Source organism: Cryptomeria japonica, chromosome 6 (genome assembly GCF_030272615.1).
Source record: "Cryptomeria japonica chromosome 6, Sugi_1.0, whole genome shotgun sequence".
Lineage (NCBI taxonomy): Eukaryota > Viridiplantae > Streptophyta > Pinopsida > Cupressales > Cupressaceae > Cryptomeria > Cryptomeria japonica.
This window is the reverse complement of record NC_081410.1, coordinates 141553349-141695848: the sequence shown is the minus strand read 5'-3', so window position 1 is coordinate 141695848 and position 142500 is coordinate 141553349. Positions and strand designations below refer to the sequence as shown.

Here is a 142500-nt window from a genome sequence, read left to right as displayed (position 1 = left end):
TTATGCTTGACCTTTGCAACAATATAATCAAAGTATTCATTGGTAACTCATATGTTTAGGAAGGTTAATTTTATATTATTTTTAAGGTATGTATAAGAGATGTACAGTTCCATATTTAAATGTTTGAACTCTATGAAATGTTTATTGATCACTTGTTCATTGCTCTACATTCGATTGTTCATTATAACTCATTGCTTTTCCTATCAATCCGATCTTACCTAGACTTACGCATGTAATCCAAGCACCTATCCACAATATGTTAACCAAATCCAAGAAGAGATCCTCTTGACTATCATCTCTCCCGGTCAACTTAATCTATGTCCTATCATCAATCTATCTTATCATCAGTGCCCATCGGGATGAATCATTCCCATGACTGGTAGCTTATCCAAATCCATGTTCTACTCTTGGCAAGAGATTTTTGTTGACCACACGAGTCATTGGCTTGAATGATATTTTTTCTTTGATTTTATTTTGTGTCCTAGGATTATACCTCTTCATGGTTGCCTTGATCATTTTATATCTTGGTATGTCTGGGTTGGTGTACATTGGGGCATAGTTTTTGTGCTATTGCGTGTTTGTGGTTTCTCTTGTGTGTTCCATCAAGTCTCACATTTACATCATCACAGGTGTTTGTGAACTTGTGTACATTGAGATAACCTATTGTTTGTGATTCTAGTCTATGCATCGGATATTCATTACATTCCGATTCCTATAATCAGTGATGTCGATAATCCTTTGCAAAATCAAACCTAGGATTGCTCTCTACATAATGCATAACAACAATCCCATCCTTTTCATCTCCTTCCATTCAACCCATCTTATCCATAATCATTCCATTTAGATTAGCATATCCCTTTTCATCTAAGGCTTCAATTTATTCACCTTGCTTATCCCTCCCTTTTCCCTTTCATCCTCTACTATGATCTATTTCAAGAGCACACTCGTGTTCTTAACCCGCATGTCCTCTTGAGGGGGCATACCATGGCTTCCTCATCATCCTTCATCAACTCACCAGTGACTGGGGCATCATGATACTAGTCACTATCCTTTTCTATCCACTAGATTTTATTCTTCTTTGACATAACATCACTTCATGATGCTACGTCAAAGAGGGGCAAATGTAGACATATAAAATTGACTAAATTAATATTTAAATAATTATATATTTATCGTATGATTAATTTAATTAATCATATTAGCCTACCATTACCTTTACATTAATTAAATTATATTTAATTAATATCCCCTTTCCACTTCTTCCAAATATTGATTTATTTCAATAAATCAAACTCATCTTTATGGAATATTCCATTCTTGTCCCTAATCCTAATTAGTTAAATTAATCCATGATAAATTAAGCTAATTTAGTGATTCCTACAAACTTATCATCTAATACATTTATTATCCTAATTAATCCACTTTGTTTCTTCCAAGGTTGCTCAAACATGTGTGAGCACACATCCCCCTTCCCCCTAGGACATTTGTTCCTCCCAAGGTGGGACCACATTGACTTTTCATCCCACTCCCCCTTGTGACACTTGTCACAAGGCTAAGCTTACAAATTTGGGACCACACTTGTGGGACCATATTGATCCTCACCCTCTCCCCTTTGTGACATTTGCCACAAGGCTAAGCCTTTCAACCTAGGACCACATTCCCTTTCAATCTAAGCCCTCGATCCTCCTTTTAATCTTGACCGTCCATTTCTAGGCTCCCAACTCTATAAATTGAAGCCTCTATCCATCAATCAAGGATCAACTTTTTATCACATCATTATGCTGCCCTTTTAGTTGCATCCACTTTTCATCATAGAACAATCATAATGCCCATTTTGATTTACATCCAATCATCCACACTTAGTTTGTTATGCTAGTTGAGAGCAATCCACACTTAACTCCACTCAATCTCCCAATCTTTATTTGGCAACCTCAAAGCAATGCGGTTCTTGGAGATGAGGAGGACAAGGAAGACCAAAATGGCGTAGGGAGAATCATGAGTGAAGTCTTTTTTTATGTTCATGTTTCTCATTTATGCTTTTTCATACTTCCTTAATATCGTTTTTAAATGGTTTTATTTGTAATGGTTTCTAATCTTACTAATCTTGACTAATTGTTTTATGGCATTACAATTTCTATTGTGAACACTTTTATAAGTCTAAGACAGAGGAGATCATGAAGAAATATGAACTTAAAGATATGTTTAACTATTAGTATATCTTGTGAACATGAATCTTTATTCTCTATAATTTTATATGAAAAGTACATATCTTATTTTGATTTTTATTAAACAAATAAAGGTAGTTGGTCTAAGGTTTAGATTTCCTCTTATAACTTGACTGTTACAACAATTTGTTTATTATTCATATGAGTATGTATGTATACCATTTTTATATATGCATATATAATAATATACATTTTACTTTTATGTAATACTATCTTTAAAAAGAAGAGTGAAATATATATATATATATATATATATATATATATATATATATATATATATACAAATATGTTTGTGTGGGGATATACGCAACATACACAATATGAATGAGTATATATATTTGAAAAAATTGTAGCCTTTTTGTATGAGTAAAGATAATTGATCATGGAAGTAGAATATATTCATGTTATAAAGTCTCAGAGGAAACTATTTTTGGGAAAATAGTAAACTTATATTATTACCGTAAATGCAAAAGAGTTCTAGAATTTGTGTTAAGGTGAAAGTGAGTTGAGCTTAATCATAGGTGTATATGAACTGTATGTAAAACCTAGTTGTCGATAACCAGTTTGAGAAAGAGGTGTGTGAACATGTGACACACATATATTTACTATTTCAAATGTTTGATCAAAGTAATGCAGTATTAATGCTTTCATTTTTGGTTCACAATATCTTAAGTTACAAATCAACTAAAAGTGTCATACTTAGCTGGAAGATTTTTTGAGTTGTACGACAAGATGTTGATATATTCTTGGATAATGTGATTTAATATTTTGAAGTATCTACATGGCTATATTTTGAGACCCAAACAAGTTTAGTGTTATGGCTTGTTGGATTTTTGCATGAATACTTAGATTGCATGAACCTAGGATTGCAATAGGGTATTAGTAAATTACCAGTATTTTTGGACTCTTGAGTTTATGGACCAGTAATTTTTGTCTAAATAAGTTCATAAATTTTTTCTTTGGTGTTCCTAGATTTTGGAATCCATATTAACTTGAAATTTTTTTATTTCTAGCTATAGAGCTTTGGGGAATTTAGATCTAGAATATTGGGCTTAGACATATGGGAATCTTTTATCCATGTAGATTGTTGGAACTTTAACCTTCAAAATTTTTGGGATAGAGACCATGTGGGTGAAATAGTTTTAGGCATTTAGAGGGGTTTCTTAGGATATGCTAATGCATCTGAGTCTATTTCAAATCCATTTTTATAATCTTGATTGAGATCTGATATTGAAGAACTATGAATGTGGTGATAGATTAATCATTATGAATATCAAAGTGTGTGTGAATTCATTAATCGAGTCTGATGGATGGTGGAGGTGGAGGTGGATGGTTAAGTTTAATGATGGGATCAATTAAAGGATTGGTGATGGGGATAATAATTTCAATGAAAAGAATGGTGATGGGGTTGATGAAACGATTCATGGTAGCAAGTTCATTGGTGGAATGATGAGAGGGGCCTATTTTGATGTTCGGAGAATTTATCCTAGAACTTATGGGAGTAACATATTTATTATTCTTATCAAAATATTTATATACAATACCTTATAATCCTTAGTTTGCTTAAAAATGGATGGGTTTGAGGATTCCTTATTCATGAAGGTCTAATCCTTTGCCTTGATATTTCATGATTTCACACATTCAATTTGTGGTGAGATATTTATAAATTTGGAATCAACTTGCAAATACATTATTAGATAATGATTAATGATTATCTACTCTTCCTTCTCTGAAACAATATTTGAATTTGTTGTTGCCATTCTTGAGCGATATTAAATGAACAAATCTCGTATGAGATTCGATTTTCCTCAGGACCCTTCTTCAATTTTGGCATAGATTTTAGTTATTTTAACAAAGATGAAGCAAAACAATGTTTTTTTATCACTAACAATTGCTATGGAAAAGTCTATTGCTTAGTGGTCCTTACAACTACTAAATTTGGCATATGCTAAGTGTATTATGGGGTGACTTGTCATATCAATTCGACACAAGTGGGCAACTACTAGGAAAGACTTATGAGTTAAGGAATAAGAATAGACAAGATCCAACAAATCCCAAATTCAAATTCACAGTTGGGAAAGGTAAGAGTCAAGGGGAATCCTCAACCCAAGAGACTCAAACCCATGATGGAGCTAAAGGAGAATTTCTCAATTAAGAAGGTGAACAAGAAGAAGAAGAAGAATATGATGAAGAGGGATCATCATAAATTCCTAGTACTTCCCAGTCCGAAGGGACACAAGTCATCCCTCCTTTATCACATGATGCTCTAGGTACAAATCCTCTTATAGTGCTAGTTTCTACCTCGACTCCTTTTGGTTCTACCTTTCCATATATATCTGAGGCTCCTAGTGTGGTAATCCATATTATTCCTCCAACAACAACTAGTGTGCCAGCTCTTGACACCCCACATCACAACATTGAAAATGTATTTCTTCCTAACTTGTTTGAAGTGTCCTCTTCTATGCCAGATGATTTTGATAAGTTTATGTTAGAAACTGAAAAGGTTTCAAATATTGAAAATCCACCTGTCATTGTGACTTCTACTCCTATTATTGTGACCACAACTGTACATAATCAAGAGATTGCATCTCAGGTATTAACCATAGGAATAGAATATGATACACCTTTGCCACCTTGGTTAATTTACAATACCCCTAAAAGGAAAAAGAAAGCCATCTCCCCAGATGGCTTCGACTTCACTCAATTGATTCTTGTAAAACCCAAGGGTACAAAGAAGGCCAAGGCTTTATTTGGGATAAAGGTAGATGATTCAAAGAACAAGTATGTAGAAATGACAATTCCTCCCCCAGATACAAATTTAGATAAAGTTTAGCCTACAGATTATGTAGTCAAAAGGATTGATTTGGGTAAGCAAACACATGAAGGAACAATGGAAGATGCTCAAGAGACTTTTGATAACCTTGTAAGAAGTGATAATGAAGAGAAGATCAAAAAGGATAAATTGAAGAAATAGGTGGAGCAACTCACTGATGTCTCGATCAAGATAAAAAAATTGTCAGAGGTAGATGAACCAGCCACCTCAGCAGTTGATGAACAGATCATAAAGCAAGTTGAACAGATTAATTCATGGGGAAGATCAGTTGGTGAATGGAAGGACAAAATTTAGAGCCAAGGTACACATCTCATATTTTTTGTAGTTACTCTAGTAAATAATTTAGAAGATGTCAAATCTGAGATAGATAAAACTTTGGATCTATTCTCAAATGAGATAGAAACATATGAGAAGAACTTTGACTCACGTTTGAAGTTAGAAGATTTTCAATTAGATGTTCTAGTTGATAATGGAGTACTTCCTCCAAGGAATATGTATATTGGACAAAGGAGGTATTAGAATATCAAATGAATACCTTAGAAATATGTATCAAAGATATGAGAAACGTCCAAAGGGAATGTAATGATAAAGGACAGGACATCATTGAAAAGATATCAACACTTCCTTGTACATTCCTTGATGAAAATCAAAAGCCTCTTCATGAAGATGTTATTATCAAGGAGTTTAGTTTGCTCATTAGGGAAGAGGTGGATAAAGAAGGTTTCTTATTATCTTCAATTGATAAGTTGATAGAAATTCAAATCAATTTGGATGATTTGACTTCTCTTCTAAAGAAGCACAATAAATACCACATGAGCCTTGGAGATTCCATCACTCGAGTCAAGGTTATCACAATCAACACCAAGGGACCTAATGAAGAACAAATGAAGCCAATTTTGCAAAAGTTCAAGGAATTTACAGAGCAAGATCATAATGGAGTGTTTGGTGACACTTAGTATTTTTCATATTTTTTTAAAAGTTGTAGGTGCATTTTTGTAATAAGGCTTCGACACCTTAAGTGTCATTTCATATTCCAGTTTTTGCATCTAGAATATGCACTAGTTCTAAGCTAAATAGGACTCTTCATTGATTTACTCATAGTTTTCCTAGATTAGCTCATTGCACCTCACTTATATATATGAGGTTTCTTTTTGTAATTTTTATCTTTAATCTTATGCAACAAAAATTTGTCGAAGTGAAGAACAAAGTGAAACTTTGAGTTCATATTGTTATTTTGCAAAATTGATCAAATAAGAAGATATCTTTGGCATTAAAAACTTTGTGTTGGATTCATTGGGTTTATGGTGAGAGCATTCTTACTAAATATTGTTTTGATTAAGTAAAGATGTTGTGGAAATATATCATTAAAGAGTAGGACAAGATTTGATTTGTTAACTTTGTGTCATATTTCAGCACTTGTTAAATAGAGTTAGTAATTAGATACCAAAATAAAGACTTTGCAATTTGTTTTTGTTATCTTAGTAAAGGGATATTGTAAAAGAGGTAACATTTCAAAGACTTTGAGATTCATCTTGTTATTTTGAGGGAGAGTTAGCTAAATTGTAATAAGAAGGCATTTCAAAGACTTTGTTCTTTGCTTTGTCATCTTGGTAAGAAGGTAGTGATTAGAAGACTTTGTGCTTCACTTTATTATTTTCAAGAAAATATTATCAAGATTGTAGGATATCAAGATAGAGACTTTGTGCTTTCCTTTGTTATCTTAGTACATACCATGGGTTACATAAGTATTTGTAAAATATTGATAGGATTGTAGTGATCGCAAGACTTTGAGCTTGGGCACTATTTTCTCGTCCCAAAGAAACAACAGAGGACTTTGAGCCTTCATGGAAACATTGCTTATTTATTTGTATTTTCATTCATATACTTCAAGTTATTTCTTTGTAACTTTGAAGTTTTATTAATCATTACTACTCCGCATTGTAAATTATTTCCTGAAAAAAGAGGAGAGAATAGGATGATGTACCGCCCAAGTTTAGAATAGTATTCATAGTTAAATTTTTGTTTCAAATAGAGAGAGTAGTAAGCAAAAGGGGGAGTCTTCTCTTACAATTAGGAGAGATTCAATCTCACACTGTGGCTGAAACCACAATTTTGTGATCTTCACCAGTTTACAAAATTTTCACCTAACAAGAAGTTTAGCTGATTTAATGAATGCATAGCTTCCTATGCAAGATATCAGCTTCATTTGTGTTCTTTTTTGTCTATCGATCGATAGTGAAGTTTGAAAGGCATTCTCTTGGGGCCAATTTTTGCAAGGTTTGGGCAGCACATAGAGAATTATGGACTCCCCAATTTGGCTTGTTCATCCAAAAGACAAGTGGCCTTTATGGGTGAAATCAAAGAAAAACACATGCAGGAGGTGCTAAATGTGTCTCATTTTGTTTTGATTAACTAAAAACAGGTTTTTGAAAGGAACCCGGAACCTTGTTACAAAGCAGGAGAAAGCTAAAGCATAAAAGAGGTGGAAAACAATAGTGCCTGATCACCCACACATAGAATAGTTCCCAGCCAAAACAAAAAGGGAACACAAGACAAAGGAAGCAACACTAGACAGCCAAAGGAAAGCACAAAGATAGCACAAGGACAACTAAATGTTTCTCATAAGTTCTTCAGCATGAACCACCATCTGCTTCATATTGATCGCAATTTTTTTCATTTCTTCCAACTCTTTTTCCTTTATATCAACTTGTTTCCGAGTGTTGGCCCTTGTTCTTTTTTTGTGACCCTTCTTCTCCATCTGATCCTTATCACCCTCCTTGCCTTTAATCTATTCAAATTTGTTAATCAAGATGTTAATATGGTCAACAATGGCCTTAAGGATCTGAAAGTTTTGCTCAGCAATCCTCTTCACAGTAAGCTCCATCCTATCCACTCTGTTGACTAGATTTTTCAGGTTAGTATCCAGACCCTTAGCATCTATGTTCCCTTCCATCTCCTTCACCTTCTTTTCTGTTTCCACAATTTTACTAACCATGGCCTCAATTGCTTCAGCCTTGTTAATAGCAACCATTAATTCTTTTATGTTTTCAGAGAGAGGCTTCTCGCCCATAGTAGCCTTTTTTATCACATTGAGGTCAGTCTTCAAGTCACTAATCTCTTTCACCATTTTGCTAATGACCTCACAAAAACCCTTGATGTTGTCATTACCAATGTCACCATGACAGTCATTTTGATTTCCCATGTTGTTCTCTTGACCCTCATTCTGCATTCTATGTGTGCTTAGGTTCTCCCCATGATCACCATCCAGCATTTCATCTTCCTCCTTACCCTTCTTATTATCGGTTTTTTCAACCTCAGTATCCTCATCAGAAGAAATAAAAATCTGCCTTTTCACCTTGTTTATCCCCTTACGAGTCTTCTTGGTCCTTTGGGTTTGGTTACCCATACCCTTTCTCTTCTTGATTTTTATGAATTTATCATCAAAAGACTCATCCTTAGAGTCTGAAAGGTCAGAATCCATAGCAGTCCCCTTGCTCTTTCCCTTGGTCTTCCCCTTGTTGCTGAAATCCTCAGACTCACCTTCAGTTTCAGAGTAGAGATTGAACTCACTATTCTCACTTTCAGTATCATCATCCCTAATTTTTTTGCCTTTACTAATGGGTTTCTCAATAGTTTTCCCCTTCAACAGCTTATAAACTAAAACCATTAAACCCTGGTGGAGGGCATGGTCTCTTTGAGAGTCTTTCTGCACTTCTCTAATAGTATGATCCATAGAGAAAGCAAGATAGTAAGGAAGATTGACCTTGTCACCATGACGGAAGTGATTAAGCAGCAAAAAATGATGCCCATAAGCCCTTGTGAATCTCTTGTCCAAAGTAATGTAGCTGATGGTGGCAAACAGCACAAACCTCCACGGCTTGCAAATACGCTTAGGGGAATGGTAGGGATTATCCACCTTCACCAATTTTGTTTTTTCTCCGTCAATGACAGGAAACCTATCCGCAACCTTGTCAGACACACTTCAATCTCTGTAAACTTTAATACCTTCTTTAATCATACCCGTAGCTTCAGCAATGACATCTTCATCCACCTTGTTCATCTGGGTACCAACAAGAACCTTATCATTCTTCCAGTTTTTTATGAAATGCTTAGTGATAGTAGGGTCTTTGCCGTAGAGCCTTTCCATAAAAACACTCAAGCCTCCCTCTTGAAGAATATCCCAAACTTCATTTTTTTTCTTCCAATCCAAGCAAGAAGCCGGTTCAAACCTTTTTTTATTACCTTCCATATTACCCTTAGTTTCACAATTATTCCTTATCTCAGCTTTGTTGTTTTCTCTATGATCTTTGTGAAGAAACCTAACAATTTTGTTGTTGTTATGAAGAACCACCCAAAATCCATGCTAAGTAAATATGATATGACTAATAATAAAACAAGCCACACCGTTATAGTGAACAATCATAGAAAAATGAGGAAAAGGCATTAGAAATCGTGATTAGCAAAGACACGTTGCTTCATTTGGATATGGTCCAGTTCAATCATAGATTTCGCCTCACACTTGAGATTACTCTCACCATAAAGGGAAATGATTTTGTCAGAACAGCAAGCCAGGTTGGCAGCCCAATCAACACACTTGTTGGCTTCTCTATATACATGTGTGAAAATACACATTTCAAAAGTTTCACTAATTTCCTTCGCAGTTTTGATGGCATTGTGTATAGACCAAGAGAGAGGGAAAACATTATTCAAGCAATTAATAATATTCAAATAATCGCCTTCAACCCAAACTGTAGTGCAATTGGAACCCTTAGCAAGAACCAACCCATGATAAGCAGCAATCGCCTCGGCAACATGGTTGGTTTGATTACTTATAGGAATACATTTGATAGGTTTGCACATTTTCCCTTCATCCCTTAAAACCACACCAGACCCTGCATTGCCAGGGTTACCCTTGGAAGCACCATCGAAGTTAATTTCCATCCTTCCATGAGGGGGCATTCCCATCTCGCCTCTTCTCTAGGATTAGCATGTATGATGTCACTCCCCTTTATTCTCCAATTCTTGAAAATGATGTTATCACCTTGATCTTTGGGGTTGGTTATTCCACCAGTGATGTAGAGGTTCTCCACCATATGTCTTTTGATTTTCTCAAAAAATTATTTGAGCTTTTGAAGCCTTATCTTTGAACACTATCATTTATTTCTTTCCAGATTCCCCAACAAATATGAGGTAAAGCAAATCTCCATAACAAAGTAACTAAATTGTCCTTCGAAGGGTGGAACTAGGAATTAAAAACATCTTGGACGGCTTTAGGGAAGACCCATCTGACATTGAATTTGTCCAGACATCTAGCCCAAATATCAGCAGAGAAGGGACAATGGATAAACATGTGATTAATAGTTTCCTCATTCTGCATACAAAGATGACAAATACTAGGCAGACAAAAACCTGTGGTTTTGAGATTGTCAGTCGTCGGGATCTTATTTTGAGGGACAATCCAGAAAAAAAAATATTAATTTTGGGAATAAGTCCTTTCACCCAAGCCTTAGCTCAGCAAGGACTCTCCTGACTAGAATATTGTTGAATATAAAGAGAGGAGACAGAAAATTTACCATCACAATAAGTTTACAGATAAGATGGTCATCATCATCAATCACCACCATAGAATTCATAATTTTATTCAGATGCTCAAGGGAAGGATCAACAGAGGATAAGTCCTTCCACTGGCCTAAATTCCAGTAGTCAACCACAGTAGTACCAAATTTTTCCTTACACTGATCCTGAAACTTGCCCCAATCAGGATTGTCACTAATGGGAGAGTCTAACAACCAAGCGTCTTCCCATAATTTAATGAAATTACCCTTCCCCACCTTCCATTCACTCCTTTGACTATTATATCTCTAGTTCTAGTGACATTTTTCCAAATGTTGGAACCAATCGGAATATCTTCAACCTTGAGGAAACTATAAAGGGTAGGAAGTTGTCTTTTATACTTATTGTCACATATCAATTTCCATTCTCCCTCAATATTATAACCTCTTCATATCTGCTTAGCCATGAGAAACTCATTCATATCTCTAATTCTTCTAAGACCAAGGCCTCCTTTTCTTATAGGTTTGCACACCTTATCCCATTCAATCAAATACATTCTCTTCTTTTCCTCAACCCTAGTCCAAAGAAAGGTTCTTTGAATTTTTTCAATAGCCTCTGCAAACTTAATAGGGATTCTAAAAAGACTGATAGCATAAAGAGGGATACTTTGAAGAGTAGATTTTAGAAGTTGGACCTTTCCTGCTTGGCTGAGCAAAGAACCTTTTCATCCAGCTAACTTCTTATGAAATTTATCCACAAGAGCACCCCAGAAGGTATCAGGAGGCACCTGACATAAAGGGAGCCCAAGATAGGTGGTAGGGAGATTCCCAATTTGGCTACCCAAAGTGTTACTAATCTTTGTCTGTCTTCTCTCCAGAGTGTTTATGAAATAAACAAAACTTTTAGACCAATTAATCAGTTGACCAGTAGCAATCCCATATCTGTCCAAAGCTTTCTTTAAGCTTCTAGAATCTTTCACAGAAGAATTCCCCATAATAATTGAGTCATCCACAAATTGTGATGAGAACAAACTTGGTCAACAGATGAAGGTTTAAGCCCTCTAAACTCTCCCTTCTCAACTAGTTTTCTAATAAATTTGCCCAAGGATTCCACCATGATTATGAAAAGAACAGGGGAGAGAGGGTCCCCCTGTCTGAGACCCCTGGAGAACTTGAAAAGGGGAGAAGGGGACCCATTGACCAACACAGAAAAAGAAGGAGAGGAAACCAGTTGCATAATTAGATTGACGCTTCTAGAACAAAATCCAAAGGCAGAAAGAATAGTCTGCATAAAGCCCCAGTCAACTCTATCATAGGCTTTAGATAAGTCAAGCTTCAGAAAGAAACCTTCTTTTTTAGCCCTAGAAAGAGAATGAATGTTCTCATGGACCATGATTATCAAGTCCAAAATTTGCCTCCCAAGGACAAAACCACTTTGCTGGGGAGATATGATAGAGGGGAGAAAAGTCAAATTCTAGAGATCAAGACTTTAGAGATAATCTTGTACAAAGAATTGCAGAGGCTGATAGATCTAAAAAGATCCATGGAGTCAGCTCCCATCTTCTTGGGAATAAGAGCAATGAAAGTACCATTCAATTCTTTCAAAATTCTTCTAGCACCAAAGAATTCTTTCACAACACTGGAAACATCCCTTCCAACAATATGCCAATACATTTGAAAAAAGAACATATGGAAACCATCTGGGCCCGAGGCCTTATTACCTTCAAAAGAGTTGATAGCTTTTAAAATCTCATCATTAGTCGGGATAGCAGTAAGATAGGAGTTCTGATCAACATCCAAGATAGAAGGGATGTAGTCTATAAGGTCCCTTTGAGCTTGAAGGTTCATGTTCTGATCCTTAGTCAAAAGATTGGAGAAGAACTCCAGGGTAGTCTTCCTCATAGAATCTTCATCATCAATAGTTTTGCCATTGACTTTAAGCTGAGATATCCTGTTGATAGCCTTGTGTTTCAAAGTGGACATGTGAAAGTATTTGGTGTTTCTATCCCCCTCCTTCAGCCAGATATTTCTCGACCTCTGTTTCCATAAAGTTTCTTCTTTGGCTATGATGTCATGACATTTCATAAGAATCTCGTCTTCAGCCTCTCTAGAGACATTGTTGTAGCCATTATTCTAAATCTCATCTTGGATATCTTTCAGATCTAAGAGAATGGCGGCTTTGGAGACAAAAATGTTCCCAAAGGAGTCCTTATTCCATCTTTTAACATTGTCTTTCACAAACTTCAACTTTTTGACCATCTTATACATAGCATTTCCTTCAACTCTAACCTGCCACCAATCCTTGATTTTGCTTTCAAGGTCTGGGTGTTTGGTCCATATTCTTTCAAATCTATAAGGTAAATGCCTCCTTCCCTACTTGGGATCAGTAGTAAAAGATATGGGATAATGATCCGACCCGGCCCTGATATGAGCAGATAAAGAACAAAAGTAGGAATTAAACCAGTCATGAGAGATTAAAGCTCTATCAAGCCTGACCTGAATTAAGTCTTCACCACTCCTTTTGTTGGTCCATGTGTATTTAACCCCTTGCAAGTCCAGATCATGGAGATAATGGTTAATAATGAACTCCATCAAGTCCAATTTGTTGTCCAGATTGGTTTGGCTCCCTCCCTTCTTCTCATATTCTCTCAGAGGGGTATTGAAATCCCCCATGATAATCCAATTATCTTCTGAGCAAGGATAGGTTTCTCTAGAAAACACTTCTACCAGCTTTGGTGTTAGGGGCATATACATTAGTCAAGACCCATGAAGTACCATCTTTCAAATGCTTAAACCTAATACAAGCCAAGTTGTTATCTTGAATCAACACCTCTCGCTTAACATTATTATTATTCCAAAAAGTAGTTATACCCCCAGATGCCCCTTCAGAACTACCACCACTAACTCCCCCATTACTAAACATTTTCAGACATTCAACCTTCTCCCTAGACATTTTGGTTTCCTTAAACAAAATAATATCCGGGTTTTTGTCTCTACTCATACTTTTTATTAAATCTTGTTTATGAGGATTATTCAATCCTCGTATATTCCAGGAAATAATCTTCATGATTTTTTGGAAATACCTACTTCAAAGATGGTTCTTTGAGTACCATCCACTAGATTCTTGCTGGTTTCCATGGTCCTCTTCTTTGCATTTCAATATCTTCCACGTGATGTGTGCTGAGCCTCCACATCCTCTAGTCTACTTCTGGTGTTTCTGGTAGTCAAATGGTTGTTATAATTATTATTGTTTTTTTTTTGTTCTTGCCCTTTCTTTTGTCCTCCGATATTTCTTCATCCTCTTGTTTTGTCCCACTCTTTCTCAGAGCCTTTTTTATGTCTTCTTCATTTCCCCATATTGGAGCATTTTCCTCCGGGAAAGTCAGCTTGACTTGGGTCAGAGAAGCCAGAGATATCTCTGAGAGCTCTTGCTCTAGGATATTATCATGTCGAGCATCTTGAAACCAGCTTACTCCATTTTCTAACCCAGAAGAAATTTCTTCTTTGTTAGGAACATCTCCCTACTCCTTATTGTCCTTGGTTTGACTATCTCCCTCATCCATCTGACTACTTTCCCGCTTCTCACTATCAACTATATTCTGATATGTCGTACCCTTTTGGTTATTTAGGTAGTTGCATTGTGAGTTCTTCTCTCCATCATTATAATCCCTTCCACTTTTCTCCTACTCATTTTCCTACTGGGAAATCTTATCTTGCACTCCATCCACCATTTCATTTCCTGGTTCCCTGGCTAATTCCTCCTCATTTCTTCCAATCTGGGATTGTTTCTCTTGATCCAAACCATCAGAAGGAAAATCTTTCAAATATGTTTCTGTATTATTATCTGGGTTCATTTCCACCTTTTTCCAGACCCTGGTTTGGGTTTAAGGTTTGGATTCTTTGTTTGGGCATTTTTTAGCCCAGTGCCCAACTCTCTTACAGTGAAAATAAGCAAAGGAATAGATTCGTAAATGATTTTTTGCATCCATTTGCCAAGTTTTGAATCTATCTCTATCTCCTCTGGCATATTTGTATCAGGCCCAACCCCTACACAGATTCTGGCATAAATGAGTCTTCTTCTGGATGCCATCATCGGGTCAATGGAGAGAAGCTCCCTGAAAGCATTAGCTATCCCAGCAAACACATCTTCCTTCCAATATTCCATTGGAAGACCTGGAAGCTTTATCCAGATAGGCACTTGGACCACAAACTCATCATCTAGACCCGAGTTCGGGTACCATTTCTAGATATACATTATATATTTACCTATCATCTAGGTTCCATTGCAAAGGATTTGTATGCGGTCTTCCTCACATGAGAAGGAAAAGGAGAGACAACCTTTATTCATAGCTACCACATCCACCTGGCCTTTCAGATTCCATTTTCTCTTAACGAATCCACAAACAACCTCAATGTTAGGTCTCACCCCAATGAATTTGCCTATCAAGGTACTTTCCATCTGAGCAATATTATGATCTATAATTTGATCAGAAATGGAAATGGTGTACTTTCCCTGAGAAATATTCAAGATATTTTTGACAGGAGGCAAAGTCTACTTACCTTTGGGTTTGATGCCAAACAGAGAAGACCATTTATCGATCTTCTCAGGCCTATCACTATCCAAGGGTCCACGTGATCTGGGACCCCTGAATACAAAGGGGCGTTGAGGTCCATATCATCTGATCCATCCCCCTCCAAAGGGCCGGAGAATCCACCTGGTACCTGTTGTCCTGATGCTGCTCCAGGTCTCCCGCCCAAAAAAATTGAATTTTGGGCCTATCCATTCCCCTTGTCCGCTCCGCTCTACTCCATGGATAATGAATATTCGAGCTTGGATGGTTTTTGTCTCATTTTGTTATTATTAGGGAAGTGAAGCAAATCCTTGGAGAGGAATTCCTTAGGACAGACCATAAATACAAGGTGAATATGAAAATTCTGGTGTTGTTTATGGCCACTCTTCGTCATACTGGCCTCTCCAAAGAAAAGATTGATTTTGTATACAAAGATCTTCAAGGCAGACCTCTTGGGAGAATTAAGCAAAGGTTTTGAGGAATATCAATGAGAATTTGACCATTCCCCTGCCAAAGGATTATATGGTGACTATTCAAAATTGGAAACCTCCTCCAAGATTTCCAATCTCATACATTGAGGATGAGAAGCCCTTTTGAGCTAGGAAATTAGGGATAAAAGAAAATGCTAATTTCCTGTGGAAATTATTCTACTTCACCAAGATAATAGAGACAAATTGGATTAAGAAATATCTAGAGGCAGATGGACTCACTTCTCTTACTCCAAAAGATAGAATTGATGGCTGGGTGACGAACCTAGAAGAAATTATGGTTGATTTTGGTCTTGAACCTCCTAAGGAGTGGGTTTGCTTTCTTCCTCTTCCATTATTGGTTCATCAACGAGTTCCTATGTTGGTTCACCTGGTCGACCTCTCAGTGGGTCATTCATCTCCCACTCATTGATTCCTCTGAGATTTTAGGCTTCACTTGAATCTCCTTTTCATCTTCAATGCTCAGGAGGTTGGAGTTTTAGTTTTTTGTTTTCAAACAGCTGCTCTAGTTATTTGATCAAGACTTTGAAAATATTTGTGGTTCCTCGTCTATTGTTCTAGTTGGGCATTTTGGATTCTCTGTTTATGCTTTTGTTTCTAGTATGTCATCTTTCTCAGACTTCCTCGTTTTACTTTTATTTCCTATGTATTTAAATATCAATATTAATATAATTGGCTTTTGCCCTTGATTGATAAAAAAAATAGATAATTTTTAAATTATTTATTTTCTAGAAAATAGACCAAACAAAATATGAATGGTTAACATTTGTAATGTTGAGCTTAACAACAATTTTTTTAAACTTGTGAAAGGTGCATTTCCATTTGAAAGATTGAAATGCATTCTTCACCTTCTTAAGTAATTACATGACATCATTTTAGTATGATTCATCTCAACAAGATTGGATTTCATTCAAAACAATTTCAAGTGCATATACATAATAATGTGATTAATAATTAGATTTCCATGCTAAATTATTATATTTCTAATAAACTCATGAAATTATTTCCTACAACCTCTTTCTCTTGCTAAAATATCATTCACTTGAAAACAAATACACAAATATAATATTTAGATATATTATATATTAAATTATATTAAAATTGACTCATTCAAATTTATTGATTTATACATATTAAATATGCTCTCAAGCACCATGGTTCTCTGCTAATTCTATTAAATATATTTAAATTATTATTTTTATTCTATATACAACTATGTATTAAGAACCATTCTTTTCAACTAAATTCACCATTAAAAATAACAAGGTTCAAAATAGTCTATATAACACTAATAATAATAAATACCAATAGACCCTCAAAACCTTATGCTCTCAATATGAACACTTGATATGATAAAAGTGTGAAAAAAATCCAAGGTATGAAAAGGTATGTCTAGAGACATCAAAAGTCATTCTCCTTTACTTTTAGGTTTTTTGAGAAGCATCTTGATAACATAAAAGACATGTTGACTGTAGTGGATTTCACCTTAGCTGGAATCTTTGTAGTAATCTTTTTTATTGCTTTTCAATGTAACTTAGCACTATTCGTGGTGGAAAAAGAGGATTTTGCTTTTGTTTTTATATGTCACTAGTGTCAAATTAAACTTTTGTGTTTTTTCTCTTGCAATTATTGCTTTCCTCCAAGATCACATTTTATTGAGGTATTTTGTCAAGTCATTCACTGCCAATATCTAGTGGTAATATTGACAAAAAAATTCACATTCTTAAGCTATGATCTCATAGTAAGAAAGGTTTTTGTTTCTCAAAGCAGAATATTGATGTTATTGCACCAAGCATGGAAGGCAAATTTTGGTGAAGCCTTAATCTTACCATGACAACTTTTAAAAGTTGGCACTTATAAATATATGAATTCTAGTGTCGTCAACAAATATCTCATATTTTGATGGTCGGTAGAAACACTATCAAGGGGTGGCATTCATGTCTATGCTATGTTTTTTAATAAGGGAAAACATGTTTTAAGGGGACCAGAAACCCCATACAACAAGTTTTGAAGGGACCCAAAACCCAAAAGATTTTACTAGGATCTAGATCCCAAAAAAGTAGGTTGTGCAAAGATATTAACAATGAAAACCACAGCCAAAAACCAGCACAGCTGACCCAACAACTTCCAACAACGAAGTTGTGAAAGAGAATAGACATAGAAAACCAGCAAGCCTACCAGATAAAGAAAGGGTACAAACCCCAAAGAGACAAGCTGCCTGAGGAACTACAGGCACCCCAAAACAAACAAATCACAACTGCCCACAAGGGCTAAGACAACCCCCGCACTTAGGATTTCCCTTTGGGACCCTTCATGTGGGATCGAAGGGTCATGTCAAAAGAAGGTGAGGACCTCTTGGACCATTTACCTTTTACCGTCATCCAACCATCTTCAACTTTAGCAGCCTCATCTTGTCACTCCAACGAATTTAACGCAGGAAAATCAGCAGCTGAGGGATAGCCAGCAAGCAACGAAGCTCCAGCAAGCATAGCAGGACTTGGGTTAGAAACACCCCTAGAAACAACAGCAGGCACAGGGACCGCTCCAGCAACCTCCCTAGACACATGAACAGCACCCTCAGACCTGTCAAAACCAGCAACAGGGGCAAATTGAATAGCATTTGACACCTTCGAACCATCGATTGAGGGATAACCAGCAAGCACAGCAGAACTTGGGTCAGAAACACCCCTGGAAACAACAAGAAGCCCATGGACTGCACCAGCAACCTCCCTAGACACATGAACAGCACCCTCAAACCTGTCAAAACCAACAACAGGGGCAGATCCAATAGCATTTGACAACTCCGAACCGTCGATAGGCTCCAAATGAACCATCTCACTAGAGGCGGGAGGAGCATCTTCAGCAACATTTTTAGGAGAAATATCAAGCCCTATACCCAATTGAGAAGAGCCTTTATCACCGTGTAATGGTGGGAGGAAGCCCCAATCCACCAAGATGGAGGCTTCTTTGCTTCAAATTTGTGTAAATCACATTTAGCCGCTATATGACCTGTCTTGAAGCACCTTCTGCATCTGAAGGGAATGCCTTCATAATCCAGAGGTTGGATCCAGAAACCCTTGGGAGTTGATAGTTTAATCTCCTCAGGCAACCCCTTAGAAGCATCAATGTCCACCAAGATACAAGTGTAGGTAGAATGAAGGATATCAGAAGACTCGGCATCTACCATCATAAAATCTCCCAAAGCATCCCCCACAACCTCAAGAAGTGGATCCACCCAAAAGTGAAGAGGGAGGTTAGGGAGTCTAACCCAGATTGGCATCTTACAAAAGGATTCAAACAAAGGGACAAAGTCCTCATGCCATGGTTTAATCATCAAAGGGTAACGGTTCTCCCAAATAAAAAAATGATCGCAAAGAATAATCTTTCTGTTAGCTGCATTTTCAAACTTAGAAACAAAGAAACCCTTGGCCAAAGGGAAAATTTGCACCAAGTCTATGTTATGTTATCGTAATACAGATTCAGCATACCAAAGTTAACACACTTTACATACATCTAAACAAACTTAACATTAAAAGTAATCAATGTAATAAAATCTCATTGTCTATGTTTAATGTAAGATTTTTTTTGTTGTCAATTATATTGTTGAAGATATGTGTATATATGAAAAATACTCTTAAGTGTGTTTCTTTCACAATGTTATAAGAGATGGTGTAGACTTGTACTTTCCTAGATAATCCATTATAGATGTTGATACTTCATAATTTCCTTATAAAGATGTTTTATAATATTTTTGATAGTCATTTAGTATGGATGATGATATTAATGTTCATTTTTCTTCAAAGTTATCTTCTTATAAATCACTTGTTGATGAGACATGAACTAAGAAAGCACCTCATAACTAATAGGGTTGATCCTACCATATAATGTTTTAATACATTTGGTGCTTCTAATTTCAATCCTATTTTCAAGTTGTCCTTCCAAATTTATTGGTATAATAGTGTTCTAAGTCACATTAAAAAAGATTCATAAGTGTACTAATTGAGACAAAGGGAAGGAACATCATGATTTATCTCCAATTATTTTTTAGAGGTATTTGATAGAGGATATGTCTTATATTGCATTTAGAATATTCTTAGTTATAGCATATTTAATAAGCACATTGTAATGGGTGGCTATCACCTTAATAAACTGTTTGGGGAGCAAACCTAGTAGCATGTCTACTTTTGAACAAGACAACTAATTATTCATGTTTATTCTCATGAAAATATAAGTTGGTCTCCTTGCTACTTTATGAGGAATGTTATATGATCTTTGGCAAATGACAATTCATAATATTACAATTTTTTCTTTGCACGAAGAATCAAGTTTAATTGATTACTATGTTATTAACTATATTTATGCTTCTTTGGCGAGATTGTGCCTTCAAAACATATGGTGCAGGTGCTATTACATGGATGGTGCAATACTCTAATAGAAAGGTTATCTTCTGTGTCATTTGAATCAAATGGTAAAATATGAAAGTATCTCTTGAAGAATCATATGGCTTTCTCTTTACCATCTTGCTTGAAGTTATTTTACTCTTTCCAAAGAATATCATTTCTAAAGAGAGAAAAGCATGTTGAAGATCATGGGAACCTCACTAAATTATACTTTCATCATAAAAGTTCTCTCCAGTTCTATCATAAAAGCACATTAAAGATCATGGGCGAATGTTATATATTGGAATCTTAGTTATCACTTATTAAAACCTATGCGTAGTGATTGGCTTTTAGGTGATGGCATTGAAGAGGAGTGTGCATGACACTAGCTAGTGGCTAAATCCTAGATGTAAGACCCTAATAAACACAAAACCTTTAGGCATTATAAGTTCCAAATTCAAATCAATGCTTGGCCTTAGGTGATTCCATTGAGGGGGAGTGTGCATGTCAATGACACCACCTATTGCCTAAATCCCAAATTTAAATCTTATATGTAGGCATAAGTAAGTCATAATAAGTATGAAATAAGACCTATATAGGCATTAGTAAGTCCTTTAAGTGTGCAGGTAGGCATAAGTAAGTCCTTTATTGTTTTAAATACTGCAAGTAGGCGTTAGTAAGTCCTACAGGCACATTTGTGCTAAAATTCTACAGGCATATTGTAAATTATTCTCCTTGTAAAAGCATTGTATTGAGTCCTATGGGCATATGTGTATTAATTCGTACAGGCACTATGTAATGAACTTGGGGAGAGGCTAATTTGAAAAGACCGTGGCTCCAATTTAATTTTTTATAAGACCTCATAGCATCATTTTTAAAACACTAGGACTATAAATTATTGACAAAATGACTTTCATATAGTTCAAAATGCATCATCTTCATATTGGCATATATTTGTGTCCATGTTTATCATTGTCAAAGAAGACCTATGTTACTAGGGTATTTCATTTTTTCTTTTTATGAAAAATGACATGTGATGCCCTTTATTAACATTAAGGGGGAGTGTTAGAACACAATGTTATTAGAGATCATACACTTATAACATTTATATAATGTTCTAATATAAGGTTATAAAACCTTATATATTATATGTTTTATAACCATATCCCTTATATTCTTTATAAACATCTCATTGAACTTGATGGATATACAATTCGGTGAAGATGGCTTCACATGAGGGGGAAGGTTGCAGGGTTCGAGCTAGGGCATCTGAGCCCTAGCTCGTGGGCGGTTTGTGCTTGGCAGTGCGCAAGCGAAAGAGCATCACGGGTTCGTGTAGGGAGGAGCCAATTGGTTTGCTGAGCAACTGGTGTGGTGACGGTGTGGTGGATCGTGGGTCGAGAGTTTGTTCTAGGCACGGCAGGGATTTAGTGTTAGCGGTTGTTTCATGGGAAGCCTGTGGGGTGTGGGGGGCTTTGGTCAATTTTCCTTTGGTGGTGGTTGAAAGGGGTGGGTGTACGGTGCGTGCTACGGTGTGAGGCTTCCTCACCCACTTTGGTTTTGGGTGTGGATTTTTCCATTGGGTGTGATGTCGACTGCAGGGGGAGAAGCCTCGGGGGACTCACCCGGTATGGATTTTTGAGGTGCGTTGGGCACGAAATCCCCATCCCAAGGTACCAAGACCTTCGTTAATGATCTATTTGTTCCAGATTCGGGGTTTACTAAGGCAGGCTTGTCCAATGGCGCTCAGATTTCAAAGATTAATGGTTGCCTTGAGAGATGCAAAGAGCAGCCAAAATTGGTAATTCTGACTAAAATGATTGCTGAAGATGTTGAATATTTCTCAAAGCACTCGTTATACTGCAAATTTTTGGGGATGAGGGTTTCTTTACAGTTTTTGGAGAATTGGGCTCAGAGGACTTGGGCGTCGGAAGGGGAAATGGAGGTTATCTTGTTGGCAAACAATTACTTCATGGTCACTTTTAATTGCATGGATGATAGCAATCAGGTCTTTGAGGGAGGCACTTATTTTTATAACCAAGTGAGGTTGTTCATCAAACCTTGGCATGTGGGATTTAACCCTTCGGAGGAGCTCCTGAATCGGGTCCCAGTGTGGGTTCGATTACCTCGTTTTTCGGTAGAATGTTGTCGGGAGGATGTATTGTGAATGCTAGCCTCCCAGCTTGGGAAGCCTGTGGGATCTTCAACGCAAACCTTGGGGAGAAAGGTAATGACTTTTGCTCGCATTTGTGTTGAAATTGATTTTAGTAATCCTTTGCTATATGCTATAGATATGTGTGTGGGCTCTTGTTCTTGGGTCCAACAGCTTGATTATGAGACTTTACCTTTCTGGTGTCGTCTATGTCATGAGTATGGTCATTTGCAGCGCAAGTGCCCTAGGTCTAAATCGGTTGAGCATCAGCCTCAATAGTCGTCCCGTAACCTTGATGGGGCTGATAAAGGAAAAGCTTCCATGTTTGGTGTGGTTGTGGGTGCTGATGGATTTGTCCCAGTTAAGACAAAGAATAAGAAACGAGGTCAAAAGAGGTCTTTGCAGGAGAGCCAAGAGGAGGATACCTTTAACAAATTTGAAGCCTTGGATGATCTTAGCCAGCAGGAGGTGAATCCGGGGATGATTCCTTTGGATATGAATGCAGTAGGGTTGATGCCTGATAATGTGAACTTGGATCCTACCCAGGGTCTGCAGGAGGTTGGAAGGCAACAGATGGAGATGGATCAGTAGGTATTGGCTCAGAAGGGTGCCATCTCTAGTGCTAAAGTGAAGATGGTTGGTGGGGATGTTTCTCATGCAACACAGAAATTAGACTTTGTTGGGGTTAAAAGTAATAAGATCTCTTTACATCTGGGTCTTCTTCAGAAAGACATTAAGAAAGGAGCAGCGGAGAAGAGTTCGAAGGTTGGCAAAAAGAAGGATTTGGATAAGATCAAATTGATGGGGGAGAACTTGGTTGAGTCAGGGTTAGTAAAGACTCTGGATTCTCATTTTTCTAATCCCCCAAAATGATCGTGCTTTCATGGAATGTGAGGGGCTTGAACAATGGCCCTAGACAAAAAGTTGTTTGGGAATTGATTAGGAGTCATTCTCATGATGTCCTTTTCTTGTAGGAAACTAAATTATATGTGGAAAGTATGTTGGGTCTGGTGCCTAAGCTTTGGGGGAGAGGCGAATGTCAGTGTATTGGGGCATTTGGCTCCTCTGGCAGTGTGGCTTGTCTTTGGAACCCCTTGAGGATTCGTCCTATATGGTGGGTTTCTTCCAGATCTTCTTTATTCGGGGTTGCCTCTAGTCTTGAAACTGGGGAATTTTATATTACTTTTATGCGTGGGTTTTTTCTTTTTCATTCGTGGATTATGGCGGGTGATTTCAATACCATCTTAGAGTTAAGTGAGAGGAAGGGTGGTGTTATGCGGTTGGATCCTTCTTCCTTCCTTCTTCAGGATAGTATATCAACCTTGAATCTTGTTGACATCAAGCTCGGTAATGGTCTGTTCACTTGGAACAACAGGAGACTAGGGGAGTATTGGATTGCGGAGAGGCTAGATCGCTTTCTGGTTTCTAGTTTTTGGGTTGGTGGGGGATGGTCCACATGCTCCGAGATTTTAGATTGGAAAGGTTCGAACCACTTGCCCTTCAAATTGGTGTCCTTTTCTGCTCAGGTCGCTCGCACTCCTTCATTCAAATTCCAATTTATGTGGTTGCGAGATTCTTCTTTGCAGGTTCATGTTGCAGAGTGGTGGAAGAAAGGAAGGCCAGCCTTCGGCACTGCCATGTACACTTTTGCCAAGCAACCGCAATTTGTTAAGTTTCAGCTTAAACGGTGGAATCGTCAGTGTTTTGGTAATATTTTTCATGCTAAGACAACTGCTCAAATAGAGTTGAATGGCATTACTAGTGAGATTAGAGAGCATGGATTATCAAAAGCCTTGCTTAGGGAGGAAGTCAGGGCAGTCAAGGATTTAGAGGAGTGGGAGCTTAGGGAGGAAATCTACTGGAAACAGAGAGCTCGTATTGATTGGCTTCAAGCGGAGAAGAAGAATACTATGTTCTTTTTCAATTCAGTGAAAGCAAGAAGACATGGCAATTCCATCCCTGTTATGGTTAATGATAGAGGTGAGCAGTGTTTATCCTTGCAGGAGATTTCTAGGGAGTCTATGCAGTATTTCCAATTCCTTTTTAGTGAGGATTCTCAAGGGAAATCAGAAGAACAAAATTAGGTTCCTGCTTGTATTCCTTCTCTAGTTACTAGGGAGATGAATGAGCAGATTATGGGACCTATTTTGTTGGACGAACTTGAGAGGATTGTTTTTCAGATGAAGGAGGAGAAGGCTTATGAACCGGATGGGTCTCTAATTGAGTTCTATCAAGAATTCTGAGATATTATCAAATTGGACTTATTGGAGGTGGTCCAAGAGTCCCAAAGGAGTAAGCAGATGCTTCGGGTTTTGAATGCGACTTTCATTGCACTCATTCCCAAGTGTGATGGGGCTGACCGATTAGGCCAGTTCCGTCCTATTTCTCTTTGTAATGTGATTTATAAGATTATTTCTAAGCTGGTAGCGGAAAGGTTGAAGAATTGGCTTGGGGGGTTCATTTCTGAAGAGCAGAGTGGGTTTGTGCAGGGCCGTCAAATCTTGGATGGAGTGGTCATCGCTAGTGAGACCATTCATTCTATGGTAGCTTCCAAGGAAAAAACTATGTTTATCAAGCTAGATATGGAAAACTCTTATGATAGAGTTGGATGGTCCTTTCTCCAGAAGATTCTTAGTGAATTTGGTTTTGTTGATGACTGGATCCAATGGGTTATGAGTTGTGTTTCGTCTACCTTGTTCTCTATGATAATTAATGGAGATCATACTAAGTTGTTTGGTGCGTCCAAGGGTCTTCGTCAGGGAGACCCTCTTTCCCCGTACTTATCCATTCTTCTGGCTAAGGGTCTGGGGAGATTGATTAAGTATAATCGGGGACTAGGTATTATTCATGGTTGGAGTTGGGGTAATAACATACCTCCTCAGTCCCATTTGCAGTTTGTGGATGATACGGCCCTAATGGGACTAGCTAGGATTAGAGAAGCTATAAATCTGCGTAAAATCTTGGATGTCTATCTTGTTGCTTCTGGCCAGTTGATCAATAAGGATAAATCTTCCATTATCTTCTTCAACACACCTGGAACTATTCAATTGAGGATTGCTCATATCTTGATATTCCAGGTCGGTTCTCTTCCCTTGACTTACCTAGGTATTCCTATCTCTACTGGTAATCCTCCTAGGGACTCTTGGCAGGGCATTCTGGACAAATTTTGCATGAAGCTCGAACATTGGACTCATAGATGGTTATCCTTTGTTGGGCGGGTTCAACTAATCCAGTCAGTGGTCCATGCTCTTCCAATTTATAGGTGTATGCTCCAAGTGGCCCCAAAGTGGTTTGTGAAGGAATTGGATTCTTTGGCAAGGCAATTCTTATGGGCAGACAACTTGTCCTCCTATAAATGGAGTCTTATCAAATGAGACTTGGTGTGCAACCCGAAGCAGTTGGGTGGGCTTGGCTTAAGGCAGTCTTCTTTATTTGGGGAGGCTTTGGCGGCTAAATTGTACTGGAGGTGGTGTGTTGAACAAGATCGAAGTTGGGCTAGGATTTTGTCTTTCAAGTATATGCAGAGGATCCCGAAGGAGGAAATCCCAAGATATCCCCTTGCGGGAAAAGGCTCTATGATTTGGAGTACTCTTAAGAAAGGGGCTACATTGATAAAAGGTGGTCTTTTTTGGATCTGTAAGCGGGGGAAAGAGGTTCTTTTTTGGTTTGATTCTTGGGATGGCTATCCCCCATTATTGATCAGTTTCCTAATTTAGTGAATCTTTGCCAGGGGTTCCTAGAGGCAGGATGGTCTAGAATGAGCGACTTTAAGTTTGTTTATAGGTGTGGGCAATTGGAGATGGTGCGGTGGAAGGTTCCTAATGAATGGCTGGTTGTTGATATGGAGGAAGACTGCACTGAGCTTCATGGCATTTTGGCTAGTAGACATTGTAGTTCCCTTATGGATAGGGACAGACTTGCTTGGTCCCTGAATCCTAAGGGTGTTTTTACTGTTGCCAGCGGCCACCAGGAGTTGTTGTTTCATTGCTTGGAGGGGAGGGTGGTGCACTGGTGGAAATATATTTGGAACAATTTCTCTTGGCCAAAGTGTAACTGTTTTGCTTGGACTTTGGCTTCGAATAGATGTCTAACCTGGGACAATATTCGCAAGTGTGGGTTCCACAAGCCTTCCATCTTTGTTTTGTGTGGTAATGGGGAGGAGGATTCCTCTCACCTGTTCTTCAGATGCCCTTCTCGTTGATGCTCTGGCATTACCGGTGGGGGTGTGGAAGCACCCCTATGTTCACGCGGATTCTTTGGTGGAGTTTTGGAGCAGTTTGGACAGGCCTCTTATTTTGTCCTCTTTTCTCCAGACTGTTTTGGCACATTGGGCCCATCTTCATACTTTGGCAAATCTGGCTAGAGAGGAATAGGAGGATCTTTAGGGATGTCAGACTGTTAGTTCAACAAATATGGAATAGAATCATTGGCATGATCCACGAGACGGTGGAAGCTAAATGTGAGGTGAATTTTCCTCTGGATATAGGAGAGGCTGATATTGTGAGTGGGTTGGGTTTGCAGGAGATGTCTCTTGTCTCAGCTTGTGTCAGGAGAGGTGGACATGATAAGAAGAAGGTTCAAAGGGTGGGAAGATGGTTGTCCCTTCAGGATGATTCCATTAAGATTAACATTGATGGCTCCTCTTGGGGTAATCCGGGTCTTGTTGGGATTGGGGGTGTTAGTAGGGATTGTATGGGGGACGTGGTTTTCTTCTTTTATGTTCATAAAGGGTGCCAGTCTAATAATTTTATGGAGGGACTAGCAATTTTCTATGCCTTGGAGTGTGCATATGAGCTGGGGTGGCGTAAGGTTATTTGTGAATCGGATTCGCAGATTATTGTTAATCGGTTGATTGAGCAAATGGTGAGTGGGATTAATTCGCAGCTGGCAGGGATTGCACACCAAATTTTGCAAATTAGTGCTATGATGGAGAGGGTGTCTTTCATCCACATTCCTCATGAATGGAATAGAGTTGTGGATTGTTTGGCTAAGTGGGGCTCGGAACATGGTGATGTTTGGAAAGTTGAGGGTTGGGAGCATCTTTCCCCTGATTACTGTTAGGACTTGCATAAGATCTTTGTTGAGGATATGGATAGTTATGAAGCTGGTTGATTTCTGGTTGGGTTTGTTGTTCTCTTATGGAGCCTTGTGGCTCGGGCTTTCTTGTGTAATGCTGGTTTCTGATTATTGATAAAGTTTTTACCCCTTTATTCAAAAAAAAAAAACATATTTCATTTAAAATAATTATAATCTAATAATTATTAAGTTAGTAATTATTTATGAATAGGGGTTATTGAAAAGGTGTGACTAGTGAAGCAACCCTTCCAACTATATTTAAAGAGGTTCTCTCTCATTTGAGAGGTGTGGGAATTTGGAGAATTATAGTATGTACAAGAGGCATTATTGGTCATGTGGAATCATTGGAGTATCCTTAGGTTCAAGTGTATACTGTTATAGACTATATTAAGTGTTCAATAAAATGATGTTTTATGGGATTTTTTACCCGAAAGGGTTTTCCCCATGTATATCTTGTGTAATGTGTATATTTATGCACGTATGATTCTAATCTAATTTATTTATATCTTGTTTATAACGATTAGTATTCTAAGATCCTAATTCCTAACAACTTTGAACCCCGCACCACATACAGTAACGGCATCTATCATAATTAATTAATAAGGAGACCTAAAACAAATTATATAAACAAAATAAGTATTAACTTTAAAACTTAAAATCTTAAATGCCACATACTCTCAAGTCTTAAAAACAAAAAAATCAATAGACACAAAACTCAAATTATGTATTTTAAAACAAATATAATAATGATTATCCGGTTGCATGAAATGGAGCAGTGCAATAGAACCAGAAATTTTCAATTGTACTTTTTGTAATGTCATGCTTCTCCTTATTTCAACCGATGCTCTTAAGTGACGGCTGAAAACCTAGTCTCATGCATGGAGCAAAATATGAATCTACTTGGAATTTATTTTTACAATTCAGAGGCCCAACACTTACACTCACACTACTACTGCCACTACTCAAGGATCTAGGAAATTGAGAAATTGAAGAACTCTCTCCACCAATGTTTGCCATTTCTTCCCTTTGGTTCCTTTAAAAAAAAAAATCCTTCAAAAGTCTCTAATTGCATTTGTACTCCATGTACAACATCAATGAGTACTAATGTGCATGTTTTACATCATGCATTGGTATTTGTGCAAGATGATACTTGGACCGATCAATACCTCCCCCATTGTATTTTGTTTTGTAATGCAAACATTGTTTATTTCATCTATTTTTGTCTCAAGGATGGCATGTTTCCAAGTAGAATCCTTTTAACTAGGATAGACATTATACTTCAACTTTTGGATTAATTTATAAATGAATGGTAAACTGCAATATATTATAAATGATAATTAGCATTTAGACTTTTTAATTGAATCAAAACTGAAAAGAAAAAAAAAACTAAGAACAATTAGGGTTTGCAACTAAAGAATCAAGGGGGAAAAAAAAAGTAGGGTTTGATTATTTGATAGCTAGGTTTTTCTTTTTTTTTCTCATTAACCTAAAATGAAATAAAATAAAACAATTGTACCAAAAAATGGAAGTTTGAAATTTAAAAAAAAAAAAAACAATTAACTTGCCTCTTCAAATTTGCTCCAAAAGTGAAGAAATGTAGCTCCAACTTAGTTGGGGCCTCCTCCAAATCCTTCTTTGGAGCCTCCTCCAAATCCTTCTTGAACCCCTCTAAAAACGTCAATGCAAGCTACTAACCTACCCAAAAATATTCAATCAATATTAAGTCTTCAATCAACCTGTTGGTTTTTTCTTCTATAGCATTGTTTTTCTCTCCTCGCGCTTGAAAACAATAAGAATGACTTTTGAGGGTAGAAACAACAAATTTGTCTTTTACTTTTGACAAAGACTGCTTATTTTATTATTTTTTGTGACCTTTTTTATTGGCTGCGCAGCAAAGTCTATGTTCCAGGCATCAAAAGAAATCTAATCTTCATATCAGCACTAGAAGATCAAGGATACAAAGTGACCTTCATGGAAAACAAGGTGTTGGCTTGGCCAAAGAGATCCTCCATCAAAGACGCTAAGGTCATTGGTCGAAGACAAGGCTATTTGTATGAGCTATGTACAGAGCCCAATCTAGCATTGATCCATGAAGCAACTAATGCAAATGAAGTATGGCACAGGAGATTAGGCCATCTGAATTATAGAGCTTTGTCAACCATGGGAAACCTTGTCACAGGTCTACCTAAGTTGCAGCAATATCATTCAGAGGCATGCAAAGGGGGTGCCTTAAGTAAAAATACCAAAAATGCATTTCAGAATAGTACTAGGAAAACTAGCAAAGTTTTGGAGTTAATTCATTCTAATGTATGTGGACCTATGTCCGTACTCTCGCTAGGGGGATTTTTGTACTATGTAATTTTTGTTGATGACTACTCTAGGAAGACGTGGATCTACTTTCTGAAATGTAAAGAATCAGAAGAGATCCTAAGTAGGTTCAAAGAGTTTAAAACATTAACAGAAAATCTCTCTGAAAACAAAATTAAAACCTTAAGAACTGACAATGGGGGGGAATATACATCAGGACTATTTAAAGACTTTTGTAGAAATTATGGGATTAAGAGGGAGTTGACAATACCTTATAATCCACAACAAAATGGAGTAGCTGAAAGGAAAAATAGGACCATAGTAGAAGCTGCCAAAGCCATGATACTAGATCAAAATCTAAACTTGAACCTTTGGGCAGAAGCAACTAACACTGTTGTGTACATACAAAATAGATGTCCTCATTCACACCTTGAAGATAAAACTCCTGAGGAAGTCTTTACCAAAATAAAACCAAATATCAGCGATCTTAGGATATTTGGGTGTCTGGTCTATATTCATGTACCTAAAGAGAAAAGATTAAAACTAGAACCCTCTGGAAAAAGGGGAATACTTGTAGGATACAGTGAAACTTCTAAAGCCTACAGAATCTATGTACAAGGGCAGAGAAATATTGAACTCAGTAGGGATGTAGTCTTCGAAGAAGATTTAGCCTTCAAAAGGGCCCAAAATACAATAGAACCTGAAATTCATAATCCTACTCCTAACCTAGAAGAAGAACCTACTCCTGAGCTTCAGAGGGAGTATCCTGAGGAAACTATAAGTGAAACACAAGACCCACCTATAGATAATTGCAAGAAAAGACCACTATGGGCCACCAAAACTATAACAGAAGCTCAGAAGTTCGCTGCTCCTTCAGGAACCTTCAGGGAAAGCAAGAGGCCTAATAAATTCATCAACTATGTTGCACTTATGAATGATCTCTCTAAAGTTGAACCTAACAATGTTTCAGATGCACTCAAACATCAAATATGGATAGATGCCATGACTGAAGAATATCAGTCCATTATGAAGAATGATGTTTGGGAGATTGTTCCTAGGCCAACCAAGAAGTATGTCGTGTCTTCTAAATGGTTGTTTAAAATCAAGCATGCTGCAGATGGCAGTATTGAAAAACACAAGGCCAGATTTGTAGCTAGAGGGTTCTCACAGAAGGAAGGAATAGATTACGAAGAAACATTTGCACCTGTTGCCAGGTACACATCAGTAAGAGTTGTCCTAGCCATTGCAGCAGCAAAGGGGTGGAAGGTACATCAGATGGATGTTAAGACAGCATTCTTAAATGGCGAGGTCGTGGAAGAAGTCTACTTAGAGCAACCTGAAGGGTGTGAAATTCATGATGCAAAGTCTCATGTGTGTAGACTCAAGAAAGCTCTTTATGGGCTCAAACAGGCTCCCAGAGTTTGGTATGAAAGAATTGACACCTATCTCTCAAAGCTGGGTTTCTTTAAGAATGATGCAAATCCTAATCTCTACCTCAAAAGAAATAAAGGTGATATGTTAATATTAATTTTATATGTTGATGACTTATTAATTACAGGAGATGATCACCTAATAGATCAACGCAAGAAAGATCTATCCACAGAATTTGATATGAAAGACTTGGGGCTTCTTCATTACTTCCTAGGATTGGAAGTATGGCAAAATTCTGATAATATTGTACTGAACCAAGGGAAGTACACCTTGGACATATTGACAAGATTTGGAATGTTAAACTGCAGACCCATGACCTCTCCTATGGAAACCAACTTCCATAAACTTAAAGAAGCAGCAGCAAAATCAAGACCTACTGACCCCACTCAATACAGGCAGATAATTGGGTCCCTGATGTATCTAGTAAATACAAGGCCAGATATCTGCTATGTTGTTAATGCCTTAAGTCAGTTCATGTGTGAACCTAAGGAGATACACCTGGTTGCAGTAAAGCATATAATGAGATATCTACAAGGTACCCTAAAGCTTGGTCTTAAATATGAAAAGGTTGACATAGATCTACATGGATTTACATATTCAGATTGGGTTGGTAGTGTGACTGACAGAAAGAGCACTTCAGGGTGTTGCTTCAATTTAGGGTCAGCCATGATATCCTGGATCAGCAGAAAACAATCTTCAGTAGCTCAAAGTTCCACAGAAGCTGAATATATTGCAGCTTCAATGGCTGCCCGAGAAGCAGTATGGCTAAGGAAATTGCTCGTGGGATTATTTGGAGAACCTATGAAACCTACAGTCATTCAGTGTGATAATCAAAGTTGTATAAAACTTTTTGTAAATCCAGTATTTCATGACAGGTCCAAACATATTGAGATTCCATATCACTATGTACGAGATATGGTTGACAGGAATGTGATAAAGTTAGAATATGTGTGTACAGGAGATCAGACTGCAGATATTCTAACCAAACCACTTTCCAGAGTGAAGGTTGATCACTTCATAAAGGGTTTAGGTATGATAGAAAGGTAATCTGCTTTGTAATCTATACTTACATATATTTAAAATGTTTAAGGTGTAAACTTCTTTGTCATGTTTGGACTATCTCTTGGCTTCTTGCCACCTGTGTTCATATCTAAGAGGTGACGATCTCTCAGATACTGAACACTTGTATGTAGACATCATAAGGTGACGATCTTATGATAGTCAAACCAGTAATCATGTTGGATCACTGGCACGTCATGGATGTGCCATGACTATGTTGTGATACAACATTTGTACAAATGTTATTGCATTATCATAACTTGGATATGATGAGAACTTAGCACTTCTCATATGGTTATCCTTGTGTTGCATGTTAGGCAATACTGATATCACGTGTAGGTGTTATCTCAACCATTGATCATGTTGGATCTCTGGTAAGTCATGGATGTGCCATGACTATGTTGTGATAAACATTTATAAATGTTATTGCACTTATCACAATTTGGATATGATGAGAAACTAACCTTTCTCATAGACTTATCCTTAAGTATTGCATGTTAGGCAATACTGATATCATGTGTTAGGTGATATCTTGATGAATCTTACAGATCACATGGTTTGGTGATTTCTCACATGATCAGGTGATGATTCTCTTACTTTTATCACATGTTAAAATAATACTTTATGTCACATGCTCAACTGATGTTCTTCTATTTTGTATCATATGTCTTGATGGTACTTCTCATGTATAAATGATTTTTGCTGACTGACATTATCTTAGTTATGAAAAGGAAATGTGATGCAGGTTGCCTTATCTATCTTCCAAAGCTAAGAGGGAGTGTTAATGCATGGTAGCTTCTGCAAGATAAGATCTTCCTAGCCTTCCTTGTTCTGTTATTCATCTACATGCTTCATGTCTGATTTATATTACATATGATTATCGGATTGTAAAAACATTGCTTATCATTAAGTTATCAGGTTAAATTAACCGATACATACTTGCTATCGGATGCATAAACATTGGCACCGATTCACATCTGTTATCGGGCTTAATTATATCGAGCATATTTGTTATCGGGTTTAATGAATACACCGCTTCATTTGGCATTAAACATTGGTTAACAAATGCACCGGTTGGATTATATTCATCGTGCACTTTGAATCATCGATGTTTATCTGAACCGATTCATTAAATAGATCAGACATTATATTATGATATTACAATATGCTATCGGGGGTTTTTGAACCGATAATCAGCATTGTGTTAATGGTATAATTGTAAAGGCACCGATCAATGGGTGCATTGATCGGTCATGCCTAAAAGGCATGACCGGTCAATACACCAATTGACCGGTTGCCTAAATGATATATATGCCAATTGAATTCATTTGGAGAAGACATAGAAAATATTAAATGATCTCTCTCCTTCAGACCTGCAGATAAAAATCAGATTTATTAGATATTGACATAATTCCTCATATCCATATATAGCATTCATAGTTCATAACTTGTTCTTCAATTAAAATTGAAATAACTTTACAAAAGACATCTACAAAGTAATTATTTATAATTAATTAGAAAACTCTTCCAATCTACAATTAAAATAAACTTGTAATTTGTAAACAAAGATAAGATCAAACACACAAGCGTAAGTTTACTCAAAAAGACAATCAGCTTCCTCTATAGTCTAAAATAAGAGATTCATATGAAAGAAGTCATAAAAGTAAAATGGAAAGCATTTATGATTACAAATCCAAAATAACTCTTTCAAAATAGCCAAAACAAAATATGAACATTGAATACTAAATATTCAAATACATTATCTTTTGGTAATTGTGAATAGAATATAGGGTCAGAAATAGGCACCCCTTGCAAATTACACATACACTAATTGACAAGACACCAAATAACATGTTTCACAAAAAATAGAGATTGTATAACAGTACATGGACTATAAAGGGAGGAAAATGGACAATAACAATATTTCTTATATCCTCAATTGGAATAAGCTCGAGTACTATATCTATGAGGTTTTTATATTAGAGCCTCAAGTTCAAATCCTGAAGGATATTGATGTGTGAAATTATAACAACTGCTTGCGGTGAATGTTTTTAGTTACTTTGACACAATATATATCCCCCAGTCCAAAGATATACGGACAACATAATTCAAGAAAGGGATAAATTACCAAATGAACAAAATGGCATTCCTTATATCCAAACCAATGCCTCAGTAATTATTCTTTCGTCTACAAATGGACGCAACATCCACATAAAACAATACGTTTGAAGTATCTCTGAAGATGTATCAAGTTGTAAGTCGGAAACCACCTTTTCCTGCCAATTCATAGTAGAACTGGAGTCATGATGGGACTCGATAATTAAAAAAATGAATAAACACAAAATGTTGAGACCAGATTGCTACCTGCATTGCATAATCTTGTCTCAGCATACCATAAACTACTGACATCATTGATACATAATCAGAAATTTCCAATTTCTGATCATCGTGGCTTCCCTGCTAATGAGTAATAATAAAGAAAGAAACATCAAATCACAACAATAATCTGCAGTTACTTCGATTTGAATATTTCTTCTGTCAGTTTTATTGTTCTTGCCAAGTCAATTAACTTTTGTGTCTAACATAATTTCCAAGTGAAAGCAACTTGTGTTTTGAATACCTAGAAATGTGAACATTACAAGGCAAAACATTTTATATTCCCTAGAAATGTGAATGCCAGAAGAAATTGATTTTCCTCTTCCTAGAAATATGAATACTACAAGAAAAAACATTCTCATGGAACATTCAAGCAAGTAGACACAATTTAATGTGTTATTCTTTTGCAAATTGGTTATATTTTTACAATATTTTGCTAGACTTGAAATTTTCAGCTTATATTTTTATCCAAACCATTCACCAATACTATGTATAAATGCACCTAAATTGACAATCTTCTTCCAAATTCACATGAATTAGTGATCACTTCTACGCTGTGTTCCATTGTGTTTCTGGTTCAAGGATGCAAGAAAACAATGGCATTGGATAACAGCATAGGAAACAGGGAAAATATATTCTATTGAAAAACAAACATTAGAGTTCAAAACTTTAAACAAAGCCAACTATTTCAAAAAAAGTCAGACATGATGCATCACGATTCAATAATTCAAGTATGGTTCTAAATGAAAACTAAAAATTTCTTTCTTTTCATTATAAATATATAATGGGAAAGGCCCAAAGGTTGCAAAATGTGCAATAAAAATGCAAAAAAAACCCAGCAACTGGAATTCCTCACTACCACAAATCCAATTGCTAGTGCTCCTCTCCTTTCTTCTCTTCTTTTCCTCCACAACTGGTGCGATTCACAAATAAAAATGGAGGTTGTGAAATGAAAATGAATGGTGTTTTACGGGCAAGGAAGTAAAGGTTTCAAAAGAAATGCAGAGGCCTTGTGGACTCCCCACAACACTATTTTCTATTTTTCTGTTTTATTTCCTTTTAATTTGTAATTTTGTTGATTTAAATGACATGGTGTATCTAGCCATCATGGAATGGTAGAGCAATGTCGCCAACCATCTCAGAGACTGCTAGACATCCCCAGGATGTATTTCAGGGATGTTTCAAAAATCAGGGACATCACAGAGAATGTTTCTTGGCTATCCCCATGTACCCAAAATGCATGGGGTAGAAGGTGTGCAGGAAAACTTAAGAATTTTTTCTTGTAAAATAGCCTATAAACTAAACACTAATTATTTTATCAAATGAATAGCCTGGCCATCTACACCATACAGATACAAGATTTATCTCAACCAAAGTTTTAAAACTTGGACTTGCCATGGACTTGGCAAACCAAAAAATTGGACTCGGACTCGGACTCGCGAAAGACTCGGCAAGGACTCAGCAAAAAAATAAAATGTAGCTTTACAAAAAAACATAAAGAAATTAATGCATTTAGAGAACATAAGAGCCATAATTTAAACATTACACATGTCACATGATCTCCAAACACTCAATATTTGAAATTTCATCATTCATACTCATAGAATGAACTCATTACTCATAGTTTCAAATTCTGAAATGTTTAATAGCAGCATAAGTTTATAAATGTTTACAAAATTACATATAATGATATGTCCAACTCCAAATGTGAAAAACAACAATAAACAAACTAAATAGAAGACTACATCTTCCTCTTTGCACTTCTCCTAATATAGCTCAATTTTTCAGGCCTTGAGCTAGAAGTAGTAGAAGTGGATGTTGTGGTATCTAAATGGTGAGATGATTCTTCTTCTAAATGAAAGTCCTCATCTTCATCCTCCATTTCCTCCAATCTTCCTCCTACTTCTTGTGATGCTCCTCTCTCTATTTCTACAAGTTCTTCGGTAAGGAGAACATCATCACCATCATTTTGTTCATTCACGGTCCAATCACCATATGGATCAATTTCATCCAAATCAATAGCCTCATGTGAAATGCCCTCCACCTTTCTAACTCGAAGGCGAAGGTTGTATCGAACAAAGACAAGATCATTGGGCCGCTTTTGTGTCAATCTATTTCTCTTCTTTGTGTGAATTCTCTTAAATACACTCCAATTTCATTCACACCTAGAAGCACTGCATGGCTGAGACAAAACACGAACGGCTATCTTTTGAAGATTAGGCGTGCCAGCACCATAATTTTCCCACCATAAATCTACAGAAAACATTTAGAAACATTAGAATTGAGAAAAAAATGTAACAATCAAGTTTGTAGTTTTTTCTTGCAGTATTGAACTAAGTTAATTTTTTACCTGGTTGTTTTCCTCTCCTATCAATTGCTAGTTGTGATGAGAAAGAGTCTCCCCTTTGCACTCTTGTAGATCTTGAAAAATGAACATTTCCAAATTCATAAATAGATAGTCAAAGTGTCAAACTCAAATTCAATAATGAACATTTCCAAATTCATAAATAAAGATATAGCAATTGCAAATGTCAAATCTCACCTCCAACTCATCAAGAACCTTGTCTTTCAACTCAGAATCAAGTGTCATCTTATCACAGCATGCAATAACACCTGCCATGACCTCCTCATCAGCCCTAAATGAATCGGAGAAGTAGAACTTCGGGTTCAAGAAGTAGGCGAAGGCATGTATCGGTTGGTGGAGTTGGTTTGTCCACCTACGATCAATGATGCGCTAAAAGATTTCACATTTTCTTGTATTTCCACAATAGTGTTGTGACCATTTCACACCTCGCCCCATTAGAATGGGGACCCCCTCTTTTTCTTGGGTTTTTGCTTTCCCTTAGTTAGGTTTTCTCTCTGCTTGCTAGGTTCGGAGTGAGTGAGTGGTCGCCTGGGTTAGCTAGATTAGGGTTTATCTCTGAAAGCTCGTATTAGAGTTTCTTTCAAGTTGAGTCTAGCCTAGTTTTGGGAGGTCGTTAGTTGTGAATCAAGGTGGTTAGATCAAGGAAGAGGGTCAATAGGTCTTAGGTCAGATAGGTCTGGATTGATGGTTTCCTTGTCAGAGTCCTGTTTTCCTCCAGGTCTGAGTCGATTGAGCAGAGTCAGTGGTCAGAGAGAGATGAAAGTGGTGATTTTAGAAACTAATGAACAAATGCACTTGATGATGACTGAAGGAGTTTTGGAAAGATATGACCAAGGTTGTTGACTTTTGAGGCGTAATTGAGAAAGTTGATACATTTTTTTGCCTTGAAGGAGAGTTTTTAGACTTTGAAATGATGAAAGCCAGTCTAGGAGAAGATTTTCGCTCCTGACCCCTCCAAAGGGTCCAGAGCGAAATCTCCCTTTCTTGCCTTCCTTTGGCCCTGAAAACCCAGTTGGACTTTGCCTAGACCAAGTTGGATGAGGAATTGTCTTGATTGTGAAACAAGGAAGTTGATTTGATCAAATTTGGAGGGAAATGAGATAAACCAAGGTGAGAAACTAGCCAAGAATAGGGATTTCGCTCCTAACCCCTCCAAAGGGTCAAGAGCGAAAATCCCCTTAAGCATCAAATTCTCACTTGTCGAGGCCAGGATTATAGCTTCCTTAGGCATAGTAAGGGCAATTTGATACATTCTAGCCCTAGGGAGTGATTGATGATGGATGAGATGAAGGATTTTAGTCAAGAGGATGAATTTCGCTCCTGACCCTTCCAAAGGGTCCAGAGCGAAATTCTTGAAAGCTCTCATTTTTCCTTGGCTAAAGTCAGGATCTTGATGGGAATGCGTGAAGAAGGGTCTATGTTTGCCTCTCAAAGAGAATTGGAGTTCAAAAGGTCAAGAATCAAGCTCAAATCTTGATTTTCGCTCCTGACCCTTCTGAAGGGTCCAGAGCGAAAATCTTTGTAGCTCACATTTTCTTCTCAATTTTGGCTAAGTGTTGGTTTCTAGGGCATGTTTGAAGATGAATTGGTTTGATCTTGCCTTGAGATAGAGTTGGTGGATTTTTTGAAGAACAAGATTTTGGCCTAAATGAAATTTTTGCTCCTGACCCTTCCAAAGGGTCCAGAGCGAAATTCATCATAAACCTCATTTGTTGCCTTGAATGGACTTGAAACCTTGTTCCTTAGGTGGAAAATGATCTAATTTTGCTTCTTGAGGTGGTTTGAAGTTTGAAAACTGAGTAATCTAGCCTAGAATGAAGTTTTCGCTCCTGACCCTTCCAAAGGATCCAGAGCGAAAATCCTCTTGAAGCTCATTTCCTCCTAAGTTTGACTAAATTTTGATTTGCAGGGTATCTTGAAAGGAAGGATGGATATCTTGTGGCCTTTGGAATGTTTAAAAGCATTGAAGTGTGAAGGATTTTGGACCAAAAGGGTGAATTTCGCTCCTGACCCTTCCAAAGGGTCCAGAGCGAAATTCCTAAAAACACCTATTTTCCATAGAAAGGAGGTCAAATCCTTGGTCTTTTATGGCGTGGATGGAAGTGAGATAGCTTGTCTTTGCCTCTTGAAGTTGTTTTGAATTGGAAAAATGAATAATTTAGCCTAAATCAAGATTTTCGCTCCTGACCCTTCCAAAGGGTCCAGAGCGAAAATCTTCCTAAGATGCATTTCTTTCCTTGTTTGGCTAAAATTTGATGTCCAAGGCATGATGAGAAGGAGAATGAACATGATCTAGCCTTTGGGAGTGTTTGGTAGTTATGAAAGTGAAGGATTTTAGCCAGGAAAGGAAATTTCGCTCCTGACCCTTCCAAAGGGTCCAGAGCAAAATCCCTTACAAGCCTACTTTTTGACCTTTCCTGGGCTTAAAACCTTGTTCCTAGGGCGATAAAAGATGAGATTCTACCTTGCAATGAAGTTTCAAGTTGAAAGAATGATGATTTTTGGTCAAGAATGAGATTTTCGCTCCTAACCCTTCCAAAGGGTCCAGAGCGAATTTTCTCAAAACCCTCTCTTTGCTATCAATTTTGTGCTAGATCAAGTGTGGGCTAAGGTAAAATCAAGGAGGAGTTGCCCCTGAGAGTGACTTTAAGTTGCTAAAAACCATTTAAGATGAAGGAATTGAGCCTAGAATGAGATTTTCGCTCCTGACCCTTCCAAAGGGTCCAGAGCGAAAATCCTAATAAACCATCTTTTCTTCTAAAATTTGAGCAAAGTCAAACTTGGACAAGGGTGACAGAAGTCATTTGGATTGCCTTAGAGTGGATTTTGGTCACCAAGAATGCAAATTTTGAAGCCAAAATGAGAATTTCGCTCCTGACCCTTCCAAAGGGTCCAGAGCGAAATTCCTAAGATCACCCTTTTTTCCTTGCAAATCAAGTCAAGATTTTGATTTTTATGACCTAGAGAGGAGTGAGGCAAGGTGTTCTAAGTCTTGGAGGTGATTTGAAGTTGAAAGGATGGAGAAATAGCCCTAAAACAAGATTTTCGCTCCTGACCCTTCCAAAGGGTCCAGAGCGAAAATCCCAAAATCTACCTATTCCTTTCAAATTTATGCTAAACTATGCCTAGGCCAAGGTGAAAGATGCCCTTGAGATTACCCTTGAGCTGATTGTTGTCTCCAGAAGTGATAATTTTAGGCCAAAGGAGGAAATTTGCTCCTAACCCTTCCAAAGGGTCCAGGGCGAAAATCCTTCAATCACCTATTTTTCCTTGCAAAATCAAGTTAAACTTGGGTTGGATGAGAGAAGAGAAGTGTTTCCTTGCCTTGTGAGGTGGATTGAAGTTGAAATGATGAAGAAGTGAACTACAAGCAAGAAATTCGCTCCTGACCCTTCCAAAGGGTCCAGAGTGAAAAACCCTAAAACCACCTTTTTCTTCAAGACTTGAGTAAAGTTAGGCCTAAACAAAGATGAAAGAGGCTATTTGGAATTCCTTGGAAAGATTTTTGACCATCAAAGATGCATATTTTGAGCTCAAATTGGAATTTCGCTCCTGACCCTTCCAAAGGGTCCAGAGCGAAATTCTGGATAGGTCCTATCCCTGGCTAGGTTTTTGAGCAAATTTGACCTTTTTGGCCTTGTGAGAATCAAACCAATACTGCCAAGTTGAGAAGTGGATTCAAACTGAAGGAGTTTAGATGAATTGAGGTGAAGGAGATTGGAAATTAGGCCTAAAGAGTGAATTTCGCTCCTAACCCTTCCAAAGGGTCCAGAGCGAAATTCCTAAAATGCAGTGTTTCCTTCAAAATATTGTTAAGCCAAGTCAGTGGTCAAGGTGAATGGACCCTGGAGATTGCCTTAGAGAAGGTTGATGATCAAGCAAAGGTGAGTTTTGACCTAAAAGGTGAATTTCGCTCCTAACCCTTCCAAAGGGTCCAGAGCGAAATTCCCATTTTCACCTAATTTACCCATGTGAAAGACTAAAAGTTGAAATCCTAGGCTTTGTTGGGCCAAAACAAGTATATATTCACCTTCCGGAGGATTTTGAAGTGAAAGAATGAGGTATTTAAGGCCTAATCAAGAAAATCGCTCCTGACCCTTCCAAAGGGTCCAAGGCGAAATCCTTGAAGACACCTATTATTCACCTTGTTTAGGCTAAGTCAAAGGCAAGTTGCAAAATTATGATGACAAGAACATGAAAGATGGCAAATCTAGATTGTGAGGAGTGAATAAGCCTAGATGAAAAGTTCAAATAAGCCTTCTTGAAGTAATTTAAGCCTTTCTCATATCTTAAGCATTCTAGTGCCTATGGAGAATAAGCCTTCATCAAATCTTGACCAAGCTTTAGCATCCACTAAGCTTGCTTATATCTCTTCACTAAATTTGCTAATTAAATCTCATTTGGAGGGCTAAGACAAATTCGCATGGGTTGAGGCACTTATTAATTGATTAATTAATTTTCTAAGCCTTTAAATAAATAAATAAAATCAACCTTAGGCTTTGAAATTAATTTAAAAAATCAAAAATTCATATTTTAGCGCCCAAGATTTATTATTTTATTTATTTATCAAGTCGGCCAAGCTTGTGGAGGGGTTTTTTTAATTTATTTAAGCCTCTACCAAGTCGGCCTAATGGGCAAAGTGGGGTGAGCGCCCTATAAAGGGAAGGTTTTTTTTGAAATTTTAAATCATTCATTTATTTTCCCTTGTGCGAATTTGAGGAGCAGACCTAGTGGTGCGAAATTGAGCAGATTCAAGGCAAATTTCCAGATCTTGAAAGCTAAGTTGAAGGCGAATTTCTTGCTAGTTGAAGGCAAATTTCCAGATCTTGAAGGTTGATTGAAAGCGAATTTTTGATTGAAGAGCTGGTTGAAGGTTAATTTCCACATTTTGGAGGAAGCTTGAAGGTTAATTGAAGATTGAAGCCATCAAAGAGAGGACCAGAAATTCAAATCAAACATCCTTGTCCAGCAAATCCTCATTTTCCTTTATTCATTTTTCAAAAGTTGATAGCTAAAAAATCAAGGAAGAGGTATGTATAATCAGATTTTTGAAAGTTTATTCAAGATTTAGTTTGATTTTCCATAGCAATCTTTTGAAAGTCTAAGTCTTGTGCAATCTGATTTTAATTCACAATTAATATTAATTTGAAAATTCATAATTCTAGGATTTATCACATTATCGTCAAATTAATATTTAGTTATTTCCTTGAAAGGACTTAAATCCCATGCCTTAAGGTATTATGCTCAAACCCTAACTTTAAGCTTTTGTGTAGGTATCAAATGACGACCCCCAGGACCGGTGGATCCACTACTCGGCAGGTTCTCATCAAGATGGATTAGAAGAACGATGAATTGGAAGACAAGATCAGAATAATCTTTTGCAAAGAGGAAAACATCGTCACAGAAAGGCAGCGAGATCAGATGTATGCTACTATGTTCCTGATTGAGAAGACCAAAGAACTTGAGCCTGGGTGGGAGGCGACTCTTCTCACTGCTTTTGATCAAGTCCTTCACTTGGAAGAACGAATGAAGAATCTTCCTGAGATTCCCATTGCTGAGATTGAGGGAATTGTGTCCAGATTCATTGAATATGCTAGAAAAGAGCATAGGAAAGGGAACAAAGTTCTAGATGAAAAGTTGTTATAAAATGATGTGGCAACTTAATTCCTATTGGTCTATGTCTCCTCGTTATTTATGCCAATTCTTATTGGCTATGGATTGATAACGTTTATCTAAATGGGGACTTTTTTGTAACAAACCCTAATTAGGGTTTAGGTGTCAAAATCTCAGCCATCGATCTTCTTTTGATCCGGGCCGTTCATTGTATTTGAGGATGCTATATAAGCCCTCACTCATTTCATTTTGAAGGATTAGAAAAGTTAGAAAAGTTAGAAAGGTTAGAAAAGTTAGAAAGTTGGAGAGAAGCAAATTTAATTTTGTTAGTAGCAAAGAATTGAGTAGTGAAGAGAGAAAGTTGAACAATTGTTGTTTATTTGGCTATGAGATCAATGAAATATTGAAGTTATGGTGTTTTGTTGCAATCCTTGTGGCTATTTTCATGGTTGTTTATCTTCTTGAATCACTCTTAGTAGAGATAGCATTTAAATTTTAAGTTTGAAGGACGAATGTTGTGCCTGATCTTCGATAAGACTCACATTCCAAACCACTAGCTTCTTACTGATTGTAAGAACGCCTTGTGTGGTCAACTGGAAACATTAAGATTGATTAAGAGTTCAATCATCATTAGAAGTATTGATATGTATCTTCCTGATAGTATCTATCTCCTTGGTGATTTGAAAATCGTTGAATCCCCTTAGAAGATCGCACCAATTCCAGTGAGTTGTAATCCTTTGGCGATACTGAAATTGGTAAAATCTTATCAAGACCAGTCCTCATTAAGTCACTCTTAGGATTAGTTTAAGTATCTCTTCCTCGAAACCTTTATCTTTTGATCTTTTTTGAAAATCTGTTAGTACTAGGAGAATCTTGTTTCCTCATTTGGAAGGTAGTTGCACGAACAAGCTTTCTTTGAAAGTACGTAAGGCCCCTTGAAAAAACAGTAAACACAACAACCACTAGTACTTATCCGAGAGTAGAGATCCTACAAAGCATAACCTTGAAGTCCTTCCGATTGATCCTTTTTGTGATATCTTCAGCATTCGGAGACTTTACTCAAGAGAGGATAAGATACCTCTGGGTATTTTATTCTATGTTTGGTCGTGTACAAAATACACATCAACAAATAGTAATGTGAAATGGCCTCTTTGGCCCTATCCATGGCCTCATAAATGAAACCCATTGGCATGCCCTCTCCATCCACCATACGAAGATCCCTTACCAAAGGTTCTGCCACCTAAAGAAATGAAAACAAATTTTAAATTAATAAAAAATTAACCCCTAAAAAATAAAATGAGCAAATAGATTATCTTGTATAAAGTTTACTTTTGTGTTTGTTACTTACCGCAGTCAACTCCTCTCCACTTTTGTTGAACCCTTCATCAAAAACAATGCTTACAATCTTCTTTGCTTCAGGTTTTTTGGAGTATGCAGATCCCAACCAAGCATCAGACGCAAACACCTACTTAAGATAAGGAATGGCACTAAGAATGCTCTACAAAGTGATGAAGTGGCTAGCAAATCGTGTCACTCCAAGTCACAAGGTCCTTGCCATTTGTGCGTTTCTTCATCAAAGCAAGCACCCAAGTATGGTTGTAGATGAATTTGGTGACACTTCTTGCATCTTCAACCACCTTCTTCACCCATGTAATCTTCCCAATGTCCTCTAGCATCAAGTCCAAGGAATGTGCAGCACAAGGACTCCATGTAATCATAGGATGCCTCTCCATAAGCATTCTACCTGCAAATACATATGCAATTGCGTTGTCCATAATAATTTGGACAACATTTTCAACTCCAACTTCCTGAACCACCCCATCCAATAGATTACACAAAGTCTCTGCATTTTTTATTTCATTTGAGGCATCACCAAACTTTAGGAATACCATTGCACCATTTGAAGCCACCAAGAAGTTGAGAAAAGTCCTATTTCGTCCATCCGTCCATCCATCAGATAAAATGCTACATCCTTTTCTCCTCCAATATCTTTTCTGATCAACAACCACAACTTGTGTATTTCTTACAACTTGCTCTAGTAATGGCCCACTGAAGTCATAACCTGTTGGGGCCTTAAACCCCTTACCCGCAATTGTTAATGCATTAACCAAACCTTCCCAATACACATTGTTCGCTACATTGAAAGGTATATTATTGTAAAACCAAAAGTTTGATGTTGATATCTTGCTTGTTCATGCTTCTCTTTATTCCACCGTGTACCTTCAAGTGAAGGTTGTACACCTAGAACATTGCATGGTACAAAAAAGTTAAGGTATGTTCTAACAAGAGTGGCACTAGCCTCACCCTCATTGTCACCAAAAGATGAAAGTGACTGACGACCACGAGTGTGACCAATGGGACCCAAAGTGGACAATTTGGGATTCATTGTAGCTGCCATGGCTTCTTTTGTTTTTTGCCTTTCATCCTTTTGCATATCATGCTCAGCAAGAAGGGCCTTCATCTCTCTAATAAGCTCAGGAGTTGTATTGGGGCATACATCCACACCATATCCAGTTATTTGTGCAAGGTGGTATTTTAATCTATTGATTCCACCCGTTGTCCATTTTGTACATTCGGTGCAAGTGACTTCCCCCTTTTTGCTTCCAGGAATCTCATATTTCCATGCTTTATCTTTTTGTCTTCTTGGCCTTGGGGTTGCCCTTGGAGTTGAACTTGCCATTGCTGATTTAACATGAAAAAATAAAAAAATCAGCAAGGTTTTGTAGAAAATCAACAAAAAAAAAATGATAATGAATCATTTGGGAAAAATAGCATTCAAAAACAAGAAAAAAATATAAGGAAATAAGTTAGGAAGGGAAATAGAAAAAAATTTGGCAGCATATCCCCTTGTTTTTGAAGATTTAACGGATCTTCAAAACATGGAAATGAAAAAAAAAAAAGAGGAAAAATCCTTACCTAGATCTCTTTGGCTGATTTAATCTTCTTTGCTCTCCTCCTTCAAACACTACAAACCTGTTTTCACCAAGAAAGAAAGGAAAATGAATAGAAAAATGCAAAAAAAAATCACTTTTTAACGTTGTTGGGCGTCATAATTGAGTCACGTGAGTCTGTGTATTTGACTCACGCGAGTCTTTCAAATAGACTCGCCAGGACTCGCCTCGCGAGTCCTTCATGAGTCGACTCATGGAGCCACTGGACTCGTGAGTCTATGGCGAGTCCACGAGTCTTTAAACTATGATCTCAACTTTAACTGCTCATGGAAGACTTGGTGAGCCTAATGTGTGGCCAAGAGGAAACTAGGGATAATGTACTTACTATTCAATCATATTAATTTATGCCACCAGATACTCCTCCATTACTTTCTAAATTTGTATTCATCTGTATCAAATACATATCTGCATTGGATACAGTGTGGATACACCCCATTGAATAATCCATATTTAGCTACAATAAAAAACTAGCTATGGTGGGGGAAAATTGGATTTAGCAGTATGAAATCCAAACTGTATCACAACAAATTTAAAACAAGAAACTCAACAAGATGAATTTTAAAAACAAAAACATTACAAAAGGAGCACATCTCTTGTCAGAAATACCATTCATTGTTGAAATATGGATGCCGTGACTTAAAAGTTTTTGAAGCTCTTTGGAAGGTTTTCAAAATTGATTCTTTCCTGTGTAAATTCTCTTCTCAATTATTAACCCCCGAGATAATATTCATTTCCTCTAACAACCTATTACTGATGGAAAATATTTTCTCAATTATAAGTCCAAACTGAGTGTGAGAATTTGCCAAGATCAAGGGCACAATGAATAGCACAAATAAGAGAGACAGTAGTTTGACAAGAATGAACTGTATTCTCATCAATATGCAAATATAATCAACTGGATTAACCAATACAAATAAGATGAGCCTACTTATAAAGGCAAGGCCATATGGATATGTGAGCACACAATCATGACATGTGGCTCAATGAGAAACAAGGGTAGGTAGGGGTAGGTAGTGTTGTGACCTTTTCACACATTGCCCCATTGCAAATGGGGACCCTCCTTGCTTTTTCTTTTTAGGGTTTTTGTTAGAGCCTCGCAACCTTCCCAGCGCCCAATTTTGTCAGTTTTGAAAGGTCCGAGTTTTCGAAGTCACAAGTCAATCTGTGCAAATCATGGTCAGAATAGAGTCTAGACACTGTCAATGTGCCTAGAAAGCCCAAAGGATGAAGATTGCAATTAATTTGGGTTAATTTGGACAACTTTCTATTTTTGGAAAGTTTTGTTTTCACTTTTTCCTTTTTTTTAGGAAGTTCCATTTTGGGCACTTTAAGCACATCCCCGAAATGGCTATTTTTAGAAAGTTTTTCCTATTTTTTAGGGATACTTGTTTTTTCTATTTTTGGAAAGGGGATCTAGGGTTTGCACTGTTGGCTCAGAGTTATATTGAAAATGATTGAGAATTTCGCTCAAAATTCAAATTTTCTCCAAAAAAACCAAGTTCCTAAATTTTAGGGATCTAGGGGAATTCAAGGGTAGAATGGTGTGAAATTTTCAAATTCCAAGAAGATCCGAGTTAAAATGCATAAGTTATGGAGATTTCAAATCTGATTCTCATGGAGATCATCTCTCTCCAAGTTCGCCCAACAAAGAGGTTCATAAGGTCAAGGGTCTCTTGAAGTCCACCCTCATGGTGTATAAGATTGATCAAGTCCGCTCACACTTGGTGCATAAATGTCATGAAGTCCGCTTTGGAAGGGACTTAGCTTGGTCATGGAAGCAAGGAAGTTCGCCCATGCTGTGGTGCACAAGTCCTATGAACTCCGCCCTTGATTGGATATGGTGCACAAGTCTCTTGAAGTCTGCCCATGTAGAAAGGTGCAAAGACATGAGCAAGTCTGCCATGTGGTAAGAGCAAAGACATGACTAAGTCCGCCTTGAAGAAGATTGAACATGGTGCACAACTTCTTCCAAGTCCGCCCACATGTAAAAGACATTTGATGAGGTCCACTTGGCATGGTGCAAAGGTGTGATCAAGTCCACCCAAAGGTTTAGGAAGACAGCAAACAAGAGGTGCAAAGAGTTAAGTCCGTCTAGAAGTGTGTGGAGATAATAAGAAAGAGGTGCAAAGAGTTAATGAAGTCCGCCCTACAAGACACTTCATCAACTTGGCTAAAGGAATGAAATTCATAAAGTTAGCCCTCATTGGGAAAAAAAATCTTGCCAAGTCCACCCAAGTTAATAGAGAATGAACCTCTTCAAGTCCGCCCTAAGTAAAGAAACATTTTAAATTTGCTGTGAACAAGAAGGAAAGAAATTTGAATGAAATCTGCCTTGCTCTCAAAGAGATTTGATCAAGTTCAAACTAGGAAAGAGTTTTTAGAAAGTTTCAAAATTGGAAGAAATTAAAGAGAGTTTGATTTGTGAACTCAAACTCGAATTATAAACTTTCTTATTGAACTCAAAACAAAATCAAAACTTTCCTAAGGGCTAAACTCAACTGAAAATCAAAAATAGAAACTTTCTCAATGAACTGAAATTGACAAGGAAACAAGATCATTTATTGAATGTCTAAGTTCAATGTATGGGATGAAAATAGAAAAAAGATAAGTTCGATTTGGGAAAGATGAATCGTGTTGCTAAATGCAGAAATGAAACTCTTTGAGTCATTCATTCATTTCAACAGTTCGAGTTTGGAGAGCAAGACACTTGAAGAAAAGATCATTTCAGGTTTTCTAAGGCATCTTCGGAGCTTCAAGAACAGATTAGAGATTTTTCTAAGGCATTTACAAGAGGGAGAAATGAAAATTTTCACAGCAAACATTCTTTCTTCTCATTTCTTGCCTAAATTCTAAAGGTGACAGGAGTATTCAAGGCAGATTTATTGAGTTTTCAATCTGGTTTTCAAATTTTGGATGGAGTTTTCAAGGAAAATGAGTCTGATTTTCACGACTTGGTCAAATTTTCTCATCATTTTTCATTTATTTCACAGATTTTGGGAGTAAGTTACTAATCAAAGACAAATTCCAGTCCCAAATTCTCAAATCAGATTGAGCTTTTCAAGCTTTCCTAAAGCTTTAATAAATTCCTAAGTGCTTGCAACCTGTTGAAACTTAAATGTTGGGAAATTGGAGTTAAAGGACCAAAATCAGAACTCATTATGCCATCAAACCTTCAAAATTTGCACTCAAGTAAGAATCTTAACTTAATTTTCTTTGGGTTTTGCAGATCATAAATGGCAGCTGAAGGCGGGATTATCGCGGAAAACACAAATGGAGTTTCAAGCCAAATTTAGAATTGAAAACGGGTCCACAAGCAAGCTTCGTCTGAGCATAAAGATGGCCAAAATTTGGCTGGCTATGGGAAAAACTATTCCATAAGGCACTTGAAAGAATTTCAAAATATCAAGAAAGAAGGGTCCTCAAACTTGGTGAAGATATGGAAAAATTAAATAAATTTTGAAGGATTTCATCTCCTGGAGAGTCAAAGACAAGCTCCCAATCAGAATCAGATGGTGACAAGAAGAGTATTCCAAACAGATAGGAGAATTCAAAGAGGACATCCAACATGCTAAGGTGGCGCCTCGTCATCTTCCAGCCAATCAAATTGTTCCAAGTTAGCATGTCCAGGTTCAATGAACCTGACTTATCCATAGAAGCTTCTCGAAGGCACACTTCACAATGCAACAACCTTCTATTTTTATTATTGCCTTATATTTAGCAAGGACAAGTGTTCTCAAATGTAATTTTCTCATTGGTCGAGGGGTAGTTAGTTGTAACAAACCCTAATTAGGGTTTTGATCTTTCAATCTAGGCCCCTGATCACTGTTTGATATCGGTCGTTCAAAACTTTTGTGTGCCTATATAAGGTTTCCTCCTCTCATTTGGAGAGTGTGAGATTTTTGATAAATTGTTGCGAGAGGTCATTTTGGATAATAAATTGCTTGTGTGCTTCTAGGTCTTGTAATCTCTTTTATTTGAATGATTGGCATGGTTTACAATTTCTTCAACACAATAGATTAGAATTTACTTTAAGTTGTTAAATGGAATGCGAGATTTGATAAGTGTTGATTCAAGATGAAGTTATTTGCTCATACTTTTGGTGAGTGGATGATTTTCATTCATCGTGCAAAGTTACCCTGATCTATTTTATGTGGATGCTTAACTTATGTCTAAGTCTATATCAATGGTATTTACTTTAGGCGTGAAAACTACAAACACATTCCCCTTGAAGATTGCACCCTGCTTTGTCTAGTTGATTTGGCAAACCAAAGTGAGGTTTCCCTTTGCCTTAGTCAATACCGTCTCTAAAGTTTCCTAGGAGTAGAATAGAACCTCTAAACCCTTATCTTTTTTACCCTTTTTTATAAAGTCAAAATCCAAAAAATCCAAAAAGAGAAGAAAAGACCACTTATTGTTAAATTTGTCTAAGTCCTAAACTTGTGAACCATTCTACGTAAGTCCCCCTAGTATTTCAGCAATACATAACCAAGGTAGCTACCCAACACAAAGTTGCTTGTTCGCATATATAAACCTTGGAGTCGCTGTGTGGTCTTTCTTGTGCAATCTTGGCATACGTAGTGATTTTGATCAAGAGAGGGTAGAATGTCCTTGACATTTTATTCTAATATTCGGTGAATGAAAAAAACGTACACCAACAAGTAGGAGAAATAATAAAATATTCCACAAGAGGTGGATCACCCACCGAAGGTGGAATGTAACAACAAGATAAGACCACAAAAGGTGGAATTTCTCCTACATGCATCATCCCTATGTGCACACTTCCCTAAGTGTCTCATATCCAAACTACAATGAAATGCATTATCCTAAGTCAACTTAAGTAAAGTGTAATTATGAGACATAATTTACACCAACATTGAGAAATGGTATTTGAATTATTTCAATCAAAATCTCAATCATAGTAAAACATTCCATTTACATAGCATTGACATGGTGTCATAAAAGCCTAAATGGAATTCAACTGCCCGGGTTTAACATGGGAAAAACTAGGCAAAAACTCAGCAACTAAAATGCAATTTACAGTTCATAAAAATAAAGAAAAAGCTAATTTTGATTCTTCATGTCAAATATAGTATGTAATATGTATAGATTGAAATAGATGTGCATTATAAAAAAGTTAATTATAAAAAAATATATGCAATTTTTAAAAAATTTATTGCACTCCATTCTAAGAGGATTTGTGTAAAATTCAAATTGCTAGCCCTAAACTAATAGGTCATTCCATCAGGAAGCATGGACTATTATTTTAGGAGTAGTCCTATTAGAAATCTATTCAAAGAAGAATTTAAAAAAAATTGAAAATAACCTACAACCCAAAACAAAAACTGTTCAGCTGTTACTTTATTTTTATATCTCAGAGCATAACAATGAACCAAATAAAATAACTGAAAAAATGAAATCCCTTCTCATAAAACTTGGAGAATAGCATGACAAATGTAGTGGGTCATAATTGCTTGGAATTAATTGCAGAAGTGTATTGCTACTATGAACTCAATTTATAAATGTTAATATGGCAACTATTAACCACAATGATGAAGTTGTGCACAAGTTTGTAAATCCACAAGTACACATAATTTCTACCCTACTGCAATCTCTAGTACAAAAAATTAAAATAACCTAAAAAGTGTCTCAATAATTATCAAATAACAGCCATAACATTGCAACAATAATTTAAGAACTTGTTCCTGGTAAACGGGATACTGGAAACAATATTATGATCCAAGCACGCATTCACTAAACTACAAAACCATCCACTGTATCTTGGAAGGGATAAAAAACAATTTGAGTGGAGACCAGGGAGAACATTCAACTCAGAAGTCAGAACAAGATGACTCCATTGTTTACAACTCTATAGTGCTATACAATCATTTATAACATCATCATTTGTACTTTCTTTAACCATATTTAGTAGCATAACATTAAAGTCAAATTGAGTCGAACCCATAGTTTTCCCTATCTAACCTACCCAGAATAAGTTTTCTATTTTTTTTCCAGTAATGATCTTACCAAGCCAACTAGCATTTTCATTCCATTGTTTGAGTAGCCAGTCTTATTCCTTAAAGTTCACTGTCAAATTAATGACCCAATCAAAACAAAAATAACGGATAAGAGTACCAGTTGACCAGAAAAACAACTAGAATTGTTGCAGTGATTAGCTCTGCCTTAACTATGACTTTCTGGCATCGATGGCCAGCATTTAACTTTCAACAAACATATTTCTTTAATTTTTGCCTTCACTGTGTTGCCCATTTTGAAAACAAAATATTTTATCTGATCTGCTAAAGAGTTTCTAAAACAGAATATTTGACTGGAACAGACTTTTTTGCAACAATTTTTTGAATCAAGTACATCAAATTTTCTTCGCTTGACTGAGGTATTTTGACAATCCAGTGAACTCCACTGAGACATGATATTTGCATGCAATTGTTTTGATTAAAATGAAATGCTTACTCATACAAAATGTCAAAAAATATTGTATTTAACAATATAAAAATTGGTTCTACAAAATATCATTCTCCTATGAAGGGGCACAGTATGAACTAAAACCTGTGGTTAAAACATATGATAGGGAAAAACATCTAAACCAATTGGATGGTTGAGTAACCTATGGCTCCTGTGGTAAAACAGATGATTAGAGTAAAACCCTTTTCATGATAGTCAGAATATTGGTTACAGAGTAATATCTTAGAGACAATATCTCTCACGATGAAATGGGATGAGTGGGTGATCAGGTATAACCTTTTGTTCCCACAATAAAACATATGATTGGATCAAAAGCCACAATTGTCCATACTAGTCTGTCTACTGAAAATAACCCACGGTTTGCATTAAAAAATGGATGACGGGGTAAAACCCATCAAAATCATAACATTTGGATAACAAAGTACTGAAATCAATTGGATAGTAGTCATATCTGTGAGGTAGGAAATCAGAAATGAGAATCAAAAGCAGTAACATTAGGCAACCACAAACCTAATTGCAAATGAAATCAACTCCTATCACATTCAATGAAAGAATTGAAGATAAGATATAAGAAAGAAATGCAAACCAAACAAAACCTCCTTCAATTGACCTCCATTGTTTCTCTTTTTCTTCCAAATGTGTTGTGGATCTCATCTACAAAATGCAAGTGTGATAGAAGCAAAATGATAGCAAAATCGTCAGCGTGAGGATACTTGAGATGTGGTTCAGATTATGGAAAAGATTGATGAATTTATAGAAGATTGAAGACAAGATTGGAGAATCAAGATAGATTAAAAAAGATGGTATAAAGCGGCTTTTGACTGGGCATATCTCCTTTTTCGAATTTTAAATTGAGATTAAAGAGATATTTTTCAAGAAGATAAATCAAGAAAATCAGAAGCTAACTGGGTACTTCCATTTTCAATTTTTAGGAAGATATGATAATGATTTTTGAAAATCATATAAAGCAAATGATGCAATACTTTCCATTTTCGAAAATTGGGAGAATATGAGAAAATAATTGATTTAAATTGGATAATGATTTATTTTAATTTTTAAAATCATTTTCTCGATTTATTGCCATTTTTGAATTCGGATGAGGATAATTAGAAATTAAATTAATTAAATAAAACTAAATAAAGATTTGTTTCCATTCTTGATTTTTGGAATAAGATAATTAAGATTTTATTAAGTAAATAAAAATTTATTTAATTATGATGAAATAATTAGCTAATTAAATAATTTAAAGAAATTATTCAATTATGAGAAAAATAAAATTGAATTTAATTAAATAATAAAGATTATTTGATTAAAGTGGGATTGAACTAATCAAATAATAAAGATTATTCAACTAATATTAGGAAATGAATGATTAATGATGACATGATTTAAATGATTAGGAAAATAGAAAATTTGAATTAGAAGAATGACACTTGATCAATTAATCGATTAAGGCAGAAATGTTAGTAAGTTAGTGTGCGCAAGCATGGTGCAATTTTTGGGTGTTTACAATATCAAGTAAAGCTACACACATAAAGTGACTAAATAAATATTGTATCTTATGAATTTGTTGTACTAGATTATTTGTTTGCTTGATTTTTCTAGGCCATTGAGTTGAAGTTCATAGCATTCTCAAATTTGATGATTTCTTATGATGATACACACCAAACGATGCCCTTTAACTGACTGTGATTTGGTGATGGTTTCCACTCATGCCAAACCAAATACATTCAGCTCATTGATTAGTGCTGAGCATACCCGCAAGTGATTGCCATTGGCCTTATATCATTGTTTGGTACAGGTGAAGGTAGGAAGGATATGAGAGAACTGCCACAATCAAAAGGGAAATGGAAACCTCTATAGGAGAGGTAGATAAAGTAAACTTTGACAAGGTTATAAAAGGTAATCCAAAAGCATTAGAAAGAAACAATATCCTAAGGAATAACACCTATGGTGGTTTCTTCTACCGTCAACCTTGGGAAAAGTGCCAGTGATGTTGAGATTTTGGAGCTATGTCAAAGGCATTAAAATTGCAACTAAATCTGGCATGAGGATTTGGCAATCAAAGATTACTCTGCCACAATAAAACCTACATATTCAAGGAACCTCCAATACAGTATCATGATTAACTACTCTATGTGATTAATCAAAAATAATAATGACCCTGGGAGATAGGTGGTCTTGAAGTTAAAATAAAAATTATCTAATTTAGTCATTTGATTATCTTAAATGTCTATAGTAATTTGAATTTCTATGTGTAAAGTGGAAAATTGGATCCTAGTGACTCCCCACTTAGGAGAGAGAAAGGAAGCCACTAGGATGATTTTCACTTGGGAGGAACTTTACATTCAAAAGAGGGGTTGAATCCGCTAGATCCAAATCCGAAGGGAACAAGACGTGAATTCTGAGTGGATTGCAAGTGGTTGAAGTGTGATTCACCCTCTTTTGTAAATGAGAAAGTTGACTTGTTGACTATGTGGAAAAGGGAGAAGAAATGAGTGAAATGAGGAGCTACTGGTTCGGGATCGCGTTGTAAATTCGCATCTGAGCTAATTAGATTGACATGGATCTGCCTTGCAAATTTGGAGAAAAGTCGTCGAGACTATGGCGGGAATGTACATGGTCCGCCACAAAATCTGCGAAACGAAAAGGGTTCTTCCGTCTCTGCAAATGAAGCCCAAACCTACAATTATAGTTGTGCACTTGCAACCTACACACAGAAAGAGAAGAAAGGGGGGTTGTGGATAGGGGTTTGCCTCAGTCAAACCCCGGTTGAGGAATCAACCTAGAAAGAAAGTAATTGCAAATGCTTGAATGTAAACAATGGAGATGTATACCTTGTAGATCTGCAACTTGTTGATGATGATTGCTTTGCTTCTTGAATGTAACCACAAATGTTGTATGAAATGGCATGTAACATGACAAAACCCTAACACACACACATGCTTGCAAATGAATGTTGTAATGTTGCTCCAATGGATGAATGAAGAAGACTTGAATGCTTGAATGCTTGATGATGACCTTAAAATCTTGTATCTTCTCCTTATGCTCTCTATCTGTCCTTTCGTTTTTCATCCATCCCTGAATGAGGGTATTGAATTCCCTTTTATACATGCCTCAAGGATTAAATTTCAACCACCAAAGGCCAACAAAGAGGAATAACAAACCCCAAAGACAAGAAATGCATAGGAGATCGGGCAGACCGAACATAGGACCACCCTAAGGGGTGAAGACAGGGGCGCCATGCCCCTATCCTAGGGGGACATGGGCGCCATGCCACTATCCTGCCCTATTTTGGGGCTCGAACAAGGTCTAAATCAAACACAAGACATGAAGGAGGAAGAGTGAAGGGTTGGAAATGCAGAAAAAGGCCCTGGTTAAGGAAGGAGATGTCGTCGCCAAGGTGAGGACCCCAAATGTGGTTAAAATTGCAGGGGTCGCAATTTTATGACACTACATTATGAAACGTTAAAAGAGAAGGTTGTGAAGATTATCTAATTCTTTAGTCCCATTATTTGTATTTATCATTATTTCAAGAGTGTTTGTAGGCAAAACTCAATTTGTGTTCAGCAATCCTGCCCTGGTGTGTTGACGAGATCTCCCTTATTTTAAGATGATTTCTAATTCAATCCAATGATAAGATAGAAACATGATGGCTTGAAAAGAGGAGGTCCTCCAAATTCATGGAAGCTACTTAACTATCACTAAGATAGCTATGACTGTGAGTAATGTTAATACAATGTTCTTAAACTAAGACATAAGGAAGCTAATGGGTGGATAGTTACAAGTTCCAAGAGGAAGTTTCTTCTTCTACTACGTCAATGAGATCCCAATGGATGAGATTCCTAAAGGGAATTATCATGTGTCACATTATATACAGACAGAAATAAATATATCGACATTTACATACTGTAGTGTCATAAAATTGCAACCCTAACAATTTTCGACCGCATTAGGGCCCTCACGCACCCGAGATTGAACCCTCTAGCCCGATCGAAGACCGGAGACTGCTGAACCCTCGGAATCTACTTCTTCCTTGGCCTCCGCACCACCCTGTCTACACTCTGCCCTGGAGAAAGGGGTAGGACAGGGGCGTGGCGCCCCTGTTCCCCCTAGGATAGGGGCATGGCGCCCTTGTCCTCCCAAGATAGGGGTGTGGCGCTCCTGTCCCTGCCCTATTTTTTGGGCAGGACCTTTCCTAAAACATGCATTGTAGGTTGTGCAGTGAGCGGGAAAACTTCCCCAATGTCAGCCTATGACGAAAATCAGTTTCATTAACCCTAATTGACATGTATTTAAGTTGCATTTGCCCTCTCATTTGGGTAAGTTGGTCAAGTTGGATAAGTTCAATAAGGTGAAAATTGGCGATCAAGCATTCAAGCATTCCTTTCCAGCATTGAGCATTCTCAAGTCTCCCTTCAAGGCTAGGTGTTGCATTCAAGTCAAGGATTCAACCATTGAAGAGGAGATTGATTCCAACATTCAATTCCACACAAGCATTTATATCAACAGTACTATCACAACCTCCCTTGAGGTGATTTATATTTCAGTCTTTCATTTACATCTACTTGCAAGTACTTTTCATTACTTGGTTAATTCCAAAATTGGGGTTTGACCTAAAGGCAAACCCCCAATCCCAACCCATTTTCCTCTTTTTTCTATGTAGGATGCAGGTGCGCAGCTGTACTGTCGGATTTGGGCTCCATTCGCAGAGGCGGAAAAACTCTTTTCGTTTCGCAGATTTTTCGGAGGACCGTGTACATTCCCGCCACGGTCTAGGCAACTTTTCTTCAAATTCGCAAGGTAGCTTTGTCTCGACATATTACTGCCAGATCCAGGTGCACAGTTTCATCCCATACTCCGATCTCGAGTCATAATCAGTTTTTTGCCACTTTTGCACTACATAATTCAATCAATTCCTTTCCATTTCAAATAGGAAGAGGGGATTAGCTTATCATTCCCATTTCGCTCAAAATTCTATCTTCTTCTTTGGAGGTTGAATCTAGTGAATTCTCCTCTCCTCTTCCAATGTAATTAGGTGAAAAGTGTTTGAAGGGAAATTCGTAGTGAAACTCTCATCTCTCCTTGGAGAGAAAGGGTAGTTTTCCTCTTGATCTCTCATTCACACATTTTTCACCCACCAATACATTTTGGTGACATTACACATAAATATCAGCAAGGCAGAAGATTATATCTAACATTTGTACTTTAATAATTATCAATGCTAATTATCAGGCCATATGAATAAATACACATATCATACCCCAGAATTGGGTACATGCATAGGTTGCTGGCTTATCATGTGTGCAACCTGAAATGATACTCTTTATCTGCTCATGCTCAGTACTCTGAAATCTCTTGCTCTCTTCTACCTTTCCCTTTCCAAATGTTCCTTCTATCTTTTATATCTCAATGCTTCCATATGTAGAGATGTGTCGTTTTGAAAAGCAATATCCATTTGAAAAGACACACCCTTTTGTTAACACAATCCCCTATGATTAATTGCTGATTTTCTTTTACTTGAATTGCTACCTCATTGTTATCCCTAACCGCTGCATTATGCATCCTAATCGCTACCTTTTTAACACTGCATATTAGATTGACATTCCTTTGCAACATTATCTCATTAAGTTATTTGTTGTGAGTTAATTTCCAGCGCTTACTTGATGGGACAATTTTTGGAGATCTTTATTTGCAATAAAATTAAGCTGACTCCCTTTTATCATTGACTATTGAGATTTTTTATATAAACTCCAATGCCGTTTCTTTAGCATTACTGTCATGATGAAGATTGACCATCTTCTTACATACTGGTCACTGTTTTTAAACCTATTTAATCTGCATATTAGTTTCATATAAATCGCTGCCACTTTATCTTTTTTCTTCCTTTGCTGTTAGTCAGGGTGTGAAGTCTTACGGAGTCAGACAATTTTCTGAATTTATTTAATTAGGATAGTGACTAGCAAAATTTGTCTGATTTGGTCAAGGTTTTTGGATTGCTTTACAAATCTTGCTAAGTTTTTTTACCTGAATTAATTGAATTTTTCAAAACCGGTAACTATGTTGCAAACATATCCTCATATGCAGCTTCCTCTCTATTGTCATTATCATATCTAGCAGTTACCTGCATCAAGGCCTCCATGCATAAAAACCTACTTTCACATCAGATGAAGATAATAATAATGATTTTAAAATCCATACCCACTAGCCTGTGGTCAATTGTAAGCCAGAGTGCTTTCTGGGCACAATTCTCTAGTTCTCTGAGTCTCTCATTGTTAGGCATGCTCCTATACGGTTCAAGGGCAGATGTGACCCTTGTTGATCCCAACTTAAAAGATAACCCCTATGCTGCATATCAAAGGGAAAGGAAGTCCACTCAAAGGTTCAATTTTCCAGGTTTCCTAAAACAATGCCTGTGATGAAATACCACATATGTTTTGCTGGACAGATAATTTGGAGAACTGGCATGGTATGCATTATCACAAGTACAAGATTGTTTGTTCTACCTTGAATTACTTATTATTTTATAGGGTGTCTGGCAAGTCATGAGGGTTCCAATTTAGTGGCCATAATGTTTGTGTAACCAGGGTTTACCATTTGGCATTTTAGGTTTTCTATTTATTGTCACAAATAGCAGTGAGTTACTTCTCCAAAGTTCTCAATAACCTGATTTTGGTTAAGTGTATTCATTCCACAGCAGTTTCGATTCACTCGAGAAATTTTTAAAATGATTTACTTCAGGGAAAAAAAATAATAATATATTCCTCAATCTCAACTAAAAGATAGGCTAGAAATGAAGTCACATACATAACAGAAATATTCATGAGAAAAATTTAGACCATCATACCTCATTACTTTCAGTTCCTGACAAACCGTCAATGCTATGTTCTTCAGATATCAATAAATCCTCCATCAATAAACTTATTGCTTCGTTCATCAAAGAAGTGGCTTTGTTAAAAATACATTCCATATCCTTGAGTAATTCTTGGGCTGACAATAAAGCAAACATTTTTCATGGTCAGTATTTAAATATTATAGTGATAATGATGATAACACAGTTTTTCCTCCCCTTACCATCATCCAAACACCCAATTCAATTGTATAATTTACTTAAATGAAATGTAGAGAGAAAAGGTGCAATCTCCCACAGCTTGAATGAATTATTTTTGGACTTGTTGAAGAATTGTTCAACAGAATAAACACAAAGATATAGAGATTTTTCTTAAATGTCATACTTCCTTTTTGGTTCAAGTAGCATATTAGAATTTTATATTGGTATCAGATTTGCAGCATAATAATAATGATTTTATACTAGAGCTGCTAGGGGAGACATCTATGGACAGTACATCTAGGTAACTTGGACCTCCCTTCCTATACCACTCAGCTTGAATCTTTTTTTTCATAGAACATTCTTACAGGTGGAAGATGGTATCTTATGTCATCCTCAGTATCTCCAGCACCATTGGTCACACAGAGTGAGGTTTTCCCTTGGCCAACTAAGAGTGTGCTCCCACCAGCTGTGGGTTGAGATGGATCATCATATTCTTCTCCAAGATCAAATATGTCATCTTTTCTCCCTCCAAGATGTAGAGATTGAGGAGCATTTCATTTTCAGATGTGCCATTTATTGTAAGATCCAAGGGAGATATCATTGCTTCTATAGAGACTCAAGCAACAATCTGTCTACTTTCTTTAGATATCCAAACCAGCAAACTTGGCCCTTTATCTATAAGAGGTCATTTGCCTTTGACACAAATGCTTGCAAGGGGGTTTCTAGGGATCCGAGAGCCTCAACATTGATCAAATCCTTCTACCAACATATTTAGGAGACTAACAACTCTAGACAACCTTTAGATAATACTACTTCACATGTAGAGCAATTAAACTTGTGGGACAATATCTCTTACAACTTCTACTTCAGCACGTTCCCCATCATCATCATGGTTCTTCTTCTTGACAACATGGTTCAACTCCTCGATGACATAAGTCTACTCTATGTCCACACCCACCCCCCCCTAAACCCCAAACCACATGAACAACACGTATTACAGGTCTCTTCAATTATACAAAGGTTACTTTGGCCTTGGTTGTTAGGTGTGTTTCTAGGGGCGATGCCTTGTTCAGCCCTCATGGCCTTAGGTACCAAGTAACCATCATCGTGAAGCAGCCATCATCAATATGGGTATTTTGATTTTCACTATTTTGTCTAAGAAAGATCTCCAACTCATCAATGTAGATATCAAAGATAGAGCTGGTAACTAGATTATCAACATTTGCAAGCACTATAAGACCCATAAGATTGGCACTAGAAGCTTGAATTGATTAGCAAGGAATTGCCCTTGCAATGGTTTTTCATATTGCTGAAAGATCCTTCCATTAATTTCATATTGAGTTATTTCCATTTTAAATCCTCACTAATTGAGGTGTAAGGAGGTGTTGATGTGTCTTTTATACACGATCAAACACAGAATAAAATACCCAAAGGTACCTTATCCTCTCTTGAACAAAGTTTCCCCGAATGCTGAAGATTTCGCCTAAGGATCAATCGAGGCAACTCCAAGGTTCTGGTATGTAGGTTCTCTACGTGTGGATAAGCACCAGTGTTCATTGTGTTTGCTGTTTCATCAAGGGGCCTTACGTACTTTCTATGAAAGCTGGTTCTTGCAACTACTTAACCAATGAGGAACTGGATTTTTCTAATACTAACCAATGTTTCAAAAAAAGAACAAAAGATAAGGGATTAGAGAGGGCTATGCTAAACTAAGCCTACGAATGACTAAATGGAGGGCAATCTTAGTGAAACTCTACCAATCTCAGTATTGCCATAGAACACCAACTCTACTGGAATCGATGTGATCTTCTAAGGGAATTCAAAGATTTTCAAATCATTCATGAACATAGATACTATCAATAGGATACATATCAATATTCAAGTAATGATTGAACCCTAAACAATTTCAATATCTCTAGTTGACCACACAGGGCACACTTACAATCAGTAAGAGGCTAGTGGTTTGGACTATGAGCTTCACTAAAAGATCAAGCACAGCATTTATCACTCAATCTAACTCTAACATCTAAATACTATCTTCAATAAGAGTGATTCAAGAAGATAAACAACCATGTAAGAAGCCACAAAGATTGCAATAAAACACCATAACTTCAATGTTTCATTAATCTCATAGCAAAATATAACAACAATTGTTCAACTTTCTCTCTTCACCAAATTTGTATTCTCTATGAATAACTACTCTTCTTCTCTGCTGCTAATAACCTTATTCTTCTTAACCCTAAAAATGAAATGAGTGAGAGCTTATATAGCATTGTCAAATACAATGAATGGCCCAGATTTAAAGAAGATCAAGGGCTGAGATTTTGACACCTAAACCCTAATTAGGGTTTGTTACAAAACAATCTCAATTAGATAAGCATTATCATAACATAGCCAATAGAAATTGGCACGAATAACGAGGAAGCATCCTCCAATAGGGATTGAATTGCCACATCATTTCATAACAACTTTTCATCTAGAATTTTGTTCCCTTTTCCTTGTTCCTTTCTGGCATATTCAATGAATTTGGACGTAATCCCTTCAATCTCTGCAATGGGAATCTCGGGGAGGTTCTTCATTCGCTCTTCCAAGTGGAGAACCTCATCAAAGGCTGCAAGAAGAGTCATCACCCATCTGTGCTCCAGCTCTTTTGTTCTCTCAACCAGGAACATAGTAGTATACATCTGATCTCGCTGCTCTTTTGCGATGTTGTCTTCTCTACAAAAGATGACCTTGATCCTGTCTTCCAGCTATTGGATATCCACATCTGTTTCAATCTCTATCCTTCTATCAAGGATTGCACACAATACATCAAACACCTTATCCTGAATAGGATGGATAGTGTCCTCAACTCGGCTGCACCTACTATTGATGTCCTTGAATAGAACCTCCTTCATTTGGAGCAAAGTTGACCATTGTAGGAGATTATGAGTTCCACCATCAATTATCCTTTCTTGTGCTAAAACCTATCTTGATGTCTTCCTTACCACTTGCAATACTGGGATGGTAATATCTCTAGTGTAAGTGAATGCATTGACAATTACCACTAGATTATGAATGATCTCAAGGACTTGGATGGCCCTATGGATAGTTTTCATCATTTTTCCGACAAATTCCTTAGCTACCATGTAGGATCTATCAATCCATGTCTCCATGAGTTGGGTTGAGTTCTTCATCTTTTCTACCTGATTTATTGACTCAAGAGGGAGTACCTGCAAGGGTGAGACTATTGGACCCTGTCGCCCTAATGGCTCATTAAGCTGGCTAAAATAATTCCTCCAAGCATTAATCTCCTTTTCCAACTTTTTATTCTTTTCTATCTCCTCTTTTAGCTTCTCATTGACTGCCCTCACTGAATCAATCGCATCTTCCATGGCTTGCTCAGAGGTAAGTGGACCAAGATCAAATGTCTCCAAATCATATTTGTTTAGTCCTAAATGTATAGTTGGTGAATAATCAGATAACACAGTAGTTCCTACACATACCAAGCATTCATGGAACAGAACAATTGTACATCATAACATAAATGACAAATGATAAAAATTAGACCAGAAAGTTATATCTTTATTCCAATGTCCAGAATTGTCCATACATAAAATCCCCCTTGTCGAGGTTCCAACCAAACAATATATAGACCCGACGGTTGGCCAGGTTGCCAACCGTCACCAACTCCCAACTACCCGACGGGAACCTTTCGGCAACAGCAAAACATAAACACACATAACACACTTATAATTATTATTCGTACTAACATACGTTTTTACCCCTAACATTAACCCCCCCCAAAACGTAGTCGTCTTCTAGACGACTCAGACAAGCGAAACTGAAATGAAAAACATAGCTAAGACCGAGAAGAGGGAGGAGGCGTCCCTGTAGTGGTCGCAGTAGGAGGCTATTGTCCGGCCTGGAGTTTCAGGTTCTTTTCTGCCATTAACTGTCGTTCCCGAGCTTTCTTTACCATGTGAGCAGCTTCCAGTAGCTTTATATCCTTTTGTTCCAGGTGTGAAGTGAGCGTCGCCACCTAGGTTGCTAATGCCTGTGCCTCCTTCTCCTGTATGTTGCAGAGGGCCTCACAGATGGTCATCTTCATTTCCATCTCCTTCCTCAAGCTCCTCTCTATTGTGGCCAACTCTGCCTGCTTCTCACCCTCCTTTTCCAGGGTTGTTATGTACATCTGTTGAGCTTCTTTTTCCACCTGATGCTGCCGCATCTGTAAGTACACCTCTCGGAAGGCCCCCTCCATGTTGCGGAAGGTGGTGCCCAATGTGCCTATACCTCCTATCAGGTTCCTGTTCTGAATCATCTCGGGCGTACTATGGCCTGGCCACCCCTGCTGCTCAAAGTGTTGTGTGAACTCATCCTTGCACCCCTCGGTCATGAAGTGACACAGCTATGTAGCGTCGATTGAATTGTCGGCCTCCATCTGTCCAATAAGCCGAGCCATGCTGCGTGCAACATCAGAGAGCCCTTGTAGCTCCTCTAGGAATCGTCCGAGTGAGCCTGCTGGGTCATCCGAGTTAGGTGGTGTGATATGGAGTCCTGCAAGAGCTCCTGTCGGTCCACTACTCTGCTTGTCCCTTCCCTGCCGTTCCTGATCAGTGGATTTCTCTCCTGCCAGGTCTGGGACAGAGGTCTCTCTATCTGTGGTCATGCTTGGCCCAATGGCCATGTTATGTGGTGCAGGGGAAGGGGGAAGGTGTGGGGCGAGTGCGAACTGCCCTAGCCATCCATCCAGCGAGGTGTCTATATCTTCATCTGTCAGAGTGTCCAAGGCTGCCTCTAAGTTAGCTGACACCGTAGCGATTCCTGCTGACACCGTACCGGTTCTTGCTGACACTGTACCGGTTTCTGCTGCCACCTTACTAGTTTCTGCTGCCACCGTACCAGTTTCTGCTGCCACCATACCGGTTTCTGCCTCCAAGTCATCCGTACCAGTTTTTGTTGGTACCGTACTAGTTTGTGCCGGCACCGTACCGGTTTCTGTTGGTACTGTACTGATTCCTGTTGGCACAGTACCAGTTCCTGTTGGCACAGTACCAGTTCTTGTTGGCACAGTACCAGTTTGTGCTGGTACCATACCGATTTGTGTTGGTACCGTACCGGTTTCTGTTGGTACCGTACTGGTTTCTGTTGGTACCGTACCAGTTCCTGCTTGCATAGTACCAGTTCCTGCTGGCACAATACCAGTTCCTGTTGGCACCGTACCAGTTCCTATTGGCACCATACCAATTCCTGTCGTACAAGTACCAGTTTCTCTCGTACTAGTACCTGTTGGCACCGTACCAATTCTTGTTGGCATCGTACCAGTACTTGTTGGCACCGTACCAGTTCTTGTTGGCACTGTACTAGTTTATGTCGTACCAGTACATGTTGGCACCGTACCAGTTCATGTTGGCACAGTACCAGTTCATGTTGGCACAGTACCAGTTCTTGTTGGCACCGTACTAGTTCTTGTTGGCATCGTACCAATGCATGGTACCGTACCAGTTCTTGTTGTACCAGTTCCTATCGGTACCGTACCAGTACCAGTTCGAGATGTACCAGCACTTGTTGGAACCATACCAGTACCTACTGACACTGTACCAATACCTGTTGATGTTGTACAAGTACCAATTACCTGTACGACGACCTCGTTTTTCCCTAGTGCGGCCTCCTTTGCCATTGTCTGGTTTGCCATACTGGTATGGACCATTGGACCAACTGCTGCCTCTACACCGTATGGGTTAACTCGTGCACTTCCGGTCCCTGGTCATACGGCCTCTTCAACCTGTGCCAACTCTTCACTCAACTCCTCATGGATGGCACAAATCTTTGCACAGATACCCTCAAACTTTTCATGCAATTGCTCCTAGCGTGTACGAACGCCGCAAAGGAGGGGATTGTACGGATCCTGCACGTACGGTATGTCTGTTTTCTGACCGTAGTCTTTCTCCTTTATCCGTTGCTAGTCGTACAAGATCGTATGACTTAGTTTCCTGTGGGTACAATGTTCCGCCATACGGTATTCTTCCCCTTACAGGTCGTACACCGTACGGGCTATGCCAGTCTCCCTTCTTTGTTGACCATACGCCGTATAGATAACTCAAACACTGCCAATCTCCCTTCTTTGTCGACCGTACGTTGTATAGATAAATCAAACACTCCTCAACTGGCGTACACCGTACGAGTGATCCAGTACGGGGTTGCAGTCATCCCCTACTAATATCACCTGCGGGTCCTCGTCCTTGCCTAGATTGATTTTTTTCACATCCCTTTCCTCGTACTTGATGGGTTTATCCCATTCAAACTGGTGGGTTGGCGTGTCGTCCATCCGTGCAATTCCTTCTTGGTATCTACCACACTCTGGGGGAAAGGGTTGTTCTTCCATCCCGCCGCTTGATTCTCCTATCTCACATATTTGAAGCATGTGACACTCCGGGTGGAAGACCTCATAGTCCTCCATTTGCCAATGAAAAAGTCCCGCCAGTGAACTGGTTCCATCCTCGGAACATCCGTCCGGTTCCAACACTCGTTCCTCGTCAAGTTCTTTCCCTCCTCTGTCTCCTTCAGAGCTCCACTCCCATCGATTGGAATCTTCTGAGTCGGAGTCCGATGACGGAGCTCTTTACTGACGAACTGGTTCCTGAGATCAATTACATACTTATGGCCGTCATTCTCGATTGAGAGCGTATTCCTTTTCCAGTTGTGGTTCGCTCTGGCCATGATCAGCCACCCCCTTCCTAGAAGAGCGTCGTACGCTTTCCTTGCCAGAGGAATGACTACAAAATCGATAAGGAATTGCTCCGTCTCAATTATCACCTTTTGTGCCATGAGGGTGCCAAGGGGTTTGATGTCGTGCTAATCCGCCCTGCCCAGGTGGAAGGTTGGTGGCCATAGTGTTGGTTTGCCGAAGCTTCGCCAAGTTTCCTCCGACAGTACATTGACTCCGGACCCACCATCAACAATGGTGTTTGTCAGCTTTTGTCCCAATATATCCATCTCTACCACTGCGGGTTTTCGTCCGACGCCCACCGCTAGTAGCATAGGGTTCATGGCATCCATACCGGATCCCTTCACCGGGTCCATACTAGAATTTGTCATCGTTTGGTGTTCCTGACCAATGGTAGTGTCCCCGGTTACATTTGTCAGAGCCATCCTTAACTGTGGCATGGTCTGTAGAAGGTCATACACCCGTATGAGTATTGTAGTTTGTAACATTTGCTTGATGATAGTCTTCTCTAGTTCCGACCGGACTAGTGTATCAGCAACCAGGTGCGAGGCCCTCCGCTCTCCAACCATCGCCCGCTCGATATCCACCCTTACCTCCTGGAGTCTCTCTTTTTCTATGTGAGGGTTCGAGTACATGGCTTTCTTGTTCTGCAACCTTGTGATTGCCAATATGTCTTCTCTTGGTCCCTCCACATCGAGCATGTTCACCCATTTTTGTTTTGGACAATCTATGTCCTCGTGATTTCCTAGACCGCACCATCTGCACAGCAAACTTCCCACATCACCTCCGTTTTGGCATTCTCGAGCAAAGTGACCCCATTCGTTGCACTTCCTGCACTGAATCATGGGTCGGCCCTTCCCGTCGTATTGAATTCTGCTCCTCGATGTGTTATTGTTGGATCTGTTGTTCCCCACCGATTGTTTTTGTACCCTCCAGGTGAGGTGTCAGAGTTTGTTGTTGGCTTCGTCGGTGTTGTCGGCGGTGTGGCTTGGTCGGGTTGGGCGTAGAGCACTTGTGTGCTCCGTGCTTTCAAGTTGTACGGGCATTCCTTAGTGGAATGTCCCATTGGCAGATGTCACTGAAAACTTTACGGGGACAACTTCCTTTAGTGTGTCCTTTAGTCTTGCAGTCAATACACCATAGTTCTTTTCCTTCCCTACCACTTTCTATGTCACCTTTTAACTCCTTCATCATCCTCATCATATCCTTCTGGAGTGCTTGCACGGTTTTGGATCCCCCGTCGCTGTCTTCGTCCGTGTTGTCACCATCACAGGTCCGTCGCTTCCCCCGGGATGTCTTGTTTTCACTTTCAATATCCATGGCGCAGTTGTATGCTTCATCGTACGATGGCGGAGGGACTACTTTCATCGTCCTTCTCAGGGATGGTACCAATCCTTCCACGAACCACCGCTTCTTGAGACCATCTGTCGGCTAGTTCTCCATTTTGTTAAGCAGTTCCCTCAGCCTTCTATTATATGCGCACACACTTTCGTTTTTTCCTTGTTTGGTGTTGTAAATTTCCGCCACAATCTCGTTGTCATCCCATAGGAGTTTGAATTCTTCCTCGAAGGCCTTCTTCAGATTGCTCCAGGATGTTTTATGCTGAGCATCAAGGTCTGTGTACCAGTCAATAGCTATTCCTCGCAGAGTGGCCGGAAATGCCTTCACCCAATAATCTCGGTCGTCCTGGCCATTTGCTTCCCAGATGGTGACGCATGTCTTGCAATGTCGTACGGGGTCCTTTGACCCATCGCCCATGAATTTTGGAAGTTTTTGTTTCTCCGGGGTGTGTGCCATCGTTCTTTTCTGTGCGGTTTTATGCAGTGCCTAGAAATGGCTATATGTCGGGAAGGTACTATGTGTCCGGATGGTACCGTACGATCCTATTTTGGTTGGGCCCCTGCCAATCAGGCTTTGGTCACCTTCACTTCTATAGTCCCTCCTTCCCGGGGTTTCCGGATCTGATCTTCCTATTTTGATGCCCTCTGACAAGGACAAGTTTTTAATGCCGGACAACGTTGCTTTGAAAATAGTGGCGATTTCCTCGTGCAGGTCTCCTACCGCCTCCTCTCCTTGTTCGGAAAATTCCGATTGGGTGTTTTGTGATTCGGTTCTGGAGTCTTCTTCACTTGACGTCGAATGTGGGGCCTAGTCGGCGAGATCTTCCTCCGCTACGTCTGGAAGTGGCAGGTTCTTGGCGACCTCGGCCAACTCCTTCCACGTACACGGTTTTTGCCTCTCCCGACTACGACTCCGACTTCTGTTGTGTTTCTCTGAACTCCTCGAGTCGGCAACCTCTCTTAGTTGTCGTCTCCTGTCGGCCTGTTCTTTTATGCGGAGGGATCGTCGTATAGTTCCCTCGTTTACTCCTTCGGTAGCAGTGGTACGTCTGTCTTTGTTCGGCCGTAGGGACATCAAGTGCCAGAGGTACGGCGCTAACTGGCCTCCCTATCCTCTTCCTCCCTACGACTCCGTTCCTCGTACCATCGGAGAACTTGTTGCCGCCAAAGTTCCTTTGTCGTTTCCTCCCTATGGTCTTGGAGTGCAATCAAATTCCTGGCGAGTAACCTTGGAATAGTCCCGAGTAGGTCAAAGACAGGGGTGCTGACGGTGAGTTCACCACGTACCGTACCTTCCGAGACGGCTCTCTCCTGAGCCTCTCGCCGTACGTACTGCGTGACCGACACGTCCCACAACTCCACCAAGTCTGCCGTCAACTGATCCTCTCGTTCCTCTTCCGCGGTACTCTCTTCGTGCGTGTTGTTGTCCACGACAATTAATTGTTGGTTAAATGGTCTACCCATTAATTGCTTCCGCTTGCCGCCATGGTTATCTCCAGGTTCGTTCAGGCAATGGCGCCAAAATGTTTAGTCCTAAATGTATAGTTGGTGAATAATCAGATAACACAGTAGTTCCTACACATACCAAGCATTCATGGAACAGAACAATTGTACATCATAACATAAATGACAAATGATAATAATTAGACCAGAAAGTTATATCTTTATTCCAATGTCCAGAATTGTCCATACATAAAATCCCCCTACCGAGGTTCCAACCAAACAATATATAGACCCGACGGTTGGCCAGGTTGCCAACCGTCACCAACTCCCAACTACCCGACGGGAACCTCTCGGCAACAGCAAAACATAAACACACATAACACGCTTATAATTATTATTCGTACTAACATACGTTTTTACGCCTAACAATATTCTTCTGCCATGATCTCATTGTCATACTTGTCCACTGTTGGTGTAGCTATCTGTATCTTTCTGGAGCCTGTATCATCTATGATCACCTTAGATATCTTTGTAGCTTTCTTCTTTTCAATACCCTCTGGAGACTTGCTTAGAAGACTTTCCAAATCGAATACTTGCTCTTCTTCAACTACAACTTCCCTTGTAAGTCTTTCTCTGATCCAATCTGGAATGGAAGATTTTCCTTCTTTTACTTGCATTTCCTCAGGCAATGACTACTCGCCTCTAAAAGGAGATGTTGCTTCATCATCATTTCTTTCTCCTTGTTGCTCATTAACACCAACTTGGAGAGGAAGAGACTGACTTGATGAATGCTGAGGTGTCCTTCCTTTGTCTTGTTTATCATTTTGTATCGTGGACTCCATGGACTCATCTATCTCATACACCTTCTCTCTTTGATCCTCTCCTTGACTTATCTCCTTTTCATATCTAGAAGAAGCACTAGAGGGATGATCAGGATTCACCTTTTGTTTCTTCTTGGATGATTCTCTCTTTTCAGGTCCCTCCTTTCTCTTCGACCCCTTAGAATGAGAAGTGTTCTCACTTGCACTCGCCTCTCCTTCTTTGTTTCTAAGTTGAATGTCATAGCTATGTTTTGCTCCTTCAACTTTTGATGTTGGATATCCACCCATCTGCAAGTATAACTCAAGACTGGATCCATCAAAGCTCTCAAGTCCGTGACCTCTTGCTCATCCCAATCAATCTTCACTTCTTTGTCTTCTTTCTCATAGGAAGATTGAAGCTATCTGCCACTGTCTTGTGCTTGATCTACTACTCTATAAACTTTGCATCTCCTGATAAGATCCAAGGGCAATCAAGAGTGCATCCTCTTCTTTATTTCCAAATCATCTTGAGCATTTATCCAAAAATCTTCTACTTGGGACACATGCTTGTGTTTCTTCCCAACTGTTTCTTCCATATGACCACTAGGATCAAAATTATCTCTCGAAGCAAAAGATGTGAATGAGTAGAGAGATAGCTCCTTTTTTGCATCTTCAACTGCTTGAGAATTAGGACAAACTTCAATTGAATTTCCAAGCGAAATGGGTATAGGGATACCATTCCCATGCTTATGTCTTGATGCCTTAACACAAGCTGCCAATTGTCTAGTCACTTCAAGTAGTATTATTCTATCCGTCGGATACCTTGGCAACACATAAGGAGGTGAGGGACATCCATGAATTCTGATGTAGGTGAATTTAGGAAATTGAATGAACCACGCACCATGTTTCTTCACGAGCTCTTGTGCTTATGGAGAAAGTCGTTGATGAATTCCTCCTTGTAGTGTCCTGGTGATATGCATTGTGAAAGTATTGTTGACTAGCTTGTAGTAATTCTTAGGCGGATGATGCAATTGGGCATAGGAATCACATACTCTTATCTCTCCGGGTCCTCTCCCAACAACGCCTATGTGTGGTAGTCCCGCATACTCATAACATCTGGCTAGAGAATATATAACATATGAGCTCATGTGGAATGACTTAGTAGGGACTAACCTTCTCAACTGCACGTCTAGGTTGTTACTGATAATCCTGGCCCAATTGAACATCCCTTTTCTTTGAATGATCACTTGTATAAATAAGAACATCCACTTGTCGAAAAAGAAGGTTTGAGAGGCACCTACAACTCGATTAAGCATGGTTATTAAGTCTCTGAATTCTTCTTGGAGATCAATTATGTGAGGTGTATTGGGTATCTTATTCAGCCGAGGCCTACTATTGAGCAACCAATTCTTATTGATGAAATTTAGACAAGTATCGAGATCATCTTCATAGATAGACTTCACTCCTTCTAGGCTCTTGTAGATCATATCTCTCTGCTATGGAAGATGAAAAGCTTCACTTATAGCTCCCTCTGAGAGATAGGCGAGGATAGTCCCATCCTTGGCTACAATTGTCCTTGAATGCGAATCATAATGCCTGGCACATTCGATCATTAGCTCATGACACCTGAATGCGGGAGGGAAACCTGCTGCCTTCATGATTCCACTCTCAATTATCTTCTTGGCTATGGGTGATGGCTTGCCGATGTAGGGTTCTTCTTGAAACTTCTTCACATCGAAGTTTCCTAAGTTGATGTCTCCAATATTGCTCCATTTGGATGTGATCCTCGTCTACAAGTCGTCACTCCTTTGATCTTCCTTAATGAGGGCTTGCCGATGTAGGGTTCTTCTCGAAACTTCTTCACATCGAAGTTTCCTAAGTTGATGTCTCCAATATTGCTCCATTTGGATGTGATCCTCGTCTACAAGTCGTCACTCCTTTGATCTTCCTTAATGAGGGCTTGCCGAGTAGAGGATCCACTTGCCTTGGGGGCCGCCATTTGTCACCTATGAAAGGGTTTAAGTTAGGGTTTTAGGTATAGTCACAAAGATAGGTGATTCAAGACCTTAAAAAGAACAATTGAACTTCAATTTGAAAATAAATGCATAAGCATTGAAATTTTCAAATTGAAATTACAAATGAATCAATCTAAATAAGAAGACCTAACTTTACAAAAATAATCTTTATTGAAGTGAATCAGCTCTTCATCCAAATTTAGACATTGAACATACCTCAAACTTGATCTTGAGCTTTGAAAGAAATGAACCTGAAAAGAGGGGTAAATAATGTCTTGCTATTGAATTTACCTCCTTCCTATATGCTGTTCAAAGAAGTTCGCTCCCCTAAAAGATTCAGGTCTGCACCTTAAGTAAATCAAATTCACCCTCAGAGGATTGCTGATCTTCAAGCACATCCTTGAGAGGATCAGGCCTGAGATTAAAAGTGTTGAATCTGCCTTGACCTGCGTTTATATGATATGTCTTTTGCCTTCTCAATCACCAATCCACCCAATAAAATCTGCCTTTGAAATTCGTCTTGATGAGTTCAGCTACTGCTGTTCGCTCTCCCTTTTGATTTCGCCCTTTGGAGATTCTGGTTTTGTACTTGTCAAACCTGAAATTCGCTTTCTAATTGCTGGAATTCGCTTCTTCAAATCTGCTCCTTAAATTCGCTCCAAGGAAGAATTTGTTTGAATGAATGATGAATGCTTTAGGATCAACTCTCCTTTATAGGTGCTTTCACCTCTCCCTTAAAAAGCTGACTTTGCTATTCATAAAAAAAAATTATTATTACACCTTCTTAAGCTGGCCGACTTTGTATTAAAATTTAAAAATTGCTTTGGCGCCAAGGGTGAAACCGGTTTATCAATGTTCATAGGCCGACTTAGCCAATTTTGTTCAAAATGATGTTCTTTCAATGTTTTAGGTGAAGTATGAAGTCTATCCAAGAAGTTCGCTTCGGTACTCTTGGAAGGACAGGACCTATTGAGAGAATTTCGCTCTGGACCCTTTGGAAGGGTCAAGAGCGAATAGCTATTTGCACTCAAACCTTCACCATTTCCTTCAACTTTGCTCTTAGGCCTAGCTTCTTGGTCTTCCCTCCATCTCTATCAAGCCCATCTGCCCTCAAAGTGATGTCCATTCAATGTTTTTGGCAAGAAATTAGGCTATTCTAAGGATTTCGCTCTGGACCCTTTGGAAGGGTCAGGAGCTTAGATGAATTTCGCTTTGGACCCTTTGAGAGGGTCAGGAGCGAATTTGCTCTTTTAGACTCAAATCCTTCACTTTCTCACCCTTCAATTGCTTCCAAGGCATGATAACATCCTAGTTAAGGCTAGAAGGAAAAAATTAGTCCAAATTCGAAGCAAAAGGGAGGATCCTATGAAAATTCGCTCTGGAACCTTTGAGAGGGTCAGGAGTGATTTTTGTCATTTAGCCTCAATTCATCATTGCCTTCACTTCAATTCACTTCTTAAGGCAAGTATACATCAATCCTCCCTCAACCATGCCCTAGGAACAAAAACTTTGATTTGAACAAGGAAGAAATATGTGTTTTTAGGAGAATTCACTTTGGACCCTTTGGGAGGGTCTGGAGCGAAATTCTTCCTAGGCTCAATTCATCTTCCATTCATCCTTTCTTTGCCTTGAATTTAACTTATCAAACCTCCTTCTATCACCATCAAGACAATTCGCTATCAAAAACAAGGTTCTTTTAGTGCACTAGGCGAAATTGAGAGTCCATCTAAGGATTTCGCTCTTGACCCTTTGAGAGGGTCAGGAGCTTAGAAGAATTTTGCCCTGGACCCTTTGAGAGGGTCAGGAGCGAATTTTGCTTTTCTAGACTCAATTTACACTCAACTTGCCTTGGACTTGTCTTTTCACCCTTACCTTATCAAGATCAAGTCAATTCGCCTTCAAAACCTCTTGGGAATGAATTAGTTCAAAGGTTTGAGCAAGGTATAATGCTTTATGAAGAAATTCGCTCTGGACCCTTTGGAAGGGTTAGGAGCGAATTTGCTCTTCTAGGCTCAATTCACATCCCTTTTCACTTAGGTTTGTTTTAGACTTGACTTTTGAATCTTTTCCTTGCCATGCATGACCACCATTCAATGTCTCTAGTGAAGAATTAGGTCTTTTGGAGGATTTCACTCTGGACCCTCTGGAAGGGTCAGGAGTGAAATTTAAGGATTAGTCTTGGACATCAATCGAACACTCAAACTTCATCCTTATTCACATTGCCCTCACCCTAGGACATGCTAACAAATCACCTTAAGGGGGCATCTAGTTCAAAATGATGGATCAAAAGGATATCTTAACAATTTCGCTTGGGTACCTTTGGAAGGTACATGACCTTAAGAGGAATTTCGCTCTAGACCCTTTGGAAGGGTCAAGAGCGAAATTATGCTTTTTGGTTCAAATTCCTCATCCAATATTGTTGCAACTCATTCCAATGGCATGGATCGATCATTCTTCATTCAATTGAAGCCTGGAAGCAAGGGTTATAGCCCAAGTTAGGACCAAGAGAGGCTCTTAGGAAAATTCGCTGTAGAACCTTTGGAAGGGTCAGAAGCGAAATTCTTCTTTAAGCTCAAATCCTTAACTCTCTCTCAAATTTTCAAGTATATTTCTCATTATTACATCCCTCCAAACTTGCCCTCGCTAGCCTTCATCGTTCGTGCCTACACTTCGATTATTTGCTTCATCACACCAACTCAAACTCCACAGAAGACAAGACTCTGGCCTAACAACTCACAACCCTAACTCATCTAGACTTAAACCCCTCAAGACTTCCTCTACAAAATATACATTCTCCAACTTTCTAAGGCAAGATCTTGTTAAAATTTACATCAGGGTTTTAGGCAAAGAATAATGACTTCCCCAAGCTTAGGCCAGACTTGGCCCTAAAAGGAACCCTAGGCAAGCTCTATGAAGGAAACCCTAATTTACCTAACCTAGGCCATCACTAACTCACTCAAAACACCAAACAAGCAGAGAGAAGCCAAGCAAAGAGAAAACAAAACCCAAAAAAGAGAGGGGGTCCCCATTTTGATGGGGCGATGTGTGAAATGGTCACAACAGGAGGCAAAGGTTCTTACCAATGATATGTAGGTTTGAGGACAATATCAATTAAAAATGCATTCTCCTAGCTTGAACAGCCTCACACTTAATAGCGAGTTGTCTATCTATGCACCTCCACACAAAATCCCAATTAAATATTATTTCTTTCCATTTGTTTCATATCATATAATAAGGTCCATCCAGCTACATTAGACAACCTTCAGTTGCATTCCTACCAAAAAAAAAAAAAAATTGGGGATTCCTTGTACGGGTTTTAGAAATATTTGTTATTCGCAACTATAAAATCCTCTTCACCAATATAGAACTCGACACCTAGCACATAGCTATAACTGAATCAATAATGACTATAAAATACAGGACTAGCACGAAACAATAGAAATATTACAGAAAGACCTTGATTGTTTGGTGAGACCATAACATATTCCAGACAGCCCACAGCACAGGGATAAAGAGTTCTAATTTGCATTATACCATCAAGCACAGAATACCTCTGACAAAATAAAAGAAAGCACAATAAATTTTAACTAGAATATTTTGATTTGCATACCTTGCTCAATGTGCTTCTTTAGCCCTTCCAAAGAGTTGTTTACTTCTAGTGCAAAAACCATCAATGCATTTCAATGTTAGCCATATCCTGACAATGGTGTCAAACACAATAAGCAAAACTGATCTCTGACTTTAGCTTACAAGAAGAAACAATACCCAGTTGCAATTAACGTCTAGTTAATGTTAATGTTTGCAGATTTCACAAGTAGGTCAAAGGGCTTCAAAATTAGTAGTTACAACAGAAAGTAGATGTGCTAAATTCAACCCCAAGTTCAACAACCCAAAACTCAACTAACACAATAGAAGTGCTAACTGAAGCTAAAGCCGCAATCAATGAACTCTAGATAAGTCAGAAAAGAAGTTGGTGAAGTATATATAATATATACACATAAACATCTGAAAGACAGGTCCCTCATTCAAGAAATTTTGGTCTATCACAGTGTCAATAAGCTTTCAAGGAAAAATGAAACAAATCACATACAACAATATATTTTATTCAAGCTGATAAAGTGTGCCTACATTGTACAGTGAGATCACCAGATGCACCTCCTCATATTTCCAAAGTGAAGATCCTAGAAAGGATACTGAAACTTGCAGACCTCTGTGTGCGTGAGAGAGAAAGAGAGAGGCAGTCACATAAAATTTTCTTGGGTATCTGAACTGCAGCAATATCCATAGGCAAGTATAAGTTTGAACCTTAATCAGTAGCTGATTACAAGCATAGACCACAATATTACATGGGAAAATGCTGCTGTATATAAGCTAGCATCATGATAATACAACAAAAACTATATAACGAAACACTAACCACTAACTGACTTATGCATGACAAGTTGCCTATTATTAAGCAAACTTGAACAGAAAACAGCTATAGTTAACAGCTGCATTTCCTAAATGTATATTATCTGATATCCCCCTGAAGAATAAATCAAATCCAATGCCTAGCTTATCTCTAAATCTGTCAAATAACTCTGCTAAGCAGTTTACCTATTATGTCTACAATTTGCTCCTCTACAGGACAATAATAAAGACACGATGGACCAACCAGCAGATGTAATGGTGATGCAATCTTCATTACCAACCCACTAGTGGATGTAATGGTAATGAATCTCAATGTGCTTAGTGTATGCATGATAGAATAGATCAAAAAAGAGTGAAGTTTGGGTGGTGGAACCTAGTTGAAGATCAACAAAGATCCTTTGCAACCACATCACCTCACACCTTGTACTTACAGCTACTTTATATTCTACTTCTATCGAAGATAAGACCATTGTATCTTGTAAGTTGCTCTGCCTTGAAATTACTGCTAATCCAAGAGCGAAGATATATCTATTTGTAGATTGGTGAGTATCAAATGATCCGTTCTGATTGGAGTTTGTATTCCTAGGATTGGAAATGTTCATAAAGAATGACAAAGGTCAGCACTGCCAAATGTGAGAGTTCCTTTGACGTCTCCAAGAACACATTTTGCAGCTTGCAAATTTTTTTAAGATAGAATAAAACTAGCAGTGTTGATAAAGAATGTCAACGGTCAACATTACCAAAGGTGAGTGTTCCTTTCACACACACACACACACACACACACACACATATATATTATCATTATTATTTATCATTAAATTGTATTTCGAAGTGGGGACATTACACATTTGATATTTAGTTGCTCACACCATCATTATGAGCATTATGCCTTTTTCTAAAGTGGTTTTGGGTTAGCCTTCCAATACTTAGTACTTTTAATAAGTCAATTTTGAGCACTAACTGAGCCAGCTGGCAAGGTTACTATTTTTAGTATTGTCAGTGACTCAGTGGATTCGGTTTTGATGATTATCTCAGCATTTTATATAGTTCAGTGATTTTAAATAAGTAACGATAAGCTATTAATTAATAAAGTTAAATTAACGATTTAACTTTATTGTTATTTTAATCTATTTAATAAAGAGAATACAGGGGCCAATTATAAAGTGATGGATGATTTATTTTAAATGAATGGGGCATTTTTATATTTGGATGTTACATTGGAAGATTAAAAAGTGACTTTTTATTAAATTAAAAGCAAAAAGTGAAGAGGGACGATTTTCCTAGGAGAGCTATAAAAGCAGTTTTGTAGAGCTCATTTCTCATGCTGAGTTTGATATTTAATATTTTCATTTTTTCTAGAAGAGATTGCTCTTCTTTGGTTTGTGAGGACGAAACCCCTTGTAGGCAACATTCTCCAAAGTCCACATTTTTGAGAGATATAATCTGGAGGATTTCTTGGTGTTTTCATTCAAGAAATACATTTGAGCTGATTGAGGATTCTATTGTTTAGTTTTTACTCTGATTGAGAGAGATCGATATTGAGGAGTTTGCTGCTGCTCTTGTTTCTTTTGGGTTGGCCATACTCTCATATGCTAGTTGTACATATACCTCTTTGTGATTGGCCATACTATTTATTTGTTGGGCGGTTAGGGTTTGAGGAGTTAAAGCTACTGTAGCAATTTGGATCTGTTTTGCCTTGCTTATCCTCTGCATGGGTTTTGGTGGAGTTTTTAGAGAGTGGTGTCCACTTTGTCACATCTAGATTGCATATTTTGTGAACAACTCGAGCTATATCATTGCTGCATTTTCTGGGTATCTTTGAAATAGATATGTACTGTCATTTTATTCTGGGTTGTTCATAATTTTGAAAAATATTGTCTTTTCAAATCAGAAATAAAATCTGGAATTTTCAGCCTCATGTATTTCTGTGTTTTGTCAAATTTCTGATTTATTGGTTTGCTTCAATTACTTCTATTATTTGCACTTTAATTGTTAATTCAAAACTATTACAAAACACTTTCCAAAACAAAAAAACGAAGGCAAAACAGGGCAGCATATTACATATGCACTTTTCTGTAATGTCCCCTCCTTAGGCAGGTTAGTTGACAGATGAGGTTGGCAGAAGATTGTGCAGGGGACCCTTTCAAGGGCTTGTGACAACATATCAAGGCTTAGAGAGCCAATTTGATCAGTCTTGGGTAGTCTCCTAGATTTTAGGAGGAATCCCTATTTTTTAGGTATAAACTGGGAATTAGCAGGGACACACCAGAAGACCTCCGAGATCATCCTAGACACTTTTGGCACAGTTCCTATTTTTAAGGAGAGTTCCTACATTTTGGGAGGGGACTGCCAGTTAGCTCGCAGTATTTAGACAGCATCAGTGGACAGGGGGCATCAGACAGAATCCAAATCGGGGTCCAGATGAGTGAGCTACGAATTTTTCGAAAATAATTTAATTATTTCCTAAGTTGGGAATAATAAAAAATAATAAAAGTGATTATTTAAATCACTTTATGATATAATAAGTTATTATAATATTTGGCCCAAGTACCTAGGCAATTAAAAATTAAGCTTATAACTTAATAAGGGACCAAGTTTATAATGAATAATGACCCCCTCATGAAGTTCGATTCCTAGGAGGGGATTAAATAAAATAAAACATTATTTTATCATTGAAAGGGGTGAATAAAATCCCCTAATTCGAAATTGTACTTGGAGGGAAAAATGAAAATGAATAAAATGAAGCTTTGGAGGGAAATTGGGCATCCAGAAGTCATTTTTTGAACCAGCAATATTGTGGAGAGCTCTTTGTTTTTCAGCAGATTTCTTCTCTAAGAATGAAAACTCTCAGGAAATTAGAGGCCTACAGGTGTGTGAGATCACCCAAGGGTTTCCACAGGCAAATTTCTACAGGCAGAATCTTCATATTTGGCCCAATTTTTGAGTAAATTGATCAGATCTGAATTGAGAAGGGGCAGCTACCAATCAAATAATTGCAGACCAGGGTCAAGAGATCATCATTCATCAATTCCAGTCCATTAGCTCAGCCGTACAGCTTCAGCTGGGTCATGGGAGGCTGGTTAGCATTCATTGTGCCCAAACAAGGTTTCTATGGTGTCAGAATCAGGCCCACAATCAACAGCAGCAGACGCCTTGCAGAGAAGCCATTAATCAAGTTTTAAATACTACATAATTTCAGCAACAAGTCTACTGGTACCCATACGGCTGCTGTACTAATCTTGGGAATTTAAATAAAAATCATTCTTAAAAAAAAGAAATCAGATTAGTGGAAACTTGCAATTGTTTGAAGCTAATTGTATTAGTTGTAGTTGCTTTTTAGCATTGTACATTTCTTAGTATTGTAAGCAGCATATTTCTATCAATTGAATGAAAACCTCAAAACTCAAAAAAAAAACACCAAAAAAATTCAGTCATCCTGCAAGTGATCAGACTTTGCCAAAAATTCATATCCAGGGTGCATATTACATTTTCAATCAACTATCTTAACAGCTAACAGCTTTCTGAATCTCTATCACTACAGCAGACCCTAATAAAATCTATCTAGAAACACCGTTTGATTGTTTGATTTACAGTAAGGATGATTGAAAAAAGTCCACTCCCTTTCTATGGGCAGAAGCATTTTCCATGATGGAACTTATGCAACTTAGTTCTAAGAATCTAATAGAGTACATTGTGTCACCCATTTTAAAATACCTCATATAAATAGATGATCTCTTTTGAGATTAAAAGAAAAATGATACAAAATTTTAACTTCAGAAAAAAAGGAAATAGACAAGGTACTAGGCATTTAAATGTGGAAAGGATTTGATCCATACTTCAAAAAGAAAATTTTAAGTAATGGATTCAATCCAAAAAAGGATTTGATCCATACTTCAAAAAGAAAATTTTAAGAATGGATTCAATCCAAAACACCATATATTTCTTCCAAAAACTGCCCAATATGATTGATCCAAAGGTTTTCTTCATGGCCATTTTGTTACAAAATTGCATACAAAATATATACGAATACTGAGTGATAACCACATATAAGTAAAAAATTCAGATGGATAGATGCAAACATAACTGAATGCATGCATGTGTACATATATACACACGTGTTAAATTTCAAAAAGGAAAAAAGCTCTGCAGAATAATGTTGAATTTGTAGAACAGATTAATGATGCTTACATTTAATTGTAACTTGTGCATCAACATGAAAATGTCGACAGCCAGCATCAATGTATGTTCTTAACCTTTCAGTCTGATTCATTTGAATGATATTTTCCAGGACTTGAGACGTTTCATTTAGTGGTTGCCTTCTGAATAGGTCTGTATACAAAAACAGCACCATCAAATCATTATATACAATATCACTCAAGCAATACTCCCTACAAATAAAAATGCATAATTTAGAGTCGTTAGTTACATGAGAACTAAAAATACATTCAATTATATCTGACTGATTCAATTCTGAAACTACTAAAACAATCTCCTTTTTATTAGCACTATTTAAAGATCCTTAAAAATCTTAAAATAATAAATGGATCAAAAATTAGGGTCCGTTTATTGTACAACCTGAGTTGGCCTAGTGGTGGAGAACATGTGCTCTTGAAAGAGAGATCACAAGTTCAAATCCCACAAGTGGGTAAGGCATGTACGCCTTATTGGCTTTGGCCCATTACCGATCAAAAAAAAAAAAAAATTAGGGTCCATTTACAAGCTAGAATAAGTTATCATGAAGCACAGAGCTAATTTGAATAATTGTAAAAGCAGCACACGATTTTGTGATAAACCCTTATCTAATTTTTTGGCATATTTTTTCTCTAGCCCACTCAAACTTGGTATTTCCTATATTCTAAGATTAGGATACCTGAAAACACGGTGCAGATGGAATTCAAATGCTATGACACCTTCAAAGCTTCTCTATTTTAGTGCACTCATTTACAAGAGTACAAAAAGCAAAAACACCACTAAAAAATCACTCATTTGCAATTTATAATAGATGAAAATGCTCGAGGACACTTTCCAGAACACTAAACAATCTAAAATAAGGCAGGCCATCCCCATGCTGAAATGAAGTTAAGACACGACGATAGATTTCAAATGAGCAAAGCTAAAACTGAATCCCAAAAATTGATGGAAGTCTTCAGTTTAACACTATTACTAAATCCTGAAGTGGGCACATTCTATCATCTATCATTTCTACTATTCGCAATCAGCCACTCTAACTATGGGTACATAAAGATCACATGAATGCACTAACCATTCATCCTATTTTCCATAATTGTAACACAGTTAAGTGAAGCAGCTTATGAGAATTCTAAAAGGTTGTGAGAGTAGACTGTGGTATCAAAACCATGTAAAGGTCATAGCAGTTATGTGTTAATTGTGATTTATGGGTTGGTTGATACTTGAGAGTTGGTTGTCAGTTATAAGTTAGTTGACAGTAAGGAGCTGGTTGAAGCTTTCAAAATCAGCTTGTCAAGAATATTCTAAATGTAATGTAGGCTCTAAAATTAACAGTTGAAGCATTGCTACTTCTTTTATCAATACATTGTCCGCAGCCCATATATACTACCTCTTTTCTCTAGATTGGACCCAGCCATTAAATATACATCAGCAAAATACAATTGAAAGGAATGGAAATCCCAAATAATAAGTATTGGGCTGAAGCAGTTCATAGTGTACAGTGTACACTGTATACTACTGTCCATGTGCGCAATGGAAGCTCTTGTTAAGGTATTACAGTTAAGGAGGTCCAGACAGGCAGAACACCGAAGGTAAGTTAGATCCTCAATGTAAGAAAAGATGTTTGCTGATTATAGTGATCATCATAATGCATATAGGTCAATCAGTGTCTCTGACTTTCTACCAATAAGGTGATTGCTAGCGGTGATTTTGTCGTAGGCAAAAACAAAAGCCTTTTTCAGTCTAACTCAGATTTTCAATCTGTTTAGATTGTCCATGTCTGCTAGATATTTATAGAGTAGTTAGTGAAGGATATTCATGGTAATGTGTAGGATGTACAAGTGACACACAATGACAATGGGGCAAAAAACCCTGAAATTCAGGATGTTAAGGCTGAATTGTCTCCAATTGAGATTTACTGATTTAGACAGCAGTTTATTTCTGTAAAGAATAGAACAAGTGATACCATTCTACCATAGCAGCAAAAGAAGGTGAGCTCCCTCAAAGTAATTTAGGTGGAAGTCTTTAAGTAACTGTTGTCACCAATATGCTCGCATTTCTTACAAATTTGGGGCCACTAACTATCTAATTTTAAAACTCTAAATTAAAAGGCGGGTATCTTTGTGTTAACTTTTTCCTCCTTTATATAGAGTTTTATTTTCTGTTACACTTGATGATTGCTCATTTTGTTTCCTGCCAGGTTCAAATCTATAATTTATTTGTTAGGTCTTCTCCGAGTCCACATGAAGGCAACATGTGTTGAAATCTCACTTCTCACAGCCTCAGGCTTGTTTTTCATTGAGCCTTCCAGCTTCACTATGACAAGATTTCCTCACAGTAAACAGGATGTACCAAGTGGTACACCCTCGTTTCACATTTCCCCGGGCAGCTTCTGTAATGTACCTATTTATAATGCCCTTAAAATGCCCTAGTTCACAAGTTTCAAAAAGTAAGGGGTTTAGAGAAAGTACCTTTTTCTTAAGAAGAAAGACCTGCACACAAGTTAGAGGATGACCTACAAATTATAAATGCACGAAACAGATATCTAATTATAATGAAGACTGAAAAGTAAAGAAAGATTAATATAAAGCAAAACAAGCATTCATTTGCAGATGGCTGTTAATAAAGAATCAGAAACATAAAATATAAATCAGTTATTACTCATACAACTACTTAACTAACTAGTAAAACTCCAACCATAGCAAGTGAGGAGGGAGAACTTGATAGGGTGTCTTACCAACCGTTCCCTCTTGATCAAGCCTCACCTGATAAGGTGTCCTATCAGCCATTCCCCCTTAGTCAAGCCATGCTTGATAGGGTGTCTTATCAACCATTCCCCCTTAATCAAGCCATCCTTGATAGGGTGTCTTATCAACCGTTCCCCCTTAATCAAGTTACCTTCTCCTACGGCTATGATTCTGTCCATCACCATGATAGAGAGGGTAGAGAGTTGACTCAATAGGGTGTCCTAAGTCCAATCCTCCCAAGCCCAAAATCCGAGCACCTTCACCCCCCCCCCCCGGCCTCATGTGGACTCTGCCATACAAATTGGCATACTTAGGAGTGACTTCACATCGTTCCCCCTATTGTTAATCCTTTACCCTTCACCATGGCTGATTATATCAGACCTTATCACAGTATGCAGCAGTAAGCACAATGATCAATTATATATGCAAGATTGCTTATTATTACATATCAGTTATATATAACGTTATCCCTTTAACCCTGCTACTGCAAATTAATGTTTATATTTCCTTCATATATAGAAATAGATGTTTCAGACACAGAATGATGTAGGTTGTTCATATACAGAAATTACATTATCCTTCTAGAATAATATGGACTGTTTATAAGTATATACATAGAGAGCAGTGATATTAATTACAGGGAAAGCAAACATTCAAACATAATAACCATATAAATTTATAAGAGTATGTGTATCCATATACTGTTATACATACCTGAATTGATAGACAAACCTGTTCATCAGATTGATATTCAAAGTGTCATTAAGAAGATTATATTGTGTCGTATTGTTAGTCACTACTTTATGTTAATTATATTTTATTATATGTCATTTCAGTATTGTATTACATTGATACTATTTAGCAATATTGTCTCAGATTCTATTATCATTATCTTGTATTACATTAACAGAATTAACTGCGTATCATATTATATTAGCAGCACCTTACTATATTTTAATATTGTAATATACTAACCGTATTATTGTATCATCCATATTAATTTATAGTAGTACTGTCAATGTTGACCAGATCAGATTCCATTATTATTATTGTTAATTATGTTATTAGTAAGGTTCTGAATTAATGAGTGAGCATCCCATGTAATCACTAACTGTCTATATAACCTTACCGTGCTGAGTGTTTCCTTTTTTTAGAGTCAACCTGACTGCTGTGCTACCTTCGTATCCCTCCCTTTCCCTTATTCTGTGTGACAGTATGCTGTGTATCAGTAGGAGAGGAAGGGTCAATGGTATTTAAGACCATTGACCGGTTGTGACCCCTCCCAAAAGCCCTGCTTCTCCATACGCGCCTCACCGATGGTTCACGTCTATTCTAATTAAATGCAGATTGGTGCATTAAAATCATTGACCGTCGTGGGTAAGGGATGGGTAGTGAATATTAATAAACATGAACATTAATAATAATGAAATTAAAAAACATGAATATTAATAATAAGCATTAATAATCGATGATACTAATAATAACAAGGGTGTTAATAATAAACACTAATAAACAAGGATATCTATTAATAAATTGTGGGTAGATTTATTGTAAGTAATACAATAATCTTTTGATTAAATGGGAATAATTGAAGCAATGAATACTATAAATGAACATAATATCAGGGACATCACAGCTTCTTGTAAAATTTTCTCCCTTTCTTTGTCTCCTAGATGACAAGAATGTGACATTTGTCACGAACAAGTCTTATGGTTTTCCAGTTGTTTTCCTTTTTGAATTGTTGAGTGATCTTCTTAGGAAAACAATATGGGGACAAGGATCTCCATCGTGTTCTTTGTTTCCTCAAAGGCTGCTTAAAAGGGTTCTAAATATATTGTTTCTATAAGTCTTAAAATGGCACAAGATTGTGAGAAGTGCCACCACCTTGGCTTGCCTCTCCCCAAAGTAATTTTGATGCACATTTAAAGGCTGTTATATCTATTCCTTGCAGAAACAGAAAGAGTACACATGATGGTTCACCAATACTTAATTCACAAATGAGTTTTAATATTTAAGCTTCATTTACTTTGTTCCATCTGCTTGCCTTACAACTAAAACCCATCACTCACTCACTCAAGAATATAAGTTTATCCAGAGTTTCTATTCTATCTATGCATTGTTCAAGTACACACAAGCATGACTTGTCTCATGTGCTTCTTGTGTTTTCTTGCTGATTGTTTTCCATATTGTAAGTATTCCCTTATAATATCCCCTTGTCTAATTAAAATAATTGGGGATCCATTTATTTATTTTCTATGGGCTAAAGGGATAAAGTTGAGAAAATAATTTAATAATTATTATTTTAGTTGGTTCTAGCAACTTTATTTTAAAATATTGTAAAAGGACAACTTGAATATTATTATTTTAATATAGTGGTCATTTAAATGAGACATTATAAGGCCTTATGTAATATTTCATTAAAAAGTGTTTTGGAAGGAATTTTCAAAGGGAAAAAGAAATTTAAATCGAAGGGGTCAAAAAAGACCTTATAGAAGGAAGAGAATTGCTCGAAGGAAATAATCCATTGTTAAATCAAACTCTTTTTCAAAGCTTAACACTTGTGTTCATCTTTTTGTCCAAGAACAGAAACCCTTAAGAGTGTAGGAATTTGGAGGACGAAAACCCTCTTGGTTTCCAATAGGGATTGGATCACAAAAACCCTCTTATCCCTTTGAGGTGATTTCATCAAGGAATCACATTGGTATTGAATGATCGCAGCATATTTATAGTTTCCAATTTTCTACAATGATGGTACATTGTTGCTACAATGCAGCTACAGCATTGTAGTGTGCCACTACAATGTAATAAGTATTTATTTCAGTTTGGTAGCATTTTAACTTGTTCTGCAGTGGAGGATTGTCAGTGTGAGCATTCAGATTTTGTAAGCAACCTTAGACAAATTTGGCCATTATTTATATCTGCCATCCTTTTCTATTCACAAAATGCTGTAGCAAACTTGTGAGTTTAATTAATCTGTTGTTTATTGTAATATTAGATGAGGGTTCAGCTGTACATTGTTGTGCATATCAGTAACTTGTAAGAACTCGGCTGCTGCGATATTAATAGCAATTGATGTAAAGAGTTTCCATTATTATTGTATATTTACTGTTGTTGTTCAATAGTTGTTTTGGTGTTCAATAAAATACTGTCATATAAGGTATAATTGTAACATTATATAAGCAATGAATGTATTCAGCATTATGTATTATGGTTTCAATCAATACTTTGCATTCCTATGAGTAGTGCAATCACATAATTGTAGCAAGTATGACTTAACTATTGGTGTCAGGGTTTCATGTGTAAACATTCTTGCATATATCTTTGATCTTCTAAGGCATAGACAACAGCAGTTTACATACATTAAGTGGTAGTTTGGGTGTTAATCATCATTGTTGTTTACATTGGAAAGTATATTGTTTTCATTATATTTTGAAAACTCATAGCAAGTAATCCCTTGGCTTGTTCACCATATGTCATGTCACCCTCACAAGATCTTAATGATTAGAAAGTGCAAAGTTCCTAACCCTAGCCTAGCCAAGAACATCAAAAATTTGTAGGGTTCTATAAAATAGTAAAAAGGGACATTACATCCCTAGCATGCCTCTTTGTCATCCTGATCGGCGAAAGGGCAACACGTATCACTATATCTCCTCTCAATCTTTTCACAGTCATTTTTATTTTCGAATTTGCCACTAATATTGATGTTTTTTAAGTTTTTCTCTGGGTTTGCTTGATTTGGCCACCAATAAGTTGAACTCTTGAGCTCTATGCTAGAGAAGACCCTAAAGTTACTGATCTAGGTGACATTTTCCATGTCTAATGAGTTGTAAGGCAATCAAGGATCAAACACAATCTTTGAGAATTAATTTGTCATCATCTTCCTCAAGAAACATACTTTTTTTCCAATGATTATTGAACTTCTCATTCAGACATATGTAGCTGTCATCAAATTACAAAGAGAAAAAAGAGCAAATACTGAAGAAAGATATGTAAATAAAGAAAGACAAATTCACAAGGAAAGTCTAGAGAAACGACATCCATTCCAGATGTACGTTCCAAAAGTAATTTTAATGATCTCTATTTCTACTTTAAAGATGCTAGAGAACCAGACAGCTAGCCTAATAATCCAGATATAGAGGCAAAAGCATGTCAAAACACAAAGTCCTCTTACTTCACTGTTCATCCCTAAAGCCAGAGATATTTCCACGCCCTTAGCTAATTATGCAGATCTCAGTCAATTGTAAAAGAGGAAAACCATACTCCCTTGCATGGAAAGCCATTATGGACGTTTTTGAACATGCCATCAGATCCATGTTAAAATTGACACTTCCATAGTTAAACCACACTGCAAATTGGGCAACCAATTGGCAAAAAGATAACAATGTGGTGGAGACCATGAACGATTGATCACAAAATTCAACCCAGTGGAGGATAAAGTTAAACCCAAAAGTCCCATCCAAAGCAGATGTTCAATGCACCTGTGAGGAAATAGTTCTTTGAACAAAGTCATAAGGGTCAGTAATACTGAACATGCAGATATATCTGGGTGCCACTTTGGCAAAGATTTTGGAGTCAAGAAAAGTGCCAAAATGGTAAGATACTATTTCCAACAGCTTATCAAACAATTCGGGAAGGATAAAGCTAAAGTTAATTTATATATGGCCCCCTATCTCATTGATGGTATTTGCTTTTCTCTAGATTTTAGCCAGACATTGTTCTCTTCATAGGCTCCACAGATTAGGAATCCCATTCAAGTTAAGTGTAACAAGCTTTATAGGCATAAACATCAAGAGTTTCATCATTTTTACTTTCAAATCTGCAATATTTTCGTTGCCCAAGTATGCTTAAATAATCCTTAAGGGCCATAGATAATTGGTTATTCTACCAAAAATTAACATTAACATAGTTGTCAAGAGACTAGTACTAGTACTGGTCTACAAGATGGACCACAGTATTGGTACGTCATTATTTTCTCAAATAAGATGCATACTTGGAGAAACCATATGTATAATTTGGTAAAAGTTAAAAAATATGAAATTTCACATTTATAAATAAAAAATATCAAATTCAATAAATTAGAATTTAACATTACTATTTTTTAAATTTTGAATATAGATTATAATTTATAATTTATAATAATTGAAATACCAAAAATTAAATTGTGAAACTTATGTTTGTAATTTTAAGTAAAATTATAACTGACAAATTATTAATTTTGAGTTAACGTAAACTTAAACTACCTAAGCTTTATAGTTTTACAAGACATTCTAAACAACTACTTGTAATTTTGTTGGAACTACCTAAACATTTAACAATTAACACTCTTAAGTTTCTTTGATTTAATAAGTTAAAATAAACCTAAATTTTGTATTACTGTGTTTGCCTAGATATGCAGCAGGTAATAGAGAACAACAAAACTAAAAGATAAATCGAAACTAGGAAGCTATTTCTTCTGTGCTATTATTCTATCATGTTTGCCATCACTTCTAATGGACAGAGCTGTCTGCCACCTATGGGCTTAGAATGGGAATGAAACGGTAAGCATTCATGCTCAGAATGGAAGAAAACAATCAATGAAAAAGTGTATTGGAAATAATAACAATCAACTATGACTTTTTATAACAGATTCAATTGATTCAGATATCGATAAATTTGCCTTGCAATCGGAACTTGAGACTTCCATTACACTTTTTCCTTCAACGGCAAAGATCTCAGAAAATACATTGCTAAGCATACAAGCAAAAATCCGAACCGAAAGAGGTAGCCTTGATTCTTTGTCATGTTAATGTTCTCTAACAACCGATTCCTCGGTAATTCACACAAATCAAAAACTGCATCTTCCATAGCAATATGCAACAAATACTGCAATAGCTGAGGTAGAACCTTCCCTATTTTTGAAGTAGATTTTGTAAGAGATTCTATATGCAACATACCTTATCACGGGATTAACAACGCTCTTTGATCTCCCATCACTTAGGGTTTCAACTTCCTTGTTCTTCATAGTCTTCTTTACCGGAACGATTCTTTTGTCGCATAGCCCAATAATTACTGAAATGACATCCTTAGAGATCAAATAGGGTTTGTCCAACACGATGCAATCATTCTGTACTCGACTCAGGATAAGTTTGATCAAGCCTTCATCAAACCAGGGAAATTCGCTCCATAGATCGAGTCCTTTCTACCCTAACTCTTTAACTTTCCATGAATCTGTATCATTCAAATTGCTTTCCAATTTCCTAATATTTTTAGTATCAAATTCATCCAATCGTACCTTTTCCAGAAATTAAAATTCTCCATTGCTTGATTCTCCGACAATCATCTTGGATTCCATAATCTGAATTCTTGTTCTGCTTCTACTCTTCAACTGCTTTTCTGCTCCTTAGACTCCTTTCTTCGTATAATGTAGAGAATGATCTTCAAAGTTCTATATTTATCTTGCCAATCACTTCTAGGTTTTACCTGCCAAAAAGAGTGTCTTGTCAGTAAACATCAACATCTCCACCAAAATACCAGATTGCATATCCATCAGTATCATGCCAAACCCACAGCATGAACTACTTCGAAGAGGGCAATGGGGGTGGAGGGGGCGGGGGGGCGAATGATTTCCTTGAGAACTCCCCCTGAGCCAAAGCAACAAGCTCGGTTACCGAAAGAAGAGGCGCCTGCACTAGATTCCAATACGCCAGTTTTGCTTGCATTATTCAACTCCTTTCTCCATACCCTGACTTCCTGTTTCTTAGATTCACAAGTCTTGACCACATTCTTCTCCATAGACTTCTCCACAACAAGCACATTTATGCACTTACTAGCATAATGTCCGGATTGATTGCACTTATAACATTTGATGTTCTTTTGCACTGAATTCACCAAGTGTATTCTTGATCTGCACTAATTAACTTTATGACCATAATCGTTGCATAGATGACAATAGCCATGAAATGTCCTATAATTATTCATCCCATTCATTCCAACCAGATAATAGTCATGATTCATAACATGATTCCTATAGTAACTTGCTTTATAACCAAACTTCTTGCAATTGTAACATTGAGTATTCAGTTTCTTCATGCTTTTACATTTTGCAGCCTTATGACCAAATTTATTGCATTGAAAACAATAACCATTAAAAGATGGGTACGTTTGTGCATTCGGTTGATGAATCGGTGGTCTTCTTGTAGTAGATTTCTAATTTCAGATATTGCTTGCATCTTCAGGTTTCTTCTCTACTTCCACCTTAACTTCCTTGCCTTTGTCTTTCTAATTCAAACATTCACCGGTTTGAAATCCAAGTCCAGTCTTGTCTTTATGAGGTTTTTGCATGTCAATCAAGTCATCCAATAGTTTGTTGCTTTCATGAACTTTAGTTTCTGCCTTTAGCTTCTTTACTTCTTGTTCTAGCTTCTCACATTCTTCAATCTTTAGCTTAATTGAATCTTTCAAGGTTTCTTCCACTTTGTTCTTCACCTCAATTTTTAGCATCAGATCTTTAACGGTCTCATTAGCCTGCTTCAACTGATTATTAACTTCTTTGTATCTCAACTTGAATTTCCGAATCTGTTCTCTCAACTTCTACACACATTCATTCGCTACCTTCACATTTTCTTTCAATTCTTCATTTTCTGATTCCACACTTTCTAGATCTTCAAGAGTTGTCTTCAATTCTTCATGTAGATGATATTCTCTAGTCATACACATCAGTGCCATGATTCAACCAACAAGGATCTCCCTCAAACGGTTAAGCTAGCAAACAAGGGACCGAACTCTAATACCAATTGTTAGAAGTATAGTTGAATGGACCGGAATACTAAGAGGGGGGTTGAATCAATATTCCTACAGCAATAAAAACTTTCCACTGAATTTAACCTTAACAATTAATCACAAGATAGAGACCAGATTTTTATACATGAAAAACCCAAATGGGAAAAACCATGGAGAGGGTTAGCTCTCAAAATAATATAACTAATTATATGGTGTTTACAAAAGGGGTGGCTCACAGCTTGATTACAACACAGCTCATTGCTGGATTACAACACGACTTAGTGCCGAAATGCTTACTGCAATAAAAATAAGTAAACTGAAGAAAATTGCATCTCCAAATGCATGAAGTCAGTTCCAGTATAAGCTCAAATATCAAAACAACCACTTACAATAGATCCGGTAAGGGATCTCTGCAACACTTCCTCCAACCTGTCAATAACACTGCTTGTAGCAGATCCGGTAAGGGACTACTGCAACACTATCTGCACTTGCACTATCCACACTAAGTCACACCTTCTCTCTCTACTACTGATACCACACACTGATCGCATACACTTTATTCTCACACCCACACACACACCATCCATACATCCACATACATGTCTTCTATATATATATATATATATATATATATATATACACCAAGATAATATGTCGACCAAGCACAAAAGGCTTATACAAGTGCATTGCTCGGATCAACACGCTACACAAATTTGCCTTGACCAAAACAAAGTAACCAAGTCAGCCTTCACTAATCTTTTGCACACTTCTTAATTACCAAAACACACGCTTCTATTACCGGAACACAACAAGGGTCTGCCAAACCCATCGACACGAACCCATAGGCACAAATTCCAAGCACAACGACTTCTAACTTCAAGATACGAATGCCACAGATTTCGGAGCATAAGATTCATTGATCATATTGCAATACAAACATCTAGGTAGCAATTCAACTATCACAACTAATACCAACACTAATACAAAAGGAAAAGCTCAACAAAGATTAGCAAAACACTAGATTCCAAAGCAAAGGATCTTCCGGAAACTACTCTTGTAAATCATACATCCCGCACTGCTCAATATCACATATATACCTATCTTCCACTGCTGCTCAACATGCTACATCCGGTCCTAACCGGATCACAGGGTTTGACATCAATGACAACATTCACACAAGTCTAACAATCACTTTGTATTATGGACATTATAAGTAGTTTGTCATTCTGAATTGTATTATTGATTATCTTGCTATTTAGTATTTCCCAAGTTACATACTAGTTTAAGAATTACTTAAACATGTTTGATTTATATAATTGATCATTATTCTGTTATTGATATATATATATATATCAACCTTAAATCAGATTACAGTCCCTTTCTCTTAATTCATTTTCGATGCCTTGCTACAATGATGTCAATTCCATCTTATACCCTCCCTGATCAAAGGGATTGGTTGCATTCAAATAGCACATCCCATGCCTTCTCCCTAATCACATCTCTTGCAATTTGTGCCACTTCATAACAACAATGGGTTATACAACTCGTGGCTTTTCAGTTTCCTTGTATAACCGTTGTTTGATTTGATGGAAATGATTAATCATATGATTAGTCAAGATCGATACTTCTTAGATAGAAACCGGATATGCTTAATAATTCGTTCTCCTTGAGATGAGGACATATGTTATGTGATAGAGGCAACTAATTACCATAATCTTAGTTAATTGTTTATCAAACAATTAAAACAAAAACAGATCAATAATATCAGAATTCAATACAGTAATAATATTTATGTAGGGATATCACAGAAATGGTGTGACTTTTCCAACGTCCACAACATAGCATTCTATAATTTCTATTATGAAATGATTAAAACTGTATAAAAAAATTCACTTGCTGAACTAACCAAGTTCCTGATGAAACCTTGAAAGCAATTCACCACCTACTTTCCCTAACTCCTCAAACCGTATAGTTCTGCCATAAAAATATCATATTCAAAGATTAATAGCATCAAAAAAACCATTTGAATTGAAAGGGCAGTTGCTTATACGACTAATTTGTATTTAGTAACCTTAATTTTTATATGCCAGGATCGATTTTACTGAAAGAAAAATACTAGTAAAACTGATCAAATCATGCAAATGTTTCTTTATGAAATAGAACTGAATGGCAGAGTACAGATTCAAACAAAACAATAAATAGAATACCACTTAAAATAATCCAATTCTTGACAAGATCTTCATTGTTCTTACATCAAATAGACAAGGATTACATACTGGAGTTCAAACGTGTTATCGGATACATGATTCTATCAAACCTTTTATAAGCATTCACAGATTTGATTGTATAAATATGTGGTCATGATCAATATCAATTCTCAGCAACAAAAATCATTATAAAATTAAATAATAAAATAATATTATAGCATTGAACACAAAAAGTGTTTTCAAGATCATGTACCAGACATAAGATGAAAAGCAGACATCAAGTTCTGTTCAAAAAGCTTAGGATTTCTTAAGGATACTCATTCAGTCTTGTCAAAAAGGTGACACCACTGGTTGCAGCCTAACCTTCCTGAAATGGGATTCTTTGCTTTCAAGCATCATCTACAAATGCAATAAGCATAGGAAGGTACAAACAAGCAGCCCTAAGGTGCATTGATATCCCTATAAAAAAAGAATAAGCATTCTCCGTGATGTATATTTATGGAGATTTCACTATTTTTCCAGAAGAAAATAAATACAATAATCTACTCAAGGTTATGATATGCTATGAATCATTTTATGGCACAAGAACTCCAAGACAATTAGGAAACTATAATGTTACCAAAACTAGAGAGATTCTAAGGGAATTACAGGCATCGAAGTGGCTTGATGTTTAAAAGATTGTAAAGTATTTTCGAAGAGCTTTCCTACAAAATACCATGCAACAATGTTCATGTAGTATCTAGATTAACTATACAAGCTCAATAAATGACCTTCTCGAGCCATGGCATAAAACTGACAGCCATAATAACAATACAAAGTAATCAGGAAGAAGCCAACTTTTCAAGGATGGGATATCTTTTGAAATATTTGATATGTAAACACTAAATATTCATTTTGTTAATACTTGATAAATATGCAGTTGCCACTGCTTCCAATCAATAAATTTCAGTTCAGACAGAACCACCTTATTTGAATGGTCACTAGCAAAGAAGTTCTTCTGTTACACTGTATATCATCTCCCTACAATTTTGAACTCCATTGCTTTAATATGTATTGTATGAGGGAAAAGTGGGCTGATAGAATTCAATATGTGAAAATATGACAAAATACTAGTCCACACACACACACAGGACTTCTTGATGCAAGCTATGGAGTAACGTAGTATTACTCAGCTCCCAAGGAGGGTCCCATGGTTCTCTATAGAGAAATGAACATAAAATATTCATTTAGGAATATGGTCATTTTTATATGTCTACATGTATTACCAATGCTGAAACTTAACGCTGAGAATTCCATTCCCAAATCTATTCAATGAATGGATCATTTGCATTCATTGGCATGTAGTAAATGAGATAAATGCATCCTTTTTTGAAAACTATGAATCTTGAAACTTTTTAAAACATGTCCATATCCATGTGGCATGAAATGAATGAAATTTTATATATAATAGCATAAATATCAGGGACTAAATTTTTAGTAAATTGTGTCTTTCTACTAATCAGATTCAACTTTAATTCAGCTAACATGAGCATATGCAAACACTCTTTTCACCTGAGCTTTTTCTAAATAAAGTTATCCTAACTGTCTTTTGGAATTTTTAGCGTCTTATGGATATCCATAATTCCTTTTTATGATAAAAGAGCAACCAACAAATAGAACCATTTCTATTTGAAGAAGAAAAGTTCTCGCAGGTTACAAAGGATAGAAAAAGCCAGAAATTTTTAGACTGACCTAATAGATGTAGTGAATGCAACAGTTATATGCCTTCTTATTCCATTGTTCCATCAATCCAGAACTCCTGCTAGTACCCGAGACAACTCAGGAAACTAGAAGTCCCTTGGAATGTCCCAAGGGCTTCTAGAAATTTTAACTAGTTATGGATTTTTGGAAGTCCCGAGGACATACTAAGATATTTCTTGAAATCTAGTTGCCATCCCAGGTACTCATAGGAGTTATTGATCAAGAAAAAAGGGAGGATATCACAAACACAGCATCATCCCAGGGGCAGCTAGCGCACCCCCTTTGTGACTAGGGATGGAAAGAGAACGTCTCCCTTCTCAAATACCTGAAACTTTCGAGTACTCTAAATTGTGTGTAGGCTCAAGGGTATAAAATGCATTCCCAACAAACAATAATTGTTGGCTAAGGAACAACAGGAAGTTTGATAAGCATAATCCTACCAAATTTGAAACAGGATCAAGACTTTCATGTCAATATAGGTGCTTGGAAGTTTTGTTTTGCTTTTCGTTTTTTGGCAAGTGAAGCTTCAAAGCATGTTGGCGCAAGGACTGGATTAAATTGACCATCCACTGTATGTTTCCTTTTCCAATTTGACAAAAGCAAAGATGAATCATAATAATGTTAAATTTTGTAACGTTGGTCGTACTATTTCATGCTTCCGATATATATATAATATATATATATATTAATTTTTACACCGTTCATGGTATCGGGTGGTAAAGCGATTCTCAAACATGTCGCACTCCTTCCGATCGGGTAAGTAAATGGTGACTAGTTTATATACTGTGGTGAGAGGTACGTAGGGAAAAGATGTGTCTTCCCACGTGGGAAGACATATCTCTTCACTACGTAACCCCTCATCCACTTATATAGCATGCTTACATTGAGGATGGACACACTGAAATTAATAAGTGTTGTGCATCTTCAAAACACGCTATAGCAGATAAAATACAACTTTCAGATCATATCTCCATCTCTTCTATTTTGATCACAGAATTTTGAAAGAACTTAACATGGTATCAGAGCCAAGTTAAGGAAGATCATATTAAAATTCTGTAATGATCTCATAAACTTTCACCAGGCTCTTACTAAGATTGCATTCCCATAATCCTAATGGCATCCGGAGTTAGGTTTGAAGATAGATTAGATGGAGCATCAAATTTTGTATCTTGGAAATTCAGGATCATGCTTGTTTTGAAAGAAAATAAAATTGACTCCCATGTCAAAAGTGAAATTCCTGAACCCTCTGATGATACAGAGAAAATTCAGTGGAGCAAGGACAGTGAGAAGGCCCTTAAAATAATTGTGGATTCAGTAAGAGACCACATTGTACCAGTTATTTCTAAATATGAGACGGCCTTTCAGATGTTCAAAGCACTAGCTGACATTTATGAAATCAACAACACTAGTAGGGCTCTCACCCTAAAGAATCAACTACACCATATAAAGATGAATAAAGCAGAAACAGTTACATCCTATTTCTTGAGGATCACTGAGCTTAGGGATCAACTATCCACTATTGGACATCTAGTAGACAACAAAGAACTTGCTATGATGGCCCTAAATGGACTTCCTACCTCATGGGAATCGTTCATTCAAGGAATCAATGCTCCTTCTAAATTTCCCAAGTTTGATAGATTGAAAACCGATGGCATTCAAGAGGAATCTCAGCTTGTCACAAGAGGAATAAAACAAAACAATGGTAATGAAGAAATTCAAGTTCTAAACTCTAATTCCCACAAGAAAGGAAAGAAGAACTTTAAGAGAAAGAGGGACAACAACTCAAATGGGAAGAGGTCTTCAAAGAAGAAGAGAGACATTTCTGAAGTACAATGTTTCAGATGTGACCAATATTCAAATGAACTTTGGCACAAAACATTAGGGCACCTTCATTTCCATGCCCTACCTAAGATAGAGAAGATGGTGATCGGCTTACCCAAGCTAAGTCAAAAATCTGAAGGAGCTTGCAAAGGGTGTGCCTTGGAAAAGAATACTAAAGGGTCTTTTAATTCTAGCAACAGTAAATCCAAAAATGTATTAGAATTAGTTCATTCTGATTTATGTGGACCCATGTTTGTACCCTCATTAGGGGGATTTTTATATTATGTAATATTTGTAGATGATTATTCTAGGAAGACCTGGATGTATTTTCTAAGGTACAAAGAGTCTAAAGAAATCCTTTCTAAATTTAAGGAATTCAAAGCTCTTGCAAAAAATATGACAGGTAAGAAAATCATAACCTTAAGAACAGACAATGGGGGGGAATACACTTCTGATATGTGTAAAGATTATTGTATAAATGTTGGGATTAAGAGGGAGTTAACTGTACCTTATAACCCACAACAAAATGGGGTAGATGAAAGAAAGAATAGGACTATAGTAGAAGCTGTTAGGGCTATGTTGTTTGACAAAAATATAGAAACCTCATTTTGGGCTGAAGCATCTAGGACAGCTGTGTACATTCAAAATAGATGTCCTCATTCTCTTCTTGACAATAAAACCCCTAAAGAAGCCTTTACTGGCAACAAACCTGACATAAGTCATTTCCGGATCTTTGGGTGTCCAGTCTATATTCATGTCCCCAAAGAAAAGAGGTCAAAGTTAGAACCTTCTGGAAAGAAAGGAGTATTTGTTGGTTATAGTGAAACCTCTAAAGCCTACAGAATATACATACCTGGTCAAAGACAAATTGAACTAAGCAGAGATGTCATCTTTGAGGAAGACATAGCATTCAGGAGGTCCAAAAGCTCTAATGAATTAGAACACCAAGATCCTCCTACAAGCTTGGATGAGGATTACACCCCTGAGATTCAGAGGGAGACCCCTGAAGATGCTGAGCATGAAGTTCAAGGCTTCCCTTTAGAAGAAAATTATCCCGAAACTAGGAAGAGACCACTTTGGGCTAAAAGGATGCTTCAAGAAGCTAAAAATTATGCTGCTCCAAAGGGGACCTTTAGAGAAAGTAAGAGACCTAACCTATTTTCCAGTTATACTGCCTTGATGAATGAGATCATTGATGCAAAACCTTCCTGTGTTGGAGATGCGCTCAAGCATCAAGTTTGGAAAGATGCTATGTCAGAAGAGTATCAGTCAATTCTGAAAAATGATGTCTGGGATATTGTGCCTAGGCCTAAAGGCAAATCTGTGGTATCTTCTAAATGGCTCTTCAAAATCAAACATGCAGCAGATGGCAGCATTGAGAAGCACAAAGCAAGGTTTGTTGCTAGAGGTTTCTCACAGAAAGAAGGTATTGACTATGAAGAGACATTTGCTCCTGTTACCAAATACACTTCTGTCCAAGCAGTTTTGTCTATTGCAGCATCTAAAGGATGGAAAGTCCATCAAATGGATGTTAAGACTGCTTTTCTGAATGGTAAGATTGAAGAAGAAGTTTATTTGGAGCAACCTGAAGGTTTTGTGATTCATAAGGCTGAATCACATGTCTGCAGATTAAAGAAAGCTCTATATGGACTGAAACAGGCCCCCAGAGCATGGTATGAAAGAATTGATCACTACCTCTTGGAATTAGGGTTTTCCAAGAGTGAAGCAGATCCAAATCTCTACTACAAGGTAATCAATGGTGAATTATTAATTCTTATTCTTTATGTTGATGATCTACTAATCACAGGAGAGGATAATTGTATTACTCAATGTAAGAAAGAATTAGCCTTTGAGTTTGATATGAAAGATTTAGGAATTCTTCACTACTTCCTTGGATTGGAAGTTTGGCAGCAGGCAGATGATATAATCCTTAATCAAGGAAAATACACCATTGATATACTCAAGAGATTTGGAATGATGGATTGTAGATCCATGACCACACCTATGGAGACAAATCTGTACAAACTAAAGGAAGCAGCTGCAGAATCAGAGTTTGCAGATCCTACCCTCTACAGAAAAATTATTGGATCTCTGATGTATTTGGTAAACACAAGACATGATATATGTTATGTTGTTAATGCACTAAGTCAGTTCATGTGTGAACCTAAGGAAATACATCTTGTTGCTGCAAAACATATTCTGAGATATCTTCGAGGAACTATTGGTTTTGATTTGAAGTATAAACATGTAGACCTTGACCTACATGGATTCACTGATTCTGATTGGGTTGGAAGCGTAGTTGACAGGAAAAGCACATCAGGATGTTGCTTCAGTTTAGGATCAGAAATGATCTCATGGATATGTAGAAAACAGTCTTCAGTTGCTCAAAGTTCTACAGAAGCTTAATACATTGCAGCCTCCATGGGAGCAAGAGAAGCAGTATGGCTTCGGAAACTGCTTGTAGGACTGTTTGGTCAGCCCTTAAATCCTACTATTATCTACTATGACAATCAAAGTTGCATCAAGATTTCAATGAATCCAGTATTTCATGACAGGTCTAAACACATTGAGATTCTTTATCACTATGTTCGAGATATGGTGGAAAGGAATGTGATCCGGCTGAATTATATTGGTACCGATGATCAGATTGCAGACATTCTTACTAAGCCTCTCTCCAAGATCAAGATTGAACACTTTAGAGATAAACTTGGTATGGTTGAAAATGTTATTTAATTTTGAGATAGAGTCTCATTTATTATGATAGACTAATATATTAAAGATGTTTAGTGTGTAAACTCTTTTATTTGTCATGTGTGTGACTCCATGACTGCATGGGCCTTCTGTGAACATTATTGAAGGGTGACGACTTTTCAATAATGAACACTTGTTTCAAATTGATATTGTAAGGTGACGATTTTACAATTATCAATTTAACTATCTTGATGGATATCATGTGACTTGATATCTGTGGACATGTCATGATAGTATATATATCTCTGAGACATTATGGTAGATATCTGTTGGTTGATATCATTAAATAAACCATAATTATGATAGAGATCTTCATGGTGAATATTATGAACATAATATTCGTGGACATGCCATGAAATCATCAGTATGGTAGGCATCATGTGACTTGATGCCAGTGCACATACCTTACTTGATAACTATGAGTTATGGTGAGTATCATGAGACTTGATATTCATTGTTGAACCATATCTATGAATATCACTATGGTGTGATATCTCCTCTCTTCACAATCAATGGATGAATTGTGATGTTTTCTCTAACATGAAATGTGTCGTGCTAAATTTTGTAACGTCAGTCGTACTATTTCATGCTTCCGATATATATATATATATATATATATATATATATATATATATATATATATATATATATATATATATATATATTAATTTTTACACCGTTCATGGTATCGAGTGGTAAAGCGATTCTCAAACAAGTCGCACTCCTTCCGATCGAGTAAGTAAATGGTAACTAGTTTATATACTGTGGTGAGAGGTACATAGGGAAAAGATGTGTCTTCCCACGTGGGAAGACATATCTCTTCACTACGTAACCCCTCATCCACTTATATAGCATGCTTACATTGAGGAGGATGGACACACCGAAATTAATAAGTGCTTACATTGAAGAGGATGGACACACCAAAATTAATAAGTGTTGTGCATCTTCAAAACACGCTATAGCAGATAAAATACAACTTTCAGATCATATCTCCATCTCTTCTATTTTGATCATAGAATTTTGAAAGAACTTAACAAATAAGACAGGCAGGGGCAATTTAGATTCAGTTTTTCCTTTGCAAGATGAATCATAATAAAACAGGCAGGCACAATTTAGGTTCAGTTTTTCCTTTCCTCGTGCCTTGCCATGAAAAAATTCATATTCATGTCTGAACAAATTTAATCCATTTGCTTCCTCTTCAATCTCTTCACTGCTTAAAGAATTGTATAAGAATTTCCAAACCACTTCACAGACTGGTGACAAAATTTCTAAATTAAGTGCTAAAACTCAAATGTACGTTTTCCATTTACATCTAAACTTTATGTGGTCAACAAAAGAAGACCTAGTTTGAATGAATGAAGGAATTTTAATGACATCCATGAGACCCAGCGGTCTAAGGGACCAAGAACCAAAATTAGCCCATTTTCAAGTTCTTTTCCATGTTTCTATTATAAATCTTGAGGAAGAAACTCGTTGTTTTGTGAAGCCTCGTCTCTTCAAAAAGTTCATTCAAACTGTCCACCTTTAACTCCTCTTCAAACTGTCTGTGAATATCTTCATATGCTGCACACTCCTTGATGAAATGTCATTCTATTTCCACGTCCCTCTTGCTGCAGAATATGCATGTCCTCTCTTCCCACCCTTCTTTGTGCACCTCCCACATGCCGATATCACATCTCAAATGATTTCATTGATCGTAGATCTCAAATACACTTTTTCATCATGTTCCCAAGTATGGTTAAATTCTTTAATATAGTATGTTTTTTTTCTACCTAACTATTTTGTTCACATGGCATTTCTGAATTTTTCTAATACCCACTTTTTAATCTCCTCTTTAGTGCTAGGACATTCATGCAGATTTATGTCCCACTTGTTCATCCACTTGTTGTTTTGCTTCTTCCGCGTCTTCTTCCTACGGCTTAGCTCCTCTTCAACAATCATTTTGGGCTAGCGGTGCTTATCCATATTTTCAATCTTTTTTAAGTAGCACAACAACCGATTTATCGTTGAGGCCTCAATTGGGAACATACCAGCTTTTGCTAAAAGAATCACATAAGGTATCGTTGATTTGACTTTGAGAACTGGGAGAAAATAATACATTTCATAAGTCAATTCATAAAGGATAAGAGTAGGTTGTCAAATAGTTCACAGCTCAAAGCAATTTGATACATCGAGGAAATCAAATGTACCAGTTAAGCAACCAAAAAACAATAATTATAAAATAATGCTCTCTTCCTGCAATTTATAAACAGAGCAGAACAAGCATACCAATACACAATGAAAGATGTGCAGCTGCACACTTACGGGCTTACAGCTAGCCAATAATAGAAAGTCAAAGACCACGAAATCACAAAGAATCCTTCTTAAAGTCTAGTAAACTCACAAGAAGTACAGGGATAGTAAATAAGAACAAGAAGTGCCTCTCATTAACAGGTAAATTCAGAAAGGTAAGCTCAAGCAGTTGATATCAAACCCAAACTTAAAAGCAATAAATTGCCAAAAAAAAATAGCACTTGGCATGAGAGGTTGAGCGAACTTTGCCAAAAATGTGCTGAACATTTCATGTGAAGCCATGTCCATCTTGGACAAATCAGTCTTTCCAAATCCCATTCTCCTGCAAATCACAAATCTCCATAAATAACTGTTGAGGGACTTATTAACAGATGCAAGCAACTGAAAGGCAAATATGTTTAAACATAAGAAGTTGCAGAGAGCATTCGGTAGCTTTCAAGTTTTGAATTTATTTGCATCCAATGGCACCAGCATTGGCGTCCTAACATTAATTTTCAAAGGGATGTATGAGTTATCCCTGATGAGACATAATAATCCCAGCTTCTGAAGATTAAGGCAATTCACATACCTAAAGCCGAGAATAAGGATCTCCTATACAAGTTTTAGTTTCACTTCTTAGGCGAGAAGGAAAAGGAAGTTCAGAAATAATTGAAAGAAAATTGGTCCTTTATTATTTCAAAAATTGCGGAGTAACCTTTTGGTATTTCAATTAGTAAGCAAGACTACACATAGCAGCAAATCAAGCAGTTGCCAATTTTCACAAACTACGATGTCCTGCATGCAGACAGCACTATCCGTTTTTCATATCCTGGTGGATGACAATTATTTGGGAAAAAGAAAAGGCTATCAAAGTTACTAGGCATTTTTAGCAACGTTACTCACTTTTCACAAAACATCATCCGGGAAAAATACTGTATCAACATCAACAAGCACGAACACCGAAAGATACCATACTGGAAACCTACCCTTGCAGATAAATAAAAATTCGTCAGCCAAAACATAGACGACCTAAAAAGGATCTTTCATTGACTGTTGATGCATAAAATTCCAGTTCAACCCTAAGAAAGTAAATGAAATAGTCAATACCCTCTCTCCAATCTTTCACTTACTGGTTTTAGACAGAGGATGCAAGCGATAGGACTGTTGTTGATGGCTGATTACTTCACCCCAAATAACCTGGGAAATTTCAGGGAAACCATGACAAGATGAAGAATAGATAATTTCAAATATTCAAAACCTGATTACCAGTCTACTGAGAATAGTGTAGATAAATGACAAAATCATAATTTATTCTTGTTGATATTAAAATGAAATGGTCGGTACTAATTATTAGCCAACGTGGGCATAGCCAATCGGAATCATCTCACGCATGTCCGCTGAGTCTATTTCATTAAAATTCCGGTGATTCCGGTGAGTCTCATGCACGCCGGCCAAACTCTCGCGCGGAGTCGGTTTCATTAGTTAGAGCCACGAGAATAGTCTATCGGACCAAGAAAATACACACACATTAAATCTTTTTTTCCATGTTTGATCTCTTGTTATGATCTTGACTAGAAAGCTAGTCATTTGGTTCATCTTATCCTCGTCAAATAATTGATGCATGTTGTCGGCCTTCAGAATGATCTCATACTAAGTCCGAATATCATCATACGATGTGCATTCAATAAGAAGGTGTCATTCAGTCTCCACTGCTCCCATCTCGCAAAACAAACAAGTTCTTTCTTCCCATAACTCCTTGGGCCTTTGCCACCTACCTATTTCACACCTGAGATGATGTGAACCAGTTCTAAGTTGTGCCACTAACAGCCTAGCTTTCCCTTTAATAACTGCCCCTAAATATGTTTTCTCACCATGTTCCTCAGTTAGGTTAAACTCTTTAATGTAGTACACCTTTTTGCGTCCAATGTGGTTATTCCACATGGCAGTTTGAAACTTTTCAATGACAAACTTCTTTATTTCCTTGTTGGTATTAGGACAATCGTGCAGTTTGATGTTCCATTTATTCAACCACTTTCTATTTTGTTTCATCCAAGTTTTCTTCCTACGGTTAAGACCCTCTTCCATCGCAATCTTCAGCCACCGGTGGTTATCCAAGTTCTCAACCTTCTTTAGATAACTTATTAACTGAGTTAATGTTGATGCTTCCAATGGAAACATACTTGCTTCCGCCAAAAGGACATTTAAAAACAAGTGTCACGTAGTGGCTAGTACTTGTCATTTAGATTTGTAATAGTAATTGAGTATGATTTTTTTGCAAACAATTAGCAAATAGAAGAGATTAATAATTTTGTATCTGTAACTTTAATTGAATCTTAACGCTAATTAAATTGTGATCTTATTTGAACTCTAACTATAATACAAATTGAATGTTAATCATAAATTTAATTGAATCCTAAATTTAATGCATAATCATCTCTAAGCTAAATTGAAAACTATCTTAAGCCTTACCCTAACCCTATTTTAACTCCGATAAAAGTTTTGTTTCTAATTCCAATTATAACTCTAATCTTAATTGATGTGTATTCTTAACCATAATTTAACCCTAACCCTAAATCAATTTTTTTTCTACAAGCCTAATTGATTCTTAACCCTAACTCCAATTTAACTTTATACCTAATCCTTACTTTAACCATGTTTGAACTATAACCATAATTTAATCCAAACTCAAAAATTTCTTTTATAACTTTAATTAAACACAAATTGAATCATAGTACTAACCCTAATTGAACCTTACTAGTAATTAAACTGTAACACTATGCTATAAATCTAATCTTAATTGAACTAGAGATTAATAATTTATAATGTATTAATTATAATGAATGAATAGGTAATCGAAGAACTCAATCAAACTAGTACATGTAGATGTAGTAAATAAATGAGAGGCTTAGTAAGCTATTAATTTTATAAATTTATGTTTAAAACAATATTTAATTTTTTTCACTTAAAAATACTATAACTCTTCTAGAATTTAATATTTATTTGAGAATGTAATTAGTGAACAAATCATAAATTATACTTAAATAGTAGGAAAGAAAATTTAAATATTATTGTAGCAAAAAAGACGGAAGTGAGGACAATTTTTATTTATATTACATTGTATTAATATTCATTCTATTATTTTTTCACTGATATTCATTGCATTATTTTTTAAACATTATTATTTTGTATTGTCTTACATTAATATTGATTCAATGAAATGATCTTCAATCTTAAGCATAATCTAATCTTATATTTTATTTTTATTATAAAAATGTTAATTTTATATTATTAATGTTAAAATTATTAGATTATTAATTTTTATTGTTCTAATTACTAGTATATTATATTGTTGACTTATTATATTATTATCAATATTAATACTTTAATTATTAGTATATTTTTATTTTAATCATTATATTACTATTTTATTATTTTTATGATTATATTAATAATGTTTTACATTATATTATGTTATTATTCTATTATTGTTTTAATCTTGTTATATTATCAAAATTTAATAGTATTAAATTAGGTGAGCATAATGTTATCCTAACCAACCAAAAGCTATTTATAAATTACTTAAAAAGTAGCAGATTTGTTACCTTGTAATGGTAACTACCAAAATTTTCACAACTAATTAATAATCAATTAATTAACATCATAATATTTTCACCTAGTTTCAAGGCAAAATTTATTTGTCATGGTAGTTACCTTGTAACATATATCAAAGTAAACTTATTATCAGTCATTACTAGCCATGAGGTCATCCACTCCATGGAGAAAAGTCGCAACCCAAGTATGGCTCTTAAACTTGACATCTCTAAGGCTTATGATAAAGTTAACTGGAAGTTCCTGTATGTTGTTCTTTCCAAGATGGGTTTCCAGGGAAGATTCATCAATATTATCAAGGTGATTATCAACGGCACCCCTTGGGGATTCTTTAAGGTTAGGAAGGGTCTAAGGCAGGGGGACCCTCTCTCACCTTATTTGTTTATTATGGTGGTAGAAGTTTTGAGCAGGAACTTCTCCCATTTAATCAGGACTAGAAAAATCTGAGGGGTGAAAGTTGTTTCTACCCTTCCCCTGGTGGTTATGCAATAATTTGTTGATGACACCACCTGTTTGGCTAGTCGTTCGTTATAGAAGCAAAATAATGGAAACACCTGTTGGAGGATTACGCCCTTGCCGGTTCTGAGCCGAACCTCGTGGTGTTGAAATTTTTTTTTCAACTTTGTTGTTTGACTGTACTTTTTTCCAGTCAAAGTGGGGTCTCTTTTTTCTGCACTTTCGGGGTCATAGAATGGGCAACTAGACTCCTTTTTTGGAAACGAATTGGCGTTGGAAAGCTCTCGGCATGCTCTATTCGGCTATGTGATCTTGTTTTTCAGTTTTTTCATCAAGTACATGAGATTTTAGTTTGAAGTTTTTTTGCTTATGCATTGCTTCCTTCTCACCAGTATGTACTAGGGTTTGGGTTTTTCTCTTGTGGGGGGGGTGTTTTTTTCTCGCTTTTTGTCATTTATATCAGAAATCTAGAACACCGAAACTCTCAAAATCAACAAACCCTTCTGCATCTTTTATTTATTCTGAAAGGTCACATATTAAAAAATACAAACAGGTACAGGTGCAGAGTTTCATGGTAGATCCTTTTGTTGAGTTGTTGACATCACACAACTATCACACTTGGAAGCCTCGCATCATGAGGCTTCTTAGGGAATGAGGGTTGTGGTCTTATTTGGATGAGGTTCAGCCTCTGTTGCAGCGTCCTTATGAGCTTCTTCAGCACAAAAACAAGATGGATGAGGCCATGAGTTTGTTCTCATTACATGTTTCTGACACTCTTTTGTTTCGCCTTGATGAGTTTCTCACTCCTCGCAATATGTGGTTGAAGTTTGAGACTCTCTTCAGGAGAGTTAATGAGATCCAAGCATTACAGATTGAGGCAGAGTCAGTTTCCTTGTTACCTGATTCCTTTCCCACCATTGAGGATTTTTTGAACAAATTCAAGACTACCAGATCTGTTCTCCAGGGGTGTGGAAAGACCAAGACAGACACAGAGCACATTCACTTGATCCTTTCGAAGCTTCGGGGTCCCTTTCAGTTTTTTGCCTCTGCTTTCTAATCCACCATGGATGGCTTGGGTGCTCGTTTCACCATGCCTACCTTTGATATGTTTTGTGAGTGTTTGTCTCGTGAACAGTCTCACCTTTCTCGGCTGGACATGCTCTTAGGGTCCAAGAACAAAGCATTGGTTGCTCAGTCCTCTAAGGAGAAGCAAAAGTAGAAACCGAAGCCAAAGAAGAATTCTGCAGGTAGTGAGCATTCCTCCAAGCCACCTCCTAAGTCGGATTCTAAACCACCATTTCATCTGAAACAAGGAAAATCTCCACAATCTGGTGAGTCTTCCTCTAAGACTAAGAAGAAATCAGGAGATACTTGCAGTTTTTGTGGCAAGGAAGGACATCCAGTTTCCAGGTGCTAGAAACGATTAGAGGCTTTAAAGGAAGCCATGCAACAACATCACATCTCCTCACCTCAGGTGTCTTCTCCTTCCATAGGGAAAGGTCATGCTCTCACTGCTCAAGCTTTGACCTATGGGTCCACTTGGATTTTAGATTTTGGTGCTTCTCACCATATGACTCACACTCAGCAGTTGGTTACTTCTCTTGCCTCTTGTGGTACTTCACAGATTGTAGTGGGTGACTTTGTTCAGTTTTCAGTCTTGGGTTCAGGTTCTGTCTCTTTGGATGGGGGTACTTTGCAGGATGTTTTGGTTGTCCCTAACATCTCAACGAACCTCTTGTCCATTTATCAGATTTGTCATTCTGGCTCTGGTAAGACAGTTGAGTTCTCACCACATTATGTGGTTATTCAGGACCTCCATGACTTTGATTTGGTTGTGGCTACTAGGAGTGTTGATATTGCATCTCGCCTTTACAAATTTGATGGATTTGAGCCCTCTGCAGGTGCAGGTTCATCTCTTATAGCACATGCAGATTTAGTGAGTAAGATTTGACATGAGCGCTTGGGCCATGTCAATTACAGATATCTTTAGAAAATGAGTACACAAGCACCTGTTCTTGGGCTCCCACCGATTTCCTGCACTGATAGTGTTTGTCATGGTTGTGTGTTTGGCAAGCATCACAGGGATCCCTTTCCGAAGGGAAGAGCCCCTCGTGCATTGGCACCTCTGGAGTTGATTCACAGTGACCTCATATCATTCCCTACTCCTTTTTCTAGGGCCAATTATGTACTCACATTTATTAATGACTTCTCCAGACAAGCCTGATGTTTCTTTTTTCCGAGTATTTGGCAGTGAGGCATGGGCATTTATTCCTGATGCTCAGAGGAAAGCAATGGAGCGAAAGAGTTGACCCCTTATTTTTGTTGGGTACTGTGAGGATGTTAAGGCATACAGGTTGTTTGATCTTGATTCCAAAGAGGTCATGTTTCTACGGGATGTTCAGTTTGATGAGCGCCTTCCCACAGTGGATACCCTGTCTTCAGTGCCTACTCCTCCCACTGCATCTCTTCGAGATTATTTTGAGGATGATTATGATGATGTTTTTGATAATCTAACATCCCCACCTCCACCTTTTCCCCCTCAGATGCCCAAGTGGGCTCGCTTTACTATTGAGGTGGCAGGATCTATGGTCGATGATCCTTCAGATACTCAACACGCTCGTTCTCATACTGTGGGTTCTAGTCTTTTGAGTCATGCCATTTTAGATAATCCTCAGAAGTTTTCAGAGGCAACAGGACACCCTGAGTGGGATTGCGTTATGGAGGAGGAGTATTCTTCTTTGATGAGGAATAATACTTGGGATCTTTGTCATCTTCCTAAGGGTAGAAAGATGGTTCAGTGTCGATGGTTGTATCGCACCAAGTATGTTGTTGATGGTTTGATTGATAAGTACAAAGCACATCTTGTTGTGAAGGGTTTCTCGCAGGTTTAGGGTATTGATTACTCTGAGACATTTGCCCCTGTCGCCAATATGAACTCTATTTCTTTTGTGTTATCCCTTGTAGCTTCTAAGGGATGCCTCGTTTTTCAAATGGACGTGAAGAGTGCTTTCTTGCATGGGGGCCTATAGGAGTAAATCTATATGGAGCAGTCTCAGGGATTTGTGCAGGACAATTCTTTGGTTTGCAGACTTCGGCGTTCGTTGTATGGTCTCAAACAGGCCCCTCGGGCTTGGTATGAGAAGATGGACTCTTTCTTGCTCTCCACTAGTTTCACGTGCAGTCATTCCAATCACACAGTGTACATTCAGTATCTTGAGGGTGAGATCCCGATTCTTGTGCTCTATGTTCATGATCTCCTCATAATAGGTAGCTCATCCTCTATGATTAGGCATGTTCAACGAGCTTTGATGGATCAGTTTGAGATGACAGATCTTGGTCTTCTGCACTATTTTCTTGGTCTTCAGGTGATTTATTCTTCTGATGGGATCTATATTTACCAGCAGAAGTATGCTCTTAATATGCTTCAATGCTTTGGTATGCTTGATTGCAAGCCTTCCCCCACTCCTTTTCAGTCAGGGGTTGTTTTCATTCCTACGTGCCCCACTCCTTCAGTAAATTCTACACTTTACAGGCAGTTGGTTGGCAGTTTGTTGTACCTGACAAACTCGTCCTGATTTTTCCTTTGCCGTTGGCCTTATCTCTCGATTCTCCTATGATCCTCATGAGAGTCATTGGCAAGCTGCCAAACGTATTTTGTGGTACATTTGGGGCTCTATTTCTCATGGCATTCACTACAAATCAGGGGAACCTCATATTATTGGCTACACTGACTCAGATTGGGCTAGTGATGTCAATGATTGGAAGTCTACTTCTGGCTTTGTTTTCTATCTTGGCTCTGGTCCTATCACATGGTCTTGTAAGAAGCAGACTGCTCATGCTTTATCATCTATAGAGGTTGAGTACCGAGCTGTTGTGCTCGTCAATCAGGAGATCTTATGGCTTCGACAATTGATGACTGAGTTTGGTTTTCCTCCTGATAGTCTCACTATTCTTTGGTGTGACAATCAGAGTGCTATTCACATTTCTCTCAACCTGGTAGAGCATCAGTGGACGAAGCACATTGAGTTTCACATGCATTTCATCCGCCAGTTGATTCAGGATGTTTCTCTCATTCCGGAGTACATTCCCACTACCGAGCAGGTTGCAAACATCTTCACGAAACCTTTTGCATCGTCACGCTATCTTCAGTTGAACTCTATGCTTGGGGTGAAGGAAGTTGTCCCTGGGGGGTCTTTATGAGGCCTTCCTTCCTTCTTATTTCTTTCAGCATGTTCTTTTATCTCTTTTTGGAGATAAGTTTTTTCCCACTGGGTTTTCTCCTTTTTCTCCGTTTCATAGAGATTTCACTGTATTTGGGTACCTGATCAGGCCTTGTTATTGGGACCCATCTTTCCTGCTTTCAGTAGTTGTTCTAGGTTTTAGCTTCTCCCTAAGTCTAGCTTGAGGGGGGTGTTAGAGTAATCGGGTCTTTACTTGATTAATTAAACGACATTTATTTAATTAATTAAGTTCCTCTTTATCTCTTTTACACTTAAGCTAACATTAGGTGCATAATAATTAATTATTTTATTAATTATTATGTGCAAGCCTAGGGTTTTCCTTTTAGGGTTTTTTGACCTATTAAAGGTTGAATTCTTTCTTTTGTATCATTATTCTATTACACATTTTTGTGAGTACGAAGCTCTCATCTTCTTGAGCATTTTTCCTGTGTTTATGTTTTCTCTATTGCTTCCTTGCTTCTCCTTGTAACAGGTTTATTCAGCTTGCAGAGATCATTTGGGCTCCTGTAGTATTGTATTTCTCAACTCTCACACAACTTATCAACTATAACAAGAGCAAAATTTATTTTTTCAACACTGATAGAAATCTCCAAGGTAAACTTATGCAAATCCTTGGATGTTATGTCGTTGATCTCCCTAATTCCTACTAGGGTCTTCTCCTCACTATTAAGGAGGTCACCTCCCATTTCTGGGAGTCAATCTTTAAAAGAATGCAGAAGAAACTCGCTGGCTGGACTAGAAAAACTCTGAGTAGTGCGGGTAAACTCTAACTTTTGTTGGCCTCTCTTCAAGGTGTCCTGGTCTATTTTCTATCTCTATTCAAGATATCCATTGCCATGACTAAGAAACTTGAGAAAATCCAAAGAATTTTTCTATGGATAGGGATGGAGGAAAAGTCTAGAATCAACTTAGTCAATTGGGAGGTGGTGTGCAAACCTAAGTACATGGGAGGCCTAGGGATCAGAAAAATTTCAGACCTGAACAAGGCTTTGCTGACTAAAATTGGTTGGAAACTTATGAAGGAAAAAACTGACTAGAGCAAGATCATGAGGGAAAATTATTTCAATCACACCCCCTTCTCTTCCCTCCTTTCTTGTAATGAGCTTCCACCTGGGTCTAAGATATGGAACAACATTGTCAAAAATAGGAAGTTGCTTAAATAGGGCCTAAAATGGCAGGTGGGCAATGGTGAGAAGATCACATTCTGGGAGGACAACTAGATTGGCGATAGACCCCTGGCCTCTTCCCGCTTCAGTTGCCTCATGGGAACTCTTAAGGACTCGCTAGGTCCTCTTGTGATAAACTACATTTCTCCCTCTCGCTACTGGTTGAGGCTTGCTAATGGTCTGGGAAATAATATGCATTAGGACCATTTGGTTGGAGAGTTATAATCTCTTCTTGAGAAGGTCAGGGTCCCATGTTTAGCTCATACTGATAAGTTTGTTTGGGATATGAATCCCTCATGTACTTTCAGTGTTAAGTCAGCCTACAATCTCCTGTTCACCCCTATGAATGATTGCTAGAGTTGGAGAGGAGTTTGGAACTCTCAGCTTATCCCTAAAATTAACTTCGTCTGGTGGATGGCTCAGCATGGGAAGATCCTCATAACACTAATATATTTGGTTTATAATTCCGACGGAGAAGGTATATTGTGACCAATTTTATTTTTTTTAAGAAATGCATGAATTCGTCAGAATTCTGACGATAATTTCACATTTGGTTTCGACAAAGAAGGCATTAGCAATGAAATTTGTTTTTGTTTTTTTAAAAGTGCCTGTGTTCATCGAAATTGCGACGACGACGGGCATTATACTTTAAAAAAACAAAAGAGGGCAAGTCATTTGTGCATTTGCAATCCCGTGCAGGCTTCCACATCGAGCTCAACCCCTGGCAAGATCAAACGACACACTCACCATTTGAGGTAGAATCTTCACCTTCATTTCGGATTCGCATAATATGAGGAAATTCTGAATCTTCACCTGCATTCATTGAATCTTCGGATTTGCATAATATTTGCATGAGGAATTTTGGATTTGCATAATTTATGGAATTGCTTGGGTAGAATCTTCACCATTCAAGGTAGCTGAATCTTCACCTTCATTCATTGATTTGCATATACGAGGAATTGCTTGCGTCCCACCCATTGCTTGAGCTATATGCTTCATTTCACAACTACCTGTGCTTTGTCATTCCTAGGTCAACATCATCAGAAGTATTTTAATGTTGCCCCCATGCCTTGGTTGATGTTCAGTCTTCCCCTTTTGCCACCATGAATTCTATACGCCCCGGAGGGCAATCGACCTCTCTTTCTCTTTTCTCTCTCTCCCACCCTGCCCCTACCATGGCACTAGGACGTATACACAACGAAGAACGAGCTAACCAGTTCTAGGGAGGTATCTAGCAGAGGAAGCAGATATGCCTAAGTCTAAGAGCATACTATAAAGCATCTAATTTAAAGAGACTTGATTATTACAATCATGGTCAAACACAACATGCATCTTTCCAAATAATTAATTTCATGAAGATGTATCTAGGCCTAGAAGACAAAAAAAAGTAGTTATAAGTTACAACAGTCAAAAGCACGGGGATATATACCTATGAATAAGAATTAAAAGGAGTAAACGATAGTCTAAGTAAGATTTTATAGTGAAATGAAGTGCATGTTATCACAATAGTCTTATCAATGAAAATGATTGTCATTCGTCATTAACTTCAAATAAAACAATGACATCATCACCATGCTAGATCACATTTAAAATAATTTCATATTAGAGTCACAATTATTTTAACTGTCACAAAGTACACATTCATGAAGGATTAAATAGAATAGCCAAGACTGAGGTCCTCATGAGAGGAATAAAAGAAGTTCATTGCATGTGTAAACAGTCTTTAGGATTATAACACACAAATTTTCATTTACAGTCAAAGATCACAATGATAATGAAGACCTACACAGTCCTAGAGGAAGTAAAGGGACAACCCAGGCTTGTGATTTGGGTTCAATATCAACATCAATGAGTACCATAGCAGTAGCGAGAGAAAAAACAATGATCACCCCATACCCAAGACATGGTGATCTTGCAAGCTAAGGATTAGAACAAAGATGGAAATACAATGCACAATTAATTCTACAAGAGCCTTCATCATCATTGAAAAGACAAGATAGAGTTGCAGACCAAGTCTTTTGTTCAACTATCCTAAAGTGTTTTGGTGTTTTGAGACTGCTCTCTTCCCTATTTGATAGTGAACATTCGTTTTACTACTTTTTCTCTATTCCTAGATTTGGTCAGAGTCTTTTATGTATATAATTTGACAATGATTTTAGCATTTTGACTATGTTTCCAATGAAAGTGATGGGCCATTTTTATTTCTTTTGAAACATTGAATCTACAATAAATATTATCAAACACAGTAGCTAGCGATGACTATTTTTTACTGTGTTTGCCTATAAGTTGCCCTCGTACCAGCCAAATATATAGTCTCTCTACTTGAGGATTCTTCATGACTCATCTCACTATCAAAATCAACTTTTGGGTTTTCTCTTCATGGTATTAAGGTTCATGATTTTAGTTGTTCTATGATTTATACCATGGATTGATCTATCTTATTGTGTATAGACTCCTTGTTACTATTTCGTGGCTATCTCTTTTTTATAGGCTTTGTCCTAACTTTTTCTCTTTGGTTGGGTTGTCATTGAGATTTACATTTCAAATCTTTTCCCATGATCTCACTATTATTAATTTGGCTAGGACTGTTATCACTTGTACTTTGCCATGTGCATTTGGTTCTTATTGTATATCATCTTCTCACGACTTCTTTAGGAGGCTTTGTGTCTGCTCTTAACAGTATCCTAGAATATCTTTACTATATTTTCAATGAAACTTGGCTTTGTTTACTTCTTATTCACTGTTTTGTTGGTGTAGCTATTCTGTTCCATGTCTTCTTTTAATGTGTGTTTCAAAGTGATGTGTTGCTCAAAATTATTTTCCTTATACCTATACATAAGGCTTGTCATTGTCATCTACATACCCCAGTTATACTATGCTCTCAGACTTAGGCATATCCGTGTTTCCTTGCACATTTACAAATGTGCGTGAGAGTCATCTTGAACCAGTTCTAGGGAGGTATCTAGCGGAGGAAGCTTCATAACATTACAGTTTGTGTTAATATGTTCCAAACATATATGTAAATAAAAAATTAACAAATATACCTCAATTTTGAAATGCTTTGATGTTTCTGGAACATGTTAGTGTATGCTTTCATCATGGAAAAACATAATGTAATTGATCATAACTGATGTAGTAGGTCTACAATAGGGAGATCAACAAGAGGTCAAAAGATTAGAAGAAAATTCAATACACATGAAATTTTTCCTTGCTCAAGGGGGGTCATGTTCTTATGATGATGAGACCAAAGGCGAAATTGAGGTGCCATTGAGGTACAAACATCTACAGAAACAATGGGTGCCTAAGGAACTTCCTCCAATAAACACTGATTTTTGTGTTAACGATAGGATATATCACATAGCACCTTCGTCGTTATATGGTTTCGACCAATTTTCCATGGACGACATAAAGGTCTGTTACAAAAAAGTTGCTAAATTGATGGAGTTTGTCAGACCTTGTTACAATTACAATAATTGGATGCAGATTGTTCGATATAAAAAAAGTATGCGTAGGTATGCACTGTCAGCAAATTATATACAACAGAAAGATAATGATCAAAGTAAATGAGTGGTGGTATACATTGATGGTCGGCCAAAAGCAACAAGGAATATTGCAGGTTTTATAAATAGTACGCGACCTGGGTCAACTAATAAACAACCCAATTGCATATTTGAGGTGCGCACGAAAAATCATGTATTCGTATGTGCGATAAAATCAATAAGTGCAGGCGAAGAACTTCTAATCAATTACAGTTTGAATCGTATAGATACAAACAAAGTTAATATCATGGGGGTGGTACATACTATATACCATTTAAATTAACCAACCTCCAATTAATGAATCCAATATACCATTTTATTATGAAGTTTTTTTGCTAAGTCTATTGGTTTAATTTCGCTAACATTTTTTATATTTTTTCTTTGTCACAGGGCGACATGGATCCATCACATAGCGCAGACAGGGATGTAGGTCGCGACACTTCAACCAAGCAGGTAAACGTCATTGTAATTGTACAAATTAGATAGAAGCAAACTGTTGCATTATTATGTTCTTTTTTTGAGTGATTTAGAATAATTTTGTAATTGTTAATGATATTATTGACACAGACGGACGTTCAGGGAAAGGGAAAGGGAGTTGCAGTACCTTGGCACCTCTCTAGGGATGTGGACTCAATAGGATTAAGCGATGATGACCCAGAAAATTCCACACACCCTATGGAATTCATAAAAAAGTCTCTTAGAAAAATTAGTAAAGAGATTGTTGCTTTGGCATCTATGCATCCTATGACTGATGAGATACGAGAGAGGGTGCAAGTATTGATTCGGACAACAAAAAACTTGCAAGTAAGCAGTAATGAAAGCTTTAATTATAACAAAAGTTCAATAATGGTTTATATTTTATTCTCTTTTATGTCATTAACTAAAATATGTAGTGTTATTTTTACAGCAATTCATGCGCCCTCATGAAAGTGGTGGCCATGATCAGGGTGTTGCAGGTACTTTAGGTGATGACGATTTTCTTGGATTATCGCTTGCTTGGCTTATCACTTTGAGTACCCAAAACACATCATACTTGATATTATCAATGTTCATAATAAAGGTTCATCCTTGTTTACAATTCTTGCACTTTTCATATATTTAATGTTTGATATATTTAATGTATTATTCTTCAGGTGTTGTCAATGTTCTTGTGCAAATGTCGCTGCCGCCTCATCAGAGGTTAGCCCCACTTGTATTGCCGACTGCAATGTCGGCAACACGTAGCATGCAGACATCCTCTACTGCACATCATATTGGCCTGCCCACTGTTGTGTAGATCCCTCTTTTGCTCTACCTTTTGTTATGTGTTTATTTCCCTTCAAGTGTTCTTTCTTGGGGGCATTTCATAGTGGATTTATTTTCTGCATGAGGAGATGCACATGAGGATGCACCAGAGGTGACTACTGCTGATAACATGCCATCATTTCCTGGATCTTCTCGTATTGCTAGTATGGGAATGTTGCAGGCCGCATTGGTGGTGAGCGACAAACAAATGATTCCCTTAAAGATACAAAAGGTTCTAGGTACTTTAAAATTATTATTATATGTAGTCTAATTCTAATTTACTTTATGATCACTCGATTTGGACTAATGATCCCATGAATTTTTTTGCAGGAAATGATATTTTCTATAAACATCTTAGTGACATTGCATTGCAGATATTTGGGCCCACCATACGTAAAAGGTGGTACATCATATGTGAACTAGCCCTAATCCACAATTTTGATTTCATATCATTGCTAGAATAGTTTTCCTTTGATCTATTTCTTGAACTATAATAAATGTAGCTTCAGTTCATTTCTGAATCTAACAAGTTTTTTTTGCTTTAAAAGGTGGAATGACCAAGAAAAAAGGTTAAAAGATGAATTGACAAACCAAATGGTTGAGTGGTTTGGAAATGACACATTTGACAAAACCAAGCTCCTTGAAAAAGTTGGCACATATCCAAAGTATGTGAGGGACCAATACATGACCCATTTAGAGAAGAACCTAAAGTACGAGTGTCCCCCCATGATTCAAGAGAGGGAGTGGAAGGACCTGATTTTGGATGCCAAGGAGAGAATTGAAAGGAAAAAAGGAAATACACCACCAAACGCCAAAAGAAGGTATGGGATACTATTAAGAATGTAATTATGTACTAATTAATTACTCTTTATTTTTATATAATCTAACATATTTCAAACCTTTTATAGACTGAGTGACACGTCAAAGGCAACCAAGGCAAGACAAGAAAAGCACGGGCAACACAAACTCGACTCTGGTGGTTATATAAAACTTGCTGCACGAATTGTAAGTATCTCATGTAAATAAAATATTGCATCAAAATATTAATAAATTGCAAACGATTTTTTTTTTATCAAACAATGCAAGCAAAATTCAGGATACCAAGCAAAAATTTAGGGCTCTGAATTCAATAGAGTGCCCACAGAAGATGACATGAGAATTGCCTACCAGCAAGGCTATAAAGTTGTGGCTGATCGGCTATGCGAATTGAGTGGGCATACACAATATTCGAGTGCATCCATCACACAGGTAAATATGCTAAATGGAAATTGTTTCAAATTGAATTGATATCGAGTTCCAACATAAAGTGATTGTATTTGTTTTAAATAAGCAAGCAATGATAACAATGTGCATGACCTTGGAATGTAGCTTACTAATCGTGAAACACCACCTGCACATGAAGGTCCAAATGTGCTTCCTAGTAGTGGAGGTATTCATTTGCTATTCAAATTTATTTATGTAGTTATTAATACAATTAAACTTTTAATTTATAATTAGAGTAGTAATTAATGTAACCTTTTTTGTTAATATTTTAGAGCACGTAGTGGGTGGTGACCAAGTGGAGCATGATTTGGGTACACAACTTCAGGAACGTGATGTTCCCCAATCAGGTAAAGAGGACCATTGTTATTCCTTTAAACAAATATAATTGCAATCGGTGTTCAACATCAATGTAACCTTTGGTATTTCAACTCTAGATGATCTAGAAGGTGTTCAGCATGTTGAGGCTGAGGCTAGACAAAATGATGTGGCCCTATCAGGTAAAGAGCGCAATAGTTATGTTCTCTAAATTAATGAAATATTTCTAACAATAATAAAAAATGTTTTGAGTTTAACCCATTTCTTTGTTATTGCAGAGGACCCCCCTTCGCTTCAGTGTCCTCGTCCTCAGTATAGGACTAGGCATACATCAAGATCAGGAACAGAGGGCAGAACAACTATAGAGGGGGGAAATGATGAAGAAACTGATGTTCCACTTAGTCTTTTCATAGCTTCAAAGAAAAAAAAAAAGAAGAAATGATTATAATCTACCTTATTTGATAATGACTGGTTTTTATGTGTTAATGAATGTAATTATGTGCTAATTAAGGGTTATGAATGATATGTGTTAATTAATATTGATGAATGTTGTGTGTTAATTAATGTTAATCAATATTATGTGTTAATGAATGTTATGTGATATTAATGAATGAATGCTATAAGATGTTAACGAGGAATTTAGAGTGATGTTAGGGGGGGGGAGGGGCCAAATGAGCTTCCACCTTCACATGGTTGGCCCTATTAAGTAAAGAATATTAAACTATTCTTGAAACCAAGCGAAGCTTAAGAAGATAACACACTTTTCAATATTTCATTATGTTGCTCAGTTAATCTTATTGAATAATGTATATTGAATCTTAATTGTAGGGTCCAACAAAGCCAACACGAACAACAACGCCACAAGTTGTTGGGTATAATGAACTCCTATATTGTCTCTTATGTACACTAACAACATGAGTTGCTTCTAGTGTTGATATCCATGGTGGGACTGCAAAAGTTATGAATATGCCTCATCCTTGTAAGTTTTTTTATTACTTGTCATTTTCTTTAGCATTTTGTTACTTCAAGAATGAGATGTTTTCAGATGTCTATTCCATGAATACCTCTCTATTGTATGCTTCATGATCGATGTGTCTTCGACATGTCCACTCCATGAGAACCTTTCTCATATATGCTTGTACCTCATGTGTATTTATGCATTACTTCATGGTTTACATGTATGATTCATGCCTTGCATGTATTCATATGTATGGTTTGTGCTTTACATAGCTTCTTCATGCCTTATGAGCATTACTTCATGCCTTGTAGTCTTCTCAAAATTTTACAAAATTATTCAACAAGAAAAAGAGTAGCAGAGGCTACATACCAAAATAAATTAGATCTCCCTCTTTATTTCTTCACAGTCTTCCCTATTTTCTCCCTCCCTTCTTTATCACTTCCCTTTTTCTTTATTTTTCCTTGATATAACTAACCTTTTCTCCTTAATGTTATTCATGAATCCCAAGCCTCCTTTACACTCCCCACTTTACATCCATGGCAACTACCTCCACAACTTCACTTAGTGTGAAGTAATTATTCTCCTCTACAATGGCCTTCATATATCTTTCATATATCCTTTCATATATTACCATCCATATATATATATATATCGACCTCATTCTAAGACTTTGAATCTGCCTCTTCTACCTCATTATGTGACAACGAAATGTGAGGATTTAAGAGAAGCTTCAAATCATAATAACCCTTAGCATTGGTTTAGAAAGAGTCTCATATTATGCCTCCTAGATTGGATGGCTCTGATCCTCATCACACTATTCAGCTTTGTCCTCCTCACTGGATTGTTTGCACTCGTGATGACAGAATTGTGAAGATTATATTTCAACAAAAACAAAAAATTCTTGCTTCTCATTCAACTCTTTATATGTCCTAAAATTGTATGAGCCTAATAGCTTCTACTGTTGTTGATAGTTTGGTGGCTCTGAACAATGGGTCCTTTGAAGAAGTGCGATCCTTGTAATTTTGGCCTTCCATGATGTGAAAAAGAGGTTATGTTATGAATAATGGTCCAGATGATTTAGTTATTTCTTATTATGTTGAGTATGAGTAAATTTGGGCTTCCTTGGCCATGGCCACTATTTTGTACTAACTATTGTCATTTAGTGTAATTTGAGCATGGACTTCAAGTAATCATGAGGGTGGAAACAATCTTCAAGTGTTAGGGGGTACGCGGTCTTGACCAAGGGATGAAAGTATCGGGAAAGTACAAGTGATTCATGTGTAGATCAATGTATCATTCACCTATTAATTCCTAGCAACATTCTCAAAAAAACAAGCAAAGAGGTGTGTTGAGTGCATATATACATTTTATGTTTCCATGATATAAGTAAGATATCAAACATATAACTTACATTGATTTGCAATTTCATTCATAAATATTAGATCTTCCTTGTGGATTTTTGAATGCATAATGTCTCTTTGATTTCAATATCTTTATTGCAAGTACTCTTTTCAGCATGAAACTCTACTCATTGAGGTCTCTTACTAAATGCAAGTCAGTTATCCTATCAATGATGATACGTTTTGCATGCATTTTATGGGGAAATCTTATTGATAGCTATGGTTGGGTTGTTAATTGTTTTGTGAAAATATATACAAGTGGATTGGGACATTAGAGTTATAAACACCATAAATTGTGTTTGAGATCATTGTCCTAATTGTAGCAGTCAACCACCATTGGCCCAAGGTCACACCAACACCGTTGTGACACCAAGGTTTGTGCATATTGGTGTAAGGGCTACTCTTAGGAGATTTCATTACCATTACATATACACACCTAGTGGGGTTTCCAAACACAACTTGTTTGAGTAGGCAGTATCACTGGTAAACTTGTGATTGTCACAATTGGTACCCTTAGGACAATCATTAATATTTGGTCAGTGGCACTTTTTTATGGATTCTAAATGCTTCTATGGGGTGTGCAGGGGTCCCACACATCTCTTCCAACATTCCATCCAAGGCACTTCACTCTCACCTATCTTATATTTCACTTTCTCTGTGTTGTTATCCCAGAGGTCTGATATATGTTGTTAACATTTCTTTGATAACTCCAAATTCATATCTAAGCTCATCCTAAGGTAACATGTTCATAGTCAATCAATAAGCTTTTTCTATGTGATTTCAAGTAAGATATTGATCTATATAGTCAATTTTGTGATTGATTTGAGGGATACATCCATTGTCAAACCTTAAGAAATTTTTGTTCCATATCCTAGATTTATTTTGTTTTAATTCTCAGTGAGTAATTTTCAATAGTAATAAAGTGGTATATATCCTTATATTTCAATGACAAAAGATCGGTTATTTAAATAAATACATATAAACATAAAACATATTTTTCAAATTGCTTTGATATATTATGTATAACAGATTGCTATGGTTGCAAATTGATTTGATATGGTTGCAAATTGCTTTGATATATTATGTATAACAAATTGCTATAACTGAATTTTTGTGCTATACTCTTGGATCCAATACTCATGATTTTGGATTTTAGATAGCATGCCTCGCTAGATTACTTTGGACTATAGGTGTAGATTCATTGTGGTTTATGTTAAAAGAATTCAAACAATTGTATATACTTTATGGGTAACTTCACTTAAGAAACTCATGTCTCATCTCAATTATGTTCAATTACATTGTCAATTTGAAGATTTGGTCAAGTTTGAGGTAGGAACTCAAATTCCTCTTTTATTTTTCAATTGAATTGATTTTAGTTTGTTGCAAATGAATTGTTGAGTGAATTAAAGTATTCTTGCAATTTAAATATCTCCATTTGGATGATTATATGACTTGTATGAACCAAATTTGGAAATTACGAGTATATATGAGGTTATGTTGTTCAATTCTATTTGGGATGTTGAAATGACAAATCGAGGGAGTATTGTATTGTTGAGTTGATTAGAATCAAAAGGCCATTCTTGCATTTTCATTTTATGCACTTTGAAATTTCAAGGTTTTTGAGGTCCATCAGTTAAGGGTGTTTGTCTTGGTCCCATAGACTATTTAGTCTCGTGGACATCATTAAAATCCTTTGTTCATTCATTCATCAATGGTAATTAGCCTCGTGACTGGTTTTTGGTTCGAACTTGGGAATTATTGAAAAGTGGTATTTGATGATTTTGAGATGATATTCTATTATGGAATCATGATAACATATATGTGAATTTTGATAAGGGATCATTTGGGATCCATTCTCTCGGTGTTGTGCCCAATTGAGTATGTCTTGCTTATGTATGAAAATGGCATTTTGCAATTGAGACAATTTGATGTATTTGAGATGTCTTGCATTTAGATATGGCATGAGCTTAGTCCTAGAGTGAGTCTAGGGAGTGGTTCCCATTCGTGTTTGGGGAGTTTTGTAATCAAGTGATAACATAACAATAGACTTGGGTTAAAACAAATAACAAGATAATTGGTTTCTTGAGCACACCTTGAGTGCTATCACAACACCAAGGGTGTTTTGGGAAGGCATGCTCGCACATGGAGCATTGGGACTTGTGCGAAGAGGCATATCCACTCACACAAGGATTATGTGATCATTGTTTTTGTTCACATGAGAGAATGCTTGGTTCCATATGGTCTGTCCCCAAGAGCACATACAATGAAAGGCATGCCCACACATGGAGCGTTGGGACTTGTGCAAAGAGACATACCCGCTCATGTAGTATAGGGATTGTGTGATCGTCGTTATCATCCATATGAGAGAATACTCGGTTCCACATGGTGCATCCCCATGAGCACATACAATGAAAGGCAAGCCCGCACATGGAGCGTTGGGACTTGTGCAAAGAGACATGCCCACTCATGTAGCACATGGATTGTGTGATCGTTGTTCTCGTCTGTATGAGAGAATGCTTGGTTCCATATGGTGCATACCCATGAGCACATACGATGAAAGGTATGCCCACACATGGAGCATTGGGACTTGTCAGAAGAGACATGCCTGCTCATGTAGCACAAGGATTGCACGATCGTCCTTCTCATCCATATGAGAGAATGCTTGGTTCCATGTGGTGCATCCCCATGAGCACATACAATGGCACTTCCTCCATTGCACTCTAAAATCTAATGCCTTGTTTAGTTTTAAAGTAGTGACCCTATGTGGATTCATGACTTGGTATCATCCTTCTCTATTGATTTTGCACTGTATTGTTACATTACTTGTGTCATGTATGCATCGTGTATGGCATGTGTGAACCTATCATCCCCCTTTTATACTTTGATTGACTATTTGGAACTATCTCCACAAGCACAATGGGGTGGACCTAAGGGTTCCACGTGGTCGGTTGGCATTGCAAACCACCATCGGGGACCAATGGACTCAATTCATGATCACCTTGGAGAGCACTTCCACCTGCCTCAACACATGTTCTTTCTCTTTCATCTATTCTTGCAAGTTGCAATTCAAATGTATATTGAAATAAGCATTGTAATCATTGATGATATGTATATTAAACACTCCAAGTGGAGATTTATGTAATTGAACATAATTGATATGGTTTATGCTAACTTCACTTAAGTATATTATGAGCCCATAACCCATAGGTCCCAAGATCAATTTCATAACTAGAAAATAAGATATCTATATGAATTGAAATTGTTTAGGAGTAAACATGTGGGCAATGTTGAACTATACAGGGGGAGAGATGACCTTTAAATTTATTTATTTTTATACCAAAATTTAAATTTAAATACCCTAGTTACTTAAACAAAAAAAAGGTTGGAACTATTTTATATCAAGTGTTTTGTGGGTGGTCATAATGCATTTTTGTTTTCTTTTAAGATGCTAGTAACATTATTTTTAGTACTATCTTTACCTATTGTACTTTGCTATTGGACTTGATCAACCAAATAACCTTGTACATGTGATTTATTTTATTAAAGAGGATATTCATGTAGTCTGGAATGCATGATTATCGTCTTTGAATATATGTTGAATATATAATAACGAGTGACTACTTAGTATGAGATATATACATGTCATTCAATAGGTATATGCCATGTATTCACATAGGATGACACTTTATATGAGATTATCAATTTGGAATATACTTATAAGAAATATGTGTATATATAGCAGATAAATTCATTTCATGTATATATATAGTAGATAAGTTTTGGTAGCTCCCAAGAACAACTAACTTAGATAAGGTAGATAAAGTCATTTGATCTCCCTGATTGGCTTTAAAGGCTCTTGTATTTGGATTAGCTAATTCCCTATCAACACCATTTTTAATAGGTTTACCAGTACTCAGTGGTTCATACAGTCCTCTTAGGAGTTGGACCATCTCAACCATGGTGTGCCTGATCATATTAGCTTGAAACTAGTGCGCCTCGTATTAGCTTGAAACCTATGCCCCCTATTGGTAGTTGATGGGGATAGAATATCATTCGTTGTACATATCAATGAGGTGTGCTTTACGTCTAGATAATAATAATTTTTTTAAAAATAATTTTTTGTCAGAATTACAATGGCGACTAAACTTTCCACCGACGATGGAATCGTTAGACCAACAACATTCTCGTCGGTGCAAAGTTTCAGGCTTTCGTCAAAATTCCGACGCCAACTAAACAAACATCCAATGAGGATGTTGTATGTCCGATGACACTTCCTTGTCAGACGGTCGTCGATGCATATTACTGGACCAACGACAAAACCGTCGGACCAACAACATTCTTGTCGGTGCAAAGTTTCAGACTTCCGTCAAAATTCCGATGCAAACTAAACAAACATCTGACAAGGATGTTGTATGTTTGATGACTTTTTTGACCGGAAGAGCGATCATGCCCATCATCGGAAGAGTCCATGGTGTGGTCATAATGCTGACGTTCAAAGGCATTGTCGAAAAGTTCGACGATGAGTTTTCGACAACTTCTTTTGTTGGCAGTCCGACAAAAAGTAGTCGCAATTCTAACGATCGACCGTCGAAAATTAGCCCAGAATGTACTCGTATTACTATTGACAACCTTAAAAGGAGAGGCTTCCTGCTAGCCAATCAGTGTGTCATGTGTAATTGTGTCGAGGAAAACATAAATCATCTTTTTATCCATTGCCCCTTCGCTTCTATGGTCTGGCACAAAATTTTACAGAAATTTAATATTGCGTGGACCTTCTTAGAAGTCTTGCAATAGTTTATCAGCAATTGGAAGTGCCCCTCTGCCCACCTGTCAATTAGACAATTTTGGAAACTCATCCCTCCCCATTATCTGTTGGCATATCTGGAAGGAAAGGAACAATCAGATCTTTCGTGAAACTAATAACTCTATTGAAATGGTGGTTGGCATAACAGAAAAGCTCCTCAAGGAGAACGCTCTGGTTTGCAAATGGAAAACTCTGCAATCTGCCCCTTTGGTGATGGATTGCAATTGGATTAGAACATGGAATCTACCAGACAACTTCCTTCTATATGATGACTCAAAAAAATGGAGAGGCTTAACACTAGATGGTCGACACCGCCCCCCTCATGGCTCAAACTTAACTTTGATGGCGCCGCTTGCAGTGGAATTGCGGCGAGAGGTGGAATTATTAGGGATAGCTTGGGCAACCTGATTCTGGCCTATGCGGGGAATTTTGACTCTATCTCGAGTAACATGGTTGAAGCCCTTGCACTCTTATGGGGGCTTAAATTGGCTCTCAATATCAATGCTAAAAGACTAATCATTGAAGGGGACTCTAAGTTGATTATTGAGGCAGCTAAAGGAGTTTCAGGGGTTAGCTGGATGATTAGCAACATAATCAAGGACATTTGGTCTATGATAGTCTGGCTTGAGCAATTTCAAATTCAACACATTTACAGAGAGGGAAACTCGATGGCGGACTCTCTGGCTATGACAGGCCTTGAGATAAAAGGTATGAGGTGCTGGAGACACCTAGATTCACTTTCTAACAGGTAGAAGTCCCTAACTGGGAGAGACCAAAATTTCTCTACTTGCTAATGATGTTCTATGTCCTTTTTTACGGGGGGTCGTTTTGGCCCGTCTGCGATGTCAAGTTGTAGGAGGGAAATTCAAATTCAAATTGGGTGGGCTACGCCAAGGTGGCTTCCGATGGTGCCCATTTTCTCCATCGCACTGGTCTGGTGATGACATGGTCGGCCACCGATAATTGTATTATAGAAGGATTGAAGCGCCAACTTTTAATCATTAACTTGACTAACCATAGCAAGTACATCACTTATTACTATAACTGGAACTTAAGATTTCTCCATAACGAAGATCTTTGCAAGTTGGCAGATGAATTAAGAGGTGTCCCTTCGCATGCTTACCGGAGCTGCGGACACATGCCTTGGGAAACACCACAAAAGATAATTATTGCAGCTCTCACCACACTTTGGCTAATTCTCAGTCGATTTTTCTTATCTTCTGCTTTGGTTTTTCCCTCTACATAACCATTTTGTGGTCTGCGCTGCATTCCAAATTCACTCTGGAGGAAACTGTTATGGGGGGGTATTTAGTCCGGGTTGAGCCAGACACTATTGACGACTACTTTTTCAATGACCCATGTGTTTGGATGTATGCCAAGGAAGGGGGCATCATCCTGTTTATGGAAGCCATGACTGGGTTTGACGAAAACCTCTCCATGCAGTTTGTCAGTAGCTGGAATGAAAGGAGAGTTGTTATGGGGGATATTTCGTTTGAAATCAGTGAGGACGCCATTGTCCAGGCTATGAGTCTTTCAACTGAGGGAAGGAAGTGGAAGAAAACCAACAAGCTCGCGGATGAGACCGGTATGAACCACTTCTACAAAAAAGGTGAGGAACCTATCAAGATGTGTGGGGGTTTCAACAGGGAATGCCTACCCTACCCGTGGGACCAGGTGTGCAAAATTATTATGAAATACTTTACCCTTGAGGGAAGGTATGGTGTTTTCTATTATTACCATTTCCCGTTGCTCAATCACTTTCACAACCATGATACTATTTATTTCCCATTCTTTTTACTACACGCCTTAGAGTCTACTATTAAAGATGTCCACCATTGCATGAGTCAAGACAACAATTACACCATCCTCCACTAGGGTTTGATGTTTCGGCTCTACAACTTCCACAGGGCCTTGTGTCCTCTTAAACCCATCTCTATTCAACATGCTCCCTCCATCCAGGGCCCCCCTGCTGGTACAAAAAAAGGTCTCAAAAAGACCTCGAAAAAGCCTATTACGCCTTGTCAATCCCCTGACCACGCCCCTCTCATTTCCCCCAAAATTGGGGAGAAAAACAAAAGAACCCTTCTGCTACTAAACCCACCTCCAAGAAACCCAGGAAAGAACCTAAAATCTTGTTAGTTGAGTCTGACGCAGAGGATGGAGTGACCCTGCGAAGATCCCACAAGTTTGTTGGCAAGCCCCGGATGAAACAAATTGTCGTGAGGAAGAGCTATGTTAATGAGGAGGAGGTAGACTCTGAGAAGGTAGAAAGTGATAAGGTTGAGGATGAGATGGAGGCTACGAAGGGCTCATTTTCCTCCAAGCGGGGTACAAACACCCCTGACTTTGAGATTATCAAGGATGATAGTACGAACGCTTCCCCTTATTCTAACACTTCCCCCCCGCATATCTCTAAGGAGGACGGAATAAATTATGAGGGCAGGCATACTATTGCTAATGGTGGGGAGAAGGAGGAGGTGGTGCAGTGTGCGGGTTGTAATGCTATCTTCAAGGACCTAAATGGAGTGAAGAAGAAGTTGGACTAACTGGAGTCCCATGTCAACAAAACTGGGAAATTTGCCATTAAAGTCATGCACTCCTCGACTACTTCAATGTGCTTGTTGCACCAGGAAAAATTAGAACAGGGTGGGCTGGAAGGCGACACCAGGAAGGAACTGTTTGAGTTCCTAGCCGAAGATTGGACTGGGATTTTGCTCTCACAACACATGGGAGCTGGAAAACACGATTAATGGTGGAAGATTTTCTTTTTTGTTATAGTTTTAATTTATGGATCAGCTGGATCCCTATTAAGTTTAATTTCCTTATTAGCCATATGAGGCTTGCCAAGACTCTTGCTACTTTCCTCAGTTTTTATAGTATGGACAATATGCTGATTATTTGTTGTTTAAGGTGCTATTTGGATGAGATTGTTATCAATCTTGGGTTATCCAATAGCTGTAGGCAATTTTTGTTTTTGACGTTTAAGGTAGGGATTAGCTATTTGTCATTTGGTAGCTGTGCGTGTGTGTTGGTCTTTCTCTCTTTGAGGCTTGTTGCAAATCCAGTAATAAGATGAAAATTATTTGAGCCAATTAGATTGAAGAAAAACAATTTATGTAATTTAAAACCTTAAAATCATGTATCTTAACTATTTAAAAATTGAAAAAAAAAATCATAGATATAATTAATGAAAAAGCAATTGAATAATAACGAGTTAATGAAAATTGGGTGCAACTGATTGCAATAGTACTAGCCTAATGGCAAGTACTAATAAAACTAAATCACTCTATGTATTTTACACACTCGTATGACTTTCCCTTATATTATGTATATTATTTTAGTAAAAATGAGGCTCATTCAAATTTAGTTTGGAAAATAATTGCATATTCGTAATTGTAAATTTGAAGAGTTTAAAACTATTAATATGATATATTTAGTGTTTGACTTTAAAAATTATACATTGTTTAAGTTAGATCATTGTATTCTTTTTCATTATTATGATCATTAATTTTAATGAATTCTTGACTTGAAAATTTAGAATAATCAAAATTAATTAAGTAACATTAATTGTATTTTACGACAACTGACATTCCATAAGCAATAAATAATAAAAAATACTATTAATTAGGCAATGATGTTCTAGCACGATGTCAATTCTACACAAACAAATTGTTGTAGTATTGTCACGCGCCCATTAACGTGGTGTGAAATTGTTAAAATAGATGGTAAAACCTAAACCCTATTGTTTGGCAAGATAAGCTTCCCCCCGAGGTAAACTTCTGTGTAGCATGAAACTAGGAAATTGATCTAGAAATTCCATCATGAATTCAAAACCCTATTATTTTCCACCCACTGATTTCTTGTTGTTTATATACGTCCATCTAAGGAAGAAAGGAAATGAAAACTGAGATCAACAAATAGGCTACAATAAAACATTAATCCGGGTGAATTGATATTTTGTTAAATTTTATTGTGAATCTTTAAATAATTAAGTCTGAGACCAATGTTTGAATGATGCATCCAAGGTTCGTTGATAGTAGCGCCTTACAGAGATTGGCAAACCACACAATAATCAGGTATTTAGCATTGTTTCATATCCATTTTGCTTGAATGAGAACTCTGCATTTGTTTCAAAAATGTTGTAGGTTGTTTTTGCAAATTTTCTATAGGGAAGCATTAGGGATGGATTAGCCTGTCAAAAAAAATGATTTTTCAAAATTTCTATAAGGAAGATTTTGGATTTTTATATGATTTCAAGCATTTTATTACATGTTTACCTAGAGCAGCTACTAAGAATAATCTAGGGTTTGGTCTCACATGATGATATGTGTGCAAGCAAAGTGGGTGCAATTTAGAAATCTCAAACTTAAACATATTTTCAGAACCATTTCCAAATAATCGCATTAGTGGGCTTGGAGGTACTCTCTCGATCTAGGATGATCACAAAAACCTCCAGTTAAGCATTCCCACTCCCACGCGGTTTCTCAAGATTAATTGAGTGTAACAAATAAGCGAAATCTACATCTTTCTCATACCCAAGGAAACCTATCCAATTGGAAACCCATGTTTGCTCCATAACATGTTACAAAATGTATTAAATATGTAATTAAGACACTAGAAAAAAAAAAAGAATAGCTAAATAGTACAAAGAAAATAATTTTTAAAAAGAACCCTAACAATATTTTATGATCATGAATGATTTTAGTAGCGTGAGTTTTGTACCTGTAAAAATGACTAACTCAAACTACATGACTCTGTCTAAATCTGAGTACTTGACTCTTACTTTGAAGGTATCCTGATGTACTTTTTGCATTATTTGCACAGTAATTATGATCCTCCAACCAATTTATAAAAGCATTAATGATGTTCATAGACTCATGCATGAACTCCCAACTATTTTGTTTGAAATCACAACCCTATGACATCTAGCCCTGACAAATAAAATACTTATACAATGGCTACCTAATCACTAGATAACAATCAAAGTACTACAACCTAAACTCATAAAGTTCAAAAAACTCTTCCGTGCAATTTTTTTATCTTAAATTTTTAGGCACTTATATATATATTGGTTGTCATTCGATGAAGATATACCAGGCAATTTGCAAGAGAAGTTTTTTGATCCTGGAAGGATTGAGCATACACAAGGGCCCATATCCAAAGGAAATTTGTTCCATTGTAGAGAAGCAAGATCAATACACACAATCTAATAACATATAATGTTTTTCTCCTTGGGTTTACGATTACCCTTCAAAAGTGGCATGATATAAAAGTACCTATCGATTCTTGGTGCACTAAAGAAAATAATAATATAGATATGGATTTGTGTGTTCAGTTCCACTAAAGAGTCAAAAAGATAAATGATAATATATGGGTTCAATAATAGCTAGATTCTAAGAACATAGGGACCCCGGTTTAAAACATATTGCAGTATATTCATATCATATTTACTTTCTTAGTTTCTAGAGAAATTTGATTCCGGTCAATGTCAGTGAGTAATAGACTCATATTGTTCATTGTTTCCATTTAGTGGAGTCTAATACATTATATATGTATTTTGACATAAATCAAAATTCTTCCATGTACAATGATTATTAACTACTCATGAATTTCCTAGTAGCACAAGAAATAAGTTTGTTGGTTTTGTATGGGGATTTTATTTTTCACGCCTGGGGAAGACCCAACGTTATTAGGGAACCATGTATCAGATTGATGCATACAAAAATAGTTGGGACCAACTGTAATCAGTTCCATTTGCAATATATTCATTATTTATATTTCTAGCTCAATAACATCATGTTTCTTTTTAATGTGCATCAAGTTTACCTGTCTCCTGTCAAGTTTTAACTATCTCTTCTTTTACATCTACAACATGTTGCTAACCTCTGAAACCCTAATATGAGATTTTGTTAAAACCTAATTAGGTCAATATGTATACTAAAGTTGTAGTCCTAAACAAGGTTGATTATAACATCTACCTAAGGTACTTTTGTCCATGAGGGATTCACTTAGTGAACCTGGGTTATATCACCTGCGTTCATGGCATACTAAAGAATCCCCCTATTTTCAAAAAATATTGCCCTAAACTCCTTTTTTCCACCCCCTCCCAATACACAACCTAAATTAAAAGGCCCCCTATTTGCACAAAATATTACATTTTTCATAGCCCGAATTAAAAACCCCCCTATTTTCACCGATGGGCAATATATTGCATCCTCATTTTTGGGATATTGAACCCCCCAATATGAATGCACGTGATGTGATATTGCATATTTAGTGAAGCCCCCGTGCTTTTGTCTCAGTTTATTTTTTATTCATAATACAAACATTTTTTTTACTAGAACGTGATTAAATAATATATGAATAATCTATGTATATGCTGGTCACTAATAACATTATAGCTATGGGAATTTATACCTTTTAATAATAGATAAATATAACTAATATTAATACAATCACAAATATGTCTATTTTACACGATAAAAAAAACATAATAGTTTATGGTTACTACTATGTAGTTCTTTAAAAAAAATAAAAAAATAACTACATGCTAATTATTTTTATATAATACAATTCTATTATACGCTAACAAGTCATGGCACAATTTAATTCTATATAATATGATTATACTACGTGTTAACAGATCATGGCTTGATTTAATGAAGATCTCGATATAATCACAATTTCAAGCAATTTATCTCAAAATCCACGGACTACCCTGAGACCACAAGATGCCAATGTTTTAGCGTCTGATTTGAAATCTATTGACTGGCTTGGAAACTACGTAAGCGATATTGAGCTCCTTGCAAATAATATCATCGCAAATTGCCACGAGACCGTCGAAGAACTAAAGAGAACATGTGAATGGGTGCAAAACCTTCAAAACTAGGAAATTGAAATGGTTGAGCGGGCTATGTAGATGCTTGAAGCAACCTTCAAAGTACTTGAGACCTATTATGGGTCAATTTGAGAAATGCTCTACAAAGAGCTTTACGGAATAAATGATTTAACTAGACCAAAGCATAACTTCAACAAATTTGTTAATCATGTTTGGCCCCCTAAATAGGACAATACTTATTAGAATTTGGATTTTTTGTTGTTGTACCTATTAATGTAAAATATGTAATCTTTGAGAAAATTGTAAATGATCGCGATGTACAATCAAGTGTTCAGTTGGAATAATATAATTGCAATGTTAGTTTTTTTTGCTTCCATGTATAGTGCTTAGTTATTTACATTATAATTTAAAATACAAATAACATACTTTATATTTCACACAAACTTCCAAGTAGAAGTTGAAGATTTACACTCCAACTGAGCAGAGATATGCATACACTCTAAACAACCTAGAAAGTACTTAGCCAAAGCATAATTTTAACAGATTCATTAACAATATTTCACTGACTAGATAACATGTAGCATTTTAGAAGTTGGAAGCTTTTTGTGATATGCCAAAAATTTGTCGACCAACAAATTTTGTACAAATTATACTTAATGTTAAATTTGCCAATTAAGTGTACATTTGAAATAAAATAAAAATACAACTGGTCATTTCCATTCCATGAATACTGCTTTGATTTTTATTGTATATCAATTTACTGGAAAGAAAAGTGTTGAGTACAAAATAAAGAATTTGTCTTTGTGCAAACATTTTTGCATTACTCTATGTAAATACACCATCAAATATTTTGCAGAATTTCCAATCAATGGAAATATTAACTACAAATGCAATCAAGCTTCTGGTAGATGGAAGTATAGGTTTAACCCCATGTGTCCAAGTATTCCTCATATCAAATTTGGTAGCAACCCCGAATAGTCTACACGATTTAGATTGGAAATTTCTGATGATGCACACAAACACAAAGCAACATTGCCCAAGAAGTATAATGATTGTATGGAAGTCAAGTAGTAGAGCAACTTCCTACACTAACCTTGAGAGGAGAGTAATGCAAAAACTTTTACAGATCATCACAACAGTTACAGAAAACAGAAATAGATATAATAACATTCAAACCATAACACATTGATTTACGTGTGGAAAACTCTTTCAAGAGAAAAACCCCACATTCCAAAAGCCGCCCAATATATTATTTAGCAATCAAAACATATGACAATATACTTGCAGAGAAATATCTTCACAAGAGTACCACTAATCAAAGATTCAGATGTAACTTAATAGCCATAAGACTCTTACACCCAACCTCTATCTCACGCACCTCATATAGAGGAGATACAATACAAGAAACTGTCAAACGGTATTACAAAACTATGGGCTAAACCACCCAATAAGGTGTAGCCGACCTTACATCCCTTCTAGATTCCCTATGACGTGTCCCTCCCTTTTTACAGCTCATTTATCTATCTGATGTATTTTATATTTCCTATTTCAGGAGTACAAACTTCTGGAGGTCATAACTTAAGAACCGTGTGCTTGATTGACGAACCGTTTGAAGCATTGGAAAGCTCGCAAAGTGCTCTATTTCCCTTTAAACCGCTATGCCATTAATCCCACTTTTTAGGGAATTTCGGGGCCTCTAAAGTCCTCAAAATCAAATTTAAACCTTTCATTGGACCCCTCTAAAACGGAAAATTTAATATCTTCAAAACTAGCTGTGATCTTGCAACGTAACTTTATCGGAATGCTTATCTAGCCAACCAGAAGCTTCGGGGAGAATTTTACACCATTTCATGATCAAATGAAAACTTACTATAAATAGTAACATTATGTAAATGCAAGGTTGAGACACCATTTTCCCAACAATGATTATATACTCTCCGAAGAGATCACGATTGGATCCATAGTAAATCTAACTAAGTACAACTATCCCAAGACAAGTAAAGCACAGTAAGGAACTAATTATAATATTTTTTTGAATAAAATAAATTTGTCACTTACAAAATTAGAAAACACAATTTTGATAGTTTGTTTCAATAAACATGTGTAGGTGGATTCCAATTATAGGCCTGGAGATTATATCTTCGAAGCATGAAATTATCAATGAACCAATCACTCTCAATGCAGACCAGGACTGGAAGCAAGAACAAATTGCACCACTTACACCTACTTCAGATGCTGGTTTAAATACCCTTTGAAACTCTAACAACCTCACACAAACAAAGATATTATTTGGTGTAAAGCGACATCAACGTTGAAGTGGATTACCGGGTATAATTACGCCTATAAGAAACTTGAATCGATTCCAAACAAGGTGGACCATCATATGTCATGTGACTATAAAGAAGGAGATTCATCGATACAACAACCAATGAGGAAGTAGTTGTGTGTTTAGCTTGGACATCATAGATAGTGAAGGGACTGAGAAACGTGTTTCATGCTTTAATGATATGGCAGACATTCATTATGGTAATATAGGCATTGGATCTATGTATGATCTTTCAGGCAGAGTTGTAAAGAGAACTAATAGATTTTAAAAATAAAATACTTGATAAAAGTAATAATTCAATCATTGATGTTATTGGTGTTGTTATTTGTGTGGAACCAAGCTCTACGATCAGAAGAAGAGATGGGACATAGGTTATTTAGCATACTATAAATCTATTGGATATGTCTCGAACAACAATAGAGGTTACGCTATGGGGACTATCATCTGAGAGAGAAGTTAGCCAGCTCCAACAAAAATATTACCTTCAAGAAACCACAATTCTTGCAATTAGGAGTGGATGTGTTTGTGAATATAATGGAAAAGTAATAAGCACATCAAGCAAAACACACCTAATTCTAAATCCAAAGATAGTTGAAGCTAAGAAATTGAGGACTTGGCTTGTCCATGCTAAACAAACAATACCTCTTTTGTCTAACATGCAAAAATGAGAAATATAACGATGAGAAACGATTGAAAGCAACAATTACTAAGGTTGAGCAACTAGATTTCGTCGCAAAAAACAATACCTTACTTGAACAAATCAAAGCAATAAATAATGAAATGGGATCCCATACATGGATTGATACGTTGTTCATGTCCATAAATTTTAAAGCTTGAATGATGTCCCTACTCAACCAAGGATGAATATATGTAAATTACAACTATAGAATAGAGCACAGGATCTTCTTGTAAATTGTGTGGAGATAAGTGTGTACAATGATTGCCACTTTTTCATGTAAAAAAAAGATGTATCTGTATAGGATATGAATATTGATGCATCCTGATGTAAAAAGCCTATGTGCACCACCCCATAAAAAGTACATGAATATAAATGTAAATATATATTTTTTTATGTTAGAGGTGTCACTCATATCATCTCATTTACCTAATATATTGCACTTGCATGAAGAAATAGAGAAAACTTTGCATATATTGTTTTGGTTGAGTTGCCTTTTATTTTTAAACTTTTAATTCCATAGCTCGGGCATTAGACTCATATGAATAAATATAGGATGTTTCACATTTTTTAGTTATTTTCCTTTACATATATTGTATTAATACCATTAGCTTTTCATTCATATTTTTTTATTGTGTGATTGTTAGCTATCTAAACCCAAAAACTATATATCGATAACAAACATTTATTTTGTACATAGATGGCCAACTGTAATGGTGTAAAGAGATAACTTAGCTTGAGGTAAATAGAAATAAGAAGAGAGAAAAGTCGAAAAAGAAGTCAAGCTTATTATGCACAACACAAAGATCAAATAGTTGCACGTAGGAAACTCATAAAAGAAGAGAAAACTACCCGACAACAACAACAACAAATACTAGACATGCCTACATTTAGAAATAATCCTAACTTTGCAACATTATTGAAGAGATTTCGTCAAAGAATAGATACAATATCTACCCTACGAACATGCGGTGTGTGTAAGGAGTTTTTCCCAGACATGCTCTTTTTCTCGTCAAAACCTACTACTACTTGTCGAAGGTGCTTTAATGAAAAAGGAATGCATCGATTCTCACTAGCCAATAATATGGACCCTTGAGAGTAGCTAGAAGTCCTAAAAAAGCTAACTCAAATAGAAGAAATGTTGATTGCTAGAGTAAATCCTATCTTGCAAGTAACCCATATTGTTGGAGGTCAATATAGGTATAGTGGACACACAGTTAGCTTCCCACGAGACATAAAAATTATAGCAAAGGTGCTTCCAGAAAGAGTTTCTGACTTAGACATAGGGTGAACCCACAATAGTGGGTTACACTTTTTTGCCAACTTTGACACTACAATATTCATTTTTAGAAAAACTTCACATCCAGACACCTATTACTGCTAAACCGTAAGGAATTTGTAGATATGTGAACTAGTGATTTGTGTCATTTTGTGTGTAGATTCTAAAAATATATTTTTGAAATTTCATGGAATCAATTTGCTTCCATTTTTCAATCTCCCTTGAAAAATAGTTTTTTACAAAAAACATTTTTAAAGAGTGATACTCACTTGGTCAAGCATAACTTTTTTTAAAAAATAGATATGAATGTGATTCTCTCGAATTTAGTTTTATAGCATCCATATCTAATGTTTGCAATTGGTTTCATAACATTATCTTAATATTTCACATTTTATTAAGTTTTGAAGTCGAGTTAACTGTAATTTTTACATATATCCATTTGGTCGTTCATAACTTGTTGTGTATGTAACAAAATTCTTTTTTTTTTTTGTTCGAAAGAGGACTTCAATACCTAGTGTGTAGATATTTTTTAGAATTTTTTTTCACTTGTTTACTATTTTTCCATAAGTGTTGAACTCAGAAGATGTTTCGTGTGAAACCTATGTTCAGTTAACCTTAAAAAAAACCTTAATAAATTCAATATATATTAAAATAACAATCATTGGAAAGCTTGCTTCGAGTACTACCATCGTACATTTGGGTTTGTCAAAATTCATCCATTTGAGCACCCAATTTGAGCTTTGAAGGCCAAAATTTTGCAGAAACCATGAGAGGTTTTGGGGGAGATCTCTAACATGGAGGTTCGATAGAACATATGTTCTATCGAAAGGAGTTCAATCAAACCCCCTTTCTATCGAACCCCCTTAATAGAAATTTTGTGTTGAACGCTTTTTTGGGTTCAATCAAAAGGGGGTTTCGATCGAATGCATTTTTTGCATTCGATCAAAAGGGGGTTTTGATAGAACGTGGCTAAAATTGAGTTTTGGACAAAACAATCAATTTCTTTCATCCAAAAAAGTGTAACCCACTATTGTGGGTTCACCCCGTACTTATAATATGTCGATTAAATACTCAAGGTCAATGTTATGTAAGGAGGTCACATGTTAAAGATGCATTGGAATACAAAGTCAAATATGATCCATACTATAAAGATGTTGTAATCAATGACAATCACTTGTTAGAACTCATTGAAAGATGAACAAATGTTTCCAACATATTACATACCAATCAAACTAACGATGAATTTATGGTGCTAAATATTGATGATGATAGTGATGAAGAACAATCCAAAAATGACACAACAAGCACATCATCCTTTGTGGCTAAATTACCAAGCAAACGTCGTGAACTAAAATCATGAAGCAGGTATTGGAGCTTGAAGATAGTGTAAGGGATAGTATTTCTTGGCCTACAATTGACTCGTCTCCAGTTAATGAATATAATATTGAGAGCTTACTTGACATAGCATTCCCTACACTTTTTTCAAATGGTACTGCACTACAACCCCAACCACGATTGAAAGAAGTAAAAATGAACGAGTATGTATTACACCTGATAAGGTTTCATGACAAAATATTTGGGAGGTACCCAAGGTTTTGATATTATGTCTTTAATATTATGATGCGGCATCATAGTCAGTGACTTGCAACAATTTTTATTAAAAAAATGTAGAATAGAATATACCAACCACTATTGAAAACCTACGTGCACACCTCAAAACTCTTTTGGATAGACAACTGGCTTAGGAGCTTATGCATTTTGGGTCATCAATAAGACGGACGAGGACATATTGGAACAAGTGTCGGTTTGAATTATCCAATATGATCAGCCAAATGGGATTATCCATGCCATTCTTCACACTAAGTGCAACTAACACAAAATGGCTAGATTTGTAGCAATTACTCATGAATGACATGGTTTTAATAATGCAATCAAACAAACACCATTTGCAAAATGTGATAAATAACCCACATACAACATCATTATACCTACATCAATGATTTACAATCTTCCATGAAGAAGTCATCAAGAAACTCCTAAATACAAAAGACTATTGGTATAGATATGAATGACATCATCAAGGAACGACCCACATACATGGAATCCTTTGGCTCCAAGATGCACCAGACATGGACAATCTTGATTGGTAAAATAATGTGGAGGTTGAAAAAGCAAGAACATTATTTGACCTGCACATCAGCGCTTGGAACCCACAAGATGCATCAATCAGAAATAATGCAATACATCACTCTCTTTGTGATTATCGTTGCCTACTAAATGCATCTGAAATATTGGTCATAGACACCTCAGATGACTGTGAAAACATAATCAATCGAGTCCAACGACACACAAAATGCAAAGAGAGAGCATGCTTGCGCGGGAAAGGGAAAAAACTAGAGTGTCGAAACAAAACTTTGTGGAAAGAGCAAAGTATCTCCACATTATCACGTGATAGCACTGGCACAAAGGATTATAAACCTGCAAGAAATGATGATCGACTAAATATACATGATCCAGAAATGATTTCAATATGGAGAGCCAATATAGATTGCCAACCTGTTGTCTCGCGACAACTTGTTTTAAAATACATTGCCGAATATGCATCAAAAGTAGAGTGGACCTCAAAGAGTTGTAAAGATATACTAACAAGAATATCCACAAGCCAAAGGACAGAAGACACTATTGTGACCGCATATCGAAACATGCCATATTCTCCAAAAATTGGCCCTTGTTGTGTGTAACAAACCTTTCACAACCTTGAATGTTGGACAAAAAGTGCTACATCGACTAACAACTAAAGGGAAAGAAAGCATGTTGGAAATTAGTTACCAGGATTCTTATATGAATCACCCACCAGAATTAGAAACTGTAACACTATTAGAATCTGCAAGATCTTACCCCTATGTAATAGCTCGTAAAGGGTGCAAATGGAAACAGAGAACAATAAACGCCATTGCGAACATTTTCCAAAAATTCTATAGCATTCCAAAGCAAGATTCAGAATACTTAGAATTTTTTGCTAGAGTGAGTTACTCCTATACAAACACTTCTGGAACATAGAACAAGACATAGGCCTTGACAAGAAGAGGATAATAGAAAATTGGACCCAAATGAACATAAATAAATATGTTGTTTGGCACGTCAACCGTACCACCAAAGTGGAACCCGATATTGAACGAAAAGAAGATAGTGAAGATGATATAAATGCAGGGGATGCATTAGAAATGAAAGAATGGGAATTACTCATGAATGGGAACAACAAGTAATCTCAGCCTAGATAAAAATGAAATGCTCGACAAGTGTGAGTTTGATCACAACTACAAATGGAATGAAATTTCAATGCCACAAAATCTACATGATATGGCATCGGAATTCATAATCATGGAAAAAAATCATTGCCCAGATGGACCTATACCAGTCGTGCCCAATGTACCTGAACATACCTTATCATCAAAGCAAAAACTATCACTTACAATAATCACCAATCATAGAAAGGGTCTTTCAAATGAAGCATTATATATGATTATACGAGGAATAACAGGGACAGGGAAATCATACCTAATTAGTTGTATAAGGAATGCACTTCAAGGAGACACTCCCCAAAGCCTCCAGAACCTTATACTGGCTCCAATAGGAATTGTTGCCTTTAACATAAGTGCATCAATGATAAACTCAATGCTCAAAATCCCTATTAAAGATATACACCCATTACAAGGCCAAGCACTAACCACATTCCAAGAAGACATGAAGTGTGTACGATACATTCTCATTGATGAGATGAACTTCATAGGATCAAAACTACTTATATGAATAGACACGAGGCACTAACTAATTCGAATGCAAAATCCAATGAAAATTTCCGACGAAAGATGCATAATTAGATCTTTCATCAGATAATTAAAATTTTTGCTTGACGTTCGTCAGAATTCCAACAAAAATTTCCAACGAAAGTTCGTCGGAATTTCGACGAACGTTTGTCGGAATTTGTATGAATTTTTTTTAATTTAAATAAAAGTGAGCTCGATGATTTATAAATAACTAATTTGATCATAAGATAAAATACACAACTAAACATTAGATTTATGCTTGGACAACAATTATATGTATGTATGTATGTATGTACACATATATATGTATATGTATACGCATACATACATACATACATACATACATACATACATACATATATGTATGTATGTATGTATGTATGTATGTATGTATGTATGTACCCACCTTTTCCCCTACTACTGATGATGCCTGGGGAAAGGGCGGTATAACAAACCATCCTAGGGGTGAGGACAGGACTTCTGGTTGGCCCAAAGAGTGAGAACTCCAGAGAGAGGCTTCCTAATTTGACTTTCTTTAACTCCCCTGCCAATCCAACTTCTCAAGGTTACGGTATTCCTTGATGGAGGGATGAACAATAGTAGAACTATCCATCGGGGGCATCGAGTTCTCTGACGGTCTCTCCCTTTTCTCCCACACCATGGGCCACCGGGGGTTCAGACAGGTGGCACCCCCAGGGAGCTTTCTTTCTTTCCTTTTCTCAATTTCTTTCTCCTTGTCCTCAGGGTTCAAGCTGATCGGAGGCCAAACAATCCTTCGAGAAAGTGTATATATATATATATCGGTAATAGTTTTTGTATTATATTAATGCAGAATTTAAAAATGTAAAAAGATATCATCTCCCATAAACCATTTACTTGTTGTAAACAACAATCCTCATACTATCCACAACCATACAGCCTATTCTAAAACCATACAACCTATGCAAGCCAAAAAATGAAACCGGTCCAGTGCTCCCGCGAGTCAAATATTATAGAAATATGGTTTTAAAAGCTACTATTAACAATGATTTAGTAAGGCATGTAAAAAACAATGGCCAGATGGCCACTCACTCGCTCTTGCTCTGGTTCTCCTTCTCCCCCTCCACCTTGTCGGCTGGAGCTTTCCCCCTTGCCGCTTCACGCTTCATCTTTGGGATGCACTCCAGACATCCAAAGTCAGGGTCACCTTCCAAACTTGCTAGCAACTGAACAACTCGACCTTCCTCAAATCTGTCTATCAGCTCCCTACCGACCTCCATCCGTGCAACCACCTTTAAAGCCTTCAAGACTTCATCTACCCTAATTATCTTTACATATATCTTCATAGCTTCCCATCCAATGTGAGCATGTTCACGACATTGTTCCTTTATGTCATCCTCCGGCCCACGAACAAAAGGCATCAACTCCTCCTGGTCATCTCCCTCCTTGATGTGAATGCCTACTCGGGGCACAAACCACTCCAAAATCGAGTCGAGGTTGATCAAGTACTCCCCATCAATCAGTTTGGTTAGTGTGAGTCTAATTTTCTCCACCTCTAGTTTGAACTCGCATGCCCATGCCAAAATTAAGGAGTACACCTCCATATTCATCTGGTAGCGATAATGGATATGCACCACCTCTTCTGCAAGCATGAGGCGAGCCGCACTCCATAGCTTCTCCGCCTTGTACCAGAACAGTCCCTGCATCCTCTTCTCCGTCACTTTGCCAAGGAAAGGCACCAACTTCTTATCTGTGCGCAGGGTGAAATCTGCTTCCATGATCATCTGCAGAATGAAATCGCTCCAGCTTTTGCAATAACAATATCATAAGAGCCACAAAGTACTATATCAATTAAAAAACATACAACCCCTAGCTCGCAAACCAAAGGGAAATGAATTCCTCAATTGTCATTTGAGATGAGTAATAAATGCAAGAGTGGTGGTGTAAAATCCACGAGATTGCACTGAAGATTTGCTGCCATCCACCACCCTCTCTAAAATATGTGACCTACCATGGATAACTACCACTTTCAAGAGCAAGCGCCAGCTTGTATGGTGTACTTGCCAAAAATTTCCTTGTTTACATATTGTGGGCTGCGAATTCCTAAGACTGCATTTAAGACCACCTCCATAGTCTTCCATCTCCTTTCCACCACTTGGCCATATAACTATCCATTTCACAACCAATATTAGAGAGAAAATCTGCCACTGCATTTGCTCCTCGCCTGACATGGGAGACACGAAATTCCACAAATGACTTGAGTTTCTCTCGAATAATAGACACCCAGCGATTTAATTTCCAGCATGGAGTGTTGCCTTTAGCAATTGCGTTGATGACTACCTGAGAGTCTCCTTCCAAATGCAGTCAGTGTACTTTCATATTTAAAGCCAACTCAATTGCCAAAAGTGTCGCCTGAGCCTCCGCTTCGTTATTTGTACCATCCTGCAAGTGTTGTGCTCCTTTGAAGAGGATAGATCCGTTATCATCCCTCGCCACTACCCCAACACCTGAGGTTCCCAGATTTCCTCTAGAAGCACCATCAAAATTGACCTTTATCCATTCTTTACTAGGTGGTTCCCATGTGACCTCCCCTATATTTAACAAAGGAGCGACCCCCAAAGACCCATTAACAGGTTATATATTTATATTTTTTAATATAAATAAATATATATTATTAATAAATATATATTATATTTACATATATTTTATTGTGTATATATGTATGTATATGTGTGTGTATATAAATATATATATTTAATATAATATATATTTAAGTTACACCAAGTTATGGGTACCTAACATCATGGTCCCACACCATGATGCTATTCATAATTTATTTATTTTAATTTCCATAAAATACTTCCAGCCACAATCCTAATGGGTTGTGCAAAGAATCTCATCCATTAGACTATTTTAATATCTACCGTTGGATCTTAGGGCTTCAAAGGAAAACCCTAACATATAATAAGATGGGAAGTAACCCTATTCTCTCATTTGAACATTTTATAAATCTTTCTAACCCTACCCTCCTCCATTGAAGCTATTGTTGCAGGTTTCTCAAAAGTGCTTCATCAAACAAGCTATGGAATTAAAGCTCTAATTTTTTTCTTATATTGTTTGCAGATTTGCAGGTTGGGAAGGAGTGGTGGCCATATACATTTGTGGGAGATCATAATCTCCATTTTATTTGTTTTGGGTTTGCACCAATTTTATTTTGAGATTTTTTTCCTTTCTCTCTTGTTTTCTCAGAACCCTAGATCTAATTTTTCTCTTATATTGTTGGCAAATATCTAGTTTGGGAAGGAGTGGCGACCATATGCATTTTTTTAGAGATCAAAATCTTCATTTTATTTGTTTTGGGTTCACACTAATTTTCTTTTGAGATTTTTTTTATTTCCCTATTGTTTTCTCAATAAAACCCTAGATCTAAT

At 37.0% G+C, this 142500-nt stretch overlaps 1 protein-coding gene and 1 long non-coding RNA gene across 13 annotated transcripts; both read right to left on the bottom strand.

Annotated features, from left to right (window-relative positions):
- Positions 1–33786: 33786 nt before the first annotated feature.
- On the bottom strand, positions 33787–102664 carry LOC131061570 (uncharacterized). Of its 12 annotated transcripts, none has more exons than XM_057995318.2 (10): positions 102240–102664; positions 102013–102091; positions 101825–101904; positions 101375–101452; positions 92226–92293; positions 79815–79955; positions 74827–74868; positions 58706–58848; positions 34438–34533; positions 33787–34349 (listed from the first exon to the last, which is right to left on the bottom strand). In XM_057995318.2, the coding sequence occupies exons 4-10, from the start codon at positions 101446–101448 to the stop codon at positions 34224–34226; spliced, it is 690 nt and encodes a 229-aa protein (XP_057851301.1). In that variant the 5' UTR covers positions 101449–101452; positions 101825–101904; positions 102013–102091; positions 102240–102664; the 3' UTR covers positions 33787–34223. The 12 variants fall into 12 exon arrangements, with proteins under 12 accessions (XP_057851301.1, XP_057851296.1, XP_057851294.1 ...); XM_057995313.2 differs by lacking the exon at positions 101825–101904 and having other exon boundaries at positions 102013–102096; positions 102240–102306; positions 102454–102664; XM_057995311.2 differs by lacking the exon at positions 101825–101904 and having other exon boundaries at positions 102240–102306; positions 102454–102664.
- LOC131061572 (uncharacterized) lies at positions 34540–50078 on the bottom strand. The gene is made up of 3 exons (XR_009110556.2): positions 36992–50078; positions 36800–36870; positions 34540–36702 (listed from the first exon to the last, which is right to left on the bottom strand). It is a non-coding gene; the product is annotated as an uncharacterized LOC131061572 (long non-coding RNA).
- Positions 102665–142500: the final 39836 nt, after the last annotated feature.

Excerpts from the sequence above, each read along its gene's own strand:
- LOC131061570 (XM_057995313.2), bottom strand. The coding sequence starts at position 102,053 with ATGTTGATACAGTATTTTTCCCGGATGATGTTTTGTGAAAA. Across the intron at positions 101,453-102,012 it reads CGGATGATGTTTTGTGAAAA|GAGAATGGGATTTGGAAAGA; the intron begins GTGAGTAACGTT and ends TGTGATTTGCAG. Across the intron at positions 74,869-79,814 it reads TGCACAAGTTACAATTAAAT|TAAACAACTCTTTGGAAGGG; the intron begins GTAAGCATCATT and ends TTGCACTAGAAG.